This window comes from Gouania willdenowi, chromosome 24, assembly GCF_900634775.1.
Source record: "Gouania willdenowi chromosome 24, fGouWil2.1, whole genome shotgun sequence".
Lineage (NCBI taxonomy): Eukaryota > Metazoa > Chordata > Actinopteri > Blenniiformes > Gobiesocidae > Gouania > Gouania willdenowi.
Window position 1 is genome coordinate 16080462 of NC_041066.1, and position 144179 is coordinate 16224640.

Consider the following 144179-nt stretch of genomic DNA (forward strand, 5'->3'; position numbering starts at 1 on the left):
TTCTTCGCATTATACTTTAAAATGATTATTGTTACATTAGACGTGAAACCTAAAGAGGTTTAGTGTATGTCTTTCTGCAGAAAACACTCACGGGATGAGATTTCATGGGAGTTACGAGGCTCCAACCCAAAACAACTTTCAATGGAAACACGTTCAAAGCGCAATTACACTTTGTCGACATTTAGAAATATCACTTTTATTTTGCAAAAATCTGTAATGCAAGCCCAGCTAGTGAGCAAGATGCACATTTCTACAGTTTGTAAATACAAACCCTGAAACTATTGTAAGAGTGAAAATGAGGGCCTGTAGATGTTAGCAGCACGAGTCCTGCTTCTCCATTTCCCTAACGACTGTACCATAGGAAGAGAAGCAAGGCTGACTGTGTTAATTTTCCTCATGGGTTTGTGTGTGTGTGTGTGCGTGTGTTTGTGTGATTGTGAAGAAGCTCTCAGCAGTAGCCTTCCTAATGGGATGCCTTGTGTACATGGATGAGGCATCTGGGAAACAACAGTGTAACTAAAGGGAAGAACAGAAGGAAAACAAGGACCCCTCCCTGTTCCAGTTGCTGCACAAACACATTTGATACAAACACATATGCCTCCTTGCTTTCTGTTTGGGCTGATTTGAAGAAAATCCCTGTTTTTTTCTATTGGTTATCATCTTCATTCCGTGCCCATGTGAATACATCACTTTCTTTGATGGATGTTTTGATGTTCCACCAGATGCTGCTCTCACATTGAGCTCAAACATTAGCAGCAATGTCTTGGAGATCAAGGGTTTTAAATATGGGGCCTACATTCATTTCTGTCTGCACTTGCTTTTCATCTTGTTTATTGGCCAACATACCCCATGGTCCAGAGAGCTCCCAGCCAATGACAGGCAAGGGACTGGAGCTGGACTGGTGCCACGACAGGAGCAGGTGCAGTCAGAGTAAGAGATAAGGGGAAACATGCTGACAGGTCTGCCATTCAACTTAGAAACATTGATTGAGAGAGAATCTGCTGAAGCTGCCTTTGTTTGATGATGAGTGTATAGCACGACACCTGAAATGCGTGTGACCTGTTTGCTTGAAATTACAGTGGGGGCAGGTAAAATGATGTGTGTGAGAGTGTGTTATTCGACTGCAGTGCCAGGACTCCTGTGCAACATCGTGGAAAATCTTCCTCAGCAGTTTCCTGTAGGTCTCCATTATCAGGCCACGTTGATAGACCAGCGTTTGCCCCGTACTTCCTGGCTCTCTTCCTCCCCTTCCAGCCCACTTCCCCTCCCACACTCTTCTCAATCACATGAATCATTATAGTCATACAGCGGGTGGGGGTTTGGCAGCCCACTGCACCACAAAGTCACAGTGACTAAATTTAAATGACTCCGTATGTATTTCACAAAGAACTAATGTCTTCAATAAAACACCATGTAAAGTAATACCAGCTTGTCACAGGCATAGCCACACATTATGGGACATAATTTCATTATCGTTGTGTGTTCATTCAGTGACATCCTGGTCCACACAGAGTATAACCTGTGACAATACGTTGCATCACTTCAATATGAGGTCATTTATTCCCCTCCCAGTTAGTTGCTAATCACATATATGAAACTTGTTCTGCTTATCCTGGCAAACACTTGGTGTTGGGCCTTAAATTTAAAACGTGTTTTTTTATCCAATTTTTTTCCAAAAACAAAAGAAAAAAACATAAATCTCGGTCATTTTCTCAAACAATGGCAAGTGTTCTTAATGCTTTGCTCCAGTTTCTCCCTGAAACTGATTGTCAGAGGTGGGTATTTGGAAAGACAAAGCCAAGGGTCTTAATCCTTTTCAGCAATGGTTGGATGACTCTTGGCAACGCATGTTGTTACCAAGACAACATCAACAAACAGAGTCCAACCGGATTATGTTGGGGGCTAGATAGTGAATGTTGGTAATTGAACACAGTATGAGTTAGAATTCAATGCAAAGATTTTCCCTAATTTCCTGACTGGCCCGGCAGAAAACAGGTATGAGGTTCCTAAGTGTGTCCGTGTGTGAAAACGAGCAAGAAATGGATTAGAAGGGAGAGAATGCATGCATTGAACTTAAGGAACGCAACATGACCGATCTTGCAAACTTCTGAAATAGGTCTTCTGTAGATACTTCTTCAAGCTTTGAATCAGTTTGTTACACAAACTAATCAATAGCAGGGATGATCGTACCTTCCAGGGAAGCTAAAGCTGTGATTCTATACAGGACGTGACACAGAGCATGTGGGGGGGGGTGGCGGGGCTGATAGAGAGGCAAAGGCCGACGAGAAAAGGAAAGAAAATAAAAGAGCAAGAGGAAAGGGAAGCACTTAGGTGTGCTTAATATCCTATCAGCACCCAAAACTCATCTCGTACATGGAAAAACCCCATTAGAATCATGAGCGAGGTGCAGAATTCAGTCGAAACAACAGTCAGTCGAGCAGGCACAGCATGTTCTGAGCAGGGGAACGGTGCAAAGATCAAATGTGGACGGATAAAAGCTTGGGAACAATACCCAATTCCCCCTGTGTCTGAGAGCCAAATTCACAGCGGCGATATGAGTTCCTTTTTGTTCTTGAAAATCCTCCTCAGATGTTTGACGCAAGACTGCGAGCAGAGAGAGAAGAGGGGGGGGGGGGGGGGGGGGGGTTCATGGATGGAGACAAAACAAACAGCAATTAAGGTAGTTTGTGAATCCATTTGAAAGGCCGTGTGATCTGTTCTCTAGGAAACATCTGCCATAGTGATGTACAAGTGCCAGAAAAGACACATTCCGTCTATTCCTGTAAAATGGCGAATGGCTGCCTATCTATACTTCTCTAACCTGTGCGTGTAACGTGTCACTCGGGCCCAGAAACCTGCAATAAAACACACCAACACTTACACAGGGGGGTCTGTTTTTTTTTTTGCTACACTCAAAATAAATCCTCCATAAACATTTATAGTCCAAACACTGATAATACCTCCCCTATCGCTTCTCTTTTCACTCTAAATTCCACAGTAAGTGTCGGATAGGGAGAGAGGATGAGGATATACTGTAAGTTTGAAAGCTGAAGTTTTTTGGGTTTTTTTGATTTTTTTTTGCTCCTTAATCCTGAGGAAAAACAGCAGCACTTATCGCTCATCCAGATATAAGTGGAATGAAATGGTTCTCCCCTCTCAGATGTCGGTTTAAATGTCTCCAAAAGTCTCTGAGTGAAAGCGAAAATTAATATTAAGATCTATTTGGCGAGAAAAGTGTAAATATCGCAAAACTATGCTTTCAATAATTCACCGGGCATATCTACAAAACTGATTGGTAAGAAGATATTTCAGTCTTCCGTGGAATAATCCTCTCAGAAAGAGGGTCCGTTCACTATAAATCTGATGAATTTGACAAAAGTGAAACAATCGAGAAGCAGCATTAGAATAAATAGTAGAATCCCACACACAGTGAAGCACGCCTGTTCTGCGGTGCTTCACACACACACACACACACACACACACACACACACACACACACACACACACGCCTTTCTGTGCATGTCCATGTGTTTACACACATAAAAAAAAACTGAAGAAATCCAAACCGGCAAAAGGTTGAGGTGGTTTGTTGTGCAATAAACAGAGAAGCGAGCAGCAGTGTGCCATTGTTTTTTATATCAACACTAAGCTGTTCATCCTTAGGGGACACTCACACACACACACACACACACAAATACACACACTCACTGCACTACTTTAAAAGTTGTCAAATAAAATAATGAAATTTACAAAACGCAATTTTAGAAAGTTACATACATTAGCATTTCTGACCGGAAATGTGACTTGTTGATATTCCCAACTTGCTCCCTTAATGGGATTAATAAGAAAATTGGTTTTATCCAAAGACAAAATGTTAAAGTAGTTCCATATATACAGTAAACCCTATATAATTAACCATTCCTGAAAATTCAACAAATAGGAAGATAAAAAATGTTGGATTTTATTGTCTTCTGTACCTGCTTATCCTGTATACTGGAGTTCATCCCAGTTGTTATTTGGCACAAGGCATAGTGAACCCACCTAAATGACAGTATGGCTTACCAATACGAACAAGTTGAATCCATAGAAAGTCATAGCTTTGAACAAGAAAACATTTCAAAGTGTTTAATTTCATGACATTCTTCAAGGATTTGTATTAAAAGCTAGCAATTTATATCCAAGGTCACACTGCGAATGCTTGGATGGAATGTGTAAGCGTTCCCAGAATATCAAAAGATAACCCCACAGGATAATGGGAGTTCCAAATACAGACATTTCGCCTCTTATGTCAATGATTTCGGAGCTGAAGACTTAAAAACTCATAAAAGCATGTGAAGGAAAACATCAGCAGATTAGATGGAGAGCAAACGTCTTATGTTCTCTTTTTTTTTTTTTTTTTTTCACATGACAGGATTTCATAACATTTTTATGACAACTTTAAATCACATTTATGTTTTAATCGAAGCACGTTTGTCGTTTTGGGCAGCAGTGACTCTACAGTCAGACTTAGACAACATCGGCAAACGCACAAATCCATCTGTCTTTTTCATTGCTGAGAGGAGCATGTAGGGCATAGTGAGCACGCACACACACACACACACACTCACAAACACACACCTCTCACTGCCAGCTGGATCGAAGAAAGCAGCACTTGGGGAACAGTTGACATGCTGATCTCTGTAATGGTTACATCCTCCACACCCAACACGCTCACACACAGACACACACACACACACATGTTCATTATTCCTAACCAACTGACAGAAAAAAAATACATATTGCAACATTCCTTCCTCCAGATTTTGCAACTCATGCACACACTAGCATACGAATTACTTTTGCACAGGCACACGTATGTACACAATATTCTGTTAACCACCCCCACTTCCATGCAATCAGAGGCTTAGAATAGGAAGGAGGGAGAGGAAGCGGCCCTGCATTCACAGGCTGGGAACAAGGAGAAGGAAAAACAGCCGGAACCTGGAATTTACGGAGGAAAAAACAGCAGCCGTCCAAAAATACCTCGCAACCGTCCCCGCAGATAAACAGAAATATCATTACTCTCATCCTCCCATCAGAGGTTTTCCTTAAACACTTCCTTCATCTCATCCTCTGTTCCTCAACTCTTGGTTATTCAACATCACTAATGTAAGCAGTAACAGCTGGAGTTTTGCTTTTTTGGAACAAAGCGATTCCACCTCAAATATTCACGTACAAGAGTCCAGAATGGCTCCAAAGCTGTTCAGAGCTAAGTGTTGCTAAGTGTTGTAAATGTGACCAACATGGTGCCCGCGGGCACCAAATAGCCCACGTGGACCATGTGAGGTGCCTTCAGCAGATCTAGTCACCAATGAGATCCAGATGACAGATGTAATATAGTACTTAGTAGAGTTAAATATGCTGCATCTGATATAGTTTTAGGAATAAATTACCATCTTTAAATGTTTATTTCCACTGAAACATCTTGTTACTGATATGGTGTATGGGTTGTGGTATGTATACTTTAAATATTTTTTTTAAAAACGCAAGGTGGATTTTCGTAAAATATGACATAATTGTTACATTTTACAAATGTTACATGTTACACGGTAAGTTAAAAGTTGGAAAATAGGAAGATGATCATTTTCTAAGGAGGTTAAAGACAATAAAACTGCATCATTTAGGAGAAATAAAGTGTTTCATGTTGAAACTTAAATATTTCTTACCTTTTTAAGTTACTGATTGCCTTCCTTATTACCTTACCCTCTAATTAAAGTGAAACTGTGAACATTTGGTGTTTAAGAAGTGCCTTTCAAACTAGTAGTCCTTCTGACTATACAGTACCTATGAAGTAACTCACAGTTTCAGAATAGGTTGGTGACCCCTGCCCTACATCAATGTACTAAGTCGACAGATTCGGCATTTGGTGAAATAGAAGATTTCAGTGTGTGCATGAAAATAATGTCCTCGCTGAGACTTTGTTTCATGGGATAGAAAAAATAAATGACATTATACGAAGCATCAATGTGTCCTGTGGATTTTAAGAGAAAAAACTTGAACCCACTGACAACTGAAGCCGTCCTGTGGTCCCTGCACCTTAACTCTGACCCTGAGGTCATTTCCTCTGACCTCTCCTTCCTAACTGATTCAATTTCGAGGCCATTGGTCTCCTATTAGGATGCTCTAATAGACTAATACCTCAATTTCAACATCCTTGTCTTTTGTCTGCCATTATGAGCTAATTCCCCCTGCTGTGCATTTGGGCTGCTACTCTGTTGCTAAATTTCAGAACAGCATGTGAGTTCAGTTAAACACATGCTTCCGCTCCAAAAAATCAAGTCCTGAAAAAAAAAAACGCCTTTAACCTCGAGAACGGTGCAATTAACCTTTGAGCAACACAGTGACATCATCAGTTTGGCCTCATGTGGAACCGAGAAGATGCGGGACTGTCCGTGACGAAAAGAAAAGCTTTGAGGGTGAGTCATTATTAGTTAACCTAAACAGAACGATAACACAGGGGAAGGGCTTAACCGAAAGCTCCGCTTGAAAGTCGTCTAAACTGCTTTGAATTAAACTTGCACATTCATGAAGACAATATGGATGCCATTCCAATAGGATAATCCAAAGTGTAACCTCATTTCCGGGGCTGTACTTTCATAATTGCATATCAAGCATACTGTTCTCCAAATATTAGGAAATATCCAATTTCAAGAGCTCTATTACATAGTTTTTCCAATTTTATTTTATTTTATTTTTTTTGTGTGTATCAAACTAAGTTTACTCTTGTTTTTTTATCTTACATGCAACCTATGCTATGTGGTTATGATCCAGAAAATCCATCAACAGGACTCATGTGACCCCCTATTATGCCTTCAGGTGATGTTAAGCTTGGCTCCAGGCTGACTGTCCCAGACAAAGGGGAAAAATCATGTCCATCACTGACATTCTCTCTCTTTATTTACATTTCAGCTAAACTGTATGTCTTTATTTCGTGAGACTGTGAAAACAACTAGAAATGCACTGCATTAGCTCAGCATTAGCTAGCATTAGCATTAGAAATATATTAACATAAACATTATCCTATCATTAGCATTAGCCTAATGTTAGCATTAACTTAATGTTGGCGTTAGCATGAACATTAACCTAACATTATCATTAGCATTAAGCTAATGTTAGCATTAGCAATAATTTATGTAATAGCTTAGCAATGGCTTAGCAATAGCTTAGCAATAGCATTAGCCTAGCAATAAAAATTTGCCTAGCAATAAAAATTTGCCTAGCAATAGCATTAACCTTGCATTAGCACTAACCTAGCTTTATCCTGGCATTAGCCTATCAATAGCATTAGCACATCATTAGCAATATCCTAGAAATAGCATTAGTCTAGCATTAGCATTAACCAAACATTATCATTTGCATTAACATTAGCCACAGTAGCATTAACATTAGTATTAGGCTAACATTAGCATTAGCCTAGTGTTAGCAATAGCATTAGCCTAGCAATAGCAATAGCCTAGCATTAGCACTAACCTAGCATTATCCTAGCATTAGCATTAGCCTAGCATTAGCATATCATTAGCAATAGCCTAGCAATAGCATTAGCACTAACCTAGCAGTGGCAATAACCTAGCAATAGCTTAACATTAGCAATGAGGTTGAAAAAAGTTGAAATCGGTTAAAAAATGCAGGAGTAGTAGGAGTAAGATGGTAGAAGAAGAATAACTGCAATAAAGTTCAAGGATAAAAATTTCTATTTTTGTGTCTTGATTGGTTTTCCAAGAGTACCAATGTAGATGAACTGTTTAAAGAGTAATGATTGCACCATCTGCAAATCATGCTCATTGTGCAGAAATGGGGTTTTATTTTTCTATCTCAGCAGAAGATCCAACAATGTTTGCTTGCTTTGCTCCTGCTTACATTTCTCTGGATGTTAATTACATAATCAAAACCAGGGATGTAGGCCACGATCAGCTGCTGAAGCAGCAGTTCTCCTCCCTGCGTTGCCATGCTTAAAGTAACGTTTTTTTGTTTATTAGTTTAAACGTTCCTTATTCAAACAACCCCAGACCCATCATGCTGTTCTAATAAGTCCTTCTTTTCAAGGAAATACAAAAAAACAGTACGTAACCTAACTCAGGTTTGTTTGACATGGCAGTTTGTGTGCACGCGCACGCCCCCCACTGAGAGTTTTTATGAAGAGCCAATAGGAGTGAAGGACCACACTCTGGATAAAACATCCTGTTTGACTTGACCTTTTGAGGATATTCTCTTTTCACGGACAAACAACTGTCGGCTTTTTGGATCGTACCAACGTTGCAGGGGATAGGAAGGGAGTGGGAGCCAAGAGAAAGCCGTGGTGGGGGATCAGGAGGTGATATTGTGATTTTTAGACACAGGTATGTGAAGTAAACGAACAAAAAAAATATATATATAAGTAGCTACAGTATGTGTGTAAAGCAGGGTTAAATTCAATTGATAATGAATTACAATTATGGCGTAGTTATGATTGTCATTTTTAAAATCTGTTGCTGTTGTAATCGTAATTAAATTGCAATTCAGTTTAGATAATTGACTTTGTAATTGCAATTACCATGAAAATTCTATAAAAATTATAATTCAATGTAAAACTGGGGAACCATGTTACAGTTATATGTACAGTTCTACACATAGGTAGTTAACAGTTATTAAAATATGTTTCATTAATCGAGGGGTACGCTGACAGAAAAAAGGCTCAGACACCCACACCAAAAATATTAAAACCTATATTTTTATTGATTAGGAAGCCTAACAAGGTAACCAATAGATACGAAAGAAATTAAATGATAGATAAATGTTTTTAGTGTATTTTACAGCTGATTTAGGACCCGTTATCATGAGAGATGCTAACAGGAAGCTAACACAAGAGGAAGGTTCATTTTTATTTTTATGTTGTGAACATAATTGTAATTGACTTTCTAAGGATAAAAAATAGTTGTAATTTAAGTGTGATTGGAAAAAAGGCTGGTCACTGTAATCATAATTGAATCATAACTGAACATGGGTAATTGGAAACGTAATTGTAACTGAAAAATGTAATTGTCCCCAACCCTGGTGTGAAGTCCCGATCATGAGAGGCAGCGACACCAGTGTGCTTCAAAGTGACTTTTTTTCCACGAGCATGTAATGTTAATTAAAATATGTTCATTTCAAAGAATACTTAATGATTGTTAGCAGTGTGGGAGCCAAACTTCAACACTCCTTTCCTGAAGGGGTTTGTTTGTTGTCTTCCTGCTCCAACACAAGTGGTTTGAAGAAGAAGCTCATCACCAGCTTTTCTGCACATCTGCATCTTCATTAGAATCAGGTGTGTTGGAGCAGGGAACACTTATACGGCAAACCATTATAAACGTGTGATTTCTAGTTTTGAATGCCACTCTATTATCATTCTGCTACATCAACACCATTATGACAAAACAAGACATGCCGTGCTATAGTTGTAGCTGAGGTGAAAGTAACGGATTACAAGTACTCACGTTACTGTAGTTGAGTTCCTTTCATGGGTACTTGTACTTTATGGAGTATATTTCTAAATCAGTCATTTTACTTGTACTTAAGTACGTTTTAAAAGAAGTAAAGTAAATTGTTATATTTCTACACCCAACCGTTACTGAGTAAATGATCATTTTTTGTTTTAAAATGATTAACGGACATTGAGAAACTACAAAAATTGAAATGACCGGACAGCAATCACAGCCCGACATCAATCCACCAACTTTGAATGAAATCAAAACTTATTTGAACTGCATAGGAATTTTTGAAAGTCGTAAATGGGCTTTCCAATGTTAATTTCCCAAAACCGCTGAGTCAGCAGTCTGGATCAGATCCCGCTCTTGTTTGGTCAGATGTTGCATGTCATAACCTTACATCATCTTGCAAAAATCTTGAACGAATTGATGAAGATCTGAGAGAGATATGAGTTTTAGAAATTTTTCGGAAGTATGTTGGTCAGTCTGTTTGTGTGTGTGTGTGTGTGTCTGTTTGGGTACACGATCGTACACTGATGACATCACTGTTGATGACATCATCACTGTTCTAGAACAATGTTAAAACGGGAGTTCCACAGTGTGGATGGGAAAATGAATGGGATATATATCTATATATTTTCTTTTGGTAGCCAGATCAGCTGTTCCTTGACCCATTATCAACATTTCCTGAAAATTTCATCAAAATCCGTTCATTACTTTTAAAGTTATCGTGTACACAAACAGACAAACAAACAAACAAACAAACAGACACACATACGCTGACCAACATACCTCCGAAAACCGTTTTCGTATTCGAAAGTAACAAACATACAAACATGACGACAAATATACTTTTGAAAATTGTTTTCGAAAGTAATGAATCACATCATAGCCGACCAATCAGATTAAACGTAATGCACGGCGCCAAAACAGCACTGGATGCTGGTTATTTTCCCAGTTTTAGAGTTCATAAATGTAGCTATATTTAGAACCTGATAATATTTTTTTTTTATTATTGGTTTTAATGGTGTTATTTTATTTAAAAAATTATTTGTACATTTTTTACTGATGACTTTGTGGAAAATAAATTAAGTTCCAATCGTGCAAGATTTGATCTCTTCCTTTTTAAGTTTATACATGAGATGTTTACTGTAAGTAAGTACTTTGAGTACTATTTAATTGAGCTACTTTTTACTTTTATGTATGACTTACTTGTACTTGTGTAACAATTCAATGAAGAAACAGTACTTCTACTTGAATATAGGATATATCAGTACTTTTTACACCTCTGATGAATGCATTCGTAGGTTGAGTGAATGCACGTCTCTTCCCTTCAGTCTCCTCTCTGTGTGTTCCTGTGTGACCAGTGGGCAGACCTGATGCCACTGTTAGGAGACTACTGAGATTAATGCGTTGGACTGACACTAATCTCATTGTGGTTTAAGTCTTTGAAGAGACTGCATGTGTGCACACACTTCACTCTCACACTGGCACACTTGCATTTCTGTCACTGATCGACGGGGAGGTTTGTGCCTGGGGAGGGATTTCACTTTCAATTTGTTACTAAACTCATAATTTAGTTATTTATTTATTGTTTTAAATTGATTTCTGCAACACTGCACTAATGCTGACATTTTTTTTTTTAAGTATTCCAGTCCTTCTACTATTTAAATAAATATTAAAAGCTCTTTTCTCACATTGAATGATATCTGCTGCTGTCACTATATTTAGTCTGTATAGCCTGTGTTTCCATGGCTACAACAGTTTAAGTGTGGTGAGGGCAGCAAACCTATATAACACAAACCTGTCTATTACCTATAATCTCTATCAAAGCAAACAAACCTGGTGACTTTTTAGAACATTATCCAAAGGGAAACAACTTTTTTACCTCTTCAATATTCTCATTATTATCAAAGCATTTTAATATTCCATGATTATTGATTACTAATGATGCAAGTCATAATATGTGTCTGAGTCAATAACAGAAGGGGGGGTTTAACAAATCCACCATGAGGGAGGATTAACAGAAAAAGCCTTTACTGGACAGACAGCAACGCTACAGCACCTCATAAACCCTGTAGTCCAGGGATGAGCAGGGGCCACAAAAATGTTATTTTCTGATCCAAGGGCCACATTATTAACATTCATTAGGCATTGAGAATAATGACCAATCTGAGCAATAATACAGGGATTGTTTTATTTGTTGTATTTTTGTACATTTTTTATGTCATTTTATACATTTTCATCTCATTTTGTGTGTTTGCTTTGTGTTTTATTGGAGTAAGTATGATCATATAATATTGTTGTCTATTGTCCCTTGTAATATTTTTTGTCATTTTGGGTTTGCTTGTTTTATTTATTTATTTATTTATTTATTTATTTATTTATTTATTTATTTATTTATTTATTTATTTTGGGGGGGTTCTTTGTTGTTTTATTTTTTTGTTATTTTTCTTCATATTTACAGTTTTTTTTTTTTTTTTTTTTTTTTTCAGTTTTGTGCGTTTACTTCAGGGGCTACAAAAAAAATGAAACAGTGGCCCTAAAGCAGAAAACCCTAAAACCATCGGGGTATTCTAAAATTCTAAACCTAAACTATAAATCTCATTCACACGTAAAACCTAATGAGTGCAATGGAAACTGGCCGTTGTCTCTTTCCATTTTGTCACCGTGTTTTTTTTTATACAGTGAATATATTGACAATGATGATGATGGAACCAGTTTTCCTGGAGTCACGTCGTGTTGCCGGTGTACTCGTCTAAAGGCCAGGTCAGTGCTGGTACGCCGCTGTTTTCTGTAAACAGCAACAAGTCAGAGACAGAAAAGAAAGTTCCAAAACAGAAGATGAGGGAAGTAGTCGGATAAGTCCCAATGTCAGCAGGACATGGTTAAGCAGCACCAGCATTGTTAAATATGTCTCAGAAACAATCTGCTTTTCTGTAATAGAAATTCTAAGAACATCTGACCAAACTTTTACATTAGTTTCAAAACTAATATTAACCACCTCACCCTTTACGGGTCACTTCCTTCACCCGTACCTTAAAGAAATTAGAAATCCAGAGGAACTCTTTCATGTAGCGACTTCTTTTAAAGGGCCCCATCAGGTGTGGCTCCCATGGGATTCAGGGCCCTACCGGGTCTTGAAGCTCTGCCACTGAAGAGCAGAGCTATAAATCTTCCTCCCTCCTCAGTTCTTACTGAACACGTCATTGTCAATCTGCTGCAACATATTGGCCTCCTCTCACTTTAAACGAGATTTACGATACATTTACCATAAAGCCCAGCTGGACTTCAAATATGAGCTGCGCTGAGGACAGCGAATGGGACCGGGGCCTCTCAATCAATATAACAGCTGGTCCGTCAACCGGCTTAGCATGAACGATCAAATAAATACGACCAACCATGAGCATGCGTAGTGTAACAGTAACTCAGTCTACTGTCATATTGACACAACGTGAAAGTCTAAATGCATTTAACCTGACGCACCTCACCATCTATAACACTTGTGTCAAACTGAAGGCCCGGGGGCCAAATCCGGCCCTTTAGAGCAGGGATGGGCAACTCTATCACAGCGCGGGCCACAAAAATGTGATTGTATCTGATCCGAGGGCATCATTATCAACATCCATGTCAGCATTTAGAATAATAATATAAGGGGAAAAAAGGGTTTTGTCTTCTTATTGTCTTTTATTGTGGTTTTGCCAGTTTTTTTTGTCATTTTTAGTGTTTTTGGAGTCACTATGTGTGTTTTTGCTATTTTTGGGTTTATTTTTCTGTCATTTTCAGCATGTTTGTTGTTGACTTGTCACTTCCTGTATTTTTGTTCTCGTTTTTTGTATTTTCCTGTCATTTTGTGCAATTTTGTTGGCAATATGTGTGTATTTGGAGTTATTCTGTAATGTGTTGTTTTTGTGTGTTTTTGAAATCATTTTGTTTATTATGTGGTTGCTGTGTCTGTCTTTGTTGTGATTTTGTGTTTAACGAGTCATTTTGTGTATTTTTGGGATTTGTGTGTACTTTGTGTATTTGTCAATTTGTGTGTTTTAGGAGTTATTTTGTGTATTATGCCGGGCTTTGTATTCCTTACAACTTCTTGAAATATGATTTTTGGGGATTTGTTTTGGGGGCCCCTGGGCTGCCAGTTACCCATGTCTGCTTTAGAGCATCCAATTTGGCCCACAGGAGAGAATAAACATGAGTTTTTTTGTAAATTACCAAATAATCCAGTTGTAGATATCTCAAAGTCACCAATATAATGAAACGATATAATATTTTTAGGGGCTTGCAGGTTTTCTTTGTTAATATCACATGAATGCAGTCATTTTGAATGGAAAATTGTGGAAAGAACTCTCAATTTTTCCACAAATCTTGCAATTTCCCACAAAAGATTCCACAAAATTCCTCTAAATTACACAAAGATTGGTTAAAAAAAATCAAGAATTTTTGAGGTGAACATCTGGCAGGGACTGATATTTAAAACTATGGCACAATTGATGTTAAAATTGTTCTTTTTTCCACCTAAAATCTGTGGCCCAATTGAGATCAAACTGGTCTATATTTGGTCCCTGAAATAAAATGAGTTTGACACCCCTGATTTATAATTATATTGCTTACATATTACGGAGATTATATAAATCTCCGTGATTTCCGTATTGTAATTCATTTCATTCCTCCACTTTGCTATTATTGTCATGTTTCAGGCTCAGATGCTGTCACGGAAATCTCGTAAAAGCCGCACAACAAAGGGAGGAGCTGAAATCAGAGCAGCATTCTTGCCTCATTTTTAATACGGCTAATTCTTCACATTCCACTGACAACAATAGATTTTCCAGTATCTGTTCAATCCAAGCAAACTGTCATTTCCTCACAGAAAGCGGTTTCTTCTATGAGAACGGTTCCTAAATGATGAGAACAGCAAATGTGTTCTCCACAACTGCACAAAGCATTATGACGCCAGCAGACACCCCCAGGACTTGTCGTTGCTAAAGCGTGAGTCCCCTGCAGAGGGGAAGCAGATCAGACGTCAGCTTATACACACTGAGCTTTCTTTTTTTCCAACTTCCATGACACCCACATGCAAGCATGGAGTCGCACACGTGCAAACATCAAAGCGTTTGGCTCGAGACTTGATCGTGAGCCACAATCTGGTCAGTGTTGCTGAAAAGCATAATAAATGCAGGTTGTGGTATATAGAAGGAAACGGGTCAGAATAGCGTCGGTATGTGCCACACCACAGCAGTTGGTTTGTTATGGGCTCCAGTTGCTGCCTGGCATTGCGTAAGTGTGCGAGCATACAATGCATTTTGAGTGAAGGATGTTAAAAATAAAACTACAGAAAGCATTTGTTGACAGGAGCCTAACCCAGCCTTAGCTTCTCTGCTGGAAATGGGTTGTGGCTGTGGACATCGTGTGACATGTGATTCCCCACAGTTCACTTTTTACACAATTAATCACACTGAGAACTCTGGAAGATATTCCCCAAGAATATTTTGGGTGAACTGGATAACCTTACATTAGTAGACATGGATTAAAAAATGCGGTTGACAGCATTGAGATAAAGGCACACTCCGTACTATATACTCCAAACTCAATGAGTACTGTATATACTTTCTACTCTATACTATGATTAGGATGATGACCATACAACGACAAACACCAGAAGCACACAGAGGCTAAATATCTTTGTTGATTCTCCACCTTTGAAAGTTCTGAAAGCATTTTAAATGAGAAAGAGACCAAATAATATCAACATGTGGTCATTTAATCCAGTGTTTCTCAAATGGGGGTACGTGTACCCCTAAGGGTATGCAATGACACTACATGGAATACTTGAGAGAGTCAGTCTTGGTCCCACCCCAGGCATGATATGACTGTAAATGATAAAAACTAGAAATAAATCTATTAAGGAGCCACTAAATCAGTGGTTTTTCCAACCTTGGGTTCGAGATCCCATGTGGGGTTGAATGGAGTTTATATGGGGTCTCCTAAAATATCTGAAAAATTCAAATTGATTTTTAAATGTTTTTAATTATTATTCTTTTTTTTTAATTAACCAGCACACAATCTTATACAACTGTTTTTCTATACTTTCACTTTGTAAACATGTAAATCTAGTTCAACTAAAAATTGATCAAAAACTAATTCTAGAAAAAAATGTCTTTGGGGTCACCAGAAATTCTTAATATAAAAATTGGGTCATGATCCAAGAAAGGTTGGGAACAACTGCACGTAATAATATTCCTTTCCACTTATTTACAAAATGAGATTCTTTAAAATGTGTGTTATCACTCGTTCATTCCATCATTATGCTCTATAGTTGTTTTTAAAAAAATTTAAGCAAAATGTAGTAGTTGGACAAAGGGGGTACTGGGATTCAGAAATAAGAGAAAAGGGGATACTTGAGTCAAAAAAGCTTGCGAACCACTGATTTAATCCATAAATCTGACAGAAACACATTTCATACCGACATTTCGGAGATTTTCAAAAACCCTCCATTGTGCTACTGACAAAACTTCTTGTTAACTTCAAAACAAGAGCCCCAAGAAGAGATGCTTTTATTTTGAAAAGGTCCCAGGACGATTTTACATTCCACTCGCCACGCATCATGGGGCGGTTGAGTATGACTAGTGTGCCCACTGTGCATGTCCCGATATAGTACACATCCGGGTATTTCTTGTATACTATCTAATGTGAACGCACTACATACTTATTTTGACGTCAGACTTAGTATGAGTAGTATGTTAGTATGACATTTCGAACACAGCCAAAGTATATCTCACTTGTGTGATTTGTATCAACTGTATTTTAAAAAGTCTGTATGTTTCTCTACACGGGGAGACTTTTGTGTTATCAGCTGCCTACTACACACTGCAATCATCACACTGTTTTATGACTGTTTCATGCGAGCTGGACTGGGGACAGATGCGTATAAAAACGAGATAAGAAAGGTAACGTCCATGATTAAAAGCCATTATTGGCAGGCAATAACCTGAAATCACGACTTGAGCCGTTCACCCGAGACAAAAAGCAAATATATTAAAGTGTAGCACAGGCACAAAGAATCAGTTTTCAATCACCTCATTAAATCACAAAGAATCACCAACACCATAAAGTCAACACATTGCATTTGCAGCCCAGAGCATATAGACACAGAGAAAAGGCCGCGGGGCACGGGGCTCACCAAACCAATTCCATTGTGTCTCCATGGACCCATTTGAGACACAACAGGTGTGTCAATATGACAAGCATTCAGCCGATCCGACGTGTCTGCCTCGTATAAACACTGAATAAATATAGATGCTCTCCATTTTCACTCTCAGCAATGCACAGCTTCCACACAAAAACAATAGAACAAATGCAAATACACCAAGGGCAGTCAGAGTTCAAAGCAAAAAAAATGACAAAGAAATAAGCGTCTCAATTCAGTTTGCCCAGGGAAACTGGTTTGATTCATGGCACTTTGTTATCTTTATCATTTCATGAATTTTAATGATCCCTGAGGAAATGTTAGGGATGCTACCTTTAAGCTGTGTGTTTAAATAAGCCTCGGGTATGTTAGTGTTACATTCCATATTTAGATTTTGGTTTGTCTTTTTTTTTGTTGTGTGATCTTCTATTTGTCTAGCTGCCAAGAGACTACAGTGCAGATTAAGATCCATCTATAGCTAATGCCGTCATGTTGGTGTTTGTACTATTTTTTTGCTGTTTCCTAATGTGCATTGTCCCTTTCGTACATAAAAAAAATAGCAATATTAGGTGACTCGACGTCTCTAAATGAAGAAAATAAAAAAATTGATTATCTCTCTGTGATGTAGGTATTTCCATAGTGTGTATGGAATCACCTCCTGTACTCTTACAATGCTTACTTTAAAGAGTAATTCAAGGACGCCTTAATTATGGGCGGGGCTGCTGGAGTAGTTAAGACACGCCCAGTCTATAAAACAATCTATGCTACGCTAACTATCAACTCAATACTCACTAAACCTCTCTATTCAGAATGATCTCAATGCAATCTACTCGCCACAGATTACAGAGTCCACAGGTGCTAGTTTTTATAGAAGGGGGGGCGGGGCTAAACAGTGGCGGTTCATGATTGAACAAGCCACCAAAACATCACAAACCACCATTCTCAGCCAATAGCAAAATTCAATAATAACCAGTTTTCATCCTATAGAGGGCAGTCACTCTTACATTTTTAGAACAAAATACGACAAATTAAAATACAAGTTGGACAAGAATCAATCAACAACATTACTTCATACCTAAATACATTTGTTTTCAGCAGATAAAAAGTGGTTTGGTTAGTTACATTTTAATTATTTAATGTAAAAAATTCAATCAACAGATTTTGTTCAGTTACTCCCACTATAATTCTCACATTAGATTTGCATTAAAGCTGCAATATGTAACTTTTTTTTGGCATCATTTGGTCAAAAATCCATAATCATCTTTGAGCATATTGTAATCCAAAGTGTTCTGAGTGGACAGTGCATCTATTCTCCTTCTCCTGGCTCTGTAAAATGAACTTCGAACACAGGCAGCCGTGTGATCATCGGCGACGGCAGGAGCCGCTGCTTAGGACAGTAACTACAGAGTGATACATGTATTCATGTACGAGTCTCTAAAACACCGGAAAAATCTCCAGTAACACAAGATAAAGTCCATACACTTGTCACTAGTCTATATTGAGAAAAAAAAAGTCGCTAAGAGCGTCCACAAAAGACACCGGTATGGGAGGTTGAAATTCGGTTTCGGTTCCAAAACGAAGCGAAGATAGGATTCTGCGAACTGCAGCTTTAACTGTCACATTACATGAGCTTTTAGCATGTTTTAGAGTAACAAAGTAATAATAATACATCTTAAACAATTGTGGTATTTGACATGAAATTATATATATATATATATATATTTTTTGATCAATCAATGAAAATATTGGGTCAAACTGCTCTGAAGTCTACATACCAGCTCTATCACATGCCATTTACCCTCTTTACATAGCTGTTACATGTCTGTTATTATTTAATGGGCATCTTCCATCCTATTGATATAGTGTTCCAGAGGAAAGACTAATTGTTTATGACAAATTTAGAAATCAAAACTTTAAGTTTGTATTTATTTTTTTCATTATTATTATTCATTATTTTTTCATCTAAAAGTTGACCAGGTTCAATGGCAACAGATTACAAGTGAACCATATTAACCCACTCACATCAAACTATTCCTTTTAATCCAATGACTGTTTTTGCAACAATGTAACCTATATATTCAATTCAATTTGTTTTCATTGAGATCAAACACTAAGAGTGTTTTTTTTTTAATCATGTTGCTAAAAGGTTTTGCTGAACCTGTTTTTTTTTTTTCTTCTTCTTCTTCTTATTAATGTATTCAATATAATTAAATTACTGCAGTTCTGTCTTACAAACTAATACTAAGTTGAATCTGGATGAGCAGGTTGTAGAAAATTGGCTTGTCTCCTTCATGAACAGACGATGGTCTGCCAGTCTGTCACCAGATGGTAAAGGAGAGACACATGGGCGATCATATAACAATTACAACCAATCAGATTGTGGGAGTCCACCAACGTATATAGAGCAAACATTGTAGAATTGCATCTATGCCAAATTTAAAATGATTCAGAATTTAAAAAAAAAAAAAAAACAATGGTTGGATCAGATTTTTTTCTAACAATTACATTAAAATCTAATAGGATACGCTTGTGTGCGCACCTGGATTTAAAAGGAGGCTTTAAATTTTTACGAGCATTTTTATTGAAGGATGATAAAACAGCGTGGAGAGATGGGAACATTTACGCACGTCAGGTTTATTGAATCTTTCATCGCAGGCCTAAAAGCCATGTGTCAGACCGGTTAGATGCACTGGTTTTCTCAAGAGGAGAGGAGGAGAAGGATTGAGGGGGCAGAAAGAGGGGCCTCATTTGCATACAGCTGAATGGTTACGTCTCCAGTCCCGCACTTTACCCCCGCATGAGGGCGAGAGAGGGACACGCGTCACAACAATAGGAGGCACGCTGCCATTAACCGTAAAATGCATGGGTGGGCATGAAAGGGCACACGCCACCAACGAGATAAAACACCCCCAAAGGGACGCGTTAGAGAAAGACGTGCGTTGTGACGTTGCACTGACCTCTGTGTCCGTGCGTAAAAGTAGAGCGCAACTAGAGGGCATTTTTATTTGAAACAAACGCCAAAATAATTATACGGTGAGTCGTGTTTTGGTTAATAATGAATCAAAGACAGTGAGATCATGTGTGACAACGATTGACACACTTTTTTTTTTTTTTTTTTTTTTTTTTTTTTTGCTGCTCCTGGTGTTTGACAAAGTTGCATCCCGAGGGAGACGCACATATGATCCCACGGGCGACTGTGCACGGCACCAGCGTTGAAGTAGGGCTAATTAGGCGTGCAATTGAGTGGAACCAAGGGCAAAAGGGTGCGCGCAGTGTAGGCAGTAATTGAATTTCTTAATATTCTGAAAGTTTCCCCTCTCCTTTTTCATTTCTTCACATTGCGCCAAATGTGTAAATGTGTGGTTTGCGTATTGTGCGTTGAAAATAAGTCAACAGATGCCGAGTCTTGTTCATAATCGCCCCCCACTATCCATGGTGGTCAGTCCTGTTAGTGTCAGTGAGTATTAAATGTGGATAATTGTAGTTGGGGTGGAAGGGAAGGGGGCTGAATATGTCAAGTGGGCGGTATCAGTTGGGTGAGTGACAGTTTATGTAATGAGCAAGGCAGAGTGAGTCTATATATCCCAGGAGGAGACGCACTACGGTTCATTCACTAGTAATAAGAGGAACGGTGTACATCCGTTGCGCACTGACGCACCGAGTTCAGCACCAAAACAATCACGGAGATACACGCACACACGGGCGCGCGCGCAATGACCATTGTGGAGTACATCACCATGCAAAGACAGGACTCCTGCTGACAGAAAGAAGCACGGCTTTTTGGATACTGATCTCACAACCTTTGGATAACTTGCAGCTTGGAGACACTTTTTGGACGCTTTTGACGCACGGAGTACTGAGAAGTCACTTGGAGCGGAGGATATATACGTTTTTCAGAGTTTTTTTTTTTTAATTTTTTATTATTGTTTTATTTTTATTTCTTGCTCTTTTATTCCTATACTTATCTCTTATTAATCCGGAATAAAAGGGTGTTGCTGCTTGGCCGGTGACGCGGCTGCCGTGGAGATAGAGAAGGATGGCAGCCTGGTTCACCTTTACCATCGCATTCAGCACCACGTTGATATCCCAGGTATGAAGAAAACAACAAAATCTCATCCCCTTAGTGGCGCTGTATTACTGATGGCGAGACAGACTAATGTACCCACATGCACTCCGCGCACTGAAATATCTCCCCTTTCTCTTTTAGGTATTTGGAGCTGGAGTTTTTGAGCTTGATCTCCACGAGTTTAAGAACCACAAAGGTTTGCTTGCAAACGGAAACGCGTGCAAACCCACCTGCAGGACTTATTTTAAAATTTGCTTGAAGAACTATCAAGCTGTGGTGTCGCCAGGTGAATGCATCTTTGGAAGTACAATGACACCCGTGCTGGGGACAAACTCTTTCACCGCCAAGAACAGTGCAGGCACTTTAAGCAAACCCATTCAGATACCCTTCAACTTTGGATGGCCGGTAGGTGCTCGGAACAACACAACCTTCATTTTACTACCTTTTAAAATAATAACAACAACAACAACAATAATAATAATAATAATAATAATAAGTGTTCCCTATTTATTATTCCATATTTTCCTTTTCCTTTTGAATTTTCTTCTTTTACTCCATATAATTAATATTACTCAGCTGCCAACAGACAGATTTAGCTGCTGGCCATAAGATTTGATCACTGTAATGTGATTGGATATTATCTTAAATTAAAAAAATAAAATAAAAAAAATAAAAAAAAAAACAGCAGCATATTAAAAAATAAGTTAAAACATGTCCAGTCTATTCTTGTTGATCATTCTAACTGTCTTTTCTCTTCAGGGCTCATTTTCATTAATAATTGAAGCTTGGGACTTGCCTTATGGAACTCTACCTGTAGGTAAGTTGGACATGCTTTTTGCCACAGGAGGGAGCTCTGCATGTAGATTTAACCCAGAAGCCCTCCCCTAAGCACTTTACCTTTCACACCAACATAAATAAAAGCCAAACATGATGGGATTCGAAACACAGAACAGTTACTTCACACTTTCCTCTCCTCCACCTGTTAATTGTTCTATATTTCACATCATTTTCACGCCTCCTTGTTCCTTTGTTGTGAACTTCAGAACACCTTTTTTTCATTCTTTTACCCAACACAATTGAACTTCCTCTGGTTTATTTTTGGCGTGGGAAAGAGCTGTGGGCTTTGGTGAGAATATTCAGTGCCTGCCAAAAACATCTGACTGCATCTTCCTGCATTTTACACCTTACGCTGTTCCGCCCTTTGGAGGAGAGGAATGAGTCTGGAAATGGTTTTCTGAAAGAGGAAATTACAACCTGAGTGTATCTCTGTTTGGATTTTGTTAAGGGATGCAGCATGATGCAGACCATGTTATTATGGTTTTTTAAAAAAAAACACAAAAAGGGTTGGCTTTTTGGACCCACAAACCATTTGGGACTTAAAATGTCTTGCTACTAAAGAATGATGACTTCCTTAAAAAAAAAAAAATGTTCTTTTTTCCCCCCCAGACACCAACAATCCAGAGCTCCTGATTAGCTTTTTTGCCATCCAAAGACAGTTGGGCGTTGGAGCCGATTGGTCTCATGACACACAGACTGAGAAGCAGAACGAGCTGAGATTTTCCTACAGATTCATTTGCAACGAAAGTTACTATGGAGAAAGTTGCTCGAGAAAATGCTCACCTAGAAACGACAGATTTGGCCACTACACCTGTACCCGGGATGGACAGCTGTCCTGTCTGCCTGGCTGGAAGGGGAAATACTGTGAAGAACGTAAGCAAATGTTCTTACATTCTTATCTTTACCTTGGTTTGAACTCATTCGGTCTCTTTGCAAATTGATTTTTAAACTTAGTTGTTTTTAATCAGGAGAAGGATGGAAAGATTGAAGTTCATTTCATGGTAAATAGCCAGATTGGCAAGAAAACGTTTAATCGTTCAAATGGGAATGTAATTAGTTTGAGGTTTTGTGAATATATAGTGAATGTGGGCTTTTAGGGAGAGGGAGCAACCCTGTTTTTTTTTTTTTACAGCTCTGAATGAGTCAAAGAAGAGGCCTTTTGCCATTAAGCTTCACAATGCCAAGGGCCCCTTGTTTTTACCAAAACAAATGAATCAAAGAGTAGATTGGTAGGAGGCACTAGTGAGAGTAATAGTTACCATGTGCTGGATGTGTGACCACATGGGTGATGGCAGATCTGTCATCCTTGTCACTTTGGTGGTGAAAGAGAAATTGGCATGTGCTATTTTGACAGTGGCGCCAAATTCTAACCAGATGGGCTCACGTGTTGCGATTACAGACGCATCAATCGCCAGTGACTACAGAAAATATACATTAGGAAGATAGATTGGACGTCTTTCACACACCATGCTTCTCCCACTCTGTCACACACGCCCATAGCAGGCTGCCCATTTAGGGTTAATGACAGGGCAGTGATTCCCAAACATGGGTACACGTAGCCAAAGGGGTACAGGAGCACATTGCAGGGGGGGGGGGGGGGGGTACTCAGAAACATTTATCAAATAATTCCAAAAATAATAGGCAAAAAAGATGCTACAGTAGTATCACATTTCTGACAATAAAAAAAACAATAATTGGTCAGCTATTTTACAAAGAAAACTTTTTTTTTTTTACTTAATAATAATGAAGTACTGGTAATCAGATGAAAATTACATTTGTATTTTTTGTTTTATTTTTTTTGAAATGCACTTATTGTTTTGAGTTTGTGGATTTGGAAACCAATAAGGAGTTTAGGAGAGCCTGCTGATACACATATGAAATTATGGAGAGGGTACGAGGGGTCAAAAAAGGTGAGGAATCACTCGAATTGGTTCCACTAATTCAGGATTAAAATGACTGAAATTCAAACACTATTGGTATATTTAAATGTCCCACTAAGAAAAGGGAAATAGTAACTTTAACCTGGTTAAATGTGAACTTCGACGTGCAGTTTGTAACCAAAGAAAAACAATATGTGTAAATTATTACCTTGGAAATGCCTTGTGTCTACGCGCGTGCCCAGTAACGTAACCCGGGTGAGGAGGGGAGGGGCGGGCGAGAGCACCTGTGGGCGGTGCCTGCGCGGCTTGCACGCGCCAAGGTTAGTCGCGGCATTATTTTCCGCCACGCGCCGCCGGTGCTCGGTCCCCTCCATTGTTGAGCGCGCGCTAGTAGCAGCTGCAAATGTGGTTGTGGCCCGACCACAAACAACAATAGTGACAGCTGTCTGCTATTGAGAGCGAGCATCTGTTCAGGACTAAAGCGGCTCTGCTTACTGTCAGCAGCCTCACATGTTGTCCTGCTCGTTTCAGTGTCAGGAGAACTTTAAAGCACAGGGCAAACAAAACTCTCCACCAGGCAGCTGGAGGTGTGCTGAACAGGTTTGGATCAAATCAAGGCTTCTGAGGAAAGTTGAGACCGACTGTGGCCTCATGGGGGGCTATTTCTAGAAAATAAGGCCGACATAGGCAACTGGCGGCCCGGGGGCCACATGTAGCCTTCGGTCTAATTTTGTGCGGCCCCCCAAAACAAATCCCCCACAAAAAAAATTGTACAGTATTTCAAGTAGTTGGAAGGAATAAAAAGCTCAACATACTACACGGAATAACTCCCAAAACACAGAGATTGACAGCAAAGTACACAAAACAAAAATACACAAAATGACTCGTGAAACACAAAATGACAACAAACCGTTTAAACAAACAAAATAACAACGGAAAACACACAAAAAACAACAACACATTACAGAATAGCTCCAAAGACACACGAACTGTCAGAAAAATTGCACAAAATGACAGGAAAACCCAGAAAAACACAACAAAAATACACAAAGTGACCCCAAAAATGCACAAATTGGCAACATAAATGCAGAAATTGACAGAAAAACACACAAAATTACAACAAGAGCATAAAAAAAAATCATACATAATGACTCCAAAAACACATAAAATTAAAAAGTGACAAAACCACAGACAAAAACAAAAAGACGAAACCCTTTTTCCCCATGTGTTCATGCTCTAATTGGCATTATTCTAAATGCTCACATGAATATTGATCATGTGGCCCTCGGATCAGTTGCAATCATATTTTTGTGGCCCCCACTGTAATGTAGTTGTCATCCCTGAAATAAGGACTGTGTAGCCATTATTAGTTATTGGGAAGGATGCATAAGGTTTGTCTGCTGTGAATAGTCTACTATAATATATTGTTATTTTATTATATAGCTTTATATATTTGTTAGATTAGAGAAAAAAAAATGACACCCTATCCACTAGAGCTGCTCTAATAATCAAATTTAATCGTGATCATGATTTTGGTTGCCGCAATTGAATAAAATTTACCAAAGGCAAACAAAATAAATACATTAATAAATGTAAATATTGCAGACAATCAGATTGAAATTCTTTTTTTTTTAGTATAATTCTTATTTAAAGCTTCATTTTGCACTGTAAACTGTACACAAACTGTATTGTTTATTTAAAAGTAGCTTAATAAAAACAGTTTTTTCTCTTAACATGATAAACAATTGTCATTATCTTGATTACAATATTGATCAAAATAAACGTGATTATCATTGTTGCCATAATCGCGCAGCCCTACTATCCACCATATTCCTGGATCCACAACTTTTTAAATCAAGTAGGCTAATTGTAGTAAGTGGCAGTCAGCTAATCAATATAAGTGGTGTTCAAAAATAAAATAAAGACCTAATAATAGATTGTCATCCTGTTCCGTAGACCCCTAAAAGATAAAGCAGGAAGTTGAATGACAGAAACGTCCTTGCAGAGCATGAAATGACACGATAATGGTTCCAGTTACTGCTTAATACACTCTTGTCCTGAAAAAAAATGCCTCTAAACCTGCTCCTTTATTTTGGTTAAATATAATAACAATAATATAATAATACACTTTATTTATATAGCATTTTTCAAAATACATGTTACAAAGTGCTTTGCAAAGGCAGCTATACATTAGAAAATAAAATGTATAAAGTTTTGATCAGAGTTTAAAAAACAGAAACAAGTTAGAAGTGACTAAAAATCAGGGAAGGCTCTCTGATCAAACTCAACTCAACTTTATTTACATAGCGCAAATTACAACAAAGTCATCTAAGAGCGCTTAACAAAATATAAAGAGCCAACAAGATCCACATGAACAAGCATAAAAGTATAATAATGTGCAAAATATAAGTTGTTTACCTTACTTGAATGTAAATCTTTGCTTTTGAAGCGCCGTTAAAACCCCCACAAAAAATGAGAAGGTGTTTAATATTGGAAAAACAGACAAAATAAAGAAGTTGCACCTATAATTTAAAAAAAAATTATAATTCAAATTGGGGATAAGGTCAATAAATACCACTTTTAATTCCCATTCATATGTCCCTAAAACTGTAAACAAATACCTTATTGTTGTTGTTATTTTCTGCATAAATCTGAAAAGTATAAAATATGATTGTCTTGAGCATTACTTGCCAAACATTGACACTTATGAACATCTCACAGGGCAAAAATAGACCAATTGAGGTCATATACTGTATATATTACATTTGATAAAAAAAATTTCAATACTTATGATGCCTTTGTCTTATCCCTTCAGCTATCTGTCTCGAGGGCTGCAGCGAAAGGCATGGCAACTGCTCCAAACCTGGCGAGTGTGTGTAAGTATTAATAATTATGACCTGTTCATATATACGTGTTGCTAAAGGAACACATGTGGCAACAATGCAAGCTAGTTTGACACGGTAAGCTTTGGTTATGCTGGAGGTACTGCGTGTTGTTTCTAGATTCACATCATCGCACTGTTAATGATTAATAAGCGTGGTCAAAGTTCACAATATCACCACAGAACTTTCCCTGCATCACATTCGTGTTACTACTATGAAAAAAAAAAACTTCCCACCACTAAAATGAACCCAGAATGTTCAACACAGTGACAAAAAAAAAAACTGACCCCATGATTCCCCGTGATGTGCACAGTTGTTACTTGAACTGTGTCAAGATGACAAAGGAAAAATTTCACGTGGTAGCATTTTATTATTTATTTATTATTATCTTACATTTTTATTGGGTATATTTGGATACACTACTACACAAACAAATAAAAAGAACAAAAAATATATATACTATTTGAAAGTTTGTCTCAGTTCCTGCATTTTATCAGTTTTCACACGAGTCCTTTCCAGTTTCTTCTTTCAGTCTTTAGCTGTGTTTCCATTACTCTTGGAAATGCGCAAAATCTAAATAGCGCAGCAAACTGGTGATGGAAACACCAGAATTTGGAAAAAAAAAAAAAGACTCAAATATCGCTAAAAAGTTTTGAGTCTTTCATGAGGAGGAATTTCAGACGTTTCAATATTGAAATGTGTCGCAAAAGCGCCACGGAGACACTTTTTCCGCAAATATACGCCACAGAACATGACGTACCTGGTCACATGATCACTTCTCTCCAAGAAAGCATGACACAGTATGTGTAAACAGAGGAGGAGACCGAGACGTTTCTTAGCATTACACTTTAAGATTATTTGTCCCACATTAGACGTGAATCAACAAAAGTATGCGGAGTGTTATCAGGAGGTTTGGAGCGTCCGTCTTTCTGCAGCAAAGTCACGCGGGATGAGATTTCACGGGAGTTACGAGGCTCCAGCCCAAAGAAACGTTCAATGGAAACATGTTCAAAATGCAACTATACTTTATCGACATTTAGAAATATCGCTTTTATTTTGCGAAAATCTGTAATGGAATCTAAGCTATTGTCACTGTGTTTCGCCTTGAACAACATCCACTCCTCCCATTTAATTTTCATCTGTGCTTCTTATAGTCTCAAGCGATGTGTCAGTTTTTCCATGATGAAGATTTCCTCTATTGTTCTTACAATGTTTTTTAACATCTAAAATGAACGTTATTCAAGCACAAGGCACAGCCCAAGTCCTTACACACAAAGGGTGTCATTACATTAACTTTGACTGACGATAGACAACTTCATTCATGATGTAGAGCCCTGCACGTGTCGCATAACTGACAAAATATGAATAAATGAATGTTTATAACATGAACAATAACATTTCATTAATTGTTTTCCAGCTGCAGAGATGGTTGGCAGGGTCCATTCTGCGACGAGTGTAAGAAGTACCCGGCCTGCAAGCACGGAACCTGCCACCAGCCATGGCAGTGCAACTGCCAGGAGGGCTGGGGAGGCGTATTCTGTGACCAAGGTACAACGAGACAACTTGGTCTGCGGTTTCTTCGCTCTCAAATTACTTGCACTCTGTTTTCATTAGTAAATTAAGTTTCCTCTAAAGCATGTAATGATTAGCTTTACACAGATCCGACACGGACAGTGCCTTGCATTGCACCTTGTAAACAAACTGCTCTCTTTTCTCCCCTACAGACCTAAACTTCTGCACCCACCACCATCCCTGTGGGAACGGTGCCACCTGCATGAACACTGGGCAGGGAAGTTATACATGCACTTGTTTACCTGGTTTCAAAGGGGTCAACTGTGAACTAGAGATGCAGGAGTGCGATAGCAACCCCTGCAGGAACGGAGGAATCTGCACAGTAAGTAGAAGATTCATTATGGGTCCTTAGGTTTCAGAACGTACACATTTCGTCTTGATTTGCTAAGTCTTTTCTTCTTTTTCTTTCCGGTTTAAGAATCTAGAGAGTGGTTACGAGTGCAGCTGTCCCCGAGGTTTTGACGGCTCCCACTGCGAGCACAGCCATCTGACATGTGCAGACTCCCCTTGTTTCCACCAAGGCAAGTGCTGGGAGAAGGACAATGGCCGTAGTTACATGTGTGAGTGTCCGCGGGGCTACACTGGACTCAACTGTGAAAAGAGAGTGGACAAGTGCACGTCGCTTCCCTGTGCTAATGGTATGGCCTTCCTTTCCTCTTTGCCCCCACCTTTCTGAACTTCCCCTACACTTTCACCCCCCTTCTCCCAATTCCTGCAACTGGAAGCCATGTGGAACAACAGGAATTGGTGGGAACTTGGTATCTATTGTCCTCCATATAAACATTCAACAGCTCAGAGCAACAGCTTGTAAATGTCACCACAGCTTGCTACATTTGTTGATGAAAGAGGACAAAATATCCAGTGCAGTTCAATTTCTGCCTCTTTGTAAACATGAAAGGCTCTGAGATTGTTCTGCATTGTTAGAACAATACACAGGCCTGTGGTCTCACTGCAGTTGTGATGGAGATGTGTGAATTCAGACGGCCTCATGGGAAAACTTTATGGAAAACACATTCTCTGTGTGAAATGTTTCTCTGTTTTGGATGTGTTAAAAATGATGCAATGGCTGGGGTTTAACTCTCTGCTTCCTTTTCCCCAGGTGGTCTGTGCCTGATACACGGCGGGATGCGCATGTGCAGCTGCCGCGCAGGATTTACTGGCCAACGCTGCGAAATTAACATCAATGAATGTGCCGGTAACCCCTGTCTTAATGGAGGCACTTGCCAGGATCGGATCAACGACTACACCTGCACGTGTCCTGCTGGTTACACTGGCCGAAACTGCGACAGAGTCCTGGACGAGTGTTCCCTACAGCCCTGCCTCAACGGGGGTCTCTGCACGGGAGGCAGCGGACCAGGCCAAACTCCCGCAACCTGCATCTGCCCGTCTGGTTTTACAGGACCGCGATGCGACTTTTTCGCCGCAGTCAATTCTCCTGTGACCAACGGGGAGATTCAAGACAGCTTCCAGTGGGCGGCCATTTCTCTGGCTGTGGGTCTGGTGGCTCTGCTGGTGCTGCTGTGTATGGTGGGCTTGGCACTGAGGCACATCCGCAGACAGAACCAGAGACAGAGGCGAGAAACGGACACTATGAACAACTTGTCCAATGCTCAGAAGGATAACCTTATCCCGGCATCGCAGCTGAAAAACACCAACCAGAAGGTCAGCCTGGAGGTGGACTGTGACACGGAAAAATCGAACTTTATTCATAAAAACTACCACTTGGACCCTTATAATTCCAAATCAAAAGAGTTCCAGGATGAAAAGTCTCAGGAGGAGAAAAGGATAATTTATGAAAAGTGTTTAGAAGATAAAGAGCCTTTGAGTAGAATGTACAGGTAAGTCTTCTATTATTTAACCCAACCATTACTTTTACCTTTGTCTTAAAGATAGCATCTTTTTTTTCTGAGAATTCTCTTTCATCTGAACCATTTGCTTTTCTGCCGACTTCCTGTCTCTCACACACTGACTCAAATTGTGATTCTTGTTCGCAGTGAAAAGCCAGAGTGTAGGATATCTACAATATGTTCCTCAAGAGACTCCATGTATCAGTCGGTATTTGTAATAGCAGAGGAGAGAAGAGAATGTGTCATCGCGACAGAGGTAAGCCAAAAAGAAAAGCAATGTTTTCATCGCTCCTTCCTCAGTGTTTTCATTTGAAAAGCATTATGTTTCCTCTGGTGTGCTATCCCTCATAAAAGCACCAACATTCTAGACAGGGAACTGATGCTATTTGTAGAGCCGTCGCAGTCACAGCAGGAGAAAATCAAGCACAATAATGGTTTCGGTAAATCACGAGGGCTGTTCTTTGGAACCAGTTGAAGAATCCTGAAAATGTTTGCTCTCAGAGGTGCTTTTTCACTGCTGTGGCGTTTATGAGAACGCATGAGATGTTTTCATTAGAATTATAAAAGTAAATCAAACACAGACAAACTTGAGTAGACATTTTCACATTATCTGGTGCTTAACTTATATGGCGAAAATATATGGAAATTGAATTGTTTGGCTTCATTTTTTTCCTCTTTTGTCCCCTAGGTATAAACTGTGAGGGGGTCAGAAAACCACAAATGGAAGGAAAAGACACAATCAAGGCAGAATATAATATTCTGGATTGTTTACAAATGCTGAGGACAGACTTTTCGGAGTGTTTGGGACGTCCACCACTGCTCTGGAACACTTGAGAACGGGAAGGAGCAGGAAAAGCTCTGCTCTGCAAAAACAAATAGGAACAGAACTGACAAATGTTCTCCGTTGACCAATTGTTTGTATGCGAAACTTGTACAGTGAAGAACATCTGTGGGGTTGAGACAATGGTTAAATCACTCCGACTTACACAAAGTGCGAAGACTGAAAGAAAATCAGTGAAATAATTACTTTTAATCCAGGCCATACTGGACAGTGGATCATTGCCCCCCGTATCGGACCCGGTGTGTGTGATAATCATGATGACTTTGACAGCCAACCAATCAGTGACAAAAAAATAAAGGTGCCTAAGATTTGGCCCCTCCCTTACACTCACTCCTGCCAGCTTTGCCTGCTATGCAAGACTCAGGGCCAAGATGAATGGACTCACCCAACATCAGCATCCAACATCACCAACACTGAGAGTTTTGAATGTCTACAAACAAATCATCAGCTGGCAATCAAATAAAAAAGGGTGAAAATTGTATGCAGCCTAAATTTCACTCCTAGCCTTAAAAAAGGGGCTTAAATGCAAAAAAAAAAAAAAAAAAAAAAAAAAAAAATGTGTGCCCTTGTTTGTTCTTGGATCGTTTGCACTAAATAAAGAGAGGTGGCAGGAAAAATACTTTTCAATCAACCAGGATTAAAAGAAGATCTCAGCAATGCAATATTTCGGTGCAGTGCCAGCAGGATCCAAGATTAAAAACAACAACAAAAATGTGCATAGAAATATATCTTCTATGCAACCCAACTTGGGAAAAAAAAAAAAAAAAAAAAACTCAGAAAGAGACTCAAAAACATGACTGTCACAACACTGCCTGCCTATTGTAACATTTCAAAAGTACAGAACCAATAATGTAATTTTTTTAAATGACGATTTCCAGAATTTTAATTTAAATATGACACTGCTCTTTATATGTTTTATAATATTATTTTGTATATAATGCATATTTATAAGGACCAAACGTCTGAAGAATAAAACTACTTTGAAAACTGTTTGTCAGTGAATGGAAAAGAAAATATTTTTAAAGGTGTTTTAATATAAAAAAAACAAGGCATTGACTACAAATGATAATCTATGTCTCTTGTGTTTGCTTCCCCCCCCCCCACTCCCCACTGGTACCACAGAGATTTCCTAAATTGTGAGCAGGCTGTTGGATATTTCACACATTATGTATCCTGTTTTGCACAAAGCCTGTTTGGACTGAAGCATCACTACCTCAAGCAATTCCTGGAAACATTGTAGGTTCCCTTTTACCCGCCCCTTTTTCTTCTCTATCCAGGCTCTAAATTGGCTTGAAATTCAAATCCGTTTCCACGGACACCACCCCCTCAAGCTGGAAAGGGTGAAACAAAGCAGGCGTGAGGAGCAAAGGGGAACGCCTCCAGCACACACACACACACACACACACCCTCCCCAACTCCTTCTAATGCTTGCACGAGCATCCTTGTGCACACACACACACACACATACACACTCATTAAACAGATGCCAGGGGGGTGCACAGAGAGAGACTGCAGCACCATAAAAACAGCAGCATATGCCAGGCCTCTCGCCCCAAAGTACATGACCCACAGAGAGCACAAAGCTACTCCCATAAAAATACACTCTGCCACTCGGCAGTTTCTTAACTGCCTGCACACTTCCCCTTTGGGGTTAAGAGCTATATTTTAATGCCCCAGCGCTGTACCACCCACTCGAGTAAACAAAGCTTGGTAGAAGACCTGGCATTTGGGGTGTCAGCAAAGGGAGGGTGCAACCAGATGGAATCATTTTTATTTATTATTTTAATCTAATGTTATTTATCTTTCTTATTGTAATATAATTTTTATTATTTATATTATATTTCACTCACTCTTGAGAGTCGGGACACAACACATTTAAAAATTGTGATATTGATTAAAATTAGAGTTATGTATGTAGAAAAGTACTTAACCATGTAAAGTAGGGGTGTCAAATTCATTGTAGTTCAGGAACCAAATACGCAGTAGTTTGATTTTAAGTGCAGGAAAAAGAGAAATTTCAACATTAATGTCCTCAAGTTTGCACTCCGACGTATCAATGATACATAAAGTAAGTAGGGCGCCGACATTATCCAAGCAATAAGTGAAAGATATCATCAGTCTGCAGGATTTTCTCTATTAAATTTCATTGATTTTGATTAAGTGAAATAATTTGAGGAAAATAAACAATTTGAGATTTAAAAATGACTGCAGTCATGTGATAAAAGCATGGGGAAAATTGCCATCCTCCAAATATTGAGGAATTCCATTGAATGTGTGTATTCAGAAGGGCTGAGATATCTATAACTGAATTATTTGGTAATTTCCACAATAATTCATGTTTTTTCCATCTTTTATTACTTTCTCTTGCAGGCCAAATTGGATGACCTATTCTAAAGGACCTGATTTGGCCCCCGAGCCTTAAGTTTGACACATGTGATGTAAAGGAATAGGCTCTACACATTTTCAACAAATAAACATGTTATCTTTTAGATGCAAAAAATGATATAATTTTAATCATCCAGTTCAGTATGATTATCAAGGAAGTACGTTATAATAGTGTTTATTTACACTGATATATAATGCAATACATAGGGATGTCGCGATACAACATTTTCATTTCCGATATGATACCGATATTGCAGCCTTGCTTATTGGCCGATTCCGATATTAGCATGAATCATACTTCCTTTTATTACTTTTTGTTTATCTTTAATAAAAAAAAAATAAAAATGACTTATTTTGTAGTGTGGAATGTTAGAAAAGGCTTGATCAAGTGATGTGAATCAAACAGAGAACAATAGCCAGCAACAGTAGGTATGGGAAAAACTGACCCATTTATTATTAACCAATTGGTTACATGAATTTTAACCTTTAACATAATATCTACAGTATTCTACAACTAAATAAAATAAATAAAAAATGAATTGCCAGAACAAATTAAAAAAAAATCAGAAATTTGAATCTGATATTCGTTTTCAGGCTGATATCTGACCGATATTGATATCACCATTTTTAAAGACTGATTTTTAAAAAATATTAACATTTTTAAATTGTGTCTTTAAATTGAATTCAATAAAACCTACTAATTTAGATAAATAACTCAAAAGAGAGTGTAGATTAGATGGTCCTTAAATGCATAATCAATATAAATTCAAGACAAGATATTTTTCTCCCCCAAAAAATTAAGAAAAACTTTATCTGATGATTTTTCCAGTTTCTGTGAAGTTACCTTTGATTACACTTTTCTATATCGTATGTTTTTGTCCCGACTCTGAAAAATCAGTAATTTCTGTTTTATAATTTTTTTTTTATAATTGGCAGAATAAGTCACTATTGATCGCCTGAACATGTCCTATATGTTTGTTTTTTTTTTAACCATTATTTAGCCCTGATCCAAAGTTAAATCCTTCTTTGATTTAAGGCTCAGTTTATCAGTTTAAGCTGTGAATCAGTTGAATTATCAAAGCATATCCTAATTCTAATTAACAGATATCTTGTAACAATCTTCACCTCCTTGTCAGCACTAATCAACACTCAGAGTAAAATCTGTTTTTCCCCTCACGTACACACACACACACACACACACACACACACACATCCTGATCCCACTGTTTCGGGCTCTAATCTGACCCCGATTTACAGTGTGAACATTTCTACCAATGTCTGTCGGACTCACACCTATAAACAAGATGCATATGCACCCTTCATCCCACTTGATGGAAAGTGCAAAGCGGACTAATCTTTGGCCTCTGGGTGTCTGTAACACAGGCATTGTGTTATAATCACAGCATCCTGTTTGTGACCCGGTGACATCACTTCCTGTTTCCTCCCTGATTAAAAAAAAAAAATGCAGAACATCTTACTAGTGCAGGCCAATCAACTTTGGTCACGCAGGCAGTGCCTTCTTCATTCACACTTGTTCTCACAGAAATCTCTGGATTTTGGAATAAACATCCTGAAAAATGTGAGGATTATCTCTTCAATCAGTTTGAGCCTTAATATTTTGAACAGTTTTGCCCGTTTGGCAGAGGTGTAAAGAGCACTTATATATTTTACTCAAGTAGAAGTACGGTTACTTGACTGAAACTGTACTCAAGTACACGTAAGTCATACATAAAATACTCAAATAAAAAGTAGCTTGATTAAATAGTACTTAAAGTAAAGGTTACTAGTTACCACGCACGTTTATTGTTGGTCATGAATTTTGCCTCGGTTCCCTTGCAGGAAGAGACCAAATCTTGCACAATTGGATCTTAATTTATTTTCCACAAAAGCATCTGTGTAAAATAAAAGATTGGTCAAAATGTGCAATTCTTTTTTTTTTAAATGAATAATAAAAACACCAATGAATTCCATTCAAAATAACACATTCTCAGGCTCTAAATCAGGGGTGTCCAACTTATTTTGGCTCAGGGGCCAAATACAGTTCAAGTGGGCTGCAAATTCCTTAAAAATAAATTGCTATTTTAACACTAATGTGCTCCAGTTTTCACTTCCACGTATAACTGATATGTACAGTTTGAAAGGCGCAGACAATTTCCAAGAAATGAGTGACGGATATCAGTCCCTGTAAGATCAACATTTCAAAAATTGTTGATTTTGTGACAATATTTTTATGTAATTTGGCGATTGTGGAAAAATGCTTGGAATTCACATTTTCCAATAAAATGAGACTGCAGTTGTGTAATATACTCGCATTGGACTGAAGTCACTTTTATCACAAAACTGTGATTGTCCGATCCAAAGGCCGCAATAACAACATTCATGTCAGTATTTAGAGAAATAACCAAAAATTATCATAAAAACATGAAAGAACATCGTCTTGTGTGTTCTTGGTGTCAGTTTTTGTATTTTTCTTGTCATTTTGTGTGTCATTTTTGTTTTATTATCACTTTTATATTTATCTGTAATAATGTATTGGGTTTATTGGATTCATTTGTGTTCAATTTTGCTGTTTTGTGTATTTTTCTCTACTTTTGTATGTTATTTTTGGAATCATTTTTGTCTAACTCTGCTGTTGTTTTGTTGTATATTTTCTTATGGTAGTCCTAAGCACAGTTTAAACACGTTTAGCCCTGGGACATATTTTAAATACCTGTAGAATGACGGGGTTATTTCCATGAGCAGCATAATAAGCTGCATAGGTCATTATTAATTGACTTTTGAAGGTGTGTCAGAAATTCCTCATAAAGAAAGGGAGAGAGAAAAGAAATGAAATGGGGAACCTGTTTTCAGATTGACGTCCTACATTTGATGTCCTCAGTGCACTGCATGGCCTTGGGTCCTTTACGACTAAAATAATTATAATATTGACAACAAACATGCAACCACAGCCTTTAAAGGCACAGTGGGTTTGGTAAATGCATCATATATGGTCAATTATTATCAACATCAAACATATTTAGTCCAACAGCCAACACGCCAAACGTTGGATCATCAACTGTCTGCATCAGCAGCGCCGAAAATAAGATATGAAGATAGAAAAGATAGTGCTCGATTTTGGTTGCAAACATCTGGATATGTTGTTGATATGAACTTTTGTAGTTACAGCAGAAATCGTGGGAAATACGTAATACGTATCCATATACAGGCATTCTACTTGTATGCAACGCCCCTCATTGGCCAGTTTAGGTTACGTGATAGGTGCACCACGTTAACCCTAACTCTAACACTGGCGTTGCATACGGATAGAATGCCTGTATATGGATACGTTACGGACTAACTAACCTTAACCGTAACCCTAACCTACGTTACGGACTAACTAACCCTAACCGTAACCCTAGCCTATGTTAAGGACTAACTAACCGAAATTTTAACCCTAAACTACGTTACGGACTAACTAACCCTAACCTATGTTACGGACTAACTAACCCTAAACTACGTTACAGACTAACTAACCCTAACTTACGTTACGGACTAACTAACCGTAACCCTAACCTACGTTACGGACTAACTAACCCTAACCGTAACCCTAACCTATGTTACGGACTAACTAACCCTAACCTAACCCTAAACTACGTTATGGACTAACTAACCCTAACCTATGTTACGGACTAACTAACCCTAAACTACGTTACAGACTAACTAACCCTAACTTACGTTACGGACTAACTAACCGTAACCCTAACCTACGTAAAGGACGAACCAACCATAACAGTAACCTACGTTAAAGACTAACTAACCATAACCCTAACCCACGTTACGGACTAACTAACCGTAACCCTAACCCACGTTACGGATTAACTAACCGTAACCCTAACCCACGTTACGGACTACCTAACCATAACTCTAACCCTAAACTATGTTACAGACTAACTATCCCTAACCCTCACCTACGTTACGGACTAACTAACCATAACCCTAACCCTAAACTATGTTACAGACTAACTATCCCTAACTTACGTTACGGACTAACTAACCATAACCCTAACCTATGTAAAGGACGAACCAACCATAACAGTAACCTACGTTAAAGACTAACTAACCCTCACCCACGTTACGGACTACCTAACCATAACCCTAACCCTAAACTATGTTACAGACTAACTATCCCTAACCCTCACCTACGTTACGGACTAACTAACCATAACCCTAACCCACGTTACGGACTAACTAACCGTAACCCTAACCCTAAACTATGTTACAGACTAACTATCCCTAACCCTCACCTACGTTACGGACTAACAAACCGTAACCTTACCCACGTTACGGATCAACGAACCCGAACCGCACAGAATGGTCACGTGACGTCCGATAACGTCATCTTTCGTATGGATAGAATGCCGGTACTAGGAGATACTTCCTTTCATTTTCATCATGTTGTATTGATAGGTTTCACTGACTTTTTCCACCTTTCTTTTTTTTTTTTTAGCAATGCTGGCATGTTCTTTTCCTTGAAGGTTGTCAATGTTTACCATGTACGTACAACTGAACCTTGCATCTGCCCATCCATAATCAAGTTTTGAAACTAGGATGTTTGCTGAAGAACAGCAAATAGGTTTTGGTTGTTTTGATACAAAACATGAAATTAATGAATTTAAATAGACTATTAAGTGAAGTTATGGTGTTTTTAAAAAACGTAGACACTCCACTTGCATTACCTCTGATGCAATGTCTTGGTATGTTGCTTTGGTTGCTACTCACTGAAACGCCTCTGGATGTTGCATCAGCCGGAAACAAACCCTAAACAGTCCACCAATCATAAAGCGGTTCTTTTTGAGTGACAGCTAAATTACTAATCACGTTAAAGAATACGTTCCCAATTTGGACGAATGGCATACCGTATGTCAATATAAGACCCGCCTTTTTGCGCACTGAAATCTGGTTGGTTGGAGGGAAGAAATCCTCACATGAGCCCGCCCACTGCTTTCAGACTGTATAAAGACACCAGCGCCGATTCACCATTTCATCAAGGAAATGCGTCGCTTGAGACCATTATCCTGGTCAAACCTTTACATCTGACGACGTGCGTTATCGGTAACACCCCGTAACCTTGATCTTTGTGTATTATCTCTGACACTGTAACTAGCGAGCATCTCAGCTTGCCGTAGCGGGTTTTTCCCCCCTCATTTTAACACTAGCTAACCGGGCCCGAGCGGCTGCCATGGATTTTTAAGGCATAATGCGGCACCTTTAATGCAATGGCAATGCATAATGCAAGGCGAAACCAACTGCGAAACTCCATCTTCGCAACTGCTAAGCAGTTGGGCTCCAATACCATCCGTGGTATACCCGTGAGCCAGCCGGTACCATTGCTATTGGACCGGAGGAAGCTAACACTAGCTAGCTAGTCCTGTAAGCTAGTTGAATCTTAAATATAACCATCATCGATTCATTTGATCGTCATCACCCTCTATCGCAATGAAGCCACAAGATATCATCGCTGGAAAAAGCAGCCTTTGGATCTTCGGGTACGGGTCACTGGTGTGGAAACCCGACTTTAAGTTCAAGAGGAGCCACGTCGGCTACATAGCGGGCTACAAGAGACGTTTCTGGCACGGAGATGACTTCCACCGCGGGGATGAACAGTCGGTAAGACGGACACGTCTGTGTAAAAACAGCGTTTGTTTGTTTGTTGCTTTAAGGCTTTTCCACTAACCCATTTCTCTTCTTTTCCCTTCCCTCCGTAGCCTGGAAGAGTGGTGACGCTCATCGAGGATGATGACGTAAGTGGAAATCCCCGCATTTCATTGGTTCACTGTTGAGCTATAGATATATATAAACTTTATTTATATAGCATCTTCCTTACAAATTAAATTGTGGTGCTTCACAGAAATGTGACTGACAACAGTTATAAAGGTTTAGAGACAATGCACACAGAAGTAATTTAATAAAGTACATTTAAAAAAAGTCAGAAATAAAAACAAAGCAGTGAAGGGAACAGTGTTTCAATTATAATTCATTAAAATTGGCAAAACAATTTAAGAACCCTAAGAATTAAAAAAAAAAATATATATATATATATATATACATAAAAATCAAAGCACAACATATAAGCCACACTAAATAAATTTTAAAAATGACGATAGTTTGGGTAGGATAACAATCATATACTTATTCTTTAATCAGTGTTTTCACACTTCAACTGCTTGACAAAATTTGAGAATCACTTTTTATAATTTAATTGGGGGGGGGGGAACCCACATAACTGCAACTTTAGATGCAGTTTTTTAAATAATGTCCCACTTTTACTATTAAAAATAATATTTGTATGGTATAACTTTTTTCCCAGAGGTGTGCACTTGTATTTAATCCTTATTTAATTAACTGTCTTATGTATATTTTAGTGTTTGGTTTCATTCAATATTTGGGAGCATCTGTAAAAAAAAAAAAAAATTTTTTTAAAAAGCACTCTTTCCCCCTGGGATGAATACAGTATATCTGATTCTGATATTTGGGTTTCCCATCGTCACCTTTCACTAACTTGTGTATTTGTTTCTTCTCACAGGCGAGCACATGGGGCGTTGCCTTTGAGGTGGTCGGCTCCCAGATAGAAGAGTCCCTCAAGTACCTTAACATCAGGGAAACCGTCTGCGGGGGCTACATCACCAAGATGGTGGATTTCTACCCAGAGGGGGAGAGCCAGGCACCAGTTCAGGCCCTGGTGTACATCGCCACCGCTGACAACTCGCTCTACCTGGGTCCAGCAACCCCAGAGAAGATCGGGTTTCAGATCGCCACCAGCAGAGGGAAGACGGGCCACAACCTGGAGTACCTTCTCCGTCTGGCTGAGTTCATGAGGAGCAGCTGCCCACAGGTTGAAGACCATCACCTGTTCTCCATCGAGGCTGCAGCACTAACCACGGTGTTGCATCTGTTGGCAGCAGAGTAGCTCATACCCTTGGTTTCACATGCACGACAGACGAAGCTTTGTCACTATAGTCCATTAGGTTTGATAACACTAATTAAAAAGGGAATTTGTTCGGTTGCACTAATATTCAATGTAATACAGTTTACGTCAACCCTCATGTTCATTTTGGTTATATTAAAGATTCATCAGCTGGCTCCATTTGCACTGTATTGTCTGTTCAACACGTAACGATTATTGGTATCAACTACTGTGACACTATCAACTGCAAGGCAAAACTGAATAAAATGATAAAAATTGAAAAATAATTTGTTAGTAGTGTTTACTCTGGGCTGACTTTCACTATAAGGTTTAAATACATCAACATTGGAAAAAGCCCATTTGGTTGAGCTGCTGAAAGCTCCAGGAATCAGGTTGAGGTTTTTATAACATGAGCCACTCCCGTTTTATAAAATCTTTAGTTGAGAAACTGCCAACTTAATAAATCATTGTAGCAACACGTGTGCTATTCAGCACCTGGGGCCTATTCCGAGAAACTAGTACACACATGTCTTTACAAGTCGATCCAGATATGACGCTGTTCTGTGAATTTGAATCACGTGCAAACATTAAGCAGTGTTGGCTTTATTCCTTGGATGTGGTTCAATTTTCTGTCTTTTTTTTGCATAAAATTAAGTTTAAATTGAGCTCCTTAAACTTGTGATTTCTTTGAAGTCGAAGTCCTTTCAAGTACGGTCTGATAATTGAAATTATACAAAAGTAAATTATTTTTAGTTTGAACGTGAGAGAAGTCTTTGACTGTAACAGAAACTTTCCAATGTCAATGCAGGAGAGTAAACAAAACAAAGCAGAAATTGATACATAAGAGAAAAATTACATAAAACTTCATAAAGCACACACACCTCAGTTGTCTGCAAATGAAAGAAATGGGCTCTAAATGGTTACTTCTAATGTCCACCAGGGTTGGGGTCAGTTACATTTTTCACTTACAATTACGTCTTTATTCATCCATACTCAATTACGATTATGGTGACATTTATTATTTTCCCTCTGAAAGTCAATTTTAAATACATTTTAAATTATTGAAGTTCAATTACAGTTAATCTTAATTAATGAGCCTGAAATAAATAAAACCCTTTTATTAGCTTACTTATGCATTAAAATATTGGCTTTTAATATGTTTGGTGTGGGCGTCTGAGCCTCTTTATTGTCTTTATACCCCTATATTTATTTATTTTTTAAATAATAAAATTATCCTGAAGAGAAATGACATGTAGTGGGAAAACTTGATATGAAACATATTCTAATAATTATTAACTAAGTATGTGTAAACCCTATCATGGTTCCTCAGATTTGCATTTGATACATTTCTAATTTTTCATTTTTAAAGCATCATACAGTACACAAATATTCATTTTAATTTTTTATTTTAATGGTTTTATCCTTTAGCAATTCATCAGTATAGTTAGAGTTTTTTTCTGTTGTTGTTAAAATTAATTTCTAATAAATGCTGTCGCACCTTTAGTGATACAATGTTAGACAATTGTACTAACAAGAACTTCTAATGAAAAGCAATGACACAAGCTTTAATTTAGCACTTTATTTTTCACTTTACTCCTCCTGTTAGTAAAATTGCAGACAATTTTTTTTTTTCTTCATATGTACACGACCTATAAAAATAGACAGGCAAACAAGGGGAGCGACAAAAGGAAATGCCGCCATTCACCATTATGTACATCAATGTAGAACAACATGTTTATGTTGCACTATAAACAAACACACACACACACACACAAACCTAGAACGGCTGTAGTGCTGGATGCAAACCCTGCATTTCTTCTAAAACATCAAAGACATTAAAGAGAAACAAACATCTAATCACAGGGTTCACAACTTACAGTTTACAACAAAAAAAAAAAAAACTAATAACTTAAAAAGCAAACAAAGTCAAATCATATTTCACAGCTAGCAGCATTGCTGTATCATCCAGTACTTGTAGTTTTGGATGATATTTTATATTTTCCTATTGGACAAAAATATATGAGTTTTTTTTCTGTACTGGGATACATTTTTTGGACAAAATCTCATTGAAACTTTGACACTTGTCGTATTGGTTTGAATTTGTACAAAAATAAGAGCTTTCGTACAAAGACTGCAGACGTAATGTATGGAAATGCGTAGCTTTACATTGGCTTTTGAAATGCAGAATCGTTGTGTCATTGAACAGAAAACTGAAATAAACTCAAATAATGAGACGACAAAATGGAAGACGTGGGTTAGTGCATTTCACAGAAACACAAAGATGATCAAAATCTTTTTTTGGCTGCTCACGCTCACTCCACGTCTCTGTCATCAATGGTGTTTCCCGTCGGGGATTCTGGGAATTTACAGTCTGTTGCATAGCGAAAGCCCCTGCTGTGCTAATGCAAACAGAACCACTTGAAGCTGAATTGCAAGCGTGCACACGCTGGTATAGAAGTGAAACCAGAGCGGACACGAAATGTACTTTTACATGAGAGAGAGTATGTCTTTGTTGCAGCTTTGTTACGCAGCTTCATGTTCTGAGCCTCAGAGTGGCTGTAGCTGTCACAGTGTACAGTGAGTCTGTGTGTGAGTGTGTACGTCATCGAGCCGCGGGGCCACCGGGGCCTTTCCCCTTCCTGGCTGCTCCGTGGCTGTGGGCCAGCTGTTTGTGGGGGCTTGGGGTGGAGGTGCCTCCTTTGGTCTGGGGGGAGGAGCTTCGGCTGGGGTTGAACGTGGGACCGGAGCGGCTGAGGGGGGACTGCATGGGGCTGGATGCAGACAAACCAGCTAAAGAGAGGGGAGGGGCACAAGAGGACATGGTTACTTCTAATGTCCACCAGGATTGTGGTCAATTACAATCACATCTTTAATTATCCATGTTCAATTAGGGATGTAATGATTCACTCAACTCCTGATACGATTCGATTCACGATACTGGGTTCACGATACGATTCTCTCACAATTTATTTTACAAAATGGGACTGTAGACAAATAAAAAATATTCCTCTATTTTTTTTTGGGAAAAAAACTAGAAAATACTGTACTATTTCCCTTTTGCTTTCATTGTCAAAAGAATCCCTTGATAAACTATTCAAAATAATGCAATTTAACTAAAAATAAATCTTGAATGAAATAAATAAAGGAATAACACAAATGAAGAAGAAGCCTATTAATTTAAAGTCTGGTTCTATAGTAAACAATGCAAAACTGCATAATAGTTCTTTTTCTTTTTAAAAGTGCAACTGAAAATGTATTTTGTGCCTTAACAATTGGACTTTAAAAAAAACCAGTCTGCACTGTATTTATGTCAGATATTTGTTTTGACCAGCAGAGGGCGCTGGTAACACAGTTGTCGGTTGGGATGCAGCTATTCTGTGCAGTGAAGAAGAGATGCTATGCTAGCAGACAGAACTAATAGAAAAACGGGACTTTTACAGATATTCATGTAATATTACAGATATTCTTTCGGTGCTAAAGGGGTAAGGAATCATTTATGAACATGTTTAAGAGTAGAAGGTGGCCAGAAAGAAAGTAGTAGTAGATTCCGCCCGCCGCCTCAGCATTTGGTCAAGCGAAGGATAAATACATAGCGCCCTCTGCTGTTTAAAAAAGTACTGTGATTCAATTTTCAGAAAATCGATATGAATCGTGATACCTATGAATCGATTTTTAACTGCCTTACGATTAATCGTTACATCCTTATGTTCAATTACAATTGAATTGCCTGACATTTTGTCCAATTACAATTAAAATTAATATTTTTACTGTGTAAGTCAATTAAGCAATATCACACTTGAGGTTGTGCTGAAATATCAGCGCTGGTGTGATTCAGCTGTAAAAAGCAAAAGCATGACCTCGAGTGTGATATTGCTTTTATACAACAGTTCTACAACCGCATATATTAGTTATCAGAAAAAGGTGACAAGCGATTATGATTTGTTTGTTTATTTAATCATTTGATACACAAAAATAGTTCCACAAGTGGAGAGCACACAGGCTGTTTGCCCATATGCGACCTGTATCCGATCTGTTAAAGACAGTCTGAACAGCACAATTCAGATTTTTAGGTCGGGCTATCGGACTCAAAACGCCACCCGCGTTGTTGTTGTCGTTGTCGTCGTCGTCGTTGTCGTTGTCGTTGTTGTTTACACGGCTTCATGGCTCTCTCAGCCAAAAAGGTTCCTGACCCCTGGGCTAGAGAGATAAACCTGGCTTTTCTTCTTTTTTAGTCACCTTAAAGTTACGTAGTGCTGACTTCTGTTGGAAAAAACATTTCTCAGCGCGACTCACATTCTTACACTGGACGCCTCCATATTTCCTTCCGTAAACACCGTGGGGGTCATGCGTCACCTTCTGCTCATGAGGGTCACTTCTAGGAGTGTGATGATATCTCGTTACGGCGATATATCGCAATATTTTTTCGCGCGATCGACTATCGATATGCTCGCGCTAAGTATCATTTTTTTTTTTTTTTTCAAAACCTTTTCTGCTTTTTCACTAAAATGTGCAGGTAGGTCTTCACAGAAATTTTGTCACTGTTTGTTGAAGGAACCGATATATTGTTTACTGGAATATTGCACTATAATGGCGTCACTGGTAAGAAAGACCCTGTTTTTTGTTTACGGAAAGCACTATTGGAGATACTTATTCGTTTGCATTGGTATGTTGACACTTATTTACAGAAATGTTGCACTAAAATAGTGTCACTGTTCATAGGACACTTTTTCTATGTATTGTCTTTCAGACATATTTTTTCACTTAATCTTTTTTTTTCTTGTTACGTCTTAGATTATCGCAGATTGATTTCTGACCAATATATCGATAATCGCAGCATAGTCATATCGTGAAATAATCGTTATCGTGAGCTTTGTATCGTGTATCGAATCGTGAGGTACCCAGAGGTTCCCACCCCGAATCACTTCAGCGTCGCATTTTGTTCATACTCCAAACGAATTGAAGACGCATTTAACATGTATCGTAATATGAAGAACCACACGAAAAAAAATCCAGATTGTGCATTAAGACCTGCAGCGGGAATGTAGTGACAGTGTAGCCCAATATGTATAGATAAGTAACGGTATTTAGATCAGCTGTACAGCAGAGTGATATGGTGCTGTTGTTACTCTATATCAGCACTCCTGGAATGTCTGTTGTCCAATCAAATTACTTGTTGTATAATTATAATTAAATTCTCAATTACTAAAACTCAAATTAATTAAATCACAATTACTGTGCCTTTAATAAATAAGTCCAAAAAACGTGACCTTCCTCTTGTGTTATCTATCATCTTATTTGTTTTTCATTTTTTCGTTACCTTGTTAGACTTCCGTATCAATGAAAATATTGGCATTAATATTTTTGTATATTTCAATATCTGAACACAATCGCAATTCAATTCAATTCCAACGGAAACAGATTTTTTTCAATTACAATTACAGTATAATTAATGACCAATTATGCAATAACAACTATATTTGAGCCCAACCCTGGAGTCCACCCTCAAAATCATGCCTGTGTGTGTGTTTCTGTACCTTTGGAAACGCTGTAGCCATAAGCTGCGTAGGCTGCGGCTGAAGCTGCGGCAGCACCGGCCATCGCACCCGCCATGGCTGCCGCGCTTCCCGCCGTCGACTTGCGGCATCGTCCTTTCCCTCCAGATTTCGCTGCTGCTGCAGAAGCTTTGGGACGCCCACGACTCCGCCCAGCGCTTCCTCTGGCAGAACTGACTGTGTCCGACGCAGAAACACCTGAAGACAACGGGAAAAGACAGGAAATGTAAAATCCTGGATGGAGTTGCTCCGACACCTGCACAGAGATGTCTGTACAATACCACATAGACACACAACCTTCAGTAAACGTGTTAGGTACTGAGGTCTATATACTGTCTACTATATTTATGGTTAGGAGGATTAGGATGATGAGCATTCCCACTGAAGTATACTTCCAAGTTTCCCAAGATGCATTTCAAAACTACAACAACAAAAACCTGATGCACACTGAGGCTAAAAATCTCCGTTAATTCGCCACCTTTGAAAGTTCTGAACATATTTTAAGTGAGAAAATGACCAAGTAGAATATCAACATGTGGTCATTTGATCCCTCTATCATGCTACTGACAAAACGTCCCATAAACTTCAAAACAAGAGCCCTATTTACAAAAGCGTAAAAAACTAATGTAAGACGAGTAGAGATGCTTTTGTTTTAAGTTCCACTCGCAATGCATTATGGGGCGGTTAAGTATGACAAGTGTGTGCCCACCATGCGTACTTAAGAAACGTTCCAATACACTATACGTCCAAATATTTCTCGCGTACTCAATCTTTCCATACTATCTTTTGACGTCAGACGTAGTATGAGTAGTACGTTAGTATGGCATTTCAAACACAGCCATTGTTCCACATTTAACATTTTTAAAGACAATCTTAAAAAGTGGCTGAAGACAAACCAGATCTGTCAACCAATTTAAAAGCTTTTCTGTGTCTTCTCAATATTCTTTGTGGCTGTCATTGGTGTGTGTCACTTGTCCAATTCTTCTATTTTCCATCTGCAGGTGGAAAGGAGCCTTTGGCCAATTCTGGCATATTTACTTTGACATTTTTATCAATAAGCACTGTTCCTTTTAAATAAATAAATAGAAATAAAACATTCAGACAAGCCTGAAACATGCCCAGCGTTGTGTGTCTGCTTTAGTTTTCCCAAGACTTCTTTTGGAACCTCACCCTAATTCTACTTCTCAGAAAAGTTACTCTTGTTTTCCACTTTCTTTAGGAATCAGAGTCAGAGCTTGGCTCATTTAAAAATAAAAAATAAACAGGTTTAATGTCTCACTACAATTTGTTGCTCATCAGTATTTTCTTTTTACATTTTGCTTGAATTGTTGTCGGACCTCCTTCAGTCCAATCGCTACCATCAATCCAGATGAGAACCATCGATTAAATGTCCATTTAGACTTTCATCAACCTCTCCTCTGCACATCATGGTTCAACATTACCAAAAGCTCCTTTCCCAGCATCGTTTCCTCCAAACCTTTCATTAGAACATCATTTGCCACAATAACAGCAACCATTTCCCTACATTTTGGCTCTGATTATCAAAGCTCATTAATAACACCACAGACTGGAGCCTCTTAGGTTTGTAGTGAAAATATGTATTATTATTTATGGTTTCTTTTTTAACATACTATAATTAAATGTCCAATAGCTCCTATTTAGTCATAATAAAAATATATTCAGGTCAACTTTCTCACAGCCTATGTTTTGGAGAAAACGGTTTTAGAACATCTGATTTAAACTTAATCTAAATCTAACAATAACACAAGCAAGTATGTAAGTGATGAGACAAATCAGATATAAATTACTCAGATTAACACTAAAAAAGATAGTTTTAGAGCAAAATGCACATAATCTAAATCATTAACAAATAAGAATAATTCTATTTGAAATATTAAACATAATACACATTAAACAACTCATATACAAATACCTAATAAATCAAATAAACAGACACAAAAGACCCCAAATTGATAAAAAAATAAAAATAAATCAATCAAATCTTAAACATAATTTGTACTGCTTTAAATCAATATTAAGTGTCATCTTTAACTAAGCAGAATAATTGATCATTTGATTTGTAAATGTCAAATATCTTCTAATTAAAAGAATACTGTTAGATATAAACTTTTGAAATCTATGCTTTGACCCATATAATATGTAGGGGTGTGTATTGTCTGGCATCTGGCGATAAGATTCTTATCCCAATACATAAGTCACGATACGATACGATATATCCCGATATTAAAGTACTGTATGAAGGCGATAATTTTGATTTTGATTCAATGGCTGTTATTGAGTGATATGATGTTCAAAAGTGAACTAAATCTAGTTTAGATCGTTGTTAAAAAAAAAAAAAAAACCCTGCTTTACAGTAGCAAATCCAAAGCATGCAGATATTAAAGTTTATTAACGACACAACCTCAATCTATATGACTTTAGTGGTAAGAACATACTGAAAAATAACAGCTAAGGCAAAAAACACTACACAAAAACAAACAAACAAATCCAAATGAAAAAACAACCAAAGCAAACTGTGAGGTAACAGCTCCCAATGGACACACGCGCTTATTAAAACACAAGCCGTGATAGTGAAAAAAGGAACAAAATGCGCCTGGTTTCCATAAGCGGTCATGACCTTTGTGCATGTCACAGTGATTTGTTGTTGAATCAGCGCTCGGACACGATAGTGCCGTCTCGTAGATAACACAGGTTACGTTTTATTTGGCAACTTGGAGGCTTTTAAATAAAGGGCAGCTGCACCACTGAGGCTATGCTGAGCTGTAAAAGATAAGCTGATTTTACACTTTCACAGAAAAATGATCAGGTGCTTAGAATGCTTTAAAATTTTAATGTTTTACATTTGTATTAATGCTGTAAAGGGATTCAAAATCCAAAAAGTAATCATTATCTGGCCTTTTAACTACTAACGACACCTCCCACATTATACATATTTAACCAGAATCATTAAACACAAGACGTAACATTAAAACTTTTGTGCCAAAAGATGGTAGTTATTATTATTAATAATAATAATAATAATAATAATAATAATAATAATAATGCATTTGATTTATATAGCACCCTATTTTGGTCACTCAAAAGTGCTTTACATGACATTATTCTTTCACGCCACACATAGTGGTGGCAAGCTACTATTGTAGCCACAGTTCCCCTGGTTACATGAGGTTTACTTTTTGAGACTGATGTAAATTTGGGACGCATCATCAGTAGTGTTCCATTGAATCAGTGGATGTTTCTGCATTTTTAACACTAGACACCTTCATCAAAGGTGGCCAGCTAAAGGGTTATCAAGCCTGAGCTTACGCACCTATAACTGTTTCCCACTCTCTCCTATCTGCAGCTTTGGGCCACTTCACACTCGGTCTCTACCCTTTGTTCTTTTTCTCCCTACAAAGTGTGTGCTCTTTGATTTTCTCTGTGGCTGGGAAAAGACCTCCACTGGCATTTCCATGGTTGTACCAACCTCTTCAGTGATATGGGTGCTGATGCACTTCAAACTGTGGTTTTGTTCCCGCCGATGTGCTACAATCGAATGACTTGACTGGTTGCTTAGTAATTAGTGCTGATTAATGCGATTCCCTTGCCTCTGTTTTACTCAAACATCCTCCCTATCCTTGGTGGATTCTCAGCCCCCTAAGCGATGTTATTTTTCCCAGCCACTGGTGCACACCTGTCCCCTGCCCAATCATGAGAAGCCTGGTTGTTTCATTGGCGTAGAAGCTAATTGACATCTTCTCCGTCTAATCATTTCTAGAGTTGAACCCTCCTCACCGTTAATGTTGTCGGAGACGGATCCCGACACAGAGGCGGGGGAGTTCGTGGCCCGAGACTGGTGTGCGGAGGATACCGAATCGTCCACAATCACCAGCATGTCGCTGCTGCTCTCGTCCGCGTCGGCGTCTGGGGGCAACGAACCCGACTGCAGCTCGCTGCTGAGGGAGATCTGCTCACGCACAGAAGCACACACAGACACAGAGACAGGCTGAGGATCAGGAATCGGGCCAGTGCACGGAGGGAGAACGAGGAAAGGACTAACGCATGGTGCAGAGAATCCAACCATAAAGGGAAATGAGAGAGGGAAAGAGTGAATGTGTACAGTGAAACAGAGGAAAGCAATATTATCAAAGGAGGAAAGAAAAAGAAGGAAGTAATATGAGAGGATTTATTTCAAAGGCAGATGCTGGGATTTTAAAATGAGGCCATTCACTTAAAAACAAGTTAATGTCAGTAAATACACACCCTTCACATGTCTAACATAAATAGAACACTGTGTATTATTCATAATATTTAAAATATTTCCTTCATCGCACCTCACTGAAAGGACTGGGCATGGCCGAGTCCATCTCTATGCTGATGAAAGAGTCGTCTCCGTCTGCAGACAGGTTGGAGTTGTCGGCCGAGGGTGCATGGGAGATGACCAGGTTCACCTCCTTTTTCCTCTTGCTTTCCGTCTCCTCCTTCTTCTGCAGGTCAGACACAGAAAGGAGAGACAGGACGAGTAAACGGACGGAGCGGCAAAAGAGAGAGACTGACAAAAAGGTCATCTTGCTCCAAGGCTTTCAGGTTAACAATTTTTGTGTTAATTCTAATAATATACCAAAATACTATTATTTGCATGCATTTACTTCAATCCCAGGAAATAAGTATTTTCTTCAGGTTTCACAATAGAATTAAAATCCGTCTTCACACACAGAACATTGATTATTTCTGGTTAGAAAAGACAAAAACTGCAGGGATTGTACGAGACAGCACGAGATCAGTGAATCTAAAACTTTTTTGGCTCAAGTACCCCCTTTGTCTGACTAATTTTGCTCAGAATACTGTTTAAAAACTGCTACAGAGCATAATGATGGAAGGTTGAGTGAAAACACACATTTTAAAGAATCTCATTTTGTAAATAAGTAGATTGAAACAGTATTTAGTGCCTCCTAAATAGAATTAGTTCTTATAATTTTCAATAATTTCCTGCCACACCTCTTGTAATTTCACTTCATGTTCTAATCAAGATCATTTCCATCATCATCATTAAGCTTTCTTTAAAAAAAAAAAAAAAAAAAAAAAACTTACAAAACCTCATTTTTAATGCTTTGATTTGTTAATTTTCCACTCTCTCTCTCTCAAGTACCCCCTGTAGTGCCATCACGTACCCCCATTTGAGAAACACTGCACTAGGTGATGCTGGGCTGTACCTTCTCGGCGTACTTCTCCCTTTTTCTCTTGCGCTCCTTTACTTTGCTGCTCTCCTCCTGCAGCCTCTTCTCCTCCTGCCTTTGACGCACTGCACAAAGACACACAATGGTTCCTGATGAGTTCAAGATAACTATCTGATGTCGTAAAATGGGAGTTGTCTCACGTTTCTTCTCCAGCTCGTCGTCGTCTAAAAGCAGGCTCACCACCTCTTTAGGCTTCAGTGTGTCTGGCTTGAAGTTGCCTCCAGATATCACCACCCTTTGGATCTGTGTTGAATAACGACAGGAACATTATTATCAATCACCTAGCTCGGCTTTGATTTTTGCTTTTGCCAAAGTGGACGTGTTGTGTGAACGTGTCAAACCTCGCTTTTCTCCTTGGCTCGCTGCAGGATCCTCTCCTCGATGCTTCCCTGACAGATGAGGCGGTAGACGGTGACCTGCTTAGTCTGACCCAGCCGGTGGGCTCGGTCCATGGCCTGTTGATCCACGGTGGGGTTCCAGTCACTGTCGTAGAAAATAACCTGGAGGGAGAAACAAAGAAATTATGACATCATTTTCCAATAACACGTGGTGGCAGTCGACTCCCACACTACACACAGATGTTGAAAATCATTGTCAGAAAAGCTAATCCAGCAAAAATGGCTCTGTCCTCACCGTTACCGTGTTAACAACAAAATATTAAGGGTTAAATGGCGTTTAAACCTTAATATTGTGTTGCTGAATGGGTTGGGGTCAATTATAGTTGTAATCCGGTAATAAATAATTAAAATTATGGCTTATAATAATCATTATTGTACTTTAAATAATCTGTTGAGGTTGTAATCGTAATTGAATTGTAAATGAGTTCAGATAATTGACATGTAATTGTAATTACCATGGAAATAGTACTAAAATTGTCTATTAAAATTACACATTCAATTACAATTACGCCTTCAATTATACATGTTCAATTACAACTCAATTGTGATTACAGTGAATAGCATTTTGTCCAATTACAGCTAATTACAATTATTATTTTCCCCCTAAAAGTCAATTGCATTTACGTTCTAAACTACTAAAGTTCAAATTGAATTCATCACAATTACTGAGCTTTTAATAAATATTAACCCTTGTAATTTTTTTTCTGTTAGCATCTCTTATGATAACGGGTCAGTTTGACCCATGTCTTGATATAAAAAAATATTATATATCATAATTAGTTTTCTAATCAATGAAAATATTGGTAATAATATGTTTAGTCTGAGCCTTTTTTCTGTCAGTAGCCGCTTGATTTAAATGGGTTTTTTTAAATGGTAAAATGATCCTCAAGAGAAATGACAGGTTTGCGTTTAAATAAATTGTAAATGACATTTTCATAGAATTATCTGAACTCAATTACATTACAATTACAATAGAAATCGATTGTTTCAGTCGCAATTCTAATTATGACTATGTACTAATTATAATTAAATATCAAATACACAATGACCCCAACCCTGATTGTTGATAAAGAATTGTTTCAAGACTCACAGTGTCGGCAGCAGTCAGGTTAATGCCGAGCCCTCCAGCCCTTGTACTCAGCAGGAACACAAAGATATCAGTTCTGTGCAGTGAAAGGAGGCGGGACAAAAAAGGAAAGTTAGAGAAAATGCAACAAATTTAAAATACAAAATGGCATGGCATCAACTTCTAACTTTAGGAGGGCGTTCACAGGACTCGAAATACTAACCAGAGCCCAGAACCCAAAGTGCTTCTATTGACTTTACATTATCTCTTCCTAAAACAAGAACAAGAGTAAAGCCGGCGTCTGAAAGTCATGCACTAATGCAAACCAGAGCAAATGGACTGAAGTATAACATAAAGAAATGAGTAAGAATAAGCAGTTCTGGAATTGCTGTGTCATACGTAGCAGATTTGCTGATTTCCACACATTACACTATAAACTGTGCGTCTATCTCCACCCACCGGCTCTGGAAGTCTGCCACCATGTCTCTGCGTTCAGAAATCTTGGAGGATCCGTCGAGGCGCATGTAGGTGTGCTTACGATAAACCATGTACTCCTAAAATGTAGGAAAGAAAGCAGATGTCTCACAAATGTCCTACACACAATAACAATAGTTAGAGCTTATCAAAAAGAATTCTACTTGTTGCGCTGTGAACTGCTTCATCCTACTCACGTTGCACACACACATGCTCAGCGTTAAGACCCCATTAAACCCAACATACATGATACATGGCCTGTAAAATATACTTAATTTAACAGACATTGTTGGACTAAATTCTTAGAAATAAACCATTCTGCGATTACAGGCCCACGTCACAACCCATTTAATAATGATTGATGGTTTGATGAGGGTTTTTTTATGTTGCAAACCACCTGACATGACACCAGGGGCCCCAGTCCAATCAGGGCCTGTGAGTGTCTGGCTCTGTTCCCAACTGCCCCATCTGCTCTGAGTGAACACTGCATTAGCGACCATTAGCTGTGTGCAGCTAACCTTGTTGAATTGGCCTTGGATTTCATGCCAGAAGAGTTTAACTCAAGTAAAAGAATCTACCAACCAAACCTTCTGATTTCAGCCCCTCCCCAAAAAGCACAGTAAAGAAACTGATCACCTGTGATATCATATTCTGTGCAGAGACCTGTTGTAATTTACTTCTTGAACGCTGGCGAGAAGGTGAAACACAGCACCAGTGTGTTGGTGGTCTTCCAACATGAACGCAGCCACTCTGAAACCTAAATCTAAACAGCAGGCCATTTCTGTGTATATTTGGTTTTCAGTTTAAGGAAACTTACCCTGATATGCTGATATTTCCATTGAAAATGTATCCCATATGGTCAATCTGACAACATTTTCTGCTCTGATAAAACTACGGTAACTGTTTTAATAAATAAAAGTGTAATAAATATTCAAATATTATTTGGGCAAGTACTCTTAAGAGCCACCTCAGTGAAATTTGTGAAACGTTTAATCAAAATAATAATTTTCTCCAATAGTCTTTCGAGCTCCACCCCATTGTTCCAATCACTAGGTATCCTCCCTATTTTCACCGAAAATGTTCTGCATATTTATGTCTTTGCATACCAATCTATCCACAACCTACTTCCACTCTATGTTTCAGCTTAATTCTGAACTACATCATTTCAATACTAGGTCCACAAATTATCTCCTTCCATATTTCTACAGGACCACCTTCTCTTAATTTTCAATTGGATTCAGGGGTCCTGAATTTTGGAACTCCTTACCAGCTCACATTAGAATCTGTTAAAGCGTAATTTTATTGGACTGACTTTTTATTTAAATTTATAATCCAATCATTTCAATGTATATTTTACTATTCTAGCATACTTTCATGACTTTTATACAATCCATGTTTGTTTGTTAGTTTGTGTTATTTGATGAATTGTTTATGTTCTTTTAGGAGGGCCACATGACCAGCCCCTATGTTTTGTTTTTTTATTATTCCTCCTGCTTATATATAATGTGTTTTTTTCTTTTTTTTCTCAGTCTATTGTATACTTTCAGTAATGTATTCATCTGTTCTGTATTGTTCTTTTTGTTTTTGTGCTAATAAAATTAAAAAAAAAAAAAAAAAATGTACACTAACCTCCGGCTGTAAGTGTACTTTCTGCAGAAAGTGAACCTTTAACATTAATGTACATGGTCACGGTGTTCAAATTCAACCCAGGGAAAGAAAAAAAAAAGTTTCCCATTTCCAAACTTCAAGCCAACTTACAGTAATGACTACTGGGTTCCCCTTCCCACACAGATAGACTTTGGCTGCCAACTGTATATATTGATTCCTTTGTTTCTGCTTTATTGAGAGTATTAGATTTTCTCCTAACGCAGTGATCTGACAGGCAGGCGTGTTTTACAGTGATGTGTGGTCGCAGCAGTCTCAGGCACACAGCTCCAGCAGGAGGGCAGTGCCTCAGCGGTCTCGCTCTACCATCGCTGTTGCCAGAGAAAGCAAGAAGTGTTGTTTTTCCTCAGGCCACCCAGATCTCAGTGATCCATCACCCAACAGAATGATGTCACCAGAAGGGCCGGCAGCCAACCGGCGACAAAAAACAACGATGCTAATGACATCTCCTTCAGTTGTATTTCCAATTTTTGGGGGAGAATGTATAATGTGGTGAAGACGGTCGTCTAATGCAGTGGTTCTCAACCTTTTTAGCCTGCGACCCCCAAGATAAAGGTGCCAGAGGCATGTTGAGATGGGAAATAACGGGGAGAGCTTTTCGGGGCCAATCCATTAAGTCAGCAAAATGATGGTCCATTGTTCTATGAATGTGTGATAACCACATTTATTCATTTATCTGAATAATATCCACTGTTATCCAGTAAGATTATTATTATTATTATTATTATTTTCACTCAGGTATATAGTCATCTTAACAATCCTTGTTTTAATCAGAAATAAAAGAGGATTTTAAAAACCACAGAAATTGGTTAAAAGCTGCAAATTAGAGTGGCCAAAAAAGGCCAGAAAAAGTGGTAAAAAGAGTTAAAAGTGTCACAATTGGCTTAAATGAGGCAGAAATGGGGGGATGGGGGGTTAGGGTAATGTAATATAAAAAGTAGGAACAATTGGTTCAAACTAGTAAAAAAAAAATGTGAATGACAAATTGTGAATGTACTTAAAAGGCCAAAAGTAAGATGAATATGAAATATGGTGAAAAGAGGTTAAAAGTGACAATAATGGGTCAACATATGCAACATTAGGTAGGAAAAGTGGTGGAAAGGGTTTATAAGTATCGAAAATGTCTTGAAAGTGAAAAAAATTGGCAGAAAAGGCATTGACGTTTGATGGAGAAGTGGCAGAAATGGGAGTAATATAGCAAAAGGAGAAAAGATATGGCAAAAAGAAGTGATGAAAATAGGCTAAAATATGGCAAGTTAGGTGTAGTTGCAGAAAAAGGGTAAAAATAAGCAAAAATGGTCTCAAATTGTTGAAAAAATATATATATTCTTAGTTTCTTGAAGGCATCCACCCAAACCACAACCCCCCTTTGTTACATGTGTATATATATATATATATAAAAAGCCCTATTACCTACATATCCCAGGAAACTAGAACGTGGGAAAACTACGGTAGTTAGGAAAACTTTGAAGTCAAATTTTGTAGCTGGCATTTTCTCAGCTTTATTTTCACCACTGTTTTCTGTCCATGTCTTCGAACACATGAAGTAATGCCACACTGGTTTCCAGACACAGGAAGACATTAGCCACCCAGGTCTGGTCCAACGCAGCCATTAAAGAATTTGGAGGGTGGAACAACTCCGCACCATGAGAATTCCCAATGACATCATGACAGCGGTGTTTGGCTCCAGTGAGATCTCATGCAACAAATATGGATGTAACAATAGAGTGTTGTTCACCAGGATTGTTATCGCCAGGGTTTAACCTCAATGACTCAGGGTTAATGGGACAAATGGAGCTTTAAAATGAAAAAGAAAAAATGTTTATTTTCACTCAAGCAGTTTTTTTTTTTAAATTATGGCATGTATTGTCTTTTTAAGTCAAATTCTAAATTCAGTAATTTCCATTTTCCTAAATTTCACTATTGATTGACTCGTCCTTTCGCCTATACCAAAGTTGTCCAAAGATGACACGTATTTTTCATGTTTTCTTTAAAGTTACTTCTGAAAAATCATACAATATCCTATGATCTTTAATCAAAATTTACAATTATGAAAAGTTTGTCATTAAAAGAACTGAATCTTATCTATTGTTTTGTGTTCCCTCCTCCCTCAGGCCCTTGCCAATGCTAAGCCCCATTTGTTCCTCTGTCATCCATTTATTTATTTTTTTTTATCTCGACTTCTAGCCATCTCCCATCTGGCTGCCTCCTCTGCAGATGAGACCTCTCTAATTAGAGGTGACCTGTTAATTAGTTGTCTAATGAGTGCAAAGAGGAGGGAATGGCAGCTTGATTGGAGGGAGTGGGGCTTAATAACACAGTAGGGGAAGATGACTGGGTAACCAGCTTAGAACTAAGCAAGTACATGCAAATCTACAAGTAGTTCCACCTTTTTACTTTCAACATAATCAAACTGTAGGACGAAAAGGGCAGCAATCATCATCGGTATGTTATTGATTTGTATATGTGTGTATTTATACCTCGAGCAGGTCTATCATGCGTGTCATCTGGGAGTAGATGAGGACACGGTGTCCCTGGGCTTTCAGCCGACTTAACAGGATATCCAGTGTGTGGAGTTTGCCGCTTTCAGTGATGAGGGTTTCTTTATCTGAAAAGAAGTTAAAAAGACATTTTTAAATTAAAAATTAAAGCTCGAATCACAAAGACAGCGGGGAACCTTGTGGTGTTTTTGTCAAAGACAAGATACTTATACAGTAAAGATTACGTAGTCAGGGAAAAAAAAAGATTGTTGTTTCTCTGATGATTGCCAAATAAGAGAGAGAATAGAAATAGTCACAATATATTTTAGAGCGGTGGTTTTTAGGCTCAAGTCAAGTACCCCCCTTTGTCCTACAATATTGCACTTAGAAAACTATTTAAAAACAACTATAGAGCACAATGATGGAATGAACGCGTGATAACACACATTCTAAAGAATCTCATTTTGTAAATAAGTGGAAAAAAACATTTATTTAGTGCAGTTGTTCCCAACCTTTTTTGGATCGTGACCCCATTTTGATATCAACAATTTCTGGTGACGCAAAAAAAATTTGTTTTTGATCATGTTTTTACTGCATTTTAATAGAACTGGATTTATATTTCACTGTAAAAGTACAGAAAGACAGTAGTTTCAGATTGTGTGTTAATAATTAAAAAAGATAGAATAATAATCAAAAAAATTCTAAAATGTACTTAAATTTTTCAGAAATTTCAGGCGACCCTACATGGGGTGCCCACCCCATGATTGAAAATCACAGATTTAGTAGCTCCTGAATAGATTTATTTCGATAGTTTTTTTTATAACTTCCGGTCATCTCACGCCTGGGGTGGGGCATTATTTTTGTGTGTATTATTGAGAAAAGTAACTTCAATGTTATGATTTATGCTGGGCATATAAGCATTTTTGCTTCTGCCTGTTTTACTCTTGTTATATAGTTTGAATATTTATTTTTTTGTTAGACTGCAACAAACACATGAATTTAAACTGAAGAATGAAAAAGTGCTGAGATAATGAGACAAAGAGAGAAACTATAGGAGAAAATTCACAATAAAACAAAAGCAAGGCCATCATTTTGCTCCCTGGCTAGTTAGTGAAGGTAAACTTGAGGGCAACCTGGTTCTAGGGCTGTTGTTCTAGTGTTTCCCTCGATGTCCAGCTGATGGGGAAATAACATCATCTGCCACTAGTCAGTAATGAGGGACAGGCCAAAGCTACCATTGACCCAGTGACAGGCGCGCTATGGTGTCTGACTGAGAGGTCATGGCCCTGCCAGAGGAGAACCTGAAACCAGGTCCGAGGTCAGCACCAGGGGGTCAGGTTAGGGTTACGACAGAGTCCCATTGGGAGAGTTAAAACTGGACATTTGGACACTTATTTTTAAGCTTTCGTGCTCTGAATATCAAGGCTTATAAATATTTCCCTCCTCATTTGCTTTCTCTGTTGGCCTAAAAAAAAAACCTCCTCTGTGTTAAAATAACAGTCCAACATTTCAAAAACATTAAAACAGAATCCACAACATTTATATCATAACTATCTCTCACTTCACTACAAAAAGGTTGGAGTAACAAACAAACAAAAGGAGCTTTCTTGACTTCTTCGTGTCACCATTCTATGTAAATGAGTCCTCGGTCTGAACCTTGCACTGTGACCCTGTGCTACGGCTCCCTAAAAAGGTCAGGCCCTGTTGAGGTGTTAAAGAGGAAGTAATAGAACAGATGAATAGACAAAATGCTCAGGGGAGGTGTTGGTCTGCTGGCATACAGATCAGGGTGGAGTGGTGTTGAATAAATTAAGTCGTGGCTACAAGGCAAGACAAATTCATTTGTATAACGCATTTGATATTTTGCTGATGCAAAACGCTACACAGGCTAAAATAACATCACAATGCTTTAAGGTAAAAAATAATAACTTGTACGTGAATCACAAACACGGGCAACTAGCAGCCCCAAAAGTAAACGCACAAAATTACAGTAAAAAATACACAAAATCCCAACAAAAACACAAATTAACAGAGAAATACACAAAAGAACAACACAAATACTTAATAGGACAGCAAAATACACACAAGGAGAAAAAAAAGCACAATGGGAAGGCAAAAATAAATCAGAGAACAACAAAAAATACACAAAAGGACACAGAAAGAGAAAAAATTTCACAAAGGGACGACAAAAATCCAACAACATATATACCAACAAAATACACAAAACGACTCAGAAAGACATCCAAAATTACCGGAAGAATACACAAAAGAAGAACAAAAATACATACGACAACAAAATACACAAAAGGAGTAAAAAAACAGCTGCACAATATGTGTCACTTTAATCTTTTTCTCCTCTAAAGGACAGCACGTGTGAGTGAGCTCTGTAATGTGGCTTGTTTAGACTCAGTGATCATCTAACTGTACTTTTCATGTTGTCTGAGAAGTAGAGAAAGCAGCGACTCCTAAAACAAGTATTTTAATAGAAAATAAGCTACGAAAAAAAACAAATCTATATTTATATATATACACACACACATAAAGGCAATATTGTAAATTTCCATATCGCCAAAATAAAAAACTCGATATGTCTTGAATCTCGATATATCACCCAGCCATACTTTACATGATCAAAAAGTGCAACAAACAACATTCAACAGCTTAAAAATCAATAAGCCACAGCTAGGCGTCATGCTAGTGGGACCATGTTGATTTAAATAAGGTCCAGTAATATGCTTTTACTTTAATTGTTGACATCAGTTGGCTTTATTTAATGTAAATTGGACAGTAACACAACATAGCTATTGAACCAGCTAACTATTAGCAATTTGAAGTTAAAAATGACAAAAAAACTGAATGGAGCATATCTCGGCATAAATAGTAAAAAAAGGAAGAAAGAAAGAAAAAACGTCCCAGTCAGACTGACACAGACCATAAGTGAAGGGGTCTGTGGTGGCTCCAGCTACAGTGGAGAGCATTAGCTTAGCTTACCAGTGGTATTGTGGTTTGGATCAGACGGGGCCTCCTCACCGCCGGTGCCAGTCGAATCAGGGCCACCGCTCAGTCAAGGACACCAACTAGCGCAGTGTGGGCTACGCTACCAACCACAGAAGCAAACCAGCACTTGGCCAAGACGCTCAAGTCATATAGGGTAATATTTCCCAAACCCTGCTATTCATCTATTGCTGTTTAGCAGATTATACTTAATCCTCCAGACTTCAATGTCATGTGTAACGATGGGTTAAAGCAGCAATCGGAGGATGTTTGTGGTCAAACAGGCCGAAAGGCTGCATCAATTTAAATTAATTCTTAACTGTCATCGGAAAATCCCATACTAAGCAAATAGATGCTATCATTTAAGTACGTGGATATGTCTGTAAAGGGTAATCCTTCTTTTTGTGGCTGGATTATGTAGATACCATTAAAAGCGAAGCCGCTCGCCTTCCTAAGCAGGCGGTGTTTGATGACACGCATGACAGCCATTTGGTCTTTTTATCTCTCGTTTCGGAATCAAGAGATAATCCGCAATGCGTTGATGGTGGACTTCACATACAAAATGAAAAACCTACATTCAAAATATAAACCAGTAGACACATATCGACTTTGGCTCAGTGGTAGAGTGAGTCGTCCAAAAACCAAAGGGTTTGGAGTTCAAATCCTGCTCTAGCCAAGTCATTGTCGTTGTGCAAGGCACTTCACCCACCTTGCCTAGTATAAACGTGGTGTGTGAGTGAGTGTTGGTGGTCAGAGGGGCTTACCACCACTGCGTGTGGAGTGAAATAATAATGCACATCAATGTAAGGCACTTTGAGTGTCTATGATCATTTCTTAATGTCATTTAGTTGACTTAAAATAAACTTAAACTGAAATAATGGCTCTTTAATGATTTGGCCATTATAATAGATTCTAAAGGCTTTTTAGAATCTCTTTTTTTATTTTGGAGTGCCTGGTTTCCCTTTTTTGTTGATATATTTCATCCTCCTGTTTTTCCAAGAGCACCCAATCATCCCCCTGCCTTTGTTCTTCATACGTTGCATTTTAGTCAAAAAACTAACACTAAAACTAAATGAAAATGTGTTGTCAAATGACTAACAGAGAATTATTAACATTTAAAAGAGATACATTGATGTATGTAAAACAAGGTTGATGTAATAGCTTCAAAGGTAGTAAAAGGATTGAACACCTCTCTACAAACGTGCATAAAACGACTAAAAAACCCCATACTAACAACGGGGAGGCCTGTATTATGACCACACCCCAAAACACAAGCAAATCCCATGTGGTGTCACGCCACTCTGCCGTTGCTATGGATACACAAATCAAGCTTCCCCCATTAATAGCACACGCGCCACACCCCCCACTTACACACACATACATACATTCACACACACTCACGTCCATTTCAATCCAACCAAGCTTAAAAGTGATATTAATTCAGCCCAGCCTGTGTCTCCTCCTACTATCCTCACCTCCTGCTGGCAGTTCAAGCCACACTCCCGTCACGTGTCCCCTCCACTCTCCGCCTTCCCTTCCCGTCACATCCACAGCACCCTCACCATTCTCTCCTCCCCGCTCCCCCCCCACCCAGCTCGCACACGATCTATCCCTCCCCCTGCTGACTGTCCCCTGACATTGTAATCCAATCCCTGTAGGGCCAGAGCCAGGGGCCTGACATGGTCCTGACCCAATTAAAGGCCTGCTGCCAGCTAATTAACCCTGGCCCTGCCCTGATGCCTGGCGCCTGTTACTCCCAAACCAACTCTGGCGTAAATTTCATTAATATGCTACCGCAATCTCCTCTCCTATGACTTCGTATTCCCTTCTGCTGCCGCTCCCAAAGCAAAAAGCTTAGCCGCCTTCAACAGCGAGAAGCACATCAGACCCGATAAGTGTGGGGCAAGTTGAACAACAGTGAGACTCCTGCAGTAAGTGGTAATAAAGGATGATGAATGGAAGGTCATGTGAGAAAGAGAGACAGATGGGAGGCCACGACTCGGGTCGAATCAAGGATCGAAGCTCCTCACTGTATAATGATACTTCTCCACTGTGCAATCAATAAGTCAATGAGCAACACTTGTTCGGCACCGCTGATGATGGAAATATTAGCCCGACAGCAATTCTCTCCCTTCATGCGCGTATCGACAGAATCCGACTTAACGTAGTTTTCTGTACAGTGACAGCATCGGGAAGGCTAAGAGCCAGATGCCAGTGGGAGGGTTATAGAAAGCTGTAAAAGTGAAACGACGAACGCTAAACAAAAGAAGTTAGTCAGCTGCGTGCAACTTGGCACATAGCATATCTATTAATGTATGCCTCAGATTAATTCAGTTCAAATAGTTGATGCAAATGTGTGTAACGCAGGTAGATCTTCATAGATATGTTAACATTTCTGATGTATGTCCAAAATGTACTGACTGTAGAGGAACACTGGCTAAAGTATTGCAGAAAAATTGCAGTGTTTTGGGAAGAAATAAGGGAAGACTATTCTTATTTGGTTTATACCTAGAGAAATATACATAAACCAAGAGTGAATTTGAAGTTTTTTTTTATAAATATAAGCCTGCTGAATGCTAAGAGATTCAATTCAACTTTACTTATATAGCAATAGTTACAACAAAGGTTATCTCAAAGCGCTAAGATAGAGACGAGATGTATATCACTATATTGGAAGAATAGTCATGGACCTGCCGTGGATCAATGGAGGCAACAGATGTTGTCAACCCTCCCACTGGAGAAGATCACCTATGTGTTGAAGGGCAGACAAAATGTTTGTGAGAGTGTCTGGGGGCCATTTATGTTGTATGTTAAAGGCCTTTGAGCGTGGGAAATTGTGTGATGGTTTGCATTAACTGTTATTTTTTTCTAAATGGGCATTATGTTGTTTTCTTTTTTAATGTAAGTTACGTGCGTTATGTTCTAAAAATTCATTACAAATTTGTTTTTGAAAAAAACAAAAAAGAAGTTAGTCTGATTTGAAGTTTTACAGACGCTGCTTCCAAAATCTGTCCACTAGAATAGACGGTTTGATATGTGACGCTCTGGAAGGAAGCAAGCAAAGGAAACGACAGAAGTTCCCACAAGCCCAGAAATGTTTCTTTGGATGACAACATGTAACTGTAAGTGAATAATGAGCTGCATTGATGTGTGTGTGTAAATGTAAAAATAGAAGAGGATGGAAGGCACATCAGTATCCTCAGGCATTGGAGGGAATGAGATAGAGAATGTGATGAGGACTGGGGTTACCCTGATGCAGCGGAGCCCACTGTGAACGCTGTCATTACAACAAATTACTGCTTGTTAACTTTGGCAAGCATCAAAGTGTGATACAGCACAGACAAAAGCCACTGAGCACACAGAGAACCACTATTTATTTTTGCTTCAGTGTCAAAAATGTGGTTAATGTCTCCCCCTGCAGTACAATCTGGATCTTGTTTTCTCAGTCTGACCGAGTTTCCTTTTTTTTTTTTTTTCTTCCTGTGGGCACGTAAAAAGGCCAAACTTGGATGGAGAAATTGGTTTATTTACACACTTGGCTGGATCTTTTGTTTTTCTTCAATGGTTAAAAAATTCCACAGAAGGGTTATGGGTGCCAGTGCAGATCATGCAAGCAGAGTCAGACGATGATGTGGTGAGGGCTGGCGGTCTCTGTTGTTAAGTGCATGTCTATCAGAGGGCTCGAGGAGGCTTCCTGCCATTTTGTTGGGGAGTAGAGTTGCTTTGAAGCGACAGGAAGGCAGAACTGCATTTCCCACAGTCTAATGTGAGATCCAGGACCCGGAGCGGAGAGTCCGAATGATAAGCACACACATACACGCAAACACAAATAACACAACCACCAAAGACCACAGACACTCAGAAACTCCACATTCCTGCAGTGACGGTCAATTGTCAGTTTACAATAAAGCTAAAAAGAGTCAGGAGGCTGTCATTTACTGGGGTTGTCCCTTGTAATTACTTTAAGTGAGACAGGGGCCACACTAAAATTCCTCTCCAGCTAATCATACAGCAAGGCCAGCTCGGTACTATTCATTCTGAGGCTCACTTTTAACTTTTTACAACAAATTCCTCCGTTTTCATACTTCTGTACCTTTAGTTGTTACGATTCTGCTACAGTATACTTAAATGGTTTAGTTTTACTGTGCCTTATTTCTTTATTTCACTTGGTTTATATTCCACGTCTATTATTTGCACCGTTTCCTCTAGAGAAACATTTTGGTTTTCTTTCGTGCTTCCTAAAGGAAAATGAGAGAAAAAGACTTGACCGTAAAACAATCTGCTCGTTACCATGTCATTACCCTTAAAACCTACAAACGTGCAGGACAGACCATCATTTTTCTAACCATTTGTCAGTAATTGCAGTGGTGTGAAATGTCTGCCAAAACCAGTTAGCAAAAGATTGGCGATTCAATTTTTTGGGGTTTGTTTTGTTAATATGGCTGATGAGGTTTTAATTATTATTTTAACAGAGAACTAGTCACAAAAAGACAGTGATTAGCTTCTTTTTTTAGCTTTCTTTTTCCTTTTATCAAGGGATCCATAATGCAGAAGAACTTGGAACACAACAGAAAACATTACATGTTGCTGTGTCTTGGTGTGACTCATTAGAACAGTGCTTTTCAACCTTGGGGTCATGACCCCATGTGGGTTCAAATAGGGTTACCTGAAATATCTAGTAATTGATAAAAAAAATTACTGATTCAAATTATATTTTCTGTTTTTTTAAACTATTATTCTTTTTCCAAATTAAAACACCACACATTATCTCAAACAACTGTATTCTATACTTTAACTTTTTCAAATATAAATCTAGTTAAAAAAAATGCAATATGAAATAGAGCTGTGCATATATATAAAAATTCGATTACGATAATTACACCTAACGATTACAAAAATAACCTAATCGAGAAAAAAAGATCATTAAACAAATTATATAAATATGTTATTATTTTTTTCATTTTAAATATGTTTTATTTGCTAAATAAAGCAAACATACACAATTTCTGACATCTACAAAGAATAAAGCTTGCCACACACCGATTATTAATGCTAACTTTGAGTTGTTTAATCCATGCGCATGCAAGCTCCTTATTATTCTCTTATATGGGAACACTGAGTTGAATGATGAAGACCCAGACGCAACGACACATCACGTGCAAGAAGTGTTTTGTTTTGTGCAAAAGTTAACATACTTAATTTTAGTGTTTGAAGGATTTCATTCATGTTTAAATAATATATTTACCATTGTTTTGGTTGACAAATAATCGTTTGAATAATTGGGATTTCAATATTGACTAAAATAATAGGGATTATTCTATTTTCTATAATCAAGCGTCCTAGTATGAAATTATTTGATCTGGCAAATCTTGTCACTTTGAGCTCTAATCCATAGCTACTGTTACACAGTATAACAAATTTGTTTGTGATATCATGTGATCTGATGTGAATCATGGCCGATATATTTGCGCGCTTTTCATTTTCGAACTCCATCAAGGAATTGATACCCTAAGGCCACACACCCAGTTTGATTATCGTATCCTCAACGGTTTCTGAGAAAAGCTGTCCCCTTTAACTCGGACGGACGGCTGGAGCTCAAACCTATATCCCATTTCCACACTTTGTGGCGGAGGATAATAATGAGTGCAGGCCTAAAATACTACAGCAAGTTGTTTGATTCCTTCCTCCTTTGTAGCCTGATTCCCAGTTCATCCTCTGATTAGATTCTGCCATTGATAATCCATGGGCAGCCGTACTCACGCCATGGTGTTCAAAACAAACAGTTATTCAGTTCTGCCATTTGTTCTAAAAGTGTGGGGCTGAGAGTGTAGTGGAGAGGGAGGGTGGGAAACTGCAGTTGGGCTACTGTACATATATGTGCCTTGATGTGGCAACAATGTGTTTAGTGGAGGACGGGTGCCGGAGTGTTGGGTCACTTCCTTCCTACTGAGGCTGAGAAAGAAACGGGAGACCAGACGGACTGAGAGGCAGTCCCTAAAATCCCAATAACAAGTGCAATACTTCTCCGTCATGGAGAGAAACAGAGGTGAGATTCGTCCTTAGCTGGATTGTTTGGAAAAATCAATGCTAATGAGCGTGGGAGAGTGTGTCTGTGTGTGTGTGGGGTGAGAGACACCTCAGGCCCCCCGTGTGAGCATTGCAACCGTTCCCCGACTCTACACAAACAAAACACACACACACACACACACACACACACACACACACACACACACACACACACACACACACACACACACACACACACACACACACACACACACACACACACACACACACACACACACACACACACACACACACACACACACACACACACACACACACACACACACACAGGCAAACCATCTATTAGTGTTATCTAACTGCAGCACTTGAACAATGAGCAGTAGCTAAACTTCCTCGCTTTGTCTGCCTCCGTGTAACTTCACAAGAGCTCTCAGACAGTTCTCACACAGACACACAAATACTTGTTTTGTTTCTCACTTTTCAACACAAACACTCTCACAAGCACACGTATACACACGGATGGGTAATAGTATGAGAAACTAGAATCGTAGCAGCAAAACATGACTATGTTATCAAGCAGTTAACTTGGTGAAAGCTGAAAGGGATTGAGTAGCATTGTTGAGAGCCTAAAGATCAAAGTTATAATTCCATCAAGTTCATTTTGTCTTCTTTTTTTTTTTTTTTAAATAATATGTTAAGGTTTCATTTATTCAGACAACTTTTTTCACAAAACTTACTTTGATGTCGTGACATGTTTGTTCTGGGCGTGGCCAACTTGAGAGTTCTCCCAGGCTGGCCAAGCCCCGTCACCTAATGCTCTCTTGAGAAGAGAGTCCCAGCAGGTGTCTCTTAAAGACACATCAAAGCGATCAGTAGATGCCTCTGAGGAAAACTGAGAGTTGGCAGTCGGAACATGTCAGGAGATCAAAGTACATTTCCTGAAAAAAGTTGTCTGAATAAATGAAACCATAACATACTAAATCAAAAGTTTCTGTATCAACCCTCAGGGACTAAATCTTACAAAATAACATGTAAAAACTTCACAGCATATACAAATATATTTGGATTTTTTTAAAACATGTATCATTCTGAGTAAACATCGAACTGTCAAAATATCTTGAAATTTAACTTGGGAACACATTGTTGTAGCCAAAAAATGCTTTGGATTCTTACTTAAACCCTACTCATGGTTGAAACATTCAGTTTTTTAAGTGTTTCTTTGTGCAGTCGATTAAAGTCTACATCAGAATGTATCACAGGCTTATAAGACACTGACACTTGTATTTGTTTTCTAAGTCACGAACCATACGGAGCATAACTCTGTGACACAGACAGTTTATCACACAGTGAGAACGGACACGTCTGTAGAAAAAAAAGGTAATGGCCCCTGTCACCTCCGACATCCGTCTGCCATCTGAACCCTGGCAGCCACACCCGCTGGACTCCACTCCAGCTGGCCTTTCACTCAACTAACCAAGCTTGTCTGATAAAGCACTGGTGAGACCCAAGTGGGGGGGGGGTGTGTAATCAAACATGCACACCTTGGAGGAAGCTGGAGGTCTGGATTTATGTGAACCTCTGCACAAGTCCTCTATCTCAGCATTCCCCTTAGATTAAGGCCAACCGCTTTGGCAGCCCGACAGGTAGAGACAGCAGGGAGTGATATTTCTGCTGACCCTGAACCTCTTGAGTTTTCCTCCCACAGGCTTCGTGTTTCTAACCAACTGGTTGATACATCGGTTAAAAGGTGCCAAGACCCAAAGTATTTTTAAACAAATATGTGACAGATAAAGAAACTGCAGCTGCAACTCAATGTAGGGCTGCACAATTAATCAAATTCTTTTTCTTTTTTTTTTAAAGGATTTTTTTGGCTCTAGTGGCCTTTATATGACAGTTGCTTGACAGGAAGGGGGTGAGAGAGAGCAGGGAATGACACGCAGGAAAGGGTCCCAGGCCGGGAATCGAGCCTGGACCCGCTGCAGGTGAGGAACTACAGCCTCCGTACATGGGGCGGGCGCTCAACCCACTGAGCTACACACCGCCCCTCAATTAATCAAATTCTAATCGTATTCACGATTTTGGTTATCACGATTAGATTAACCTGATCAAAGGCAATATTTACATTTAAAATGTGGGCTCTGCTATGGGATAAGCAAATATCATGATTAATTTGGGGGAGACAAAAGACCCAGAGTCAAATTCAAAACACTTCAACTTGGGGAGGGGGGTCTTGCATTGCCCAATTAAGAGAATACTTTTATGCTGCCCATTTGAAATACATGGTATGTTGGTGTTCTTTAGAATATTATGCTAAATGGAAGAAAATAGAGCTCACCCAGAGCAGAAATCTACCTCAGACCAGGCTAGGAGACAAGTTCTACAGACACAAGGAAGACGACAACTTTACCGTTTCTGAAACACTAAAAACCTGGACGGATATAGTGAGAAAATATAAATGTGAAGGTTATTGCTATGGCCTTTGCAGACAACTCTTTTCATACCAGGACAAGCTGACAAAACAGGAGGTATTAGAGGTATTACAGCCAGACGCACACTGACAGAAGGGAACATTTTTAAGTCTTTTGAAAAGGTTAAAAACTCATTTAAACCAGAAAATAAAGAGTTGTTTCGTTACTTACAACTAAGATACTTTTTTGATACACGGGTAAAAACAGGTATATTATCTGAAAGCAACGTTCTGGTTAAAATGATGGATACCTATGAGAAAATGCCTTTCATAGCTGTGTCTAAACTGTGCGCATGTCTACAGAAATGTAATGGTGATACCTCACTGTATATAAAATCAAAATGTGAACACAGACCGAAAGCTCTAAACGCTGGAGAGAGTTCGGCCGGAAAAATCTGACACGCTTCTTTGTCACGCCGCAAATTAAAAGCAAACAAAAAATGTTGGAGACAATGTGGAAACTATAATGCCAATCACAGTCAAATTTTCTGGTCATGCACCAAACTACAACCCTTTTGGAATGATCCCAGAAGGAGTTATTATGAAAGAAGACAGGTACATGTCCTCTTCAAAATAATGATTGTTGGCTATAAGAAGGCTATTACTAGGAACTGGTTAAAACGTGATGTTCCAAAAACAGCCCACTGGATGGTCATTATGGAGGAGATCTATGCAATGGAGAAAATTACATTTCATCTGCGAATCAAAGCAGGTGACTTTGCACAAAAACGGAGGAAATGGACATTATTCAAAAGCAAAGACAATGCTTACTCAACTGACTGAGAATTTGTATGCTCCCTTTTGTATGACTATTTATTTTCTCTGTTCCTGCTGTTTCCATACAAACAAAACTACATAAACAGTTTAAAGTGGGCTCTGCTGCATATCAAATCAGGCACTTTCTCAACCATTAGTCAGCGGCAGCTTTGAGTAATTAGGTGGATTGATGAGAGCTGTGAGCTATAAATGTTTCCAATTAGTAGCAATCTGTAAAAGCACTCTGTAATCGGGTATTTATTGAGTTAACCCGTGGCACATTTTAAATTATTGGGGTCATTTCTTTTTTGAAGTACATTTTTAATAAATAAAAAAATTGTAAAAATGAAAAATAAAAAAAATGTAACACTTAATTTTGCACTGTAAACTGTTCATATATATATACTTTTTTTTAAGTAGTGCAAAAGAAATACAGATTTTTCCCTAACAAGATAAATAATTGTGATTATAATCGTGATTACAATATTGATTCAAAATAATCGTGATTATAATATTGGCCATAATCGTGCAGCACTAACTTGATGCAAACAAAAGCATTCACACGCGCACACACACGGACAGCCCTTACCAGGTATTCGTATGAAGGACCATCCATGGCGAGGGTAAAGTGGCCACACTCCCCCAGGGCATTGTGGGAGGAAAGTGTTGGCTCTTGCCCACCAATCCAGAGCGAGATCAGGCGAGCCGTACAAAAAGCACTGTTTGAAGGTCGAGCCCCCTCCGCTGCGGGTCACCTGCCACTCATACTCGCTGCTGCGGTCGTCACAATAACACTCCATGGGAACTACGGTTACCTAGGAAACCAACAATATGGTGTAATAGTGAGACTCAATTAACACGGCTTTATCTTTTGCATTAATAAAACTTTAAAGTCCAAATAGGTTACAACAACTTATTAATAACTTTAGCCAGGGTTTGGGTCAATTACAATTATGTTTTCAGTTGTCCATGTTCAATTGCAACTCAATTACGATTACAGTGACCAGCATTTTTTCCAATTAAAATTAAAACCATTTACATTTCATTATTTTTCTTCTTTAAATGTCAATTACAATTACATTCTCAATTAGTCTAGTTCAATTGCAAGTAATCGCAATTACCGAGCCTTTAATAAATAACCCACATAAAACTTAACCTTCCTCTTGTGTTAGCTTCATGTTAGCATTTGTTATGATAACGGGTTGGTTTTGTCCCATGTATTAAAGCAGCTGTAAAATACACAAAAAATATTATCTATCATCCAATTTGTAATTTTATTTCTTGGTTACCTTGTTAGGCTTCATAATCAATGAAAATATTGGTTCTAATATTTTTGGTGTGGGCGTCTGAGCCTTTTTTCTGTCAGTATACCCCTCAATGTAAATTTTTCAAAATGGTAAAATGAGATAAAACTGACAAGTAAACTTGAAATAAAACATGTTTTAATAATTGTTAACCACGTACTGTATGTGTAAACCATAAAACTGTAACATGGTTGCCCAGTTTTGCGTTTAATCAAATTGTAAATGACAGTTTTTTATAGAATTTTAATGCAATTACAATTACGTAAAATATCTGAACTCAATTACAATCAACAGCAACATATTTTTTCAAATACGATTAAAATTCTAATTATGTCATATTTTACCAGTAATTAATTACCTATTACGTGATCACAATTATAACTGACCCCAACCCTGACTTTAGCAAACAGGCTGTGAACACCCCCCACACACCAACCCTACAAAACCTCAAACACACTTCACAGATAAGGCATTTGCATTGTTGGAAGCCCACAAAACCAACCATCACAGCGCTTCCTTTTCCCACTTCCACGGCCACCCAAATGTTTGAATGAATGCCTGGCAGGGGCTAAACACACAATAGCTACTGTCCTCACAAACCTATGCGACACATGGAACGAGACACTTTCTTCTGCACATACCCTGGGTGTGGCAGCAAGCAGGAACTTGGGGGGCAGCGTTGGTTGGCAGGGCCGAAAATCAGAGGTGGCAGAGTTTTTACAGTGGATCTTTACATCTGCGTGTCCAATGAGGCCGGGCCTGGAAGCTGTAAACACCATATCCTAAAAAAAAAAACACATGGTAGAAGCACTGAAAATGACAAAAATATTGCAATTGATCAACAGATGCTTGCACAGCATTAGCACTGCTTTCTCAAAGCTAGAAAGTCACCGTTTTGCGTGCCAATGGTCACCCAACATTCTTTTTTTTTTTTTTTGCTGAGTTGGTATGTTCTTTCTCGGCGTTGAGGTTCCCTCCCACAGACCAAAAACATATATCTTAGCCCTGCGAATTAACTGTAGGCGTTAAGCTGTCTATATCTGTAAAATACCATCTCTGTGAGTTAACCCTGTGATGGATGAGAGTGTAGCCTGAGTTACCAAGTATAAGGTCCAGTGTCCCATGAGGTTTAGGAGATATAGGATAAATGGTCAGAATGTGGATGTAACAAACTTTACTCGCCAAATTTGTGTCAAAACATTTAGGCCAGGGGTCCACAAGTATACACACAAAATAACAAAAGAAATACACAAAATGTAATTTTGTAAGAAAAACCAACAGAAATACACAAAAAAAAACACAACAGAGAAGTATACAGAACAACAACAAATATACACAGAATGAGAACAGAAATACACAAAATGACAATTAACTATGCAAAACGGCAACAGAAATACACAATGACTCGAAAAACACACTAAAGCACAACAAGCACACACAAAATGAGAAAACAACAACAAAAATACGCACGATTCCAGAGAATACACAAAAGACAACTTAAAATAATCCAAATTACTCCAAAAACACACAAAATGACTACAAAAATAAAACAATTATATACAAACAACAACAAATATACACAAAATGAGAACAGAAAAACACAAAATGACAATAAATTACACAAAAACATGTGAAATGAGAACTAACATACAAAACAACAACAAAATACGGACAATGACTTTAAAAATACAGAAAACGACGACAAAAACACACAAAAACCCTTTTTTCTTTCCTGTATTAATGCCAATTGGTCATTATTTTGTAATATGGCTTTGGATCAGACCATTACCACATTCTTGGGGCCCCCACTGTGATAAAAGTTGCTCATCTCCATATAGATATAGAGGATGAGCGATTGTAGTTAGACACTGCCACCTATTGGCAGAAAAGGTTGTTGTTGTTATTATGTTTTGTTTTTGGGAGGGGGTCCAATCAGGGTGCGTCATACCTTGGAGGGCTTAATTTATATGTTTTGTACTGTAATACTCGTGAATGTGTAATTACCAACTCTGCAGATGTACTGGTAAACAACCAAAGCTGGTAAATGTTGACTTTCTAAGACAGAACTGGGAGCATTGGGATGGCACCATCCCAGACATTACATTAGTTTCTAAACAATGCATGAATGAACAAGTGCATATATGTACAAATATAAAGAGATGGTACTTCCAGGCATAGGAAATAACCCACATGTACTGTTGCTGTAATGTCTTTACATTATATTACTTTACAATGAGGAATCAACAGTCTAATGCAGTTAGCCTAAGGGTTATTGTTAACACTTGCACACGTGCTGAGTTGCCTGTTTCAACAGGAACAGCGGGACAACTGAAAGAAATACTGGCAGTTTATTTTAAGACCGGATCGAAAAACGAGACAAGGCAAGCACAGAATATTACACAGTCAGCTTCAGAAAGAAAGATGAGAAGCTGAGAAAAGTTAGCAGAAACTGCAGGAGACACTCTCTCTACAAGCCAAGTGGGATTGTCATGTCAGCGGGTTAGCGTGCACACACAGCGTTAGCTCTCCAGGTGTCTGCAGGGCCTCTGCTTTTCTCTCAGATCTGAACCTGCTTTTTCATCTTTTCCTGCCGGTTCTTTTGGCTTCTCGTAGGGGGGAATATAAGATGCAAGGCAGCTGCCCAACTCAGACTGTGCAGTGAAGCACGAAGAGGAACAACAAGATGGAATTACTCTGACAGCCTTTCCTGAAGTATTTTCCACTCTTGGCACGTTAGAATCGGTGAAAGGTGGTCATGTGATAGGGGGCTCTCACTGGAGCCGTTTGCTGAGTGAAATACTCAAACACACCTGTATGAGTGACTCTAAACAAACAGTCTATACAGAACTCTCATTCGTCAAGCACCATCAGGGTTGGGGTCAATTATAATCATGATCACGTAATTGTAATCATAATTGAAAAAATATGTTGCTATTGTAATCATAATTGAATTGTAATTGAGTTCAGATAATTGACTTTGTAACTGTAATTGGCATTCACAATGTAATCAAATATAAAACTGTGGAACCACATTACAGTTCTATGGCTTACACATAGGCCTACGTACTTAACAAATATTAAAATATGTTTCATATCAAGTTTGCCTGTTAGGATAATTTTACTATTTTTCAAAAATTGAAACCGAGGGGTATACTGACGGAAAAAAGACTCAGATGCCCACACTAAAAATATTAATAGCAATATTTCCATTGATTAGGAAGCCTAACAAGGTAACCAAGAGATGAAAAACAAATTAGATGATAAAAAATATTTGTTTGTGTATTTTACAGCTGATACCCATTATCATAAGAGATGCTAACAGAAAGCTAACACAAGAGAAAGGTTAAATTTTATGGGGTTATTTATTAAAAGCTCAGTAAATTGAACTTTAGTAATTGAGAATGTAATTGTAATTGACTATCAGGGGGAAAATACTAATAATTGTAATTTCATTTGTAATTGTAATTGGAAAAAATGCCAGTCACCATCATACTGTATATACAGTATTAGCCTCACACCAACATGTGGTGGTAAAACATTATCAGGCCTTATGCAAAACGACAACCAAAAGAATCTAAATTTCTCCTAAAACACACAAGATGACTACAACAAAAGTGCAAACAACTTTAAAGCTAAAGTGCATTGAGGAGTGGGTTAATTTAATAAGTTTGTGCAATGAAATGGTTTTTTCAATAAAAAACAAGATTAAAAAAAATGGATTTGGATTTTTTTAAGATGGATTCGATAATCGCGAGGTGAAATATCACGATATTCTTACACCCTTAGTTGGAGCAGAAAGAAAGATTAAAAAAACAACTCATTTATGGAAAGTAGAATTAGGCACCCCAGTGTTAGTACCGTACATTACAATTCCCATGGAACACTGTATTTGCAGGATTAGATTTGAGATAAAATCATGAAGTTATTAGTTATCATTGCTTTCACTAAAAATGTCCTTTCTCTGTGTATTAGATATGTGCAATAGAGGAAACAGACAGTTGAGGTTGGGGGGGGGGTCATCATTATTGAATGACAGAGCTGCAGAGGGATTAAGTTCTCTGCTCTCCCTGAGGATGTAGAGGAAACTCAGGGCGGAGAGCACGATGTGTGGTCAAACACCGACTGAAGCTCTGGGGAGGGATTTTGCAACCTCTACAGCACATGCTTCCCTCCCTGCTGATGTTTCATCTGTCACACATCAGTGTGCGTTACAAATGGTTTCCCAGCATGTGCACTGCGCACGTCTGGATGTTTCCTACCTGCAGGATGGGACTGGTGCGCCTGTTGGGGAAGGCGGTGGGACGGTTCAGCCACAGAATCAGGTCTTTGCGAGACAGACACTTAATCCTTGATTGTAATTTCCCTCCGTCGTCCTCCTCCGTCGTGTCTACTTGAACCTCTTTGTCAAGGTCGAACAACCGCTGATGGTGGAGCCGGTACGCAGCTTTTAGGGACAGAAAAAGGGCTAACCATCTGTGACACGGGGAGAAAAAAAATTAAAATTCATCAGATCTTCAGCAACAATTCCTAGTTTACTATTTATTGCACTTTGATGCTGCCATATATGACGTACTGTGTAAAACTCTGGAGAACCGCTCTTAAAACCATAATAACTTATATTGTTTTATTGCAAAAAATGGCCATAGGATTAACAAGAAGACAGTCATCGACATCCCCCGTCAGATTGGTTGTCATTATAACTCACAACCTTTTCCTAAATCTAAGACCTTAGATGTATACATAAGAAAATATTATCACATCAGAATATAAAATTACTAACTACCTTAAAACGGTTTCTAAAAAAAGCTGTCCCCTTTGAAGATACCTCGAACAGAGTAAAAAATCGGAACAAGGGCAATAACTCGGGAAAAAATAATTGTAAGCTTCTCATTTTTGAACTCCATTAAGGTATTGATGCCCTGAAGCCACGAATGGACGCATGGAGCTCAAACCTATATCCCCCTTCCAAACTTTGTGGCAGGGGATAATAAACAAAGCAGGATATTAAGACCACACACATCCATTATTTGTTAAATCAAAAGTTATGAAATTTAAATATATTGTTTATTATAAAATAACACAAATAATGTTCAAAGCAAAAATAAATGTTCTTCCCGAAGGCTTTCAAAAATATTTCTCACCACAGACCAGCAAACACAGCCTAAGTGATGAATTTATGTTTATTTTACCAAAAACAAGATTAGAAGTTAAACGAAGATCTCTGTCTGTTCTTGGCGTTAATTTGTAGAATAATCTTGATAAAGGAATGAAAATGAGTGACACACTATTTAATTTCAAAAAGAAAATGTAACAATATATTTTAGAGAATTATGTGAAGCAGTAGAAATATGTTTGTTCTTTGTTAAAGTTTCAGTTTTGTTATATATTCTAACTTGTGATGTTTGAATAATTTTTTTGTTTGACTGAAACAAACAAATAACTGAATCACTGAATAACCTTGTCTAAACAGGAAGAAAACTTTGGAAAAAAATCTGACAATGACAACTCGACACCCACCTAACTAAAGTGCCTCGCAGCATAAGGTTGGACATCTCAGCTGGTGATACATCTACGAAACGCAAAAAGGAGAAACAGCTTCCTTTGTCATCACCTAGAAGAGTAAGAAAACAGAAAACAATATTTTAATTTGGAAAAACATAAAAAGTCCACATTTAGAACACAGACTCATTGAAAAAGTAAGATGTATGCAAGTAGCACCAACATAAACCAGTTTAAAAAGCTTTTTAAGACATATCATTAGTAAGTATAAGAAAGAAGAGCAACAATTCTACCTAGGACAGCAATAATATACATGTACTGTATATAATGGTATAAAATATATTAATATGCAATAAACATAATAAAAGGTATATATTGTGATAGAGAATGTTATTAGTTTATAAATTGCCACACAAACGTTAATTGATGAAATTTGTGTATGTATTTATATGTGTATGTACGTACACATATGTTTGATGTGCATGTATAAACTGTATATATAAAACTTGTGCAGAATATATATCGAATGTATATTGTAAAAATAGTAATATAAAAGTATATGTTTCTGTGTGAAATTATCTAGAGAACCTTGTTTTGTTGTGCTGGGGTAGGTATGTATAAGCTTTGCTTCAACCCACAACCTTTCGGCTGAAGAATTAGACAATTGAGGGGCGGATTCACTAAGATCTGAAATAAAGTTTGATAATTCAGTTGCTTCCATAAATCCTTTAGTGACGCAGTTTCCTCAGCTGCTGTGCGGAATTCACTAAGATTGCAGCAATGATTAGTGCACGTGCAGAACTGGTGCAGACCACCCTTAATTAAATGAGCATTTTGAACGTGTTGCGTTGGACATGGAGGGTGAGCATGAGTGCGCGGAAGCGAAAATAAAAATGTGAAGCAGCAGAATTGGAGGTGTTAGTAGAGGAAACAAATAAAAAAGATAGATAGATAGATAGATAGATAGATAGATAGATAGATAGATAGATAGATAGATAGGCGGAGGAGAGATGAAGCATGTCCAGCTTTTTTCTTCTCTCTCTCTCTCTCTCTCTCTCTCTCTCTCTCACACACATGCACGCACACACACACAACTGGAGCCTTTTTTAATCTCCGCTATGTTTTCTGTCCACATTTACTGCAGCGAGGATCTGTGTGTGTGTGTTTTCAGTTGTACTATTTTCTGGGACAAAGACTATCACCGCAAACAGTTCCAGGTTTCATGAATCGCATTGCTCCCCCTGCATAAATTTATTTGCTTTTCCTCCTCCCATATTTTTTCTCCCCCTGGGAGATCCGCCTACTATGCACATTTATTAGGGGGAAATGAATTGAGGGCACATTGGGAAGCACAGTGGCAGCACACTGATTCCTTGGGCTTTGTACTCCTTATTAGCGCGTGGAGTGACATTTGCTCACGTTTTAATACCACTAAACCTTTAGTGAATCCGCCCCTGAGTGTTGTTTGTTCTGTTTTTCTGAAGACTGCCGAAATAAATTAAAATTCAATGAGCTCAAGTAGTAGTATTACGTGTACTCACTTTTTTGGTGAAACAGAGACTGCTGGATGTGATCTGGGGAAAAGGGAGACAACAGCACCTGCAGGATTCTACGGCACACAGTAAAATCAACCTTGTTATTCCACAAATGCAAAGAACAACAAACCTATATTAATATGGAATATACATATATACAGTACATATATCTGATGTAGGAAAATGCACAAATCTTACATTTATAGTTCGTAATTTTCTCATATAAAATTGAGACCCAGCAAGTGTCCACAAGAACATAAACAAAAACATACATTCATTTATCTACTCAGTAGGTCCTATTAATAACTCAGAATAGCCAACTGTGAGTGGACGATATTATCAGGATTAAGCTCTCCTAAGTCACTGCATTATTTGGTGTAGCTTACTTGTTCTTGGCTTGATTGTGAGCATGGATGAGCCCATGGCGGTAGAGGAACTTAGACATGACGTAGGGGTTTAGCTTCATGTGGAAAGGAGACCGCGTGTCCTGACGTTCAAACAAGTCGGGATGGTTGCACACCTACAAACAAACACAGTAACACACCACTATAAATAACAAACCAATGGAACCCACGCTTACCGGTATTATCATCACTCACACGTCTATCTAAAAGCTTGGTATACATTTTGTTGTTTATTATATTTGGAAACTTTTGAGCATTCTAGAAAATGCAATGTCTCGTACACACTTGTTGCAACAATTACACAAGTGGTTTTTTAGAACTAAATCAGAACACCTTTGTCCTTGTGAAATTGTGCATAACGTACATAACTCGTTATATGGCCTTTGTGGTGTTTACGCGATTATAACACAAGCCTAGTTTTAGACATGTACATGTCTATAATATACCCTTTTAAAGTGTTAACCTTTATTTGTTTTCACAAATTATAAAGGACATTCAGATATGTATGTGTGAGTGTTAATCAGGTTTGCTGAAGTCAGCATCACCTGTGAACATTTTTAAATCCAAGTTAAAGGCACTTTTTTTTAATCATATTATAGTTGACTTAATGTTTTTACTGCTGATTTTAATGTATTTCTTGCTGATTTGAATGCTCATTGATTATTAAACTGTTTAATTCTCTCTGTTGCACTGTTTAATCATGTAAAGCACAATGAATTGCCTTGTGTATGAAATGCACTATACAAATAAATGTGCCTTGCTTTGCTTTCCTCTTCTAATGAAAACCGTTTGAGCACTGTACACAGTGGGAAGGTGGGTTTTACATTTTGATTATAGATTTCATTACATAAAGGTATAAAAATAAAAGATCCTATATATAACTGTGTCTGTTTGGCTTGAATCTTTGTACTTGAATGTTGTTGGAAGGGGCATCTGCAATTTTGTTGTACTCTGTGCATTGACAATAAAATGATTCTATTCTATTCTATTGTGGCGACAATAAGAAAACCAAACCAATAAATGAATATATAAATCAGTGGACTTTGACTATGGCTCTCACCTTCCTGAATTGCATGACCAGGTTCATGAGTGAGGAGGTGGTGCTGTGGGCCTGTTGGGATGAACCCATAGACGACTGCAGCAGATCCTCGATGGAGATCTTGTTCCTCAGAGCCTGGTAGAGCAACCTCTGTCTGGACGTCAGCTGACAGTACGTCAGGATTTCAATCTGAGGAATGAAAGGAGGGTCAAATGTCAAGAATAAGTAGTTGATCATTAATGAAAATTATGACGTAAATATAACTATAATTGCATTTGGGGAAAAACAGTTGCTTTTGTAATTGTAATTGAATGGTAATTGAGTTATAATAATTGACTTCGTAATTGTAATTGGCATGGAAATTCTACTAAACCAGCCATTTTTATACGTTTTCTACCATTCAATTTAAATAAACGCAAACCTGAAGAACCATGTTACAGTTCTAGGGTTTATACATACCTAGCTAACAATCATTAAAATGTGTTTTAAATCAAGTTTTCCCACTACCTGTCAGTTCTTTTCAGGATCATTTTACCACAAAAAAAATAAAATGTAACTAAGGGGTATACAGACAGAACAAAGGCTCAGACGCCAACACCATAAATATTAAAACCTATATTTTCATGGATAAGAAAGCCTAACAAAAAAACCAAGAAATAAAAAAACACTAATTATGTGAACAGAAAGCTAATAAAAGAGGAAGTTTACATTTTTTGGGGTTATTTATTTCATAAATAATGGGGAAAATAATAATTGTAAAAAAAAATGCTGGTCACCGTAATTGTAATTGAGATGTAATTGCGCATTGAATGAATGAAGGTGTAATTTTAATTGAAAAATATAATTGACCCCAACTCTGGCTCTTATCAACACAGTGTGGATTTAAACCACATCACTATCGGATTTCTCATGTTGAGAAAATGTTCTGAAAAGCCTATATTCCATTTAAAGTTTACTAATATGAACGCACATGCCTCTATTAGAACACACTGTGTTTTTATATGAAGCAGCCTGAGAAACCAATGAGAGGGCAAGGAGTTCAGGAAGTGGGTTGGTGGCACGTGATGTGGCTGCAGAGGGAAAGTGAAATAGACAGATGTGGGGGAGTGGTGAACTCTGCCATGCCTCCGTCTGTGTCTACCAACACTCCCACAGACGATCTGTGTGTCTCTCTGTGTGTGTGTGTGTGTGTGTGTGTGTGTGTGTGTGTGTGTGTGAGACACCAGTGACAGCAGGAGACCCTGACTCCAGCATCTGTCAGGAGGATCTGCCAGCACAGGCATTACTCACACACTTATTATCGCACTTAGTGTGTCAGTGAACAGGCAGAGACGGGCCTGTTTAACGGGGTGGACGGGGGGATCAAACCAGAATGAATTATTGTTGAATTAAGTATTTATTTGCCTAAATATCTGAAATGTTTATTATAAAACATCCATACAACATTGTTTAATTACTGTCATAAATGTTATTGATTAAAAAAATAAATAAATTAAAAGACGAAAAAGAAAAATCTGTCCTCAAGTGGGGTTTTGGAAATTCTAACACAAATAACGAAATAGTCAAAATATTACACAAAATTCTTTAATTATTATAGTTAAAGTGGAAGTAAACCCCCAGGTTTTTGTTGACCTGTCACTCAGGGGAATTTGAAAAAAAAAAATGCCTTGATTATGGGTGTTGCGACTGGAGTGGTTAAGACACACCCAGTCAAAGCAGCCCCGTCCCCAGAGAGCTGCACAGTCCCCCTTGGAGCTGTTACTCCTCCCCTCTTTTATAGGAGGGGCGGGGCCAACGTCACTGATTTAATCCCAGCCAATAGCTAAATGAAACAGATATAGCCTGTGTTCAACCCATAGAGGGCATTCAATCTGTCATTTTACAACTAAAAATGCTAAATTCAAACTAAGACTTGGATCAATAAATTACATTACTTCACACCTAATCATATATGTATTCAGCAGAAAAAAGGTTTTGGTTTTGGGGTGGATTAAACTTTAAGTGTCTTTATTTCAGTTTGTTTTTCTTGATGAGGAGATGCAGGTTCATTAAACCAAAACTCAGAGCTTTCGAAAGCAGAATTTACATGTTCTACCTGTATGTACAGAGGCTTTTTTATGGGTTCTCACAATTCCCCTACATAGTCCAAATTATACTTTCTAGGTTAACCACAACTTGTGTGTGTTAATCCAAAGATGGACTTAAATTGAAGACAATAGAAAAAAGTTTTACATACAACTTGTCTTTTGTCCTTACTTTATTTCTTTTATTACAATGTAAATGTAAAAAATGACGTCTACCTTGTCCGAGAGCTCATTTTCTACATCCTTCTTGATCCTGCGAAGCATGAAAGGCTTAAGGATCATGTGCAACCTGGACAGTTGATCTGGAAAACATACAATAAAGAAACATTGTTTTCTTAGGAATATACAGTATGCAACAATGGAAAGAATTCAACAAGTCAAAGTATGACTTTATACTAACACTCAGCAGTAATACATCACAAGGAAAGGAAGCGATAAAACATGGGTGTCGTACTCACTCTCGTCAATGGTGGACTTATTTTCAGCGTGGCTCTCGATGTCTTTGGAGAACCATTCGTTAAACTCTTCGTGGGAATCAAACAAAGTGGGCATGATAAAGTGCAGCAGGGCCCACAGCTGAGGACAGTGAAAACATACACATGTTGACAGCTCTGCATGACTGACTGACACACACACACACATGCAGACTCCCATGCTACCACACACACACACATGCATTGATCACCTCGGCCATAGTGTTCTGGATGGGCGTCCCGGTGAGCAGGAGCCTGTTTCTGCACTGGAACTGCAGCAGGATTTTCCACCGAACACTGAAAACAGGCAGAATGTGAGGCAGAAATCATACACAGGCTGTGTTCAAAAGTACAAAAACACACAGAACAACAACACGTTACAGAATAGCTCCAAAGACACACAAACTGTTAACAAAATTACACAAAATGGCAGGAAAACAGAAAACGACAACAAAAATACAAAAAAAAAGACAACAAAAATGCAGAAAATGACAGAAGAATACACACAATTAAAACAAGAACACAATAACAAAACACACCTAATGACCCCTAAAACACACAATATGACTAAAAACCGAGAAAACATCAAAACCAAAAACAAAAAAAGGACAAAACCCTTTTCCCCTGTGTTAATGCTGTGATTGGTCATTATTCTAAATGCTGACATGAATGTTGATCAAGTGGCCCTCGGATCAGATACAATCACATTTTTGTGGCCCCCGCTAAGACAGAGTTGCCCATCCCTGCATTAGATAGTATAGAAAGATTGAGTACACGATGAATACCCAGATGTACAGTATACGATGTCAGGGTATTTTCTAAGTATGCACGGTGGGCACACTAATCACACTAAACCACCCCATGATGCATTGCGAACAAAAGGTGAAATCGTCCTGGGACCAGCTTCCAGCTAAAAGTCAAAGATTCCATTTTCAAAATAAAAGCATCTATTTTTGTCTTCCATTAGTTTTTAACACTGAAGTCAACAGGAAGTTTTGTCAGTAGCACAATGGTGGGTCTCAGAAAATCTCCATGTCGGCATTAAATGTGTTTCCGCGGGCTTTATTGATCAACTGACCACATGATATTCTACTTGGTCACTTTCTCGCTTAAAATGTCTTCAGAACTTTCTTCAAAGGTGGTGAATCAACAGAAATATTGAGCTTCAGTGTGCTTCAGGTTTTTGTCGTTGTAGGTTTGAAATGCATCTTGGGAAACTTGGAAGTATACTTCAGTGGGAACGCTCATGATCGGTCATTGTCCTAATCATACTACAGTATATAGTAGGCAGTATATACGGTACTCATTGAGTGTGCAGTATGTAGTATGTTTGTATGCGATTTCAGTCACAGACTACCATGTGACCATGTGTTCCTTACTGTACCTGGTGCTGCTTTTCAGAGCCTGGGCCTCATCCAGGACCATGTACTGCCACTTAACCCGCTGGAAGTACTTCACATCTTGCACCACCAGTTGGTAACTGGTGATCACGACATGAAATGGTGCATTTTGGGTGTATAGTGTTTTCTGAAAGAGAAACAAGAATGGGGTTGTTTTTAAATACATTCATTTATTTATTTGTTATTAAAAGTGATAAATGATAATAGATACCTGGCTCCAAAATTTACGGATCACTTTACGATCGTGTGGGTTTCCCCAGTACGGTAGCACCTGTCATAGAGGACAGTAGAAACATTTTTACACTGAAAAATAAAATACCAAATAAAGCTTTTCTCCCAGAGCCTTTAACTGGTTGATTAATGTAAGGCAAGCAGAGCTCGGGGATGTTCTCAGAGGAAACATGTTGGATGTATCGTCATCACGCGTGAATCACATGTTGAATGAGATGAGAAAAGATTATGCACATTACCACGTCTCTCAACACATATTCTATTGTTTGCAGCCAGTCTTGCATTGACGGGTCAGGAAGCTTATCTCCAAATGGTGTAATGGGGTCTTTTCACACCTCATTAACAAAACCAACTCTATTTGATTGATTTTGAGAAGGCTGAGAAAAGTCTTGAGTGCAAAAAAAAATAATAAAAAAAATAATAAAAAAAAGACTAAAGAAACTATATTGTGTTGGTATGCGAGTGTGCTCTAGTGTAACTGACATACTAATGTGTTTGATAACTGATTGTGTTTGCCAGCTCAGTGCCCATCAAAGTCCATTAAAAGCTTTAGAAAATGCCATATTTTTTTTTTAACTTCAGATTATAAGTAATGTAGCAATGCTGCCCCCTGATGGAAAGTGTTACACGTGTTCCAAAGCAATACTACACATGACAACAGCCTTTTTCCAAACAAAAACAGAAGCGCGCGGGGACACTTTAAACGGCTCCATGATGAGCTGCACGGGAACTCTCACCTTAAATTTTGGCACAAAGCGGCTAAACTCCTGATGCCAGTTGTTGAGCGTGGACGCTGGAGAAATGATCAGGAATGGACCCCAGATGTTATCTCTCTGTGAAAGAACAAAAGACAGTGCTCTGGAACAGTTTTTCTCAATTTACTCTGAAAGTACCAATCACCTACGTCATGATCTTTTACAAGATGTGATTTCTCAATATAATGCATTTTATTCCGCCATATAATTGTATATATTATTTAACATTTTTTTCTAATTCTTTTTGGGATTGATGTATAAAGATTAACTTGGGTTAAGCAGTTTTGAGATGTCTCCAAGTTTGGACAGTAGAATCGGTCCAAATATTGTCAAGTCACTTGAAAGCCAGTGATTTAGCATTTTGAACAAAAGTATTGGGAAAAATGAACATTTCATGTGCTGATGATCATGTTTTCAGTTGTTCCTGAAAACTCTCTATCAGATGTCTGAGTCATTCTGCAGGAATTTGTGGCCATTCATTATGTAGAGTAGTGTTTCTTAAATGGGGGTACGTGATAAGCGATGGCACGTGGGGCACGCAATAGCACTACAGGGGGTACATGAGCGAGAGAGAGGAACATTAACAACTGAAAGCATTAAAATATGGGGTTTTATAATGTTATTCATACGCAATATTACCAGCAACTCACAAATGACAGCAAAAACACAGAATAAAATAATAAAAAGAACCGACAAACAACAACAAAATACAAAAAATGACAGCAAAGACATACTAAATGAGAAGAAAACACACAAGATTACTACAAAATACACAAAAATAACAGACAAACATACAAAATGACATAAGAAACAACAAAACGACACCATAAACACACACACTGAGATAGAATCATTTAAATAATACCAAAAACACACTAAGACGACAACAAAAAAACACACAAAATGAGTAAAAAATATACTGAATAATAAAAAGAACAGACAAACAACAACAAAATACCACAGAAAACACACAAAATGATGATAGAAATGATCTTGATAAGAACGTGAACTGAAAATACAAGAATCAGTGTTGGTCCCACATCAGGAGGGAGATGACCAGAAATGATAAAAACTATAGAAATACGGTAAATCTAATCGGGAGGTACTAAATACAGTTTTATTCCACTTCTTTACAAAATGAGATTCTTTAAAATGTGTGTTAAAGCTCATTCATTCCATCATTATACTCTATAGTTGTTTTTTCACAGAATTCTGGGCAAAACGTAGTAGCCGGACATAAGGGGGTACTTGGATTCAAAAGGTAAAAAAAGGAGGTACTTAAGCCTAAAAAGTTTTAGGAACACTGCTCTAGAAAAATACCTCTAAATCATTTCAACAGCCATTCTTCTCTTTTAGAAGTAAAACAACTTTATCCCTCCTCATGTGCTAACAAATCACTGTTTGTTGTAAATTGAATTATCTAAGTGGATTAGTCAGTGAAAATGAAAGCACTCGTAACAAAGTAGGCCATTTAATTATACACACAATGAAGGTAGTGGCTTAATGATATGCCAGGCAGAGATTGGGAAAAGTGAGGACAACTCGTAGCTCAATGCTTTCACTCACCTCTGCAAGGTGAGCCAACAACGCGATGCTCTGGACAGTTTTCCCCAAACCCATTTCATCTGCCAGGATTCCATTGATTCCCTGAGCAAATAGAAAGAGGCTGTTTTAGTTTTCTATTCAAGGGAAACAATCATTTCATTGGAATCAATATTAACAATATTTTCATTATCATCATCATCAACATCCTTTATTTCAGAATCAGGAGTCCATTGTAAAAACAGACATTAAATAATAATAATAATAATAATAATAATAATAATAATAATAATAATAAATAAGATCCATGTACACTTACAATTGCAATAATATGTCTGCTCAAAAGTAATGCTCAAAATAATTATATTTATTACTATAATACATTTTAATCATAAAAATAACAATTATATTAATAATATTCACTTGTGTCCTAAATAACAGCATACAGTTTTTATTATCCTGTTATTTAGACTGCATTGCTATTTATACAAATTGTGTTATTTGATTAACTTAAATTTTATTGCACTCATAACTTTATCCTGTTGTTGTATCTGTATTTTATTCTGTCTGTCAATTGTTACTATGAACTGTCCTGTTTTCTATCCTGTATTTCTTTTTTGAATTTGAATTTATTGATTATTTAAACAGACATGCGGTAAATGATCCAGATTTAGCCAAAAGAGGCTAGTTTTCATATGGTGTGCCTGACCAGATTTTAAAAGGCAACCTAGAATGTAAAAGGTATTAAAAACAGAGAGAATACAACATGACAAAAGGGAACAAGTATGACAAATAACAACAATTACTAGGGATGTAACGATTAATCGTAAGGCAGTTAAAAATCGATTCATAGGTATCACAATTCATATCGATTTTCTGAAAATTGAATTGCAGTACTTTTTTTAAATAGCATATATTTATCCTTCTCTGTTCAAATGCTGAGGCGGTGGGCGGAATCTGCGACTGCTTTTCTTTCTGGCCGCCCTCTACTCTTAAACATGTTCATAAATGATTCCTTACCCCTTTAGCACCGAAAGAATATCTGTAATATTACGTGAATATCTGTAAAAGTCACGTTTTTCTATTAGCTCTGTCTGCTAGCATAGCATCTCTTCTTCACTGCACAGAATAGCTGCATCCCAACCGAACACTAGGTTACCAGCGCCCTCTGCTGGTCCAAACAAATATCTGACGTAAATACAGTGCAGACCTTTTTTTTTTTTAAAGTCTAATTGTTAAGACACAAAATACATTTTCAGTTGCACTTTTAAAAAGAAAAAAAAAACTATTATGCAGTTTTGCATTGTTTACTACAGAACCAGAATTTAAATTAATAGGCTTCTTCTTCATTTGTGTTATTCCTTTATTTATTTCGTTCAAGATTTATTTTTAGTTAAATTGCATTGTTTTGAATAGTTTATCAAGGGATTCTTTTGACAATGAAAAATAAAAGGAAAATAGTACAGTATTTTCTAGTTTTTTCCCCCCAAAAAATAAAGGAATATTTTTCAATCATCATTTGTCTACAGTCCCATTTTGTAAAATAAATCGAGAGAATCGTATCGAGAACCCAGTATTGTGAATCGAATCATATTGGGAGTTGAGTGAATCGTTACATCCCTAATAATTACTGATAAAACAAAGCACCAAGCCAGGATTTTGTTATCTGCCCAGGGACTGCAGATGTAAATGAACTATTAGCTATTTGCTAACTCTATTTGCACAATGTCCCTGTTAAAGAAATGAAATGAAATTATTTTGGTGGATTTCACTTCTCTTATTCCATGGTCTACCTGTTCTACAGTCCCAAAACTCGTGATTTCCATTATTTTTTTCATAATAACAACATTAAAGTCACACCTATTTCTGATTCTTGAGACAGATACATACCTGTTCATAGAGGTTGGCCAACCAGTTCATGCCTTTCAGTTGATAACCCTTTAGTTTCCCGTTAAAGATGGTGGGCTGCGGAATGTCTTCTCCTGCGTGGATGGAAGGGTTTGAAAGACTGTAGCTTTCCCCGAAACCACAGCCGCTGATACTCAGAGGCAGCCCGGTGGCCGTGTTGAGAGACGCACTGCGACTGTCCTTGGCCTCGTCATCAAACATACGCGTCTGTGGGAGAGACCATTTCAATTATCCTCCATGTAGAGCTGTGTGTGTGTGTGTGAGTGTGTATCAACATACTCTCTCTTGATGAATCTGATAGGCCTCCCTGGCATTTCTCAAAGCCTGGGATTTATAATATTCACTATCTGCAATGACAAACATGTTTAATAAGAACAAAAAGACAGTCATCAACATCAACCGCCAGATTGGTTGTCATTATAACCCTCAACCTTTTCCTAAACGTCAGAACTTAGATGTTTACATGAGAAAATATTATCACATCAAAATCGAAAATTACTATCTTAAACAGTTTCTAAGAATAGCTGTCCCCTTTGAAGATAACTTGAACAGAGTCTAAAAAATGAAACAAGGGCAATAACTCCGTAAAAAAATAATTGCGCGCTTCTCCATCAAGGTATTGATACCCTGAAGCCACACAATGAATTTGGTTATTGTATCTTAAACAGTTACTGAGGAAAGCTGTCCGCTTTAACTGCGGCACGGACAGACGCACGGAGCTCAAACCAATATCCCCCCTTCCAATCTTAACATTTTGCCCATATCGCCCAGCCCTACATGAATAGTACTTTGTGTAAATAAACTGAAATCGATGACTTCATAATCTCACCATATTCCTCCTGTCCCATGTTGACCGTTACACCTCCTCCGATCTCTATCTGTCTTTGGGCTGCAGTGTCATCGAGCTTTCTCAGGATTTCCTCCTGAGCTGCGTCTTCTCCTGGTCCCACGCTGGCTTTGCCGCTCATAAAGTGAGCGTACAGCTCCGTCTGCGTGATCAGGAAGTTCAGTTTACGCTGCTGACGCTTGGCCTGCAACAGATGGAACGAAAACAATGAAATTAATGTAAAAACACAACTAAACTTTCTTTTAAACATCTCCCTTAATCAGGGGTTCTCAACCTTGGGGGCACGGCCCCATTTGGGGTCGCCAGATGCCTTTAAGAAACTAAGAATATTTTTTTAACAATTTGAGCAAATTTTTTGCTTATTTTTACCCTTTTTCTGCAACTACACTAAACTTGCCATATTTTAACTTGTTTTCTTTGCTCCTTTTAATGCATTTTTGCTACATTACACCAATTTATGTCACTTCTCCATCAAATTTCACTGCCTCTTATGCACATTTTTTCTAAATTTCAAGACATTTCCAGCACTTATAAACCCTTTCCATCACTTTTCCACCTAATGTTGCATATGTTGACCCATTATTGTCACTTATAACCTCTTTTCACCAGATTTCATGCTTATTTTTGCCAATTTACCCACATTCCCGATGTCATGCCCATTATTTGCCAGTTTAAATTAATGTTTCCTACTTTTCAAATGACATTACACCAACCCCCCCTCCCCAAATTTCTGACACTTTTAAAACAATATTGACACTTTGAATCCCACTCTCTTTTGGCCACTCTAATTTTCAACTTTTAACCAATTTCTGTGGTTTTTAAAATCCCATTCCACCACCATTTTTTGTCACTTTTAACCCATTTTATTTCTGATTAAAACAAGGATTTACATCTTTAAGATGACTATATACTATGACCCAAATAATAATAAACTCCCTGGATAACAGTGGATATTATTCAGATAAATACATAAATGTGGTTATCACAGATTCATAGAATAGATCATCATTTTGCTGATTTTATGAATGGACCCCAAAAAGATCTCCCCTTTATTCCACCTTATAGATGGTCCTAAATAACTGTTGCTCTGTCACCGACCTCTCTCATCTCCTCGTCTAGTTTGCGCTGCTCCAATGCTTCCTTCTCGGCCCTCTTCCTGTGCTCCTTCTCCACTTTATCATATTTCCTCCAGTAGAGCATCATCTCCTTAGTGAGGCGTCGGGCTCGGGGTAAAGTCTCCTTACAGTTCTTCTGAGCCTGGATGGCAGCACGCCGAACCTCTCGCATGCACTGATGTGCGAGCTGGAGGAAAACCAACGACAAGGTCAGTCGCTGTGTTAAAAAAAAAAAATTAAAAAAAAATCAGTTTTACTCAAGATCATCTCCTACCTTTTTAGCATTGGTCAATACCAGGTTCTTAGCAGATGTTTTCTGCTTGAAAGACTGTGGGAGATGAAAAGCAAAATAGTCAGTCAAATAAATCTAGATCAGTAAAAGTAATGAATTAGCTTTAATGTACACACTGACCTTGGGGATTTCCTTTTTGGCAATAGTTAACCAAACCTTGCGTCGTCGCGCATTCAGCTGCTCAACAGTGAGGTGCTTTTTCTTCACAACTGGCAGTGGTGCATCGTGGGAGAATTTTGCAAAGATCTTGGTGACATAGGGACGCTCCTCATCCAGAAACTCGCCCTCTAATCGTTTCTTTTTCTTCTTCACTTTTTTCAATTTGGCTACAGAAGAACAACATATTCAAATGCTTAATGTAAAAAAAAAATGAAATATCTTATGGCAGTGATTCTCAAACGTTTTTGGCTCAAGTTCCCCCTTTCTCTTATTTCTGAATCCAAGTATCCCCGTTTGTCCGACTACAAAATTTTGCTCAAAAACTATTTAAAAACAACTATAGAACATAGTGATGGAATAAACGAGTGAAAACACACATTTTAAATAATCTCATTTTGTAAATAAGAGGAAAGAAACAGTATTTAGTGCAGTGGTTCCCAACCTTTTTTGGATCGTGACCTCATTTTGATAAAGAATTTCTGACAAATTTCTGGAAGTTTTTGAACAGGTTTGAGCTCAGATATTTCAGTTCATTTTTGTTTTTTTTTACTGAATTTTAGTTTAACTAGATTTTAGTAGAAATACAGTTGTTTAACATTGTGTACCGTTTTTAATTTTATTCAAAAAGTACATTCATTTAAAAAATTTGAAAATCTATTTACATTTTTCAGAAATTTCAGGTGGCCCCACATGGGGTCCCAACTTTAAGGTTGAAAAACACTGATTTAGTGGCTCTTGAATAGATTTATTTCTATAGTTTTTTTTATCATTTCTGGTCCTCTTACGCCTGGGGTGGAACCAAGACTGACACTTTATTTGTTAATTTTCCTCTCAAGTACCCCCTGTAGTGATATCCCGTACCCCCATTTGAGAAACCCTGTCTTATGGCTTTAAAGTCTGGCATTAGTGCAGTGGTTCCCAACCTTTGTTGGGTTGTAACCCCATTTTGATTTCACAAATTTCTTGCGACCGCAGAGACATTTTTTCCCCCTAGAATGAGTTTTTGATAATAGCTGATATACTGCATTACGCCAGATTAGATATTTTATTTCAACTATATTTATTTATATGTTTTTAATCTTTTCTTTATCAATTACTAGACATCTCAGGCTCTCCATTAGTGAAAACCACCACGGTTTTATTTCTCACCTTTGAATTTCTTTTCATCTTTGATTTTCTTTTTCTTCGGGCCCAGTAGGTGACGCTGTTGCTCGTAAAACGGGTCGTGAGTAGACAGAAGGCCGGTGCTGTAGTACTGATATTGATGAAGCTACAGGAAGACGCACGCATTTCAGACTAAAAACCCTTGCAAAAACAAATCCAATGTGCATGTGTTTCTTCCTGAGATTGTCCGTACCTCCCGGTCGGAGTAGAACTTGTTCTGATGCTGCCTGGTGAACCGATGCAGCCTCAGCATGTCGTGCAGCTCCTCTCGAGACAAAGTGAAGTCGCCGTCATCGGAGTCTGTGTCCGAGTCTGTGGTGTCGTCACTTAACAGGATGTTCTGCAAGAGTCAGAGAAACAAAGTGAAGTCAAATGCTCACAAAGCGTGCATACGACACTGCAGATCAGGGGTGTCAAACTCATTTTAGCTCCGGGGCCAAATATGGACCAGTTTGACCTCAAGATTCTGCAACACTTTGGAAATAGAAATTAAAGAGCGTACAGATGTCTAGAAATTTAAAAGAAAATGTAAAGGAAATATATTTACGTTGTATGGCCATTTCGAAAGTGTGTGTAATAGTTTCTTCTTCTGTATCTAATCAAAATCATATAAAGATATGACAAAATGTATTCATTATTAACAGCAGCAGTGGAAAACCGGATGCTGAAAATGTATTATTTGTAACAGTATTGTAGGAAAAGGGGTGGGACAAGGGCTGCGTGATTATGGCCAAAATGATGATCACGAATATTTTGATCAATAATTTACAATTATAATTGCAAATATTTAGAAGAAATCTGTGTTTTTATGACACTACTTTTAAACAAACAATATGCGTACAGTTTACAGTGCAAAATGAAGCTTTAAATAAGAATTATACTAAAAAAAATTATAAAATTAACCCAAGAATTTAAAATGAACCAAAGGCTAACAGAATAAATACATTGTTATAGAGTGTAGAGACTGTATTTTTTTTTTTTAAAGGTAAATATTGCAGACGATCAGGTTAATTTAATCGTGGCAACCAAAATCGTGATCACTGTGCAGCCCTCGGTGGGATTAATAAGTTTATACTTCCACCCACTCCCTTTTAAACACAAAAAATGTGTATGCAGTAATATATGTAATTGTTTTGTTTTTGGGGGGTTTTCGGCATCAAATATTTTTTCTTTGTAATATTGTTTTTTGTATTATTCCATTTGTTCGAAATAAAACAGGAAAATAAAGCAGATTTTAGGTGGGGAAAAAATAACTTTATTTTATTATGCCCTAGTTTTAAATATCAGTTAAATTATTGTCAAAAAGTAAAAATTTTAAATTCTTTCCTCATTTTGCAATTAAAAAAAAATTGCAGTTGGTGAATGAGATATCTACAACTAGATTATATGGTCATTTACACAATAATTCATTTTTTCTCCGTCATTTTTACTTTCTCCTGAGTTTGACACACGTGATGTAAATCATTTCTAAAAAGTCATTCAGCAGTAAAAAAGAATCAGCAGCAGCAAAGCGTGAATAAATACCTTGAGCCATTTTCGGTTCTTCTTCAGCTTCGTAAAGTTGTACAGACTTGTTTTATCTGCCTTTGGATCTACATAATATTAAAAAAAAAAGAAAAAAAAAAAATTACTAACCATGTCCAGAATGGGATCAAAGGTCATGTGATGTACCCTGTAAAGTCACCTTGCAGAAGAACTCCATTCAGGGGCTTTGCATCTGTTAAGCCCTCCCCTTGCTCGCCTGACCGACTCTTCGCCGTCTCAGATGTATGTGGAGTGGAGGTATCCAGGGAAAGCCCCGCCCCCAGCGCACCATCACTGTCATCGCTATCATCACTACTACGAGACAAATACATTGTTATTAGGCTTCCTTATCCATGAAAATATTGGCGTATAATATTTTTGGTGTGGGCGTCTGCTTTTTTTTCTGTCTGTATACCCCTGGATTATTTTTTTTTTGACAATTTTTATATAATTTTCATGGTAATTACAATTACAAAGTCAAATATATGAACTCAAATACAACGCAATTATGATTACAACAACAATACATTTATAATTAAGTCATAATTGTAATTAATGATCATTTCCGCAATTATAAATCCTGATACATATTAATAATGTTGAATTATTACATAATGAAAAGCTTTTAAATGTATCATTGAGTCTATATCAATTGTTTTGTGATCTTTATTCAAATTTGGATCAGACAGTGAGGGGCGGATTCACAAATGGTTGGGGAATTATTATGCAAACGTTACTCCATGCGCTAATAAGGAGAACGGCACCCAAGGACTCAAGTGCGTTCATCATTAGGTTTTAAAGCTGTTTAAAAAAAAAAAAATAAACTTTGTATTTGTTTATTTAGTTTTCTACATTATTAAATGTTTGTGCAGCAGACAGAGAAGTCAATCTCCCTCAAATTTAACTTCCTCAAATGTCAGTGTGCTGTGCACACTGACGTCTCCACATTAAACGAGCAAAACACTCATCTAACTAGGGGCGGTCTGCACCAGTTCTGCATGTGCACTGATCACTGCTGCAATCTTAGTGAATTCCGTGCAGCAGGTGAGGAAACTAAAATAAAGGATTTAGGGAAGCAATTTAATTACTACCCTTTATTTCAGATCTTTGTGAATCCTGCCCTGAGTGTTTTTCCCTCCTCTGCATACCTGGTAATGTCACTGTTGAAGATAGCAGCTGTGTGGCGCAGAAAGCTTTCCAACTTCAGGGATCTTTCCAAACGCTGCAGGAAAAGAGGCTTGGCCAGGCCAGAGGTTCCCGCTGCACCAACCTCCAGCTGGCGGCCCTGTCCCGCCGCCATGCAGCTCAGACACCTCCGCCGAGCACGGCAGGAGTTTTCCTACTTTTTTTTTTTTTTTTACTAAAGAGAGCAAGAAAGATCAATGGACTGATGGACAGCACAGAATTAGAGAGTATTGCATGCAAGGTTTTCACGTAAAGCTTTAACTCGCTGTTTTTACATTCATTTTTTTTCTCTAATCAAATGTTGTAAATGAACAATTTAGCCAGAATAATTTAAAAAGAGTAAACCTACTTCAGTTAGTGAACGCATCATTCTTTATCCCAAAGCTAAAGATCCGGAAAAGATGAAAACCCTACAAAGGAAGAGAACCAATCATGTCACAGCACAAAAATATGCATTGATTACATGATATTCTGTGTATCCTGAAAAAAGGTTTTAAAAAAATGGCACAAGCATAATTAGTAAGGGTGTAAAAACAAATCAATTCGGTGATATATTGCAATATTTCAATGGGCGATTATCCTATTAATCCAAAAAATGCCCAAATCATTTTTTTTTAATCATGTTTTTTATTGGAAAAAACCATTTAATTGTGCTAACATATGGATAGCACGTAAACGCCCAGTCACTAGTTGTCATAAAACCTTGTTAAACTACTACACTCCTCAATGCATTTTAAATTGGAAGTTGATCCCACTTTATTCTCATCAAACATACTGGGCAGGTCAATAGACGTATGTGGTTACTTTGTTCTAAGAATTTAAAACATACTGGTTTTCTCTCTTATTTCTAACTACCAGCAGGCTGAAAGCAAAAATGTATAGATTAGAATGAATCCTAAACCAATAAAAGATATCAGTCTAACGTTTAATCACACTGACAAAATTCAATTCATCACTTTTTAAAACATAATTTTCCAGGTTTAGTCTTAGTCACGGGGACCTAAACTGACCAATGACTGACTTATCATGTGAGCTAAACTGGCCAAATAGGGGCGCTGCGTACGAATAGGTCGGTATATTGATACAGCAACCGTACGGATAGCCACTGCCAACTTTTAATGGACAAATCTGATTGAACAAAAACAACTAAAGGTGTCAATCAACTCATTCTAACAAATAGTGGGCGTGGTTTGTCGAGGTCAAGTCAGTAGCTGAGTTTTACAGCCGTTATAAATTTAATAGATGTCTTGTAATTATAATTTATTAGCTTATCAGTGGTAAAAGTATAAGCTAGAATTAGTATATGTATCTAAGATATAGTTAATTAAAAGCGTAGACACTATATAACTGTTGATAACTTGTCTAATTGGAAAACTGGTAAGGTATTAAGTAATGTATGTATATTTTTTATTATTATTTTTAAATATGTCTATTTCAAAACATAGCAGTTGTATAGCTGCTCAAATCCATTATTTGTAAAAAAATAAAAATAAAATAATAACAAAAATAATAAAATACAAAGACTGGAAATACATTTAAAGTTAACTTAAGTTACAAAGGACTCAGTGCCAGGTTGATAATAAATATTAACAGTACCCTTGGTCATTATGCTGTAATGTTTGACTTTGTTAGCCTAGCAAAGCCGTGCTACTTAGACCCAAGCATATGGACCAAGGTTGCTGGTGTTATGATTCAACGAGTTATCATTATGACTCGTGACCCGACTTTAATGCAAGTCACCTTTAGACTTGTATAACCATAAAACAAAGTTTTCCTATTAAATGTGGTTTTATTTAATTTTTTTGGGACAATTTGCTCCAGTCTGACAAGCAAAACGCTTCAACATAGCAATTATTGAGTGTGTGTAAGAGTGTAACATCAATGTAGCTTTGTTATACTGTAAGCTTTCGTTTCTTAGCCGTTTAGCCTTCGTGAAAAATAAGTCACGTAAAATAAATAAATATATGCCAAAATACGCTGTTTCATTTGTATATAGTGTTGTTTGTCAAAACAAACGGCACTATCCTACGTCACCTTTACCACAATTTATAATTGTCACCACTTGAACTGGAACACCAGCTAACCTTCACTCGCACACTGTGCTGTAGCTTGTTGCGGGCTAACGGTCGTTAGCATTTCCCTGACAGCAGCACTAACCGCGTCAGTGACAGTAATAAGTCAAAGTGCATGGTTGCACGTCGTATGGAACACAATAATCACCATTTAAATAGCCTGTTTAGGGCCGCGATCTCTTTGTTGCACACGGAATTTAAACATAATCGTGTTAGCCTGTTAGCTTCTAATGCTCAAGCGTGTTGACAGAAGTCCCTATAGCATTAATATGAACTATATTGAAATCGGCCCTGTCTCTTTAAGGCCACCACCTCCAGCCTAAACAATGTATTAAGATATGATTTGACTTTATTGGAACTTCTTTGGTTGGCCTTGTACTCTGGAGCAGCCACAGCCAGGCCCTCCGCCTCTGCTCCGCTCGCCGAGGAGTCGGGCAGAGGCTCGGTGCCCGCTGAGCACATGATCCCCATCTTTTTATTCTTTCTCCCTCTCGGCCATCCTCCCGCTGCTCATTCGCCATAACTACCACCATGGAGTCTCTCACCTCGGCCCCGTGTCCCCCTTTCAGGCTCTCTCGTCGCTGCTGCCGACTCTCGGTTCTCTGACTCCAAAATGGCGGTTTGAGGCGCCGAGTGAGTCCGTGAGCTTTGAGTCGGCAGCAGCAGCGGAGAGGCGGCCACTTTCTGTTACTGAGAGAGCAGAGACACGACGCCATGGCGAGGGTACAGCAGAGAGCAGGCGTTTTAATCGAACCCAGAGAAAACCACGGCGTCTCCTCTATGCTTTAAATTACTACAGCAGCTAAACAGGCATTAATCGTAACATGTATATTAAATATTACACACTTTCTAGCTATAAGCACAATTTTTGTTACGTAGGTGTGAATATTCTGAAAACATCGATATTTATTCGATGTCGATTGATAGTGCCTTTTCTAAAGGCGAAGATTGCCGAGCTACGTATTACGTCACGAAAAGGAACTCCGTTTTAGGTCAAGCGAGGCAGCTGGAGATCAACACAAAAACGTGATTCATAAACTTTCTCAGATATTGACAATAATGGTGGGCGAGTCGATCGAAATATCGAGGATACACAGACACACATTGATTAAGTTACAGTATTAAAATTGTTTGTTTCTGAACCAAAAAAAGGTTATTAAAATAAAGTATTTTCTATCAGTCAATAAACTTCACCTAAATTCTCTCCACGACTTAATGATACAAAGGGAAAAACCTAAAAAAAAAATACTGAAATGTCACAGTTCTAATCGAATTACTTATTTGATTAGTATCAATGACACTCACCCTTTATTTACTTGTACTTACAAATGTAGAAGTATTGCACATCACTAATTGGCATAGAATGTCAAAACATAATTCACTGAATTTGGAATAGGGCATCTAAAATTATCATTTACTGTGACACTGACCAGTAAATAATACAATTACAACAAAGGATTCCATGACCATGCAGAAAATTGAGAAATCAATCAACTAGATTTTCCATCTTGTTTAAATTAGGAATGATAATTTATTATTTGTTCTTTTATAAAGTAACTTTTCTAATAGTAAGAACTCAAAACATCTGTTCATCATTCCATCTTAGATGAAGACATACCTGTAAGTGGTGATGGGATTGAATCACACAAGTACACGTTTAGTCTTTATTTTATTTTTTTGTTTGCAGAGGTTCAGGCACATGTATGCAGTGTACTAACAGCCCCAACTTCACATTGCAACAGAAGATCATTAGCTGCAGAGGAATTTTATGTCATTTATTCACAATACCCAGCCCTAAAAACATTATAAATCATCTTTAAATACCAAAAGTTGAAGCTGATGTGATTTAAACAGTAGACACTACTAACAGGCAGTCAGACATTTTACCCAATTTCGCCAACATGCTAAAAGCACAGAATAATTTGTCTTGTTTTAACACAGAAGAATCTTTGTTCATAACCAGCTGGATTTCTCTTCCTCAAATTTCTGCGGATCAATAAAAGGCTTGTCAATAGTTTTGATCATCAGCTCGCCACAGTACACACACTCCGATGCGATTATGTCATCCATATCGGACTTGATCTGCTCACGGCTTGAGCCCGAGGTACCTTTACCCAGGCTGGATGCGTCGCCTTCGTCCTTCAGTGTGGGGCGATGGCGTGATTTGGAGGATAGTGTGGTGGCAGCCAGCTTTTTCTGCAGCTCCTCCAGACGACTTTGCTTAAAAGCTGGCAAATGTGGAGTCACTTCCTACAAAGTGGATAGCAAAAAATAGTTGTTTAATACTTTAAAAACAAAGTAAAAGGAGAGAAGAAAAAAATGAGAATAAAGACTAATAATGACATACCTGCATCAAGCAGTCATAGTGGAACATGTGTCCACACAGGAACAAATAGAAGGGTCTGTTGAGCAACGGGAAGTCACAAGCTGCACACTTTTCTTGGGAATCCACAACACCGTATTTGTTTCTCATTTCCTGAATGTCTTCCCTGATGCGTTTAGCGCTCTCGGTAGCCTCTTCCATTTCCTGTTTGAGCTCCTCAATGTGCTGGTTGTATTCCTCCAGGGAAATACAGATAGCCTCCTGGGAATTAAACACAAGATGCAAAGACATTATTGGAGGTTGTTAGCCTAAAATGGTGAGTGAAGCAAATTTTGATTGTATTTATTATAACTATCACATTATAACTGTGCATACCATTATGTGGAATAAAAAGTGTCCCAAATCTGGACGTAAATATATTTATTTTCTATTCCTCAGATGTGTAATAGGATTTTGCGCGATCAAGACACATTTGTGATGTTCTGCAGTTACTATGGTGTGGAGTGTCTGTGCGGGGGGCAGCTGCTTTTTAGATCCATCCTTATTCACCTCTTTTACATCTGTTTACATACAGTATGTATAAATACACTTTTATATTTTTTTTTAAATTAATTATTATTTTTAATATTTTTTGACATTCATAAGCATTTGACACTCATGGCCGTCATTGCACTTTATCATTAATTTTCACGTTGTCATCTAGTTTGCCTTACAACCTTTTTGCGTAGTCTTGCTTTTGTTTTGTGCGTGCGTGCATGTAATATTGCTGGGTTTTTTTGCTGTTTTTATATGCCGCTCTTTGCTTTTCTAAATACCCCTCGGGGATTAATAAAGTTTTTTTCTGATTCAAACTTGTTTTATACAATGTAATCCCGTCATCGTCCTGACCACAGAGGAAGTGTGAAGCCCACCATTAATGCCACACACCTTAAAGTGATCAATGGTAACAAAGTCGGGAAAGAAAGGCAGGATGTCTTCGATTTTGAGCAGGTTGCAGCTGGACAAGCAGTTCATGGCTTTCTTCACGTCTTTCTCTTCCTGCACCACATGCCTCGCGATCTTCAGCCACAACTTCTTCCTCATTTCCTCGTCATCCTCAGGAAGGTCAGCACAAGATTTTGCTAAATCCACATCAACCTATAAACAGCAAGGCATTACAAAGCATCAGTGGTGCTAATCGGAAAAAAAAATCCCCCGTCTGTTTGGTCTTCACTTGAAAACCAAAAAATATGCATTACTTAATATATGCTATGGTTTCATTTATTTTGACAACTTTGTTCAGGAAATTTACTTTGATCTCCTGACATGTTTTGATTGCCAACTGTCAGTCTTCCTCAGAGGTATCTGCTGATCACGTTGATGCATCCTTAAGAGTTATTTCTGGGCGTGGCAGTTCTGTCAGGCTGGCCACGCCCCTTGTCACCCATTGGGCCATCTGAGGAAGACTGACAGTCGGCAGTCAAAACATGTCAGGAAATCAAAGTAAATTTCCTGAAATAAAGTTGTCTGAATAAATGAAACTAGGAATGCACTAAAATGAAAATTCTTGGCCGAAACAGAAAATCAAAAATGAAAAAGCCAAGGCCAAAAACAGAGAGAGTAATAAATACACAACATCCTGTTTCAGTGGCTTTTTTGGTGAGAAAAGCGCTTTGACTGAAAACCAAAAATGTCCATTTGAGCCATTTTCGATGGCCGGAATTTCAGCGCATCACTAAATGAAACCTTAACATATTATTTAAAAAAAGAAGACAAAATGAACTTGCTGGATTGATTACTTACTTGTAAAGCTAGATCCACAGCTTCCTCATAGAGTTCCATTATCCTGTAAATGAGGACACAGGCCTGGAGGTAACCATGCTCTGCACAAAGCCTGAGCGCGTACTTCAGGTCATAGTGAATCTGTGAGGGGTAAGTGCCCGCCTGTTCCAGATACCACAACAGGGAGTCTGGTTTGTACTTTGCATAAAGCGACAGTAGGTAGTTATGAATGGCCTCCTCTGTCACGGTGAGCTCGTACACGCAGAACTCCATGTAACGGATGGACTCGCTGATCTGCTGCGTGCTCCCCATCTGGCTGTAGTTCATCAGAGCTGGGATGAGCTTCTTTGGATCCAGCCTGTTGCCCATCTTAGTCCATGCATTTACCACTTTTTGGGGGATGTGCTGCATCAGAACAGGGGAGAACTTGTAAAACAGCTTTTCATCACAATGCTTGGAAAGCACGTCCAGGGCAGCAGTGTAGTCGTCGTGCTGACAGTAGTGAGATATCACTCTCTCATAATCCTGCATGATGACTGAGAAGCAAACCATGTCGTCTACGTTGCCGTGGCTGGCCAGCAGGTCGTAGATGGTGGTGCGGTTGTTATACAGACAATCCTTGTGCTTGGCGCTGCTCATAAACGCCCTGAACTCGTCGCGGGTTTCCTGAAATACGATGGCGTTACCGTCGCTTTCGAGCTGACCCAGGCGGTTCAAGTAGAGTTCTGTGAGCCAAGTGACCAGCAAGGTGATCTGTGTTCTCTCGCTTTGTTTCAGATTATTCAGCTTTTTCAGTAAGAACTCCTTCAGGGCTTCTTCTTGCTTGGCTTCAATGAACTTGAGTGCTATCTCCTCAAAGTAGTTCTGTGTAAGAGCGTAGCACTTGGCACTGTCCAGGTATCGCTTGTTCTGAAAGCAGTGCTCGGCCTCCTTGGCCAACACCATGTCCATGCACTCCGGCCGGTCCCGGCAATACTCCTTAGCCAGATCAAATTTACTCATACTCATGTACATTTGCCATACGTCCCTGGCCTCGCGTTGGATGTGATATCGGAAAACTGCCTTCTCAGTGTAGATCCAAACTAAGCCGCCAACTGGATCTTTGATCATCTTCTTCAAAGAGCCAAACTTATCTGGGAACACGTCCTCATGCACCACCTGTCCATTCAGGGTGCAGATGGCTTTGACTCGGTCATGCAGCAGCAGCAGAAGGTGGAACTGTGTCAGCACAATGGCCAGTGGCTTGTTGCGGGTGAGGTCAATGTCCTGAGTGTACTCCCAGACCTGTTTGTACAAACACATAGAAGTGCAAAATACCAAGGTTGGGGTCAATTATAATCACATAATTGATAATTCATTATAATTATGGTTATGTAATTTTAAAAATCTGTTGCTGTCATAATCATAATTAAATTGTAATTGAGTTTATATAGTTGACTTTGTAGTAGAAAATTCTTTAAAAAATATTCATTATAATGTAACGCAAAACTGGGGAACCATCTTAAAGTTCTATGTGCAGTTCTACACAATAATTAAAATATGTTTCATATCAAGCTCTCTAACATTTTTCCATTTAAAAAGAAATTAAATTGAATATACTGACAGAAAAAAGGCTCAGACGCCCTCATCAAAAATATTAAAAACCTATATTTAGATTGATTAGGAAGCCTAACAAGGTAGCTAATAGATAGGAAAGAAATTAAATGATAAATATTTTTTTATCGTGTATTCTACAGCTGATTTAGGAACCGTTAACATAAGAAATGCTAACAGAAAGCTAACAAAGACGAAGGTTAACTTTTATTAAGTTATTTAGTACACCTGGAACTCCATACCACCTACAATCAGAGAATGCACCACTTTCACCACCTTTTTTTTTGTAAATTTGGTTTTAGTGTTTTGTATATTTGCATAGTTTTTGATATGGCATCTACTGGATTGCTCTAAGTATTTTGTTGAGCTTGTACAGTGACAAAGATATATTATCTTATCTTCAAATCTCATCTCAAAAACTCGCTCATAATCAACCAAACCTGTTCTCACAACTAGCCCTGCTCTCTGCCCTGCTGTTCTATATATTTACAGACACATATGTATACATATATTGCATTTGTTGATTTTTCATAGGTAAATAGTGAGTGGTTTTTGACTTTGTGCACTTTCCAAATAACTCATACACTGGCAATACACAGCTTAAGCACTTTAACTGTAACTCTTATATTCATGCACTTTGTATTGTTGATTGACAGCTTGTAAATAATGTTTGTTTTGTGACCTGCCAACGGACAACATATGCAACTTAGCATTTTTGCTAACTCTGGCGCGCTTACAATTATGTAAATTTTTTTTTACATTTCTTCATCAATGTGCACTGTCCCTTTCAGATAAATGAGAAAAAAGGCTCAGTAATTGTGATTAATTGTAATTTACTTTAGTAATTGAAAATGTAATTGTAATTTACCTTAGTAATTGAAAATGTAATTGTAATTTACTTTAGTAATTGAAAATGTAATTGTAATTTACTTTAGTAATTGAAAATGTAATTGTAATTACTTTAGTAATTGAAAATGTAATTGTAATTACTTTAGTAATTGAAATTGTAATTGCAATTGACTTTCTGAGGATTAAAAGTAAGGGTGTCTCAATCAGATATTAATATCGGTCCGATATCAGCCAGAAAACGAATATTGGATTTTATCGGACTGCATCTAAAATCTCCGATATACTGTATATTGGTTTTTTGGATTTATTTTTTCAATATCTTCTATTTTATTTTTTTATTTCTTTTATTCAATCATAGAATATTTTTATTCTAAAAGGTTAATTATATGTAATCCATTGGTTTATAATACATGGGTCTGTATTTTGAATAATCAAGCCTTTATTAACATTCCACACTATAAAATAATTGTATGCATGATTTGTGCTGGTATCGGATCGATATCGGTATCCGCCAATATTCAAGGCTGAAATATCGGTATCATATCAGAAGTAAAAAAGTTGTATTGAGACATCCCTAATAAAAAGTCATTAAAATTTAATGGGAATTGAAAAAATTGCCGGCCATTGTAATCGTAATTGAACATGGGAAATTGGAAATGTAATTGTAAATGAAAAATGTAATTGACCCCAACCCTGTAAATATAAAAGAGGGAAAACACTGCACACTTACTTGCACGTCACTCAGCAAGGAATCAGGCCTGACGTAGTCCAGCTGACCATAAAGAACTCCGTTACCCATCATCCAGGCAAACGCTTTTGGGGAGTTTCGGAGCTTGGACGTGTAAAAGGTAATTTCGCTGTATCCCATGTTGACTGGAAACTCCTGAAAGCTGGGCAGCAGGTCCTGGTTCTGGTTGAAGATGCTACTGAAACCTTGCTGCTCTGACCCTTCTGCCACTCTACCCACAAACTGGAATAGGCGTTTACGGGTGGTGGCGATAATAAAGTGCTTGTTCTCAAGGCCTCGTTCAATTTCCAAACAGCAAACTGGAGCAGGCCTTCCATCTTCTTCCAGAGAGTGAACCTACCATGGAGTAAAAAAAAAAAGAAACAAGCTCATACTTTTTAGTAAAACATCAAGAGAATCAGAAAAATGAGTCTCAAACTATCCAACCTGTCTGAAGTATTGATCGGGGTTAGTGCTGAACAAGCTGCCCTCTGCCGCTGAGATCTCTGCCTCAAAGATGATGCCTTGGCTGGTGCCGACCAGGATGGGTCCCGTATTGGTCTCGTTTCCCAGCTGCTTGTTCCAGCCAATGCTTTCAATGTGGTGGCCCTTCCAGCGGGACAGACTGCGCACCTTTTGGGTGTTTCTGTTCAGGTACAAACACTCGCTGGTGCTCAGACTGACCAGCAGATGGGAGCCTGCAGATGGAAAACATTAAAGCTGTTATTAATGTGTAATAACAATGATTATGATTTAAAATAATAATGAAGGGTGGAACCAGTAGCTTTTTTTTTTACCTTGTACACATACATCATGTCCGACTAACTATTCATACTACAATGTTGGCTCTAGGGTTTTCTAGGATATTTGCACTTGAAGTACTAAATCTTACTGATGCACCAAACATTCTCAGCAAAAAATGGCCCAAAAGTTGTACATTCTTATTTTATTTGATATTGTGAATGTGCATTGTTGAAATGTCAGTCTTAAATAAATATTTCCATACCGGTATATAGAATTTTCATTTCGGTGCATCCCTACTAAATCTATAATAGGCAAGGCAAGGCAAGGCAAATTTATTTATATAGCGCATTTCATACTCAAGGCAACTCAATGTGCTTTACATGATAAAACATTCAATTGTTTAAAATCTAATAAGTAAATAATTTTTTTTATTTCACATTAAATATAAGGTGAGCTTCTAAGCCTGTGTGTGTACATAAGAGACAGTCATACAAAATAAACAATGAATTTGCTGTCATTGCTAATATTTTTCTAGTTTACCAAAAGAAAAAGTACATAAAATAGTAATGTCCTTTAAATACATTTATTGTGTAGCTTTGTTTAGGATGGAATGTCTGAAACAGTCAAATTTACTGTTTAAAGTTTACATGAATCTTCTTGGAGGCAAGGGAACATTAACTTTTAGGCTGTTGCTATTGCTCCGGACCCGGACCTCAGACCAACCTGACTATAGTTCCGGCACTTCCTGTGCGCATGCGTCCGCATGCGCAGTAAGCCGTATGCCTGTGTCCTTCTAGCTATAGTTCTGTCAGTTTTATTTTAGCCCTAACCCAGGAAATGCCCTAAAATGTTTCTTTTTTTTTTCCGTATATATGTATTTTTAAAGGTGGAATTTACCGTGTTAAATAAATATGTTAAAATGAAGAAAAAAAAAAACAAAAAAATAACCCTAACCCAGGAAATTCCCTAATGTTTCTTGTTTTTTGTATATGTATATTCAAAGGTGGAATTTGCTGTGCTAAATACATTAAAATGAAAAAATAAATAAATAAATGTGAAAAGTGGGATTCGAACCCACATCCACAGCCTTGAATCAAGCGCCTTAGACCACTCGGCCATCCAGGTCCGGAACTATAGACACTTCGTAACTTTCATGGCAATGGAAATGTTATTGTACTTCGGTTTATATTGTATTATTTTTCTTTAGAATAAAAGTGTCATATTCCACTTTATATGCATTCAGTTTTGTGACACAATGAAATTAGTCACAAATGAAAAATACAGACTTTACTCACAGTTAGAAAAACTATGGGAAAAAGGCCTGTCGAAGTCTGTGACAACAAAAAAAGAAAGAAAAAAAGGAGGAATTACTTTAGTTTTTCTTACCAGTAGGATCCAAGAACAGTTTGTGCACTTTACAATCATCTTTCCGTCCCAATTCAGTCTGGTTTGGTTGATCCGGCTTGGCTAAATCAATCCTGCAAAAACAACAATAATAATAACTAAATAATAATAACCATGCATATATTATTGAGCACAGTGAGACTAATAAAAAAAAGGTTGATTTACCTGAGCAGAATGTCCTTTCCCAGGCTCATACACAGCTGATTGTTGCACACTGCTAGATGGTTAATTTTTTCAGGGGGTGTAAAATCGATCCTCTGCTTGTTGAATATTGGTTTCTCTTCCTCCAACCTCACATTCACGAAGCCTGGGGAGAAAAAGGGAAGTTTGGAATGGATCATATGTGCAGTGACGCTGGCACTATATTTCATTCATACAAATAAAGCAATAATTACTCAATAATTTTGATTGATTAAACTGACCTGAATGTGTAATGCCGATGTTGGTGTTTGACAGGCGGCTGCGCTGCTGTGAACTCTGCCTGATGTTTTGGGAGTCCTCGTATTCATCCAAAATTGAAGCCATGATATAAATCCTCCTGCCTCGTGTACTTTCGTTAGTATAAATCAATATGTATATATATATATATATTAAAAAAACGGTAGCTATAGGTCCAAACTCCCTGCTATGAAGACATGGCTGACAGCTAGCAGCTAACAGCTAGCTTAGCTTTCTGTCTGCATTCAGAACGATGACTCACTCACACTTCCTTTCTCTCACTGCGTCAAGTCGGGCAGCAAGCTGTCGAAATTATGTATTTTTCAGACTAAATATTTAACAAAACACAACGTTTGAATTATTTGTGCCATTGTAACAGGCTCGTTTAGCTGAATGTTGAACACTGAACAAACAAACAAACAAACGGTGGTCTCAGTAATCAGCTGACACGTGATCATGTGACTACTATAGTTTGTGTGTAGTGGCTTTCTAGACACCAGGGGGCGCAGTTTTGCTTCAATTTTAAAAAAAAGTGGGCAAATGCAACTATTTGTGTTTGCATTCAAAGTACGCTTTTTTTCTTTGATTGAATATGTTTTTTTGTTTTGTTTTTTAATTGAAGGGAAGTTTTTTTAATTGAATAATTTTTATACATATTGAAACATTTTTTTTTATAATCTATGCTATGTAGTAATAATCTAATGCTAAATGTAGTGCTTTACAAATTAAAGTTATTATAATTGTATTACTATAAAGACACAAATGTCCTACCCCTAAAATGACCCAAATACAAATTATTCACTTCAAAAGAGTAAAAAACCTTTTCAATAAAGAAAAAAGTGTTCAAATGCATTATTTTAGGTGTCACTTTTTTGTTTTGATTGAAGGGATGTTTTTTGATTGAAGTGAATCATTTCATTGATTGATTTTTACTTTTTTTTTTTTTTTTTGATTAAATGACAAATACACAAGTCTACTTCGTTTGTCACAAACTTTTTTCTATTTTAGGGAACATTTTCCGTCACTTGCTTTCCCAAATCTAATTTTTGTTTGTTCAGAACTTTGGTAGAAAACACGGAATGTCATAGTTTTCAATGTCATAGAAAATAAATAAATTATATTTCTATGTATAGCATGAAGCAGATTTATATAACAAGTATTTCTATTTACCCACCAAAATTCATAATTTAGAGTGAACCATTTCGTTTTTACAGTTGCGATAATTATTTTATTTATTATGGCTGATAGCTCGTGCATGTCTGTCTGCCTCCCTGGAGGAGGAGGAGGAGGTTCCTATGCAAATTCCAACCTGTCTGCTCTGTACTGAGTGACGGAGAGCGACAACTCTTCTGACTCACACACACACACACACACACACTCATCCGAAAAGAGGAGAGCTTGCAGTCCGACGTTTCATGTTGTCCCCGACATGCCACCTCATATGGATTACTTCTCCCACGAGTCCCGAGTCCCATCCGCATGCGGACTGACCCGGGTGGACGAACCGGATCCCGGGCTGATCAGCTGCATGCTGGTCGGGGACGGAGCGGTGGGAAAGACCAGTATGATCATCAGCTACACCTCCAACGGGTACCCGACAGAGTACCAACAGACGGGCTTTGACGTCTTCTCTGGTGAGTTCAGTTCATTTATTTCCAATCAAACCTTAAAGGCCTCAATGGAATGAAATGGTTCGACATTTTTAACTAATTGGGGGACTTATTTGTGTAATTAATTCCCATCAGGTCAGGTCCAAGTGGAAGGATCTCCAGTGAAAGTTCAGCTTGTGGACACTGCGGGACAGGTGAGAAGATATAAGTATTTCACTTTCTAACTCTGACTGTATTAATCAGACTTTTTTTTAAACGTTCTGACATTTTTGCTTGATACAATAGCTATGAGTAACTTTCATAACAAATAGTTACATGACTAGTTTTCCTCGACACGTCAGTGACAGTAGTCTACTTCCTGGCGCTCTAGTTTGATTGACACTTGATTCTTTGCTCTTTCTTCACGCAGGAAGAGTTTGATGAATTCCGAGCTCTGTCGTACGCCCACGCCGACGTCTTCCTCCTGTGCTTCAGCATGGTCAACCCCACTTCGTTTCACAACATCACCAAGAAGTGGGCCCCGGAGATCCGAGCCTCTAACCCGTCGGCGCCCATCGTTCTAGTTGGAACTCAGCTGGATCTGATGCTGGACGTTAACGTCCTCATCAACCTGGACCGATCCAACGTTAAACCTGTCCTGAGCTCACGAGCTCGCAGCATGGCGGACAAGATCAGGGCGACAGACTATGTCGAGTGTTCGTCGCTCACCCAGAAGAACTTGAAAGAGGCGTTTGACGCTGCCATCTTTGCTGCCATTAAGAACAAAACCCGCAAAAGCAAGAAGAGGAGGTTTTCGGACAGACGGACCAAGTCTTTGTCGAGGTCCAGCTGGAAAAAGTTCTTCTGCTTTGTCTGAGCTGTTTATTAACCCTGTGGGTTACACTTCTTATTTATTTAACTATTCTTCACTTACTTTCATCTCATATCAAAGATGGTGCACTTCAGCATCTGCTTTGTCAACGATTTGAATGCTCTTGCCAAAGTAGGAAAGTGCAAACTAAGACATGAATACAGTGAGCATTGGGAACCGATGTTGGCAATGGCTGCACACTCCAAAACAAAAAAAGAAGCAAAAGTCTGAGTTTGTTTTGCAGTTTCAACACATTTGCATGACATGATTTGCAACCAACTGCTGCTTTCAAGCTACGAGAGGGAGAATTGGTGTTGGGGCTGTGTTCGAGCAGATGGGCGTTAGCTGCGTCTATTTTTGCTTCCGTTTGCCGGCATCAACAGCAGCTACAGGTTAGGATTGAAGAGGCGCGTGCTGCATTCTTACCTGAGTAAGCTTCCCCGGCTGGTTTGGTTGCCTGTGAGTAAATCACTCAACAACACCTTGACGAGGCCTAGTGTTTATTCTAAAATTCTATCTTCTCAAGTAACACTGTATTAATAGGGAAATACAAAACAGGAACTTTATTTTGAATGCTCCTCCACCATGTGTGTATTTCAGTTAGCACAGGAACTGGTTTTAAAAAAAATCTCCCTTTGTGTGAGGTGAAAGGTTGCAGCAGAGAGGCAACCTTTAGCTTTTTGTTCTCATCAATCTGCATCTGTAAAACCAAGCACTGCAGGAGTCTTGACTTCCACACGGCAAAAATCCTCCCCCCACCCATCTCCACCCCGGAGTTCTTATTCACCCTTTTTTCACGTGCTCATTGGGCTGCCTATCACCTCAGCAGCCCTGTGTGTGTTCTGCCTGAGAGCCTAATAGCCTAAAGCCTTTACCCTGTGTCAGTTTTGCATATGAAAGAACTGTAATAATATCCAGTGCAAATCAAGGTGTCAGAGCCGTACACTTCTTATAGAAGCCGATGTGATGTGAAAGCTTTTCTGTTTGTTTAAAAACAGAGTTGTTGTCACGTTTGCAAATGAGATCAGAGATCAATAAAGAACATTTTCTTCAAGTCAAAACAATCTACTCTGACTTTTGTTTTGTTTTACATACAGTGTGTTGTGATGCAAATAAATGAACTGCCGCTAATTATTCAGTGTTGTTTCTTTCTTTTGTTCCGCAAACTGGCAAACTGTGATGTTTTGTCTGGCCTGTATCATGAATGAACAATGCAGCCAGACTTAGGTCTGTCTACGATGGCTTTGCGTATTTTCCTAAAGTTTAAACCATCTCCCTAACCTTTTGCTTCCAGGTGTGCATTGGATTCCCCACTTCCAACTTGATTTGCTTGACCAATGTTTTGGGTTTTTCCAATGTTGTCACTGATATTTGTTTCAGACTTGAAGTTACAGCAAAGTAACTGTTCCAGATTGGGAAACTGACGGAGGATGGGCCGGTTTTCGCACAACAGGAGTATTATTAGAATCTGAGCAGCTGGACTCATCAAGCCCAAGTGGACATGACCGAAAAGAGAAGTCACAGATGGAGCTGACAGCTGTAAGCAAGGTCAGAATTACTCTCTGCAAGTTGTTCAAACCTGAGATTAGTCAGAGTGACAGATTAGAAGGAAATCAAAGGAAACTTTTACGTACAAAGGCCAAAGTCCAACCACAAGGACCTCCAGCCTGGATCTTATGGTTTTATCCAGCAGTCATTATCTTCGTCTCTCCTCCTCATTGGCATGGGATGTAGCATCTTTCTTCTTCTATATGTACCTACGCAGTTTATCCGACCAACACTTTTGTGAAAACAAATCATTTATAACATTATAAATCACCAAGCAAAATTTTATTTTATTGAAATCTTTTTTAGGGACCCAATTGGTCTGAAATAAAGTTGAAATTAAATGTACTTTTGAATCAACAACTTTGCATGTTGCATTGTCATCCTTGAATGTGTTAGTGCCTGAGCTGTGAGACGGACAATAGTGTGTCGTGAACTTCAGTTCTAATTCTTAACATTAGCTTTTCATAATATGTCTTGACAATGTGTACGTTTTTATTGATCAACCGTTTACAATTCAAGTGTTGACGTAGGATTATTGATTAATCAGTGGTTTTAAATGATAATGTAAGATGTGCTTTGTTAATTTATTTACGTTATAGCCAGCTATTTGTCATATTGCAGTATAGTATAATTTATTAAAATGTACTGTGTGTAGTTGTCTTCTGGATTAGGTAATAATAAATAATGGCTGTGCTTTGTTAAGAAAGAAAGTCAACTTCAGTGAAACAGTGGGATGGACAGAAAAAAAAACCTGATTTGTGTTGAAATCTGACTTGAAAATTAGCCATTTTTCGATCAGTACAAACATAAACTTGGATTAACTGTTTTTTAGAAATTAATTATGCTGGGACCATGATATCCGTGTTTTAAAAAAAAAAAGGTATTTTGTAAAACATATTAAATATGGATTGGAGGTGTATTTATTCAGAGACAATACATTTATACAACATCATTGATCAATGTCCATAGTTATTTTCTCCTTCACAGCTCATTAGGTCATTTGTTCAGGACAGAGTGAATGAGTCACACTCTTGTCCTGATGCACCAGAAATCTGTTTGTCATCAGTCATTGTGTGTCAGGACCACGGTTTAAACGTCTGTTTTCAATGCTTTAAAGTGGGACATGTTATGTGTCTGTCTGCTGACCTAAAGGGTGGAGGTCAAAGAAGGGCGCCAGAGTTTTGTCATGTGACACCCCGACACAAGTGGACGGTGATTTTTTAAAATGACTCTCAGGGGCCATTTGCTGCTAACAATGACCTCAATGTGAAATTATCTCTTCTTTCGCCATCTGCTTGTACTGTTAATGTAAACTATAACTAATGTTTAAACGTAAAGGCTTTTATATCAAGATTTTAATGTTTAATGTAAAGCTTAAAGGCAAGTCATTGTATATATGGCCAAGTTCTGACACTATTGGCCAACATACAGATGAACACACACAATTCCCTTCTGATGTTCATTTAAAAACTCCAATAATCGTAGATTCGTAGCACTCCGTAATGACTGAAATTGAGTGGTTTTTTTTTGTGAATTTTCAATGCAGATGACTAAAATAAAACTTAATATGAGAAAATGGAATAATTTGTTAGAGGCTCGAGACAACCACAGACTCTCAGGGGGAACATGCAAACTGTAGGGTGGCCAGGGCTCAAACCAATGACCTTCTGAGACTGGTACAATCCAAACCAGCCCCATTTTTACATCATCCTTTGCCACATTTTAATGAACAAAATGTGGCAAACAATAGTGAAAAAGGACAAAAATGTGTAACAGAAAGAGGCAAAATGTAAGGAAAATAGGAAACAAGTGGTGTTTATTAAGTAATATTTGCTTATTGGGATGAAAAGTGGCCAAAAAAAATTAAAGAAAGGACACAATTTGGATAAAAGGGTAAAAAACAACTTGCAAAAATATGAAACTAAATTATATCCAATGGCAAACGGTAGCTAAAGTCTGAAAAAAGTTTTGAAAAGGGGAAAAAATGGGACAAAGGATAAAAAGGTAAAATGGGTTAAAAAGTTATTCCCCTTTTAAGGTTTTCTGGGGGAAGAATGATTAAAATTAAGACATAAAGAGCCACATGTTGAGCATCACTGACTTAATAACGGCTTCTACAAGCTGATAATGTAGCGGGCTGGTCTGGACACAAAATGCCAGGGCTGAATTTTTGTCCCAGTCCACCCCTGCCTGAAAGTAACATAATGTATTTCATTAAACACTAATTCTGAGGAAATCCTTTTTCTGGCTATATTTAAAAACTCTTGAGAACAGTGATGTTTATTTTGATTGTTTTGTAAAGGTGGTTGTGTACAGTCTTGTTCTCTGTGTATACATCCTTAGTTGTGCTTGTATTAGGCAATCACGTAGGCCAAGTAAGTCAGACAGGTTTTTGGTTCCCAGGAGTTCAGTGAACAGTTCCTCCTCTTTCCCTTCTTGTGGTTAGTCATCTATGTTTCTCATCTCCATACTGAGGCCTATGTTCCTCCTCCCTGGATCCCCTGCTCCGCTCCTGGCAATTGTATCAACAGTAGTCAACCAGCTCTTCCTTTGGCTCTGGGCCAGTTTCACTCTTGCTAGGTTTCACTGTAGTCAAAAGACTGGCAAAGAGGCCTGGGAATCAGCAGGTGCACCAACAGGTCTGCCGGGCTCAGGACAAAGCCCATTGGCTGACGGCTGCTGCTTCTCGGCCATCCACTTTGGCAGTTTGAACAGTTGTGCTTTGGGGAAGACTTGGCAGAACTCACAATAACTTGTTCACACAGACAGAAAACAGTCTGTTGTGAATTATTTGTTGTGGTTTTTTTTTTTGATGAAGTCATTTTAACTTGACTGACTCTGTGTGATGTTGATAAAGAGTTGATGGCAAATGGAAAGGGGAAAAGACGTATGTAACACCAGGGGGAAAAGAAATGAACTGATTCTATTCCGTGTGGTTTTAAACATTATGGCATTAAAACCTTTAAACTTGTTTTTATTTTGACAGATTTCAAGGAACAATAAATGATATACATGAATAAATGAATACAAAGTGACATGTTATTAACATAGGGATGAGTAGGGTTTGGAGTGAAAAAAAAAAAACCTCCCATTGATTCTGTCAAAACACAAACTGTCAGTTTCGATGTCGAGCAAAGCCAATAAGAATCATCCTCTTTCCCAACAATGACTGTGCCCAGAGGCAGCAACGCTCCTTACTGTCGCACATAGTCAACAGCATCAGTTTGCTTCAATGAATATCCCAGGCTTGTCTTATGTGCAGTTGAATACACATACACAGAAATGCGCACACAGTTTTTTTTATGCAATGTTGACAAGCAGACGTTCTGCAACCCAGGGAAGATATGGTTGGATAGTCCATGATCAATCAATGTGGCCTTCTGTCACATGTGATCACCTTTCATCTCTCTGTTTAACTTAGATGATCGTCTATCAATGATCAAAGCAGAGTCAATCACAAACACACACAACTTCTGAGATTAGAACAACAAAGGCCTGATTAACAAACAGACTTCGTCTCAAGGCTTTCAATACACTGATGACCTCCAATCCGTTGGATTACACTTCGAAAACCATAGCAAGGAAATTAATCACTAACTACATTTTAAAAAGAGACATCAGAAAATGACTGAAGGTGATTTTAATATGATACACTGTATATATTAGATTAGATTAGACATTATTAATCCCGAGAGATTAATAAATATATATATATATATATATAAATAAATATATATATATAATTACATTAATACATACAGTATATAATTCTTATTATTATTACATATACTGTATATACATTATTCTGATTTGTAATATATATTATATATATATATAATAAAAAATAATGCATTGCACTTATATAGCACTTTTCAAAGACACTCAAAGTGCTTCACATTGCATTATTCTTTCATTTTACACACAGTGGTGGTAAACTACTGTTGTAGCCACTGCTGCCCTGTATATATATATATATATATATATATATATATATATATATATATATAAACGAAAAAACAGGAGTTTATATATATATATATATATATATATATATATATATATATATATATATATATATATATATATATAAACTCCTGTTTTTTCGGGGGGTTTTTTCAAATTCTGTTAATGCTTAAAGTCCGAGTAAAGCAGAAATAAATTTGTGTTATGAGTTTGTCACACCACAGAAACATGTGTCATTGACCACTGAGCCAAATTTGAAAGATGAAAAAAAATTGCTAAATTAATAAAATTAGGTCTCAAAATCATGGAAAAACAAGCACTTCTCTGCTCTGAATCGCTGGGGGCGTGTCAGTTAAAGGCGCTGGAACCACGCCCACGCGCGGGAAGGGCGCCGCCTCCATGTACTGTGTCTATGGGAGAGAGCAGTGTGAAAGCGGCTCCAGCATCGATAGTGCTTCTCCCATTGGTTTTCCAAAAGTACTCAGATTGTGTCAGAGGAAAGGTCTGCTCCGCCCAAGTTCGAATCTGTGCATCTCTCACGGGTAGAGTCAGAACTGCACCCGCTAGAGGTGAAACACACAATCGCGGTGCAAAAGAATTGCTCATTTCATGGAAAATGTGACACCAGCGGACGCGTTTTATTCCCCCGAGTCTGAATATGTGGTTTGTTTTTGGTCAGGGGCCGAATTGCGCCCCCTGGAGGTTGCCGAAATTTGTTGTGCTTCAGCAGCAGGGTCGGGTTTATGCTCATGACGGCTCCGTTACGTAACGCGGCTATGATTTCTGACCCGCCCATTAAATCCTGAACACAGAAATTTGAAACACAGTTTGTGAAGCCTAGCTCCACAATTACATATAAATAATTGAATGGCTTTTTACATGTTTTCAGGAATACATTTATGACCTATTTAATGTGTTTAGAAGAAAATGTCAGAATTTGCTTCACACGGTCTTTAGACATTTCAAAATAATGATGCATGTGGAAAACCTTTTAGAAACAATAGTTACATAAACGAAACATAAACGTTTTCATATTGTCCATATTGTCCATATTTGTGTGGCTGTAAAAACAATATTGCATTTTGTCATCTTTCTACAATCCTTGCCTGGAAGTAGTAGTGTATAGATGGAAAAAAAGATGAAAAGTCAATAATATAATGTATTATATTATATATATATATTTAAAAAAAAAAGGTTAGGATACAATTAATAGTTATCCATTAATATCAAAGGTTTGTGTCTGGGCTTGTTCTCTTTATCAGTCATGCAACAATGTGGCGGTTTACTTGAGAAGTGTCATTGGTTTATCAACACTCTGCCTGAGGCGTCATCCCTGTACTGTATTATCTTTGCAAAACAGTGAGTGAGTGACATAAGATTTGAGCATCAGGAGGTGAGAGCTTTCTCTGCTTATCAACGTGAGAAGATGCTACTCAGCAATCATTGAGTTCGAGACAAGGACTGATTATGGATTTAAAACAAAAACAGTGCCTTAATCAAGGGTTTATCTGAAAATCCTTCACTTTCCTGCTAATGTACAATTGATCATCTAACCCTGAAAAGGCTGATCTATAAAGGATCAGGCATTCAGATTTTTTTAAAACTTCAGTGATGGAATCATTGAATGAATGAAAACAGAGCTCCACTGTGGGTTTAGGATTAGCACATCTGCTTGGAAACAACAGTTACATATTCAGTATATATACACATAATATATTCTTACTGGGAGAGTTGAGAGAGACTATGGCTGACCATGTAGAGAATAAAGCAGAATAAAAAAAATCATAAATTGGTACATTTCAACTAATTGATTTTTATATAAAAGAAATGTGCCTACATTTAATATTAAATAATTTACAACAATTATAACAAAAAACAAAAGTATCTGTTAATATTGAATATCATTGAAATATTGAGGTTCTGATTAACTTCCTTACACCAAACATGGATGGATGGATGGATGGATGGATGGTTGTTTTACAGTTGTGTCAGTCACAGTTTGACACTGACACAGCTGTGTACTCTCCGTTTGAGCTTCGCATGATTTGATTGGATATGATCCGTGTACAGGGTGTGGTTCTGTCTGGGAATCGGGGGGGTGAGGTGTTCTCACAGAGGTGGTGGGGGATAAGTTGCGGAGCAGGGCATGGAGTAGAGGAGTGGGGGTTAGATGTTGTGACATCCACACAACCTGCGGTACACGGTGACAGTAAAACGATGATGTAAACGTTGGACTTAGCACAATGCTAAACCATTCCAAACAGACCCTGCCCACAATCCCGCGTATACATGCAGAGTGTTTTCATGCAGGTGCTACAAAGACACAACAATGCACATGATGAATGAATCAATAGATACACGTCGTGCATGCTCGGTGACACAGTGCATCGGCTAAGTTTCAGTCATGTTCCACAAAGTGTCAGCGACACTGTCTGGACTTGTTCAACAGAGAGCGAATCACTGCTGTCCCATTACTCACAGCAACATGGATTACTCAGCTTGTTTATGTCACCACCATTAGAACATGTCTCTGAGGTTGGTACACCTCCATCACAAGGAAGTACTGGTAATAGTATAGGATTACAACAGATATAGATTGGATTAAGATTTCTGATTTCAACAAAGCCAATCTATCTGGCTCCTGCTAGTCTGAGACCATACTGTTGTCAAGGTGAAGATGAGGAAATGTGGGAAGGGAAGCATATTGAGATTATTGCTGTTCTTTTATTAGCAAAACAAGACTTTTATACTAGGAAACTCAATGGGGTTGACTGGAATATGCTTTCTTAATCCTAACTTCATCATTTTTACCATTGAAAATGTACTGATTATAAGATCTATGTCTTGGTATACAGTCTTTGAACATACAAACAAAGAATACATCCTTGCCCAGCAGTAGTTTCTTTTGAATTTCTGTATAAATTGAGAATATATTTTAGAGAATGACGTAGCTGGCTTCTTTCGGTTTCTTTTTGAGTAACTTTTTGAGAACATGCTGTGCAAAATTGGTACCCAACTTTGACCATTAATAGTATTATCTGTTTTGTCATTTTCACCTTATTTTCTATATCAGGGGTGGCCATTCGTGGTCCTCAAGAGCCACTATCCAGCATGTTTTAGATGTTTCCCTCTTCCAACACACCTGATTCAAATGATTAACTCATCATCAAGCTCTGCAGAAGCCTGATAACGATCATTTCAATCAGGTGTGTTGGAAGAGGGAACCATCTAAAACATGCTGGATAGTGGCTCTTGAGGACCGGGATTGGCCACCCCTGTGCTATATCAACACTAACCCTTAAAGCAGAACTAAGTAACTTCTTCACCTTAATAAATCATTCTCGTAGTCCCTGTGAAGGTAATACAAGTGTTCATGGGGTGATTGGGGGGTCATTCATCTCCCCCTGCTGTCTCTGGCCAGAAAACCGCACTGGCAACTTTTCCTGCCTCCGACCCCGTGGCAAGACGTACTGCTTTACGGCAACCCAATACAAACACTGTTGTTGCAGCAACAGGCACACACGCACACACTCGAAACCCAGTGCTCCATCAGGCAGCACACACACAAATATACATCCATCTATTTATCTATCGATTCATCCATCCATTTTCAGAGCCGCTTTGTCAGCACACAAACAAACCCATCACACACACGTCCACTCTCCCTTCCGTATTACTCCCACATCATTCATTTATTTTACTTGTCTCTTTTCCTCATACTGTTCACATGGTCACATGGGACTATATGTCTGAAAGCACCCTTAGTGTCACTGTTGTATTAGGATTTTTCAGTGATCGGTTGCTACCGTCTTGGGAGACAAAGGTGCGCGTGTAGCTGTGGGGTAGAAAAGGCAGCGGGGATGCGGAATGTTTAAGACAGTGCCATAACCAAAAGGAACCTTTAGGGGGAGCACTACGCACAAGTTACTTTAACAATCACCATACGTTTACCCTTACTGACAGCAACACCCGCTCTCTTTTGTTTGCTTTACCTGCACCATGATCAGTTTTGGCGGAATATGAACAGATCAAAGGAACAAACTCAAACCATTTCCGTAGTCCCGGAGGCAGCATCCTTAGCAGGGAAACCCAGATTTCCCTCTTCCCGGTCACTTTATCCAGCTCTTCCTGGATGATCCCGAGGCAGTTCCAGGCACTCCACCTTTTTGCGGTTGAGAACCAAGGACTTGGATTTGGAGGTGCTGATTCTCATCCTGGCCACTTTGCACACGGTGAATCGATACAGTGACAGCTGAAGGTGATGGCTTGATGGAGCCAATAGGACCACATCATCTGCAAAAAGCAGTGACACAATCCTGAGGCCACCAACCTGGACCCCTTCAAAGCCCCTTACTGCACCTCGGAATTCTGTCCATAAAAGTTATCAACAGAATTGTTGACAAAGGGCAGCCCTGGTGGAGTCCAACTCTCACTGGAAACAAGTTTGATTTACTGCTGGCAATGTGGACCAAGCTCTGGACAGCCTGTAGAAACAAACTCTAGTCCAAATGTAAATGGTGGGAATCGGCTGGGTTGGTGAAAAGAAATTGATAATCAATTATTAATCACAATGGTATTACTAAAGATTATGAATTGATTTTTAAATTTTCAAAAAATTGATTATTTACATTCTTCAAACCAGGCAAGTTTTCCTAAATTGGATATTTCAGTCAAACGAATCACGATACAATATTGAAGGTGCTGTGAGGCGTCACTCATGAAGAGAAGTCAAATATTTCCGCAGCTGACTGATGTTAAAATGCATGGCATTGTGGGTAGGAAGAAAAACAACATTGCTCACCTTCCTCAACAAAGTAGTTCAATTTTGTGAAAGATAAGACTGTACAGTTGAATTGAAATATAGTTTATATTCCTGCATTCTTATGGAATTATGCCATCTAATGTAGACAGAGATGATGTGGGTTTATCATGACCACCAACACTGATTTCTATCTACGCTAGCAGTAATGTGAAGCCAGGAGAGGAATATTACTAGAATGATGATGACACAACGCTGTAAAAGAACCAATCATTTTCCTAAAACACACTGTTTATTATCTTGCCATTCAGATTTTTGTTGATCTTGCCATTTTTAATTACTGTTTTTTTTTTTGTTTTTAAAGATCATTTAGGTCTCCACAGTTTAGGTAAATCAATTAGGATGGTCACATGATGCATTGGATTATGAGACACGGTCATTTATAGATTTTTGTCTATAGGACATCCCATAACTTGGCTCTTAAAACTAATTTTTATTTTTTAAATATATTGCTTTTCTAGTCAACAGGAATATAAAAAACAAAATAATCAATGACATAAATAAGAAACATTTTCCAGAAAGTGCAAAATCCACTCCATCAACCATAGATCTGGAGACGTTTTAATATTGCGATGCATCGTCCCACCTTTCATACATGTCTTGAGTAACTTGTCCAACAGTTTTGACTCTTTCACCTGACATGTACTTCAACGTGATGTCATCTTGCGTATGAAGTACGTGTGAATGGCATGTGGTCACCAAGTGACATCCGGTAGTGTCGTCATATTTTTCATTTGTGCAACACCTGATTACAGAGCAGCGTGTCATATCTTTCAGACACACAGCGGTTCTATCACCAGACACAAAGACAAAGGCTTGTCATTACAGACACTGGGCTGTCGTCATAGGGAATGATTCAGAATAAGTATCCACGCACCACTTTGGAGGTGGAAACTGTAACATTAAGTTTCAAAAATAGTCCTAATAACAGTGTTGAGTCTACGTTGAAGTATTTTCTTTAAAGCTTTAGTAGGCAGAGCTGGTTACAGAAAGTTTGGCATTGTTCATGACATACAAAGGTAATGCACACTAGGCATAAAAGAGACGGTTATAAACCAATGCTTTATTCACTTATTTATATTAAATCAAAATCACTAACAACCTGTGTTGGATAATGCATGTTAAACCTTTTGTGTGAACACAAAAAATAAAATAAAATCCCATGGTCATCTGTGACAAAGGCTTAAGTCTTTTCTTTCGTAGACAAACAGAAAAAAAAAAGAAAAAGTGTGTTTATATACGACTCGCTGCTGTCAGCGCCCTGACAGACCTGTAGAGCAAGCTCCCAGCCCTCTTATCTGCTGCCAGCTGGTCCGACTACAAGTTTGTCTTGCTTACCTTACACCAACCAGGTGACGCTCCAGGGGTGTGACCTCCAAAGTTCAAATTCACTCGATTCATTTTCAAAACTGTTTTAATGCATTTAAACTGAGTGGAAAATTTGAGAAGATTTAGATTTGCCAATTATGCAGGAAGGAGGAGGAGGTTAAACCTGGGTGAATGGTAGTGGTGGTGGACTTTCAGGTTTGAGAAGAAAACGAATTATTCAGCAAATGTTCTTTTGGAAGAAAATTAATGAAACATTTCATATGCTGGAAATTAGGACATGGTTGATGTTTTTCTAGCATTAATGTCCCTAAAGACATGGTGGAACATTTGACCTCACTGTGTAATTATAACTAGTGTTGTAATAAAGTGGATAAGTCACAGGGACAAGCTTAGATTTATGAATGAAAATCCATGGGAACAGAATGGGCTGCACCAACAAAATTACCTTGATTATACACAGAGAGCAGTAAAAAAAAAACCTTAGTCATCATAACTTGACAAATAATGACATGCAGATATTATGACTACATTTGTATCCTTTCTTTTTTCTGTATTTGGCAGTTCTTACATATTTACTTTTATTTCATATCCCTGATTATTTTTCCTATTTTCCTATCACACATCCTCTCAAAAGCCCATAAAAGTGTAAATGTTGACATTATCTCTCTATAAAAGATGTAAAGGAGTTTATTTTTTTCTTTTTAAACCAAAGGGTGAATTTTTGAACAGCAGCATAAAGAAGATAATACTTCTGTGGATTAAAAATGTAAAACAAATTGATATATTGCAATATTTCACCACACAATTAACAAATTTATTATTATTATTATTACATTTTATCTTTTATTTTTTTTTTTTCAAATAAATACAAATGTGCTAACATGTGCGTAGCACGTAAATGCTCGGTGTCAGTGGACCACATCAGACCTTGTAAAACTACCTCACTCCTCAATGCATTTTAGCTTGGAAATTGATTGCACTTTATTTTTAATAAAACATTTTCTTTTTTCTTTTTTACAGAATTTAAGAACTTAACAGAATCAGTATCGGTTGTAGAAGCAAAAGTGAATCTTTTTGAAAAATGTCATTTGACAGTTTGATAAACCACTTGTTTTTGATATTAATTCTTTGAATTAGAGTTAGAATTAGAGTTAGTTACCATTTACCTTTTCTCACAAGTAAAAAAAAAAATGAACTAAATTGTATTTCATACGATTTTGAACTTGTAAAGGTGAAATTTGTAATTACTGATATCGCCATATATTGATATCAATAATCGACATGTTCCAATGTGAACATTTGTAAATCAAAGTTAAAAGCACTCTTTTTCTCTACGGAGTATGATTGAGAGGGAGATTTTTGGTCATGTTGTTGTTGATGATTTTAAATGATTTTACTGATGATTTTAAAAGATTTTACTGATGATTTTAAATGATGTTCTTATAGATTTTAACAGATGTTTTCTGTTGCACTTTTTGATCATGTAAAGCAGCGATTCTCAACTGGTGGGTCAGGACCCAAAAGTGGGTCACGGACCTGTACTGGGTGGATCGCAGACAGCTGGTCAAAAATAAATGAATGCTTAATGTCTCTCATGTTGGGCTTGTATTTTATTTTTTGAAAGAAACGTTTCTTTTGACAGACATGCTGTTAAATGCATGTTGCACAGGAAAATATTTAGATTTATGTTTAAAAAAAAAAGATTATATATGTGTGCTTTCAACGGCTATTTTTGAAAAACTACATTTTGTTGGTTGAATTCTAAAAAAAAAAAAGAAAAGAAAGAAAGAAAAAGTGGGTCACGATTTAATATCCGTGGCAAAATGTGGGTGCCAGGGTGAGACCAGTTGAGAACCTCTGATGTAAAGCACATTGAGTTGCCTTGTGTATGAAATGCACTAAACAAATACATTTGCCTTGCCTTGCCTTGCCTGTATCGTATTGTTTAGTGTTGGGATATATCGTATCATGACACGTAAATCATGTATTGTATTGTCAGATTCATGGCAACGCATGCACGCCCCTACTGTAGATCAAACTCTCATTCAGAAATGTTTATTCAGCGTCACCCCTTTCCCGTTCCTTAAAGAAATCCTTGATTTATCAAAAATAAAAATAAAAAATAAACTGCAAAGATCTTGATTTAGTGGATAACTATGAAAGCTTGCACACACTACCAAACAATCCAGTGCAGGTTAGAAACTCTTGGCCAACGTCTGTTTAATGTTACCACAAAGCAGAGAGGAAGTTCTTTTGTTTTGTTTTGTTTTGTTTTTTTCCTTTAATCTGAACTTGTATCATGTTTCTCCCATTAAGGTAGAGTAGAGTGAGTAAACGGTCACATTTCAAACAATGTATAATCACGTTTTCTTTCTTCTTTTTCAGCACCTGTCACGACAATAGAAGCGTCATATGTGCCATATGGTCAAACTTGACCCGCTTCGTTCTTTTCTCTGTGGACTATGGACAGCTTGTAGCCTTTAAAACGCAGCAGTTTGTCAGTTTGTGTGTTGGCAGAATAACTCAACTAAAATGTAGCTTTTTAATCCAAATGTGCAATTTTGGGCTTGGATCGTAAAATGCCGTGCCATTAAATTCAGGACGGCCGCACTAAAACGTAGGCGTTGTTCAAGTTTTTATGACGCAGTTAAAAGTGTTTGAGATCAGACTATAATTTCATTTGTTTTGTTTGCAGGTTGTTCACTTTTTTTAGAGTAAATACAGTATTTGTTCAGCTTATTCATTTTAAATATTGGCTTTCCTTGCAAAATTGTGCATGCAGCGTCTTTCAACTATGGCTTGCAGTTTATTCACATCCAAAACATATATTGAAGATGTAGAAATATTTATTTGCCGAAGATTCAAAAAAATCTGGAAACACCAGTGATTTGTGATGAAAATGTTTTAGTTTTTTGTAAATATAATTCCTTGATTTTTTTCATTATTAGTTTGATATACTTCGTATCTAATTTAAAACAAGTCTGCATTTACACGATTGGCTTCAAAACAAGAACATGTAGTTGAGTATCCACTTTTTTGGGTCGTATTTCTATCAAATGATACGAAGCAGAATTAGTCAGTTTAAATTACTGATTAACATCCACACTATAGGAAGGAAGGAATGGTATACATGGGAAATAAAGCACAAAATTGGACAGAAAAGCATAATTCTCTAGTCTTTAAAGCTGCACAAAACTGGAATTTAACACCATAATAGCAAATACTGTAACTATGACTGACTTCATCACCACCTGATTGATTTAATAGCACTTAATGGTGCTGGTTAACCTTAAACCTCCAGTTAAACACAGTAATGAATGACCCGCTTTGTCTTTTAATGTCGCATGTGCAGCAAAGCCTGAGATTGCAAAACCAACGTTTAGATAAGTTAACGTGCATGAAATAATTGAACTGAAAGTAGTGATAAACCTTCAGAATAGTTTGGGGGCAGAAATACACAACTGTAACATCACTTTGCACTCTCAACTTAAAACGGTCGACTTTTCCCACCCTAACTTCCTCTTCCCTGTTCCCTTTCCCCTCACCAAGGTGCAACACTGCCTTCTCTTTTTACACTCTCCGTTTAATACAATTTTTTCACACTTCCTTCGGGAAGGCTGGTGATAGTCACAATTATGCAATAGATGAGAAAACATGCATAGATAACCTTCAACAGCATGTGCAGACAGGGTAAAAAAAAGTTTGGGGGGTATTTGTGATGCTCAATCTATTCCTTGGACTTTATAATTAGTCTTCGATTGCATATGACCTATGTTAATTATCTGATTTGTGCACACCTTATGTATTTGATGATTGCAACTTTTATTTATCTATTGACATGATTAAAGTATTTCATGGTCTTATTTCGCCTTCTCTTTTATTTGCTTTAATTTTAATTTTTAAAGTTGATTTATTACAATATGTTGTGTTATTTTTATCTCCAGTGTTTCTCCTCATCACATTAAAAGCTTTCATCATCATCATCCAGGGGGTGGAGGGGGTCAAGGAATGGCTGTGGCTCCGCCTCCATGATTGCTGGTCGACTCTTGTTGCGGGAGCCCCTCAAATTAGTGTTTAAATTGCTTTTTTTTTTTTTTTTTTTTTTTTTAAATGTAAAAGCCCTTTGTGATGTAGTTGCTTGTAGGTAAAGTGTTCTAAAGGTAAAGCTTTATTTTATTTTGGTGGAATTTGAAAACAATGGCTTTTCCCGTGTTGTTTACAACACATTTTGCAAAAAAAAAAAAAAAAAAAAAAAATGCATTTAAAAGAAGTCCCTTATCTTATAATATTATAACCTATTGCACAGAATTCATTAGAAGTTGCATAGTTAAAATGATGGAATATGGCCTTAATGCAGTTGAGTTCCCCCTAACCTGCAGCAGATGCTTTATGGTGCTTATTCAGGGGGTGCATGTGGTGTCACCCCACTGCACTGAACCCCCAGTAAATGGTCATTTCACACCTCCAGTGCTCATCTTCACTTGTTAACGCTTCACTCATGAAAATCACAGCCATTTGCTTGTTTTATTGACCTCGGAGCCCCGAGTTCACACACAGGTCTGATTTAAAGTAAGAAAACACCTAGACACAGTAGAGCATAGTGTTTCTCTATTATTAATCACATGATCGTGAGGATTAATCTGATTTCATACACAATGTACGAAGCAAAACTCATGAAACTGACAAACACTGGGTTAAAACTAAGCCAAATTGGGTGAAAATGCTAACACAGCATTGGGTCAAAAAGGGACCGAGCCAATGAAAAGTCAAATCTATTCATGATAAAACTACTAAGAAATGGTTTATCAGTTTATCATTACAGCTGTGGTTAAAAGCAATAGTATATTTATTGACATTTTCTAAGATTGTCTCATTTAATTTACTTTAACTTCAGTAGACTGTAATTTCATATAAATAACCATGAAATAATGAAACAAAATGCTATTCTATACACTAATCATTTATTCTGTGAGAAACCACAAATAACGCCTCTAAAAACAAGTCTGGACAATAACATGCGTTAAAACTGCCTCTAAGAGTTCCACAATTTAAGACTTCCAATGTGCTCAAAAAAAAGGCAAAAACATGTAATTATAAAAACATACTGTGTCCATTTCAAATGATCAAACTCTGAAATACAATTATACAATTAACAGGGTGGTGTAAAACAGTAAAAAAAAAAGAAAAAAAAAGGATTAGTGCTGCTCCCTAGTGGTAAAGGAGAGCGCAACACTATATTTAAGAAGAAGAAGGAAAAAAAACACAGAAAATTGTTTAGTAATATTTTTATTCACAGATTTAAGTTAACAAATTAGTCAGTGAAGACAAAAAAATTAAAAGTATAAATATTCTACAAAAAAAGGTTTCTTTCTAATAAAATGTTTAACAACAGCTGGTTTAAGACAAGTTGTGGCATTCAAGTTACTGTATAAAATCCAACTACAAAATTAATATTTGCACCAATATTTATTGTGGCAAGGTTTAGAATTTGAATTTAATAGTTGTATGTCTATGGTTAAGGATGTTTATACACTGGAAGATATTTTGGGACGCTACGCAATACTTAACATGTCAAAATACACTGCAAAGTAACCTGAGATACACTGACACGAAACTGTCAGCTTAATTACAACCTTCTGTTTACACAGCAAAGTGGAAAAAGTATCTTTTTTTTTTTACAGTTCTATATATAATATTCTATATTAATAACCGGTAACATTATGTGTAACTTTGCCCTGTCCATTATTGACACTTAGAGAGTATCTCCTGACAGCTCTTGTACACTTTCACCAAACAGTTCAGCCTCGGCTTTGAACTCTGCAACACAAAAAAAAGGATAATGTTTTGACAAATGTTTTCGGGGAACATGAAGAAATTAGCAGGACTTTGTGTCCAGTTGTCAAAAGTATGTTTTTATCACATAATGTCACAGCAAGCAGCAATCCTTACCTCAAATAATGGAACAACACTTGACACTACACTTGGTTCTGATGAGTCTTTCAGCAGTACACACAGGTAGTAGATGATCTGATGCTGAAAGCAAACACAGGATTAATAAAAAAAAAAAACAAAAAAAAACAAAAAAAAAACACAAGGTTTTGTAAATGTTTGTTAAACAAAAACAATGGGGTAATAACGAGCACTGACGTACCATGTAAACAGCTTCGTTGATGACAATATCCTTGATCTTGCTCATCTCTATGAAGGTGGTGATTTCACGTCCTGATGCGTAGGTGGAGGACACCTGGATGCCTAAAGAGTCAATGACCAGCAGAGATTCGTGGTCCACTTTCACAAAATGGATGTAGAACATCATACCGACGAGGGTGATGATAATAGCACTGGAGAGAAAGGCAGTGTTCTGTGAAAGAGCAAAAAAGATTAAAAAAAACAACTTAGATTTAAACTTTAATCTACATGACGGTTTTTAAGTACACAAATAAAAACCTTTTAGTAAAATAAATAAATATTTCTACAAATAGAGTTGGCATTACATAAGTGTTTAATCTTTAATCAGCATGACAGTTTTTAAGTACAAAAATATAAACATTCAAGTACAGAAAAACAAAACAACTCTACAATTACAAGGAAAACTGTCAGGTGAATTTTTGTATTTAAAAGATTGTAGTTTGTATTTAAAAGATTTTTTTTGCAATTAAATACATGTTTTGTTGTATGTGTAAACAAAAAAAAATGGTGTATTGGTTTGATCGGTACATGTCTTACTTGCAAAACAAAATCCATTAATTTTTTTTTTAACTGATGTTCCGAGGAAAAACACACCTAATCCACATTATCACTTGTCTACATATCAGAATCCAATACTTTATTTATCCCAGGGGAAAATTACTGAGCGCTACTAAGGCTCAAGAAATATTACAAATGAAAAGAATAAACACTAGAGAAAGAAAGAAAGAAAAAAGAAAAATGTACATAAAGAAGTAAAAGACTGTTAATTAAATAAGGATTAAATACAAGTGCACACATTACAGTAGAGAAAAATACAATAACATAAATAATAATAATACAAACACACATATGTACAAATATAATACAGATATATACCATTAGGGATGTCCCGATCCGATATTGATATCGGTCCGTTATGAGCCAGAAAACAAATATCAATTTTTATCGGACTGCATCTAAAATCTCCGATATATATTATATTATATTTATTCAATTGTAGAATATTGTAGATATTATGTTGAAGGTTAAAATGTATTGTTTGTTGTATATATTTTTCTCATACCTACTGTTGCTGACTATTGTTCTTGGTGTAAGTAACATCACAAGCCTTTTCTAACATTCCACACTACAAAATAAGTAATAAAAGTATGTATGATTTATGCTGATATAGTATTGGATCGATATCGGCCAATAATCAAGGCTACAATATGAGTATCGTATCGGACGTGGAAAAGGTTGTATTGGGACATCCCTATATACCATAATCCTAGCGGTCAGGTTACAGTAATTAATTGTACAGTTAATAACTTTATATTCAATAATCAATAACACACTATAACCTATAACATGAGGCATTATTATAGTATGTTTATATGGAATTAAACGACTGTGAATGTAATTGTTAGCAAATGGCTTATCAATAATAATGATTTTTGCACTAATGATGAATGTTAGATTTACGGTTTAAAAGTTTTATAAAGATGAGAAAAACGCAACTATTCCAATCTATATAAAAAAAAGTACTGATGTGGTAATTAATTATTGATCTCACCTGTGTGAAGAAGAAGACAGCATAGGCTACTAGCCACACTGAGCAGGTGTACACCATCACCTTCCCAATGGAGACTTTGGGAGAGCTGATGTTGAACTCCCTGCAAAAGCTGGAGTGACTATGACAGTCCAGAGTTATGGGTTTACCGCTGATGTCAGTGAAGGTTTCGTCCTCCATCATCAATCAATTAAAAAGGGAGAAATAATAGAAGAGCTAGCATGGAAGGAAAAAGCCTCCGACGGTCAACACTGAGCTAATGCTAGCTATTAGCTTAAGAGCAGGTAGGGTTAGCTTTGAAGATACGGTAAAAAAAAAATAAAAAAAAATAAAAGTACATATAATGACCTATCTTACGTGCACTTGTTCGTTTCAGGGACACAAGCAGCCATATTTATTAAAGAAAAGGGGGGGATCATTAACTTTTGTAAAGCACTGTTTCGTATGCCGAGTCCCCCCGGAAGCAGCAATACGGTATCTGGTTGTGAGGAGCCACAATACGGGAATACGAGAAATCAAGTCATGATCAAAAAAAATAACATTACAAATAATATTATATTTTTAGTTTTTTTTTTCAGACATAGTGACAGACGAGATGTCAAATGAAATGTGTCAGTTCCTAACGCTGACTCCGCCTAAACGCTAATCGGTGTACGCGGACGATATTATCAAACGCACTCAAAAGCAGCTGGAACCAGCAATGCATTATGGGAAGAGAATTGATGTTTTTTTTACATTATATTTCTTGTAGGTGACTTGTTTTAAAGACAGTTTAAAGTCCATAATTTCGACTTTAGCCAAATTTTTAGAGTTTTGTTTTCACCTCCACAACTGATGTCCGTGACTAATCGCGAATAATATCCTTTGGTGTCAAAATACTCCTTTTCCCAGAAGGCATTGCGTTTATTTTGAACTTTAACCTCAGGATAAAAACAAGCCGATCAGCTGATGTAAAAGTAACAACATCTTTCGGGACTCGGTGTAACGCGAATAGCTGACTTTATCAGCCACGTTGACTATATGTGGCACTCGAAGGCCTGGCCTTACATCGTGTATCGCTTATAAACCGAGTCGAAGCAACGCTTTTTAACCAAGTCTTCGTTCGTCAGACTGGTAGGAGCTGCTAGGTCAGTCGATGGAAATGAAGGTTGTTTTGTTTCCTCAGTGTGCTTGCTTTGTGTGTAGCTGCTGTTAGGCAATGACACGGTTTTTTTTTTTTTGTTGTTGTTATTGTTTTTTTTTTTTTTTTTTTTTTAGAGTTTTACAACTAGATTAAAAAATAAAATAAAAATACTGTATGGCAAATGGATGAGTTTTTAAGAGGAAAAGTTGTCAAAATGCTACTACTATAGCTTTTAAAACTAGTACAGTGACGATAGGCTCGAGTCATAACACATATTTTTTCCTTACTAATTCTTATAAAAATAGTTTTAAATCGTTGTCTGAACTTGAATCACTTTGGACTACATTAATAATTAAATTGGAGTACAGTAAACAAGAGCGGGTTTTCCCATATGCCAACTGTAAGTTTATTATTGTACAATAACAGCAACTGGTGAGTGGAAACTCATATTTTTCCGTTTCTTGTCTCGGGATTTCATTAAATTTACGTCTGTAAAGGTGTTTATAGTAATAGTAATAACTTTAATTTGTAAACCACTTTACATTTCGCAATCTCAAATTGCTACAGGAACAGGAGCAGAAACAATATAAATGTTTGACATTTGGTGGGGAAAATTGACATGTAACATTTAGTCAATTTCTCTTTTCTAGTCCTACCTTCCTAATTTTACACTAAAATCTGTATTTCCCAAATATTATCATTAAAACAAAGATTTCTGCCATAATATTTAGTCAATTTATCTTCATTTCAATTCCTACCTTCCTAAATATACACTACCATCTGAATTTCCCCAATTATTATCATATCATCATAAATATCTATATATATATTTATATTAGGCTCCCTGTTGGGATTGACATGAGTGGCAGAGATTCAGCAATAGATAAAGGAATGAATCCAGTTCTAGTATGCCAGGAGAGCTATGCCTGTGGGGGTTCAGATGAGGCCGCCTTTGAGTGTGATGAGTGTGGCAGTTTGCAGTGTTGTCGCTGTGAACTGGAGCTTCATCGCCAGGAGCGAATGAGGAATCACGACCGGGTTCGGATCGCTCCAGGCCACGTTCCCCTCTGTGACTCGTGCAAAAGAGATGGCAGCTGCTCTGTCCGAGTTAGAGCAGTGGTCCGCTGCCAGGGATGTAAGATAAACCTGTGTTTGGACTGCCAGAAACGCACCCACAGTGGAGTAAATAAAAGGAAGCACCCTCTATCGCCTTACCCCCCTGCGATAGCTCCACAGGACAGCAGTGTCAGTGCTGGGGAGACAGAAATGGAAATTCTTAAAGCCAAGCTGGACAAGGTGTGCAGCTTCCTGTTGGTGGATGAAAAAGAGGAAATGCAGGTAAGCTTTGGTCCAACCTTTACCTGCCAACACATTTCTCACATTTTTGCTTGATGACATAAATATTGTGTGGATACATAGGTGAAGAACGAGGAGGAGTTTATCAACCAACTGGGCTGCAGAGCAGATGAGCTTCTGAAGGTGGTGTCCATCTTTGGAAACACGGGCGAGGGCAAATCCCATACGCTCAACCATACCTTCTTTCTTGGAAGAGAAGTCTTCAAGACGTCCCCCACCCAAGAGTCTTGCACTGTAGGCGTGTGGGCAGCTATGGACCCCCTCCACTGGGTTGTAGTCATTGACACGGAGGGACTGCTCGGTGCAGGTAACAAACTATTACCTTTTACTGCATGTTTTACCCTTGGGGTCAGTCTGACCCTTGGGTAATTTGCCTCCAGAAAATGATTTTCCAAAAATTGTTGACCAAGTGTTTGTGTCATGCACTTTGTTTATTTGTTGAATACATAAATAAGCCCTTAGTAATGAAATCTGGACCTGTTTTCTAGCGCCACCATCAGGCCACACTTTTAAATTAATCTTAAAGAGTAACTAAACCCCTGCTTTCTCCTGACCGTCCCCTAGGAGGGAAATTAAAAAAAATGCCTTGATTGTGGGCGGGGCTCCTTGAGCCATTGAGACACACCCAGTCTATACTATAAAATCTTCAATGAACAATCTTATGCAATGCTAATTAGCTACTCATTACTCAATATACCCCTCTATTCACTCTTCTCTCAATCCAGCCTACTCACCACAGATTGTAGAGCTCACAGGTGCTAGTTTTTAGGCCGGGCTACTCGACTCAAAACACCACTCATTTTGTTCTTCCTCTTGTTGTTGTTCTTCTTGCTGTTGTGTACACGAGTTAATATTGCTACTCCTCTGTTATTCATGAACGGATCAGGCTGAAATTTGGTAGGTATAATCTATAGATGTGTACGCATAGACGCTCGGAGATTGAGATTTGATTTGGGGCCCAGGAAGGCCCCAAGGGGCCCCAAAAGAAAAGAAAAATACAAAAGTCGATTTCTCATTTAATTGTGAGTCAAATATTACGAAGGTTGGTGGTACCGAATCATTGGCACTTACCAATATATGAATGGGGCCCATTACCCCGTATGTGTAACAGGGACGCCAGGGGGTCCCCGGCGGCCCCATTTTCCAATGACTACTCCTCCGTTAGTTCTCGTTAGATCGGAATGCAGTTTGGTATGAATACTCTAAGAATGAATATGATGAGATGCTCAAAGCCCCTTTTCTGGTAACTTCTAAATTTATCGGAACATAGTCGTGTGATATATCGTTTCAAAGGTAATTCAACGTAGATTACGATAATGTCTCGCATTATTTGATTTGTTTTACTCGGTGGAACCGAGTCATTTGACTGAGTTCTCGGGAATGTGGTACGTGCTATTTGGCGTGGAGATGTTTCGCGGGTTTTGCCGTAGTTCATCTGAACTTGTTATAAAAAGGGCAGGGCTAACTGTGCTTGTTTGTGATGCAAGATGGTCCCAAAACGTCACATGATCTTGTTCTCAGCCAATATCAAAAATCAATTGTTTATTTTTTTTTATACATAAGCATTCAACACTTTATTGTTCATTTGCATCTTGTTGTTCAGTTTACCTCACATCCTTGTCTCTCTGCATGGTGTGTATTATTATTATTATTATTATTATTATTATTATTATTATTATTATTATTATTATTATTATTATTATTATTACTACCAGTGTTTTCATTTCTATTTTCATTTTTTTTCCTCAATTTTTTTCTTTATATGCCATACTTTGCCTTTCAAATTGCCCTATGGGATGATTAAAGTTTTTTTTTATTCTGATAAAGATCAGTCACTCTGACATTTTACAACTAAATATGCCAAATTGAAATACTTTGACTGAAATGTTGAGTGTTAGACCAGGATCAATCAATAGCGCCACTTCATACACAAATACATTTGGATTAAGCAGAAAAAAGTGGTGAATGAACCCTATTGGTTGTGGTCAAACATTGGGGTCAAATTGACCCCAAGGATAGTAGGAGGTTTACCAGTCACTCACACCCTCCTTTGACCCATCAGGCACTCACCAGGGTCAGCGAACCCGTCTGCTCCTTAAAGTACTCGCCATATCTGACGTAATTATCTACCGAACGCACGCTGACCGTCTCCATGACGACCTCTTCAAGTTTCTTGGAGATGCATCGGATGCCTACATGAAACATTTCACCAAGGAGTTGAAGGCAACGACCACCCGCTGTGGTTTGGATGTTCCATTGTCCACTCTGGGCCCCGCAGTGATCATTTTTCATGAGACCGTCCACACTAAACTGTTGGGCTCAGGTACAGCAAACAATAATATTCTGATTTTTACCTGTAATTTACTGTCGTGTAACCCACGTTTCTCTTCTTGGTGGATGCAGACAAACCCTCTGAGTCAGTAGACCGTCTGCTCCAAGAACGTTTCAGGAAGCTGGATCTCTTTCCGGAAGCATTCAGCTCCATTCAGTATCGTGGGACTCGCACTTACAACCCTCCAACGGATTTTTGTGGCTTGCTGCGAAGCCTGGAACAACAGCTGGATAACAACACCACCCGCTCACCCCGCTCTGCTGGTGTTATTTACAAAGCACTGCAGGTAACGGTGCTACACTACATTTGTCAGTTGTTTACCAAGATTCTCTAACTTGCCTTTTCTCTTCTGAACTTTAATTGTTCAGGCCCTGAGTGATCGCTTCAGTGGGGACATCACAGAGGAGTTTATGGCCAGTAACACCTTCTTTCCTGATGAGTACTTTACCTGTTCCAGCATCTGCCTCAGTTGTGGGTGTGTATCTCTGCTTGCTGTAGCACAAAGACAAAATTAGCCATCAAACAGAAACATTGAAAGCTAGTGGCCACAATGCATTTTTTAATTAGATAAAATCATAGTGTTTGCCTCATAGAGCAATTCATTCAACATTATTTACTCCAAAAAGTAAGGGAAAAACATCGAAATTTCACCTTGAAAGTTTGTTTTTACTTCCATTGTAAACACTCCATTGCACGCATTGCATTATGGGATGTGGAGTTGCAGAAAAGTGTTTTTACGTCACTCTAATGTCACGGGTAATACACAAAATCGAATAGAATCATGTCAAGCCAAACACTGTCCTAGTTTTTTGGCAAAAAACACAAAAAATAACTGTAATAATGAAGTAAAAACACTTCTATGCATCAGTTTACGGGAATCCACATCCCACAATGCATTGCACGAAACTTTTCTGACAATGTCAATAAGAGAGTCTTTACAGTCGAGATCAAAACAAACTTTTGAGCGTCAAGTTTCACCTTTTTCTTTCCTTTTTGGAGCAAATGATTCATTGATTTCTGAGGCAAACGCTATGATTCTATTGATTTAAAAATATCCTGGGTAGCAGCTTTAATGGCCACACATCCCTCCTTTGGGTCCATTACACATGTTCATTTCTGTGCACCTGATTAAAGGTCGGGCTGTAAGAGAAGCATGAATCACCTGAAGGAAGGTCTCGACCACGAGGCCAAGCATCGGTGCCGCTATTCTGCACAGTACGACAATCGCATCTACACCTGCAAGGCAAGAACGAAACACACGCCTTACAGAAAAATTTCCTTTTTTTTTTTACAACAATCTGAGGTTTTTGTGCTGAACCTCGTAGACTTGCTACGAGGGAGGAAAAGAGGTGATCGTGGTTCCTAAAACGACTGCTTCTTCCGACTCGCCCTGGTTTGGCTTGGCCATCTATGCCTGGTCAGGGTGAGTTCAAATCTGATTTATAGTTTAATCAGCGGACTCTCAATAGAGGAAGAGAGGTGAAATTGCGTCGTTCCATAATGTGATGTAATACCATGTAAAGCTGTTTATATCATTTAACTAAGGCATGTCTTATCTGTGGTCTTTTTCTGTAGATATGTTATTGAATGTCCCAACTGTGCGGTGATCTATCGAAGCAGGCAGTACTGGTATGGAAACCAGGATCCTGTGGAAACAGTAGTCAGGACAGAGATCCAGCACATCTGGCCTGGAGTAAGTCTGAAACGGGGTCAGGGTCTATTACATTTTTCAGTTACAATTACATTTTCAATTACCCTTGTTCAATTACAATAACAGTCCAAATACAATTAAATTCCAGTTATTTTTGTCCTCAGAAAGTCAATTAAAATTCCGTCCTCAATTACTAAAGTTTAATTACAATTAATCACAATTATTGAGCCTGAAATAAATAAAAGTTAACCTTACTCTTGTGTTAGCTTTCTGTTAGCCTCTCTTATGATAACGGGTCCTAAATCAGCTGTAAAAAAAAACACTAAAAACCAATATTTATCATTTAATTTTTTTCTTATCTATTGATTATCTTGTTAGGCTTCCTAATCAATGAACATATAGGTTTTAATATTTCTGGTGTGGGTGTTTGAGCCTTTTTGGTGTCAGTATATCCTTTAATTTTTTTTTTTCATTGGTAAAATGATGGAAAGCTTGATATGAAACATATTTTAATAATTAACTACATACTGTATGTGTAGAACTGTAACATGGTTCCCCAGTTTTGCATTAAATTATAATTTATATTTTTTTACAGAATTTTCATGGCAATTCCAATGACAGTCAATTATCTAAACTCAATTACAATTTAATTACGATTACGACAACATATATTTTTAAACCCCAACGAGGGTTGGGGTCAATTATAATTGCATAACTGATAATTAATTGAAATTGTGACGTGAATATAATTGTAAACAGTTGCTGTTGTAATTTAATGGTAACTGAGTTGAGATAATTGATTTCATAATTGTAATTGGCATGGAAATTCATTTTCATTAGTTTTTTCCATACAATTTAATGACATTTTTAGGGTTTACACATACCTAGTTAATAATTATTAGAACCAAGTTTTCCCACTACCTGTCAGTTCTATTCAGGATCATTTTACCATTTAAAAAAATTACATCAAAGGGCGTAAAGACAGAAAAAACATTGAAACTAATATTTTCATGAATAAAAAAGTCTAACAAGGAAACTGAGATTGTGTGAGCAGAAAGCCAATAAAAGAAGAAGGTTAAGTTTTATGGGGTTGTTTATTTCAGGCTCATTAATTGAGATGAATTGTAATTGAACCTCAATAATTGAGAACGGAATTATAATTGACTTTTAGGTGGAAAATAATAATAATTGTAATTGAAAAGAATGCCAGTCACCATAATTGTAATTTAGTTGTAATTGAACATGGATGAATGAAGACGTAATTGTCATTGACCCCAACCCTGGTCCGAACATTGTCCAGCCAAAACTATTACATTAGATTATCGAGTATGAAAAACACAGCTTGTGTTTAGTCAAACTGCTGACTAAGCTTTAAAGAATGAACTACAAAGCATTGAATGTTTATCAGATTGTCTGTGATTGTTCTCTCACGCACACCCTGTTTTCTGCAACAAAAGGTCTTTACTCACTCACTTCTTGTCTTCTTGTAGTCGGACGGGTTTTTGAAGGACAACAACAATGCTGCTCAGCGGTTGCTGGACGGAGTCAAATACATTTCTCAGTCTGTGTCCGAACTCAGCGTTAAGCCTGCCAAAGCTGTCACTTCCTGGCTTACTGACCAGATCGCCCCTGCCTACTGGACACCCAACTCTCTCATCCTGGTATACAGTATAAGATATTACATTTATTTGAAAAAAAGCATAGAAAATGTAAGTAATGTTCTTTTAATAGGGTTTAATGGTAATATGGTATGGTTTCTTTTTTTCAGGAAATTTACTTTGAAGTTTACTTTGATGATCATCAAATTTAATTTGAAAGTAAACATGTCAGGACATCAAAGTTAAGTCTCCTGACAAGTTTCGACTGCCAACACTGTCTTCCTCAGAGGCATCTATTGATCGCTTTCATGTGTTCTTATGAGTTCTTTCTGGGCACATGAAAGCAATCAGTAGATGCCTCTGAGGAAGACTGACAGTTTGCAGTCAAATCATGTCAGAAAATCCAAGTAAATTTCCTGAAAAAAAGTTGCCTGAATAAATGAAACCTTAACATATTATTTCAAAAAAAGAAGACAAAATTAACTTGCTGGAATTATTATGGGGTTTATCGGTGTCAAATTTCCTGTTTTATTCTGGAAGTCATTTTTAAAATGTGCTCTAGAAATGCTATAAATGTGCCGAGGAATTCCAAGCCAACGACACCAAGCACCACTGCCGCTCCTGTGGAGAAGGTTTCTGTGACGCCTGCTCTTCTAAAACGCGGCCGGTTCCGGAGAGGGGCTGGGGCCTCGCTCCTGTGAGAGTCTGCGATGCATGTTTCCAAAACAGAGGAATCCCAACTGGTAACAATCTTCTTTTTTTCTCCCCCTTTTACGGTAGTCAAACAAACCAGTTTTGTTGCTCAGCGTTAAGAAAACAACATGCAAACTCTGCAGAAAGTTTAAAACCTTTGACCAACTTCAGAACCAAACCTCTACATATGTGCCTGGTTTTGTGTGATAGAGGTGCTCGATGCAGCCCTGGAGGAGGAGGGAGGCACCCTCATAGCACGGCGAGTTGGCGAGGCTGTTCAGAACACGTTCGGAGCCGTAGTTGGTGCCATCGACATACCTATTTGTAAGTGTTAATGTGTCCAAATATTAGGGTGACCATACGTCCGGTTTTACCTGGACATGTCCTCTTTTCACGTCTTTTTCTAGACCGTCTGAACGGATTCCATAAATAGACAAATGTCCAGGTTTCCCAGGGACCTTGAAAGCATCTTGGAGAACAAGTTAATTTAAAAGACCGTAACTCCGCTAATATTTGCTCTATGTGAGAAATTTCACCATTTTCTGAAAGCGAAAGAGTCGCTCTTTACAGTAATTTTACTTGTACGTGATGGAATTGTTCAAGATGCGACTTCGTTTTGATGAAATTGTCACAGACTCAGCAGAGAGAAGAGAAAGACTGAAAGAGACCAACTACCTGTGGCTTTAATTTAAAGATGTCAGCAGGAAAACCCTCCTGGATGATAAAACCTCCTTGGAGGTTCCGAGAAACATATTCTATATGAAGTTAAAGTCACAGTTATTTATTAAAGTGTATATTTAATTTTTTTTTTAATGTTCTGTAAGCCTCCAGGGTTTTTTTTGTTTTAGTTTTAGTTTCTAGTAGGATATGTTTCTTGTTGTTTCAATGATAGAGATTTTAAGAAGGTTTATATGACATTTTTCAAGGACAGATTTTTGTAATCATAATAAAGGTGATTGATTTCATGATAGTAGATTTAAAGGATGAAACGTGACTTTTTAGAGGTTTAAATGTACTATTTGGCCGTTTTCGTGTGTGTGTAGGTCTGGTTAAGGATGCAGCTCGCCCAGCATACTGGGTCCCAGACCAGGACATCAGCTCCTGCTGTGAGTGCCAAAGAGAGTTCACCCCACGTCTGTCCATCCACCACTGCCGCGCCTGTGGCCAGGGCGTGTGCGACGACTGCTCCCAGGAGCGTCGCTCTGTCCCATCCCGCGGCTGGGACCACCCAGTAAGGGTCTGTAATGGTTGTAATCACAAACCTGGAGATCTCTAGCAGGACAAAGGTCAGGATGAATAGTTGGAGATTGTGTACAAACTGGAAAGGCTTGATTTTTGTTTCTCTTTTTTTGTGTTTTTTGGCTGATTCTAGCCTGGGACAAAAAAAAAAATTAGTAACTTTACATTTTAAACTGATGTCACATCACTTTAGTTCCATTGATCCAATTTCAATTTTCTATGCTTATGATTTACACTGTGAAGAAACTTCAGTGAAACTTGAATATCAACAAAAACTGAGAGTTAAGGAATCAGAGTAATGTATATAACATTTAAATACAAATGTGTCCTGTTGGATAATCTAAATTGATAAAACCATTTTTGGTTGACAATCCCTCACTGTCTTAGATAATATAGGAGCTGACTGGTTTAATATCGTTGACAAAGCCTTGGATTCATTATAAGTTTGAGATAAAAAGCTCAAAAATGTTTACGTTAATATTTGTTTTACAGCCTTGCTAGAATTTTTTGGCATTGATAATCACGTTAGAATCAGACAACTGATTAATTGTAGCATCAGGATGCATTCCGACTAATTTACTTACTTAAGTTCTTGATCTTTTGTAGCTGTGTGTGTGTGTGTGTGTGTGTGTGTGTGTGTGTGTGTGTGTGTGTGTGTGTGTGTGTGTGTGTGTGTGTGTGTGTGTGTGTGTGTGTGTGTGTGTGTGTGTGTGTGTGTGGTGTGGGATAAAAGAGGAGGAAAACAGCCTTAAGATTGTTATTTACTATAAGGGATTAAATTCTATAGAGAAAATGCAACAATTCATCATTTTCACTAGATTGTTTGCATTAGTAATGTGTGGAAGAGACTTCATGCCATTTTTGAGGCTGGCCCCTCAAATCGATACACCACCCACCCAAAAAAAAGATTAAACAAAACATGTTTGCTGTCTACAGTATGTTCAATATTGACTGCTTTCAAGACTGTATGGAGCGCCTGCTTTGATAAATATAGCAAATGTATTCAGGTTTTTATGACTGATTTCTTTTTATTTTTTGATCATGGATTTTTGACTTCAATCCTTGATGTTTGTACTTCCATTCACTCTGAAAGGTTATTGGAAGTTTTAGATATCACACAGCAGCAATCACTTGTGGTCATGTATGCTGTGATATGTATTAAACAACTGTAAAAGAGCAAAAGTGTGCGTTTTGTATTTCGGATAAACTAGTGCAACAGGTCACCACATTTATTAAAGATTTTAGGAACAGTAGTCTGATGCTGGTGAAAATCTTCATAAATGTTCTTTAATTAGCTTCAAAGGTTGATTGATAGACCCACTAACTACAAAATTTGACAACCAAATGAGTAAAAAAACCCCAGAATTCCTCAGATGAGCCCTTTCATTGACAGGTCTAACTGATTCCAAAGCCCGTCCTTGGCTCTTCTATATCTTGGTAGTCTGTGTTGTATGGAAAGTAGAACAAGTCACTTCTGACTGCCATCAGCAGTCCAGGGAGTCCAGTCCTGCTGCCTCCAAGGTTGGAGGAGAAGACGATGCTTGGGATGGAGTCGTTAGCAGCTGGGTGAGGAGACGGGATTGTTCGGAGTAGGTGTCCATCTTTCAAACTCCATAACCGTGTGTAGCAATCTTGGCCCACTGAGGAATTAGTACAAACATGGTGAGGTTGACTACTTGTGTCGTGGAGATGACAAACATTGACATACGGTTGTTGGATCGTTTCGTACCAGCCAATAGGAGCCCTTCAGGCTCATTGACGTGAATTGGGAGGTGGGCGTACTGGTTGTGGTGGCCCTTGTACTCCTGCACTGGCTTTGTGCCTCGTACGTCCCACAGCTTGATCTGAAAGTTAAATAGATGATGGATTGTTTTAAAATGAATGTAGACTTTCAAGTTAATTAAAAAAAAACAAAAAAAAAAAAAACTGTATAGATATTTTCATCATTATATATCTTGTGACTTCAACATATAACGCAATGGACATCTTGATACATTCCTTTAGTGCACCTGTGTCAAACTCATGGCTGGGGGCCTTTGGAGCACAGGAGAAAGAAAACAAATCATTGTATAAATGAAACTCAAAATTTGCAGGGGCTCACAATTTTCCCAGTGCTTAGATCACATGATTGCAGTCATTTTTAATGTTAAACAATTGAAAAAACTCGATTTTTTTTTTTTTTACATAATCTTTAAATGTTCCACAAACTATTACAAAATATTTCCTTTAATTAAATAAAAATCGGTCTCAAAATCTAGAAAATTTAAAGTGAAGATCCTGTTGGGACTGATATCTATCACTTAATGCTTGGATATCGTCAGTTTCTTACATATTTTGCATTTTATGTATATGTAGAAATACAAACTTGGGCACAATAATATTGAAATGACATGTTTTACCGCACTGTGGCCCACTTGAGATTAAACTGCTCCTTATTTGGCCCCTGAACTAATGAGTTTGACACCCTTGGTTTAGTGGTTTTGCTTTTTTTTTTTCAAGTATTCTTCAAAGGGGGGGGGGCGCAGCAGTTTGGGAACCACTGCATTAGTGAATTATCTGACCTGGCCCAGCATGTCAGCAGCCAGCAGGTAGTTCTCATCCTGGAGGACACGTATGCAGGTGATTGCTGACTCTTGATGGAAGCGCTTTGCCTTCCAGCTTTGATCCCTATGGCTTCGTTGGCGGAGGTCGATACTAAAGATCTCTCCTGATCTGCAACCATTAAACAGGACAGGAGCCTGGGACAAAGAGAGGATAGAGATTTAATGTCTTCTATAAAGACAAAAGTAGTATTGGACTAAAGATGCGTTAATTATGTTTTTATAAAAACTGTCTACGTCTCACCTTCACAGCAAACTGTTGCGCCAAGACATCACTGCCTATGTTGTACGTCTGTGTCCGCCCCGTCTCTGCATCCTTTATAATGACCCTACGGGACAGGCCTGGACACACACATTGTTTTAAGTTGAAACTTCCCATTTCACATCGTTTTAACACATTACAAAGCTGTCTTTATGTGATCCAGGAAACACTGAAACACTGTTTACTACTGGACTAAAAACAGAAGAAAAAAAAACATGTTAAGAAAATCGAAAAATTGTGGAATATACCAGTGCTGAACGTCTTGTCAAACTGAGGATGGAGACACCAAGCGCAGGACCACGCTGATGATATCTTGAAATTGCACAACATTCCAGGCTGATCTGAGGTCAGAGGAGCAGCAAAGTGACAAATCTTATGATAGAATAACAATTAACACAGAAATGATAGATTTATGCGCGTTTCCGGAAGTACTCAATTGTAAAGTATTAAAAAATCAACAACATTTAAGCGTGTTGCTGTTCCAACAGTTTAATGAGTCAGACAAACCTGAGCTGGAGTTGCTGAAAAGGGAGAAGGGAAGCAAACTGACACAGCCTGGCGTCTCAGCCACTCCTACCAGACACAACCTGAGGGTCGGGTCAGTTAAGGGAACAACAAACTGTGATAAAACTACTAGAAAAAACACTGCCGGAAGGTTTAATTACTTTAAATATAGAGACAGGTTAGATTTCCTGTACTAGTAACATCAAGCATGTTTTATTTATTTAAATATTGAATACATCAATATGTCATGACTACGTTATAACCACCTTCTTGCTCTAATTTTCAATTTTAACATTTTTGTAGCGCTTTTCTCCACATTACTTGTGTGCTGGAGGAACTTTTGATATTTCGGGAGCTGTTATTGATCTTATCGTTACACATTGGTGCAGCCAAGCCTGCTCTCAGCGCCATTATTTACACACAGGATGAGCTGAAATCACTGTTGCGTTACTATCAGTTTATGAAGTAGGTAAGACGGCATCGACCGTGACTTCCTGATGACCTGATATTTATTTAGGACTCCTGTCTGCTTCACAAGGACTTAAATCTCTAATATTATACTAGAGTTAATCAGCCCAATTTTCCGATTTGATTTTGCATATGAAATTCTCGATTCGATTACCTGTTATTGTTTCGATTTTTGACTATTGATCTAGAATTTAACACGAGTCAGCTGCTCCATTATTTGACTTCTCTTCTGGGTAACACCTCAGCAATGTCAGCATTGTATAGTGTAAATGAAATATCCAAATTATGTTTCGCCAGGTTTGTATTACAGTTTGAAATTTAAGAATCAATTTATAAATATTAAAATCGCAATTAATCATTTATCAATATATTTTACATCTGTGGTTCGCACTTTTTGTGTACCCCCTCTTCATATATATATAACTTTTTAATTAGTGGAACAGTGGGCTCTCCTAAAAACCCTAAATGTGTCCCAAACAATTTGCAATTTAGTTAAACTACAACTTTTATGTGATTACTTAAATGTTAAGTAAATACGTTCTCCTTTGTAAAATCTAGCTAATTATTGTCTCCTATTGTCAGAAGTGTGATAAAATGGCCTCTACAGCATAAAATAATCCAGTTTCAATAAAATACAAGAAAATCTAGTGTATATTATGAGTGATAGTACTGTTAATTTGTTCAAAAATAGCCTAAAAAGGAACTAGAACATTTCCAGATTGTTTTTAAACTAAGTACCCCCAGCAATGTGCTCCTCAAAGTTCACTACAGACGCATATTGAAGTTGTGAGGATGAAGGATACAATACGTGAGAATCAGGGTAGCTGACAGAAGCCCAGCAGATGGAATTCACCTGTAAAACATACAAATGTAAAGAATCCAGAAGTAAAAAAAAAAAAAAGAGAAGGATGACAATAAAGTGAATAAATTGGACTGAAATACTCCCACCTTTCGGTTGGTGAAGTAAAGGTTGTCGCACATTTCCACAGACAAAGATCCGCGGCTGCTGCTGAAGTTCATGATGCCGTACTTGCAGCCGCCGTGATAGACGTCGTTGACTGTAAACACTCGTTCACATGCAGAGTCTCCCTAGGAAAACAAACAAGGCAGGAAACGGCTACATTTATACCATAACAAAAATATCTGTTGTAGTAGCAGCAAAACCCAGTAGGAAAATACAGTATATACATGTATAGAAATGAATACGTTAAGCAGTTGTGTGTGTTCTCACCACTATGTGTCTAAAGGTGTCTGTGTTTAAGCTGAGGTTTACGTCTGTGGACTGGACCTCCACTTTGTGGCGCCTCATTCCACTGGCTTTTACCTCATGAATGAACCTGGGGACAATCAGCATCCAACGTGTTCACGTGTAAACATCCAACACAAACTATTGACATGCTTTGAGCAACCTGACCCAGTGCCATACAGGCTGGTAATTATTCATATATACTGTATCTATATATACCAGGAGGAATGTAGATCATTGAGCCTGCAAGTCAACTAAATTACAGACAAAAATAAATGAAATAATATAAGAAATATGTTCCTTCTTTTCTCCTCCTCACAATATTTAATGTTAAGAGTGATCTGCATATTATTAAACATTCACAGAAAGAAAAATGACCATCAACGATAGAAAGCTAGACATTTTGTTGGGGTTGTTTCCCTCAAATATGTACCTGAGCTGTTTTTTTAAACATACTATAATCAGAATCAGAAGTCCTTTATTTATCCCAGGGAGAAATTACTTAAGCTCAAGAAATATTACAAATAAAAATAAACGTTAAACAAATATAAAAAGAAAGAGAAGGAAAAACAAATGTACATAATTAAGTCAAAGCTGTTAATTAAATAGGGATTAAGTACACACACATTACAGTAGTAAAAAGTAAAATAAGATGAATAATAATACAAATATAATATAGATATTTACAACAACAATCAAAGCTGTGAGGTTACAGTGATGAATTGTTGTGCCCATGCATGTTGTACACAGAAGCATTATATTACCTGGAATAAGAGCTGAAAGGCAACAAACCAAGATGTCTTTTCTGCAGCAGCAGTGAGGTGTTCAGTCCCTTTCTTGGTGTTTTCTATAACAAAACACAATAGAATTGAACAATAGTGATGCTGAATATGACACACTCGAAAAATTCTCAATATCCACAAATGCAAGGTAATAAAAATGAAATAAAATACGCAAAATCCAAGACATACTTTGCTTGGGTTTTCATCCTTAGCCAGCATCTCGTGTCTTTCTTTCTCTCTTTCTTTAGCCTGGAGCTGCTCTCTGGTCAGTGGGTTGCAGTTGTTGTGTCCAGGCAAAAGGCGGAAGTACCGATTTTTCCTCTGGGTCAAAGTAGAAACCTGGCAGCTCTGACAGTAAAACACAAAAAATGTCTTACTATAATTGTTTCACTTTAACTTAATCACATTATTTTTGAATGGATGCTAATATTTATGTCTAGAACAACATTGAAACAGGCTCTACAAGGCATATGCTTCTTTTTTGTTACAACAGAAGGTGATCATTTCAATTAGGTACAAATAGAAGAAATAATAAAAAAATAAAAGTGAGTCACTAGTACTACAATCAGTATGTAGCATATGTAAACTTAAAACAAAAAAATAAAAAATTAAGCTGTAGCACCCATGAAAGGAACTACGAAATCATAGTCGAAATAAATAACATGAAATAATAGAAAAACAAATAAAAACAAGTATCAATTGTAATTATGTTTAGATATGATACAGTTTATTTTTTTATTACTCAAAAGTTTCCAGTGTATTCCAATAAATTATTCCCATGAAAAAAGTATTTTTTTTTTTTGTATATTCCAAAAAATTCCTGAGCCTAAGCTAACCGGATAATCACTTTTTCTTGCCATATTTTTGCTAAATTACTTCATTTTCGCCACTTCATCAAATTTCATGAACATTTCAATTCACTCCTTTTAATCCTGCATCCAAAAAAAAATTCCTTCGAGCCGGATTTGAACCAGCGACCTAAGGATTTCAGCAAATGCCACTACAGTCCTCCGCTCTACCAACTGAGCTATCGAAGGCCACAACATAGATCATTGAAATG

The 144179-nt window shown here is 37.9% G+C and overlaps 8 protein-coding genes and 1 non-coding gene across 11 annotated transcripts in view; 4 read left to right on the forward strand and 5 right to left on the reverse strand.

The window, feature by feature from the left end:
* Positions 1 to 20266: 20266 nt before the first annotated feature.
* Positions 20267 to 31365, forward strand: dll4 (delta-like 4 (Drosophila)). The gene is made up of 11 exons (XM_028440053.1): positions 20267 to 20758; positions 20876 to 21139; positions 21494 to 21551; positions 22181 to 22444; positions 26267 to 26327; positions 27751 to 27881; positions 28058 to 28227; positions 28324 to 28543; positions 29005 to 29743; positions 29900 to 30008; positions 30441 to 31365. The coding sequence occupies exons 1-11, from the start codon at positions 20705 to 20707 to the stop codon at positions 30444 to 30446; spliced, it is 2076 nt and encodes a 691-aa protein (XP_028295854.1). The 5' UTR covers positions 20267 to 20704; the 3' UTR covers positions 30447 to 31365.
* A 6596-nt stretch (positions 31366 to 37961) lies between these two features.
* Positions 37962 to 40205, forward strand: chac1 (ChaC, cation transport regulator homolog 1 (E. coli)). Its single transcript, XM_028439620.1, has 3 exons — positions 37962 to 38624; positions 38723 to 38758; positions 39541 to 40205. Exons 1-3 carry the CDS (start codon positions 38454 to 38456, stop codon positions 39922 to 39924), a joined length of 591 nt encoding a protein of 196 aa, XP_028295421.1. The 5' UTR covers positions 37962 to 38453; the 3' UTR covers positions 39925 to 40205.
* A 1298-nt stretch (positions 40206 to 41503) lies between these two features.
* On the reverse strand, positions 41504 to 96285 carry ino80 (INO80 complex ATPase subunit). Of its 2 annotated transcripts, none has more exons than XM_028439664.1 (37): positions 96115 to 96285; positions 93847 to 93907; positions 93461 to 93672; positions 92473 to 92624; positions 92313 to 92380; positions 90982 to 91128; positions 90774 to 90894; positions 89586 to 89791; positions 89448 to 89501; positions 89157 to 89360; positions 88041 to 88242; positions 87491 to 87558; positions 87194 to 87418; positions 85328 to 85408; positions 83744 to 83839; positions 82987 to 83046; positions 82760 to 82902; positions 81588 to 81672; positions 81361 to 81478; positions 81119 to 81204; positions 78840 to 79007; positions 77762 to 77895; positions 77382 to 77449; positions 75859 to 75952; positions 74601 to 74814; positions 70983 to 71123; positions 69627 to 69852; positions 56794 to 56921; positions 52634 to 52728; positions 52199 to 52271; positions 51052 to 51210; positions 50851 to 50953; positions 50687 to 50775; positions 49808 to 49960; positions 49269 to 49440; positions 45456 to 45671; positions 41504 to 42711 (listed from the first exon to the last, which is right to left on the reverse strand). In XM_028439664.1, exons 3-37 carry the CDS (start codon positions 93610 to 93612, stop codon positions 42524 to 42526), a joined length of 4689 nt encoding a protein of 1562 aa, XP_028295465.1. In that variant the 5' UTR covers positions 93613 to 93672; positions 93847 to 93907; positions 96115 to 96285; the 3' UTR covers positions 41504 to 42523. The 2 variants fall into 2 exon arrangements, with proteins under 2 accessions (XP_028295465.1, XP_028295464.1); XM_028439663.1 differs by having other exon boundaries at positions 92473 to 92627.
* A 936-nt stretch (positions 96286 to 97221) lies between these two features.
* vps18 (VPS18 core subunit of CORVET and HOPS complexes) lies at positions 97222 to 105858 on the reverse strand. The gene is made up of 9 exons (XM_028440085.1): positions 105393 to 105858; positions 105136 to 105277; positions 104953 to 105044; positions 103270 to 103520; positions 102826 to 103179; positions 99675 to 100937; positions 98820 to 99029; positions 97917 to 98153; positions 97222 to 97819 (listed from the first exon to the last, which is right to left on the reverse strand). The coding sequence occupies exons 1-9, from the start codon at positions 105493 to 105495 to the stop codon at positions 97523 to 97525; spliced, it is 2949 nt and encodes a 982-aa protein (XP_028295886.1). The 5' UTR covers positions 105496 to 105858; the 3' UTR covers positions 97222 to 97522.
* Positions 105859 to 106745: 887 nt separating this feature from the next.
* Positions 106746 to 108999, forward strand: rhov (ras homolog family member V). Its single transcript, XM_028439583.1, has 3 exons — positions 106746 to 107042; positions 107154 to 107212; positions 107428 to 108999. The coding sequence occupies exons 1-3, from the start codon at positions 106838 to 106840 to the stop codon at positions 107872 to 107874; spliced, it is 711 nt and encodes a 236-aa protein (XP_028295384.1). The 5' UTR covers positions 106746 to 106837; the 3' UTR covers positions 107875 to 108999.
* A 15798-nt stretch (positions 109000 to 124797) lies between these two features.
* On the reverse strand, positions 124798 to 127685 carry pigh (phosphatidylinositol glycan anchor biosynthesis, class H). Its single transcript, XM_028439307.1, has 4 exons — positions 127269 to 127685; positions 125679 to 125888; positions 125477 to 125560; positions 124798 to 125344 (listed from the first exon to the last, which is right to left on the reverse strand). Exons 1-4 carry the CDS (start codon positions 127446 to 127448, stop codon positions 125270 to 125272), a joined length of 549 nt encoding a protein of 182 aa, XP_028295108.1. The 5' UTR covers positions 127449 to 127685; the 3' UTR covers positions 124798 to 125269.
* Positions 127686 to 128184: 499 nt separating this feature from the next.
* On the forward strand, positions 128185 to 137430 carry zfyve1 (zinc finger, FYVE domain containing 1). 2 transcript variants are annotated; one of them, XM_028439306.1, is made up of 13 exons: positions 128185 to 128392; positions 129363 to 129726; positions 129808 to 130051; positions 131807 to 132067; positions 132148 to 132362; positions 132445 to 132551; positions 133211 to 133319; positions 133402 to 133499; positions 133652 to 133769; positions 135218 to 135388; positions 135888 to 136068; positions 136229 to 136342; positions 137062 to 137430. In XM_028439306.1, the coding sequence occupies exons 2-13, from the start codon at positions 129409 to 129411 to the stop codon at positions 137292 to 137294; spliced, it is 2169 nt and encodes a 722-aa protein (XP_028295107.1). In that variant the 5' UTR covers positions 128185 to 128392; positions 129363 to 129408; the 3' UTR covers positions 137295 to 137430. The 2 variants fall into 2 exon arrangements, with proteins under 2 accessions (XP_028295107.1, XP_028295106.1); XM_028439305.1 differs by having other exon boundaries at positions 128185 to 129726.
* Positions 137431 to 138518: 1088 nt separating this feature from the next.
* LOC114457470 (DDB1- and CUL4-associated factor 4-like) overlaps positions 138519 to 144179 on the reverse strand; it is a 6304-nt gene continuing 643 nt past the window's right edge. Inside the window, 12 exon segments of the mRNA XM_028439308.1 lie at positions 138519 to 138897; positions 138987 to 139101; positions 139819 to 139995; positions 140102 to 140199; positions 140368 to 140460; positions 140627 to 140706; positions 141895 to 141944; positions 142040 to 142180; positions 142323 to 142428; positions 143102 to 143184; positions 143309 to 143437; positions 143439 to 143467. Coding sequence (XP_028295109.1) covers positions 138653 to 138897; positions 138987 to 139101; positions 139819 to 139995; positions 140102 to 140199; positions 140368 to 140460; positions 140627 to 140706; positions 141895 to 141944; positions 142040 to 142180; positions 142323 to 142428; positions 143102 to 143184; positions 143309 to 143437; positions 143439 to 143467 — 1346 coding nt within the window. The 3' untranslated portion in view covers positions 138519 to 138652.
* On the reverse strand, positions 144070 to 144156 carry trnay-gua (transfer RNA tyrosine (anticodon GUA)). Its single transcript is given in 2 exon segments — positions 144070 to 144105; positions 144120 to 144156. It is a non-coding gene; the product is annotated as a tRNA-Tyr (tRNA).

Bases quoted from the DNA above. Each gene is read 5' to 3' on its own strand.
- dll4 (XM_028440053.1), top strand. From the start codon at position 20,705: ATGGCAGCCTGGTTCACCTTTACCATCGCATTCAGCACCACGTTGATA. The intron at 22,445-26,266 runs GTAAGCAAATGT...TTATCCCTTCAG, and splicing joins GGGGAAATACTGTGAAGAAC to CTATCTGTCTCGAGGGCTGC. The intron at 27,882-28,057 runs GTACAACGAGAC...TCTCCCCTACAG, and splicing joins AGGCGTATTCTGTGACCAAG to ACCTAAACTTCTGCACCCAC.
- chac1 (XM_028439620.1), top strand. From the start codon at position 38,454: ATGAAGCCACAAGATATCATCGCTGGAAAAAGCAGCCTTTGGATCTTC. The intron at 38,625-38,722 runs GTAAGACGGACA...TTCCCTCCGTAG, and splicing joins ACCGCGGGGATGAACAGTCG to CCTGGAAGAGTGGTGACGCT. The intron at 38,759-39,540 runs GTAAGTGGAAAT...TTCTTCTCACAG, and splicing joins CGCTCATCGAGGATGATGAC to GCGAGCACATGGGGCGTTGC.
- ino80 (XM_028439663.1), bottom strand. From the start codon at position 93,612: ATGGCGGCGGGACAGGGCCGCCAGCTGGAGGTTGGTGCAGCGGGAACC. The intron at 81,673-82,759 runs GTACAGTAAGGA...GCCTGTTTTCAG, and splicing joins GCTCTGAAAAGCAGCACCAG to TGTTCGGTGGAAAATCCTGC. The intron at 51,211-52,198 runs GTGAGTCTTGAA...TTCTCCCTCCAG, and splicing joins ACCTGACTGCTGCCGACACT to GTTATTTTCTACGACAGTGA.
- vps18 (XM_028440085.1), bottom strand. From the start codon at position 105,495: ATGGCTTCAATTTTGGATGAATACGAGGACTCCCAAAACATCAGGCAG. The intron at 105,045-105,135 runs GTAAATCAACCT...TTGTTTTTGCAG, and splicing joins GGAAAGGACATTCTGCTCAG to GATTGATTTAGCCAAGCCGG. The intron at 98,154-98,819 runs GTGTGTGGCATT...TTTAATTCCCAG, and splicing joins TTACCATTGATCACTTTAAG to GAGGCTATCTGTATTTCCCT.
- rhov (XM_028439583.1), top strand. From the start codon at position 106,838: ATGCCACCTCATATGGATTACTTCTCCCACGAGTCCCGAGTCCCATCC. The intron at 107,043-107,153 runs GTGAGTTCAGTT...AATTCCCATCAG, and splicing joins GGGCTTTGACGTCTTCTCTG to GTCAGGTCCAAGTGGAAGGA. The intron at 107,213-107,427 runs GTGAGAAGATAT...TTCTTCACGCAG, and splicing joins TTGTGGACACTGCGGGACAG to GAAGAGTTTGATGAATTCCG.
- pigh (XM_028439307.1), bottom strand. From the start codon at position 127,448: ATGATGGAGGACGAAACCTTCACTGACATCAGCGGTAAACCCATAACT. The intron at 125,561-125,678 runs GTACGTCAGTGC...GTTTGCTTTCAG, and splicing joins TCAACGAAGCTGTTTACATG to CATCAGATCATCTACTACCT. The intron at 125,345-125,476 runs GTAAGGATTGCT...TTTGTGTTGCAG, and splicing joins GTGTTGTTCCATTATTTGAG to AGTTCAAAGCCGAGGCTGAA.
- zfyve1 (XM_028439305.1), top strand. From the start codon at position 129,247: ATGAGTGGCAGAGATTCAGCAATAGATAAAGGAATGAATCCAGTTCTA. The intron at 133,320-133,401 runs GCAAGAACGAAA...TGAACCTCGTAG, and splicing joins ATCGCATCTACACCTGCAAG to ACTTGCTACGAGGGAGGAAA. The intron at 136,069-136,228 runs GTAACAATCTTC...TTTGTGTGATAG, and splicing joins AAACAGAGGAATCCCAACTG to AGGTGCTCGATGCAGCCCTG.